At 50.5% G+C, this 132,443-nt stretch overlaps 3 protein-coding genes across 8 annotated transcripts; 2 read left to right on the top strand and 1 right to left on the bottom strand.

Moving 5' to 3' along the window:
- Positions 1 to 2,551: 2,551 nt before the first annotated feature.
- babam1 (BRISC and BRCA1 A complex member 1) lies at positions 2,552 to 31,926 on the bottom strand. The gene is made up of 8 exons (XM_086004371.1): positions 31,217 to 31,926; positions 27,345 to 27,403; positions 25,197 to 25,317; positions 14,487 to 14,565; positions 11,884 to 11,908; positions 11,647 to 11,776; positions 4,734 to 4,820; positions 2,552 to 3,978 (listed from the first exon to the last, which is right to left on the bottom strand). Exons 1-8 carry the CDS (start codon positions 31,892 to 31,894, stop codon positions 3,778 to 3,780), a joined length of 1,380 nt encoding a protein of 459 aa, XP_085860497.1. The 5' UTR covers positions 31,895 to 31,926; the 3' UTR covers positions 2,552 to 3,777.
- Positions 31,927 to 38,115: 6,189 nt separating this feature from the next.
- Positions 38,116 to 73,690, top strand: LOC147107991 (colorectal mutant cancer protein-like). 4 transcript variants are annotated; one of them, XR_015080505.1, is made up of 16 exons: positions 38,119 to 38,533; positions 41,819 to 41,961; positions 43,804 to 43,946; positions 45,457 to 45,608; positions 47,459 to 47,665; positions 49,905 to 50,048; positions 50,302 to 50,450; positions 52,007 to 52,147; positions 54,767 to 54,861; positions 56,365 to 56,521; positions 58,040 to 58,337; positions 59,842 to 60,021; positions 60,713 to 60,789; positions 62,987 to 63,109; positions 64,604 to 64,865; positions 73,601 to 73,690. XR_015080505.1 is itself a non-coding variant. In XM_086004366.1 (15 exons), the coding sequence occupies exons 1-15, from the start codon at positions 38,528 to 38,530 to the stop codon at positions 64,776 to 64,778; spliced, it is 2,190 nt and encodes a 729-aa protein (XP_085860492.1). In that variant the 5' UTR covers positions 38,119 to 38,527; the 3' UTR covers positions 64,779 to 65,100. The 4 variants fall into 4 exon arrangements, 2 of the variants coding, with proteins under 2 accessions (XP_085860493.1, XP_085860492.1); XR_015080504.1 differs by having other exon boundaries at positions 64,604 to 64,906; positions 73,601 to 73,687; XM_086004366.1 differs by lacking the exon at positions 73,601 to 73,690 and having other exon boundaries at positions 64,604 to 65,100.
- ccdc124 (coiled-coil domain containing 124) lies at positions 73,652 to 131,949 on the top strand. Of its 3 annotated transcripts, none has more exons than XM_086004368.1 (5): positions 73,652 to 73,734; positions 108,576 to 108,752; positions 124,972 to 125,161; positions 126,688 to 126,799; positions 131,598 to 131,949. In XM_086004368.1, the coding sequence occupies exons 2-5, from the start codon at positions 108,594 to 108,596 to the stop codon at positions 131,797 to 131,799; spliced, it is 663 nt and encodes a 220-aa protein (XP_085860494.1). In that variant the 5' UTR covers positions 73,652 to 73,734; positions 108,576 to 108,593; the 3' UTR covers positions 131,800 to 131,949. The 3 variants fall into 3 exon arrangements, with proteins under 3 accessions (XP_085860494.1, XP_085860495.1, XP_085860496.1); XM_086004369.1 differs by having other exon boundaries at positions 73,715 to 73,734; positions 108,579 to 108,752; XM_086004370.1 differs by lacking the exon at positions 73,652 to 73,734 and adding an exon at positions 76,310 to 76,328 and having other exon boundaries at positions 108,579 to 108,752.
- Positions 131,950 to 132,443: the final 494 nt, after the last annotated feature.

Raw genomic sequence — 132,443 nt, 5'->3', positions numbered from 1 at the left:
GGGTCCATTGATGGTTTTCCTGGGAGCTGTAGTCCTTTAGGAGATTGGATCTCCCCCAACATTGAAACTCATTCATTCATTTAATTGCTGCTTAATTAATCTATGTTGCATGTTGTACCCTCTGCTCCTCAATGCAATTATTTTTTACTAATGTACAGTCTGTGGGCACCCTCGAGTTGCCAAATCCTTCGGCATTGTCATAAGAATTAGGAGCATAAACCACCATTCGGCCCCTCGAGCCTGCTCCGCCATTCAATAAGATCATGGCTGATCATCCAAATTCAGTACCCTGTCCCTGCCTTCTCTCCATATCCCTTGATCCCTTTAGCCTTAAGAAATATATCCAACTCCTTGACTATATTTAATGAATTGGCCTCAATTCCCCATAATACCAAAAATCTATCGATATCAACCTTGAATATACTCAACGACTGAGCATCCACAGCCCTCTGGGGTAGAGAATTCCACAGGTTCACCACTCTCTGAGTGAAGAAAGTCCTCCTCATCTCAGTCCTAAATGGCTTACCCCTTATTCTGAGACTATGCCCCCTAGTTCTCGACTCTCTAGTCAGGGGGAAACAACCTCTCAGCATCCACCCTGTCAATCCCCTTCAGAATTGTGTATGCTTCAAAGAGATCACCTCTCATTCTTCTAAACTCCAAAGAGTATAGGCCCAATCTGCTCCTGGAATTAATCTCCCAGACAACTGCAGGAGAAAATTCCTAGGAGCATTCAAACAAATCAGAGATCAGGGGTTGGGAGGGGGGGACATAGCAACAGGAGGCGGCCATTCAGCCCCTTGAGCCTGTTCCACTATTCAATGAGATCATGGCTGGTCTGTATCTTAACTCCAGCCACCCGCCTTGGTTCCAAATCCTTTTATACCCATGTCTAGTAAAAAGCTAGTGATGAGTTTTTAAATTTGAGCTAGCATCTACTGCTTTTTGTGGGCGAGTGTTCCACACTCCTACCACCCTTTGTGTGAAGAAGTGTTTCCTAACTTCACTCCTGAATGGCCTAACTCTGATTTTAGGGTTATGTCCCCTTGTCCTAGACTCCTTAACTAGCGGGAAAAGTTTCTCTCAATCTACCCTATAAATTTATTTTAAAAACCTCAATCAAATCACCCCTTAAACCTTCTATGTTCCAGGGAATGCAAGCCTAATTTACGTAATCTCTCCTCATAATCTAGCCCTTGGAGCCCTGGTAACATTCTGCACTGCACTCCTTCCAAGGCCAGTGTATCCTTTCTAAGGTGCGGTGACCAGAACTGTACACCGTGCTCCAGATGTGGTCTAACCAGGGCTTTGTACAGCTGTAGCAGAAGTTCCTACCCTTTGTATTGCAGCCCTCTCGTTATAAAGGTGAATATTCCATTAGCCTTTTTGATTATTTTTTTGTACCATTTTAGTGACCTGTGTACAGCGACCCCTAAATCTCATTGGATCTCCACTGCTCCTAGCTTTTTAAAAAAAAAAATTTGTTGAAGGGGTGTCGTCCTTTAGGAGATTGTGGCCCCGATGCACAGCAAGCACCCACAAACTGCAATGAGATAAATGACCAGATAATGTTTTAGTGATGTTGGTTTAGGGATAAATATTGGCCCAGGACACCGGAGTGAACTCCCCTGCTCTTAAAATAGTGCCATGGGATATTTTACATCCATTTGAGGGCGCAGACGGGGCTTCGGTTTAATGAAAGATGGCACCTCCGACAGTGCAGCACCGGAGTATCAGCCTCGGTTATGTTCAGTTCTCTGGACTGGCCCACAACCGACTGATGAGAGTGCTACTACTGCGCCAAGGCGGACACCATACAAGGTAAATCAGGGAAATTACTTTCAATTGCAAGTGGTACACAGGTTCAAAACTAGGAATGGGCAAATTTAGGACCAAGAAAGAGAGTGACCAATACCGGGAACAAATTCTCAGCTAGATTAGTGGAGGCGAAAAACCTGGAATCATTCAAGAATCAATTAAATGCTGCTGTGGGGAGGAATCTTAGGGTCATTCTGAATGGTTCAATACTGGGAATCAGGTTGGTGGGACATCCCTGAATGCCTCCTCGTGTCTTGTTGACCACAACTGGATACAGTGCTCTGACCAGAGTACTGCACAGATGGGAGCCTGACTTCCTCAACCAAGTGACCATTCTGCAAATCCCACCACAGCCTCGCCCCACCTCGTCTCTGCAACCGCCTCCTCCGTTATATCCCCTCCCACACCCTTCAGTTCCTCTCCCTCTGGCCCCCAGCACCATTGCTGGCAGAGTCCAGCAGGAGAAATACCTGGGTCGCACTCACAGGCCCAGCATTCAAAGTGGTTGTGGTGTTGCATGGCAACAATCAGCAAGACAAGCCGAAGAGGGGGAAGTTCGGTAAACACACGAGGGAGAAAGGAATAGAAGGATCTGCTGAGAGGGTGAGATGAAGAGGGGCGGCAGGAGGCTCGTGTGGAGCATAAACACCGGCACGGACCAGTTGAGACAAGTGGCCTGTTTCTGTGCTGTAAATAATTATGTAATTCAGTGTAACATTAAAGATACAGAAAATCCTTTCAGTAGCTTTATTTTCTTTTAAAAGCAAACAAAATTGGCAATAATTGTTTTGCTTCAGGTTTTCATGAAACAATTTTTTGGCCAGTGTTGTTGACGAGTTGTATTTACATTGCGTGTTATGTATTTGAAACCTCTTGAAGCTCTTCCCATCTAATGAGTTACTGGTACGATGACTTTGGTAAACACAGCAGCCATCATGCCCAGTAATGTCACACAAACATATCGGGATGAAGCATTGGTTGATCTTGTGTTTTTGGCGGTGGGTTGGACGCCAGGAAAGCTCCCCTGCTCTTCCAGTAGTGCCATGGGATCTTTAACATCAACCGAAATAGGCAGACGAGATTGCAGTTGAACATCTTGTCCGAAAGCGATGTAGCACTCCCTCAGTCCCGCACGCAGAGAGAGACGAGGTTACGTGCTCAAGTCTCTGGAGTGCGTCATGAAGCCAAAATGTTCCAACGCAATGGCGACATTACTAGCCTGCACGCAAGTGACGAGACGCTCGTCTCAAGTCATGGCCCAATCTGACAGTGAGACAGCGAGAAACATCCCTCCGTGCACAAGCACCCACTAAATGACACCTCCAGCCACGGCCAGAATGGGCTGGAGATACAGGGTGAGGCACCGATATAAAAAGCGCTTTTACAACCAATGAAGTACTTTTGAAGTGCAGTCACTGTTGTAACATGGGGGAAACGCGGCAGCCAATTTGCGCACATTGAAATATATCGACTGGTGTAAGTTTATCCTGTAATGTTTTGGCACCAATTTACTAAAGACGCCCAGTAGCTACCCTGTTTGAATTATGCTGTAGTCCAATTTCACGGAGAAAGTGCCCTCATAGGCTGAACAGGGAACGTTCAACCCACGACATCAACAGCAGAATAGTCCACTTGGAACAGGAGGGGAGAAACAGCTTGATGGCAAAAGCGGAATGGGCATTACTGAGGATTCAACTCAAGGAATGCTCAGATTTATTAAGGAGCTGGGTTACTCTGGGAGTAAAACGCTTGCAGATTAACTCTACCTAAGACCGTGTATGCATGCAAACGGGAGACTTTCCCAGCTCCATAGCTACGAGTGTATATTCAGCCCCCTGTGCTGCACGGGGAGGCATTGGGTAGTTTGCAGTCACAGACCCTTTGCTGGACCTGATCAAAGTTTACAGAATCGAGAGAGAGAGAGGATTTTAATTCGCTTCCCTCGCCAGCATTCTCCCATCAAACGGTCGCTTCCACTTCCACTCCCTCCTCGTCCTCCAGCAGGCTATAAACCGCGTGGATCTGGACCGGCCTCTGTAACGGGTGTGCGAGTAACTTGGCCATGCAGTTGTGCAGCTCCACCGCCTGCCCGGTGAGTGACACGTCGTACTTGTAGCTCGTTCCCTTCGTGTCCAAGTTATTGAAAAATGAATAAACTTCCTGTACAAAGAAACCACCAAAAATTAAATATACAGAATCTGCAGGAAAAAAATTAATAATGATAGTGAAAATGTTATTGTATGGAGTTATGTTTCCCAGTCCCTTTTATCACCTAGGCCTCAAAGACAGAAGGTTGTGGGTTCAAGTCCCACTCCAGAGACTTGAGCACAAAATCTAGGCCGACGCTCCCAGTGCAGCGCTGAGGGAGTGCTGCACTGTCGGAGGTGCCGTCTTTCGGATGAGACGTTAAACCGAGGCCCCGTCTGCGCTCTCAGGTGGACGTAAAAGATCCCGTGGCCACTATTTGAAGAGCAGGGGGGAGTTCTCCCGTGTCCTGGTCAATATTTATCCCTCAGCCAACACCATCAAAAACGGATTAACTGGTCATTTATCACATTGCAGTTTGTGGGACCTTGCTGTGCGCAATTTGACTGGTGCGTTTCTACATTACAACAGTAAGTAAACTTCAAAAGTACTGCTTTGGCAGTAAAGCGCATTGGGACGTTCCGAGGTCCTGAAAGGTGCTATAAAATTCAAGTCTTTCTTTCTTTACTGCCCCTTGGGAGAATCTGCACCAACCTGGTTAGGGAGTTGCAATATATACAGCGCCGGCGAGAGAGCGAGAGAGAGAAAGAGCGGGTGAGAGAGAGAGAAAGAGAAAGAGCAGGTGAGAGAGAAAAAGAGTGGGCGGGTGAGAGAGATGGAGAGAAAGAGCGGGCGGGCGAGAAAGAGCGATACACAAAACACAACCTTACCTTGCAACTGGAGTCTTCGTCCATTTCCTCAGTCCCGTTGTGAATATAAATCACGTCGAAGAAAAAATAAGGAGATTGCAGAATTTTCTGAGAGGTGGAGAAAACACAGGGATTACACAGGGCATCGAGTAAGGCAGGTGCTACCCGTTACACAGAGTAATGATCTGGCTGTTCAGCTGCTCTCTGTCCAGTCCTTTAGTCGTTTGTGAGCAGAAGTTATACTTGCAGTGCCTTTAAACCAGTGAAACATCCCAGTGTGCTTCGCCAAAGGAGTAGAATGGATACCAACCAAACACAGAGCAGGCAACGAGGATCAAAAATTGATAGATTTTTGTTGGGTAAGAGTATTGAGGGTTACGGTGCCAAGGCGGGTAAAATGGAGTTGAGATACAGATCAGCCATGAGGGGCTGAATGGCCTCCTCTGGCTCCTATCAGTAGTTGAAGAGGCAGGTTCTTGGGAGGCTTTTGAAGGTGGAGAGAGATACAGTGTTAGAAAGAGAAGGACCGAGCACATAAAGGCAGTGTTGCTGCTGTTGGACTGGGCGGGGCAGGAGCGACAGAAAGTCTAGACCCAGGAACAGCGGAGGACACCAGCAGGGGCGGGACGAGCCTATGGAGGGATTGGAAACAAGGGCGTATTTTTTCAAATTCAGTGCAGGGAGCCGAGGGAAGTTGATTGGCGGGCGGGACTAAGTGCCGGTGGTGGAGACCTCGGGGAGTTGAGAATCTGCCCAGGGTGGTGCTCGGAAGGTCAATGAAGACGTCAAGGTCACAGGTCAGGCGTTGACTTTTCACTGCTCTCGTCCTCTGCGGCTGGTGTTGCACAGAACAAATACTCAAACGACATGGATTATGATGGCAGGCAATGCCTGGAGTGATGGGTTTGTGCAGAGGTGTGCCTGTGGGGAGGGGGCCGTCAGACTGTCCGGGCAGCTACAGATTTAATATTGAACACAAGCAATTTTAGGAACAGAACAGATAATTTAGTCCAACAAGCCCACTCCCTCAATCCCACGTCCCATCTTTCAATTCAATTCGCTTTATTGGCATGACAAGGTACATCTTATGTTGCCAAAGCATCGAAAAACATTTATGGTTGAACACATAAACGCAGATCTATCCATACAGTGTATAAACAGATATATCCCTGAGTGTATAAATATACATTCATATAATTTGTATATACTCTTTTCTTAGATTTAATGGTTGTCCCTCTGTTTATGGCAAGCTGTAATATAGTGTGCCGCTAAGGTTACACAATTTCTCTGTTCCCCGAGTAGGTATGGAAGTTTTTGGTCGTCATTCAAATTTCTGAATTCAGGGCATATTTTTGTGAATTTTGGGTAGAAATTCTCCCTTTTGCCCTGATATTTTCTACAAGCTGTGAGGAAGTGTATCTCTGTCTCCACCACTCCCTGACTGCAGTGAGAGCATATCCTGTCCTCTCTTGGCAGCCGGGTCTGCCTTTTTCGATGGCCAGGCTATGTTCACTAAGTCTGTACATTGTCAAGGTTTCTCCAGAAACGCACAGCTGCCTCTTCACCCCACACCGCCCACTTCAACTGCTGTCCCTGGTAACATTCCACAGATCAATTAAAAAGTTCCGCCCTTCTTTTCCAACCGACTAATTGTGCCCTCCGGGATTTGAACCCAACACCACAGCACGATTGTCGATCCATTTTCCAGACAGCGACGCCCCCAGTGGCTAATTACGCTGCCCGGGTTCGATTCCCGATCTGTACCAAGTTGGCAGATTTCCGCTGGGGCGGCAATACAGGGCTAAAACAGGCCTCAGTTCCACGGGTCAGAGAAGGGAAAATCATCCGGGGCTCCTCTTGCTCATTAGCCGGTGTGATGGGAGGTAAGTGTGAGAGTGTTGGCCAAAGACAGGACCGGCCGGGGCTCTGATCTACCCTCTCCTGAGAGGTGGAACTCCCTGTAGACACTCACTGTCTAGAAAGAAAGAACTTGCTTCACGACCTCCTAATTAGGAACAGATGTAGGCCTTTGGCCCTTCGAGCCTGCTCCACCAGCCATAAGACCATGGTTCAACTTCGACTTCAACTCCACATTTCTGCCCGATCCCCATATCTCTCAATTCCCCAGTGCCGAAAAATCTATCGATTTCTTGAATATACTCAACGACTGAGCATCCACAGCCCTCTGGGGTAGAGAATTCCAAGATTCACAACCCTCTGAGTGAAGAAATTTCTCATCTCAGTCCTAAATGGTGTAGGAGGGAGGGATTTAAATTCCTGAGGCATCCTGGACTGATTCTGGGGAAGGTGGGACCTGTACAAGCTGGACGGATTACACCTCGGCAGAACCGGGACCAACATCCTCGCAGGGGGGTTTGCTAGTGCTGTTGGGAAGGATTTAAACTAGTTTGTCAGGGGGCTGGGAACCTCAGTGTGGGCCCAGAACGGAGAGAAACGAAGCTGGAAGTGCAAGTTAGAAAAGTAGTCAGCAAAACTAGTAGGGAGCAGAAACAAAGGCCAACAGTAAAGAGGGTCAAAGTGCAGACAAATATTAAACAGGCAAAGTTGAAAGCACTTTATCTAATTGCATGTAGCATTCGCAACAAGGTGGATGAATTAATGGCACTAATAGAAGTAAATAGGTATGATGTAATTGGCATTACAGAGACATGGTTGCAGGGTAACCAAAGCTGGGAACTGAATGTTCCAGGGTACTCAACATTTAGGAAGGACAGACAAAAAAGAAAAGGAGGTGGCGTAGCGCTGTTAATAAGGGATGCGATCGGTACGGTAGAGATAAAAGATCTTGGCTCGGCAGATCGTGATGTAGAACTGGAATCAGTTTGGGTGGAGCTAAGAAACAGCAAAGGGTGGAAAACATTGGTGGGAGTTGTGTATAGGCCACCAAACGGTAGTGGTGATGTAGGGCACAGTATCAATCAAGAGATTAGAAGTGTATGTAACAAGGGCAATACGGGAATCATGGGGGACTTTAATCTACATATTGACTGGGCAAATCAAATTATCACTAATGGTGTGGAGGACGAATTCTTGGAATGCATGTGAGATGGTTTCCTGGATCAGTATGTGGAGGAACCAACCAGGGAACAGGCTATTCTGGATCTGGTACTGTGTAATGAGAAAGGGCTAATCAATAATCTTGTGGTAAAGGGGCCTTTAGGGACAAGTGACCATAATACGATTGAATTTTACATTAAGTTTGAGAGTGATGTAGTCCAATCTGAAACTAAGGTCTTCAATCTAAACAGAGGAAACTACAAGGGTATGAGGGACAAGTTGGCCATGGTAGATTGGGAGACTACACAAAGGTATGAAGGTGGACATACAATGGCTAACATTCAAGGAAATAATGCATCATTTGCAACAAACATATATTCCTCTGGGGCATAAAAACCCAAAAGGAAAAGTGATCCAACCATGGGTAACAAAAGAAATTAAAGCTAGTATTAAGTCAAAGGAGGAAGCTTATAAAGTTGCCAGAAAGAGCGGTCAGCCTGAGGATTGGGATCTTTTTAGAAATCAGCAAAGGGGGACCAAGAAATTGATAAAGGGAAAATGGAATATGAGCACAAACTAGCGAAAAATACAAAAACAGATTGTAAAAGCTTCTATAGGTATGTGAAAAGGAAAAGACTGGCGAAGGTAAATGTAGGTCCTTTACAGTCAGAGATGGGAGAATTTATAATGGGGAATGAGGAAATGGCAGAGAAATTAAATAAATACTTTGTTTTTGTCTTCACGGAGGAAGACACAAAAAACCTCCCAGAAATACGAGAAAACCAAGGGTGTGACAAGAATGAGGAACTTAAAGAAACTATTATTAGTAAAAAAACAGTACATTGGGATAGTGGACGCATTGGTTATCATCTTCCAAAATTCTATAGATTCTGGAACGGTTCCTGCAGATTGGAGGATAGCAAATGTAACCCCACTATTTAAGAAAGGGAGAGAGAAAACGGGGAACTACAGACCTGTTAGCCTCACATCAGTAGTTGGGAAAATGCTGGAATCTATTATAAAGGATGCAATAACTGGGCACTTAGAAACTAATAGTAAGATTGGGCAGAATCAACGTGGATTTATGAAAGGGAAATCCTGTTTGACAAACCTATCGGAGTTCTTTGAGGATGTAACTAGTGGAGTAGACAAAGGGGAACCGGTAGATGTGTATTTGGATTTTCAGAAGGCCTTCGATAAGGTCCCACACAAGAGGTTGGTGAACAAAATTAGGGCACATGGAATTGTGGGTAATATACTAGCATGGATTGAGAATTGGTTAACAGACAGAAAACAATGAGTAGGGATAAACGGGTCTTTTTCAGGATGGCAGGCTGTGACTAGTGGGGTACCGCAAGGATCGGTGCTTGGGCCCCAGCTATTCACAATCTATATCAATGATTTGGATGAGGGGACTAAATGTAACATTTCCAAATTTGCTGATGATACAAAGCTAGGTGGCAGTGTCAGTTGTGAAGAGGATGTGAAGAGGCTTCAAGGGGATCTCGACAGGCTCAGTGAGCGGGCGAGAGCATGGCAGATGGAATATAATGTGGATAAATGTGAAGTTATCCACTTTGGTAGAAAAAAACAGAAAGGCAGAGTATTTCCTAAATGGTGAAAGATTGGGGAATGCAGATGCTCAAAGGGACCTGGGTGTCCTTGTACATGAGTCACTGAAAGTGAATGTGCAGGTGCAACAAGTTCCTCAGGGCAGTGTCCTAGGCCCAACCATCTTCAGCTGTTTCATCAATGACCTTCCCTCCATCATAAGGTCAGAAGTGGGGATGTTCGCTGATGATTGCACACTGTTCAGCACCATTCGAGACTCGTGAGATACTGACGCAGTCCGTGTCCATATGCAGCAAGACCTGGACAACATTCAGACTTGGGCTGACAAGTGGCAAGTAACATTCGCACCACACAAGTGCCGGGCAATGACCATCTCCCCTTGACATTCAATGGCATTACCATTGCTGAATCCCCCACTATCAACATCCTGGGGGTTACCATTGATCAGAAACTGAACTGGACCAGCCACATAAATACTGTGGCTACAAGAGCAGGCCAGAGGCTGGGAATTCTGCGGCGAGTGTCTCACCTCCTGACTCCCCAAAGCCTTTCGACCATCTACAAGGCACAAGTCAGGAGTGTGATGGAATACTCCCCACTTGCCTGGATGAGTGCAGCTCCAACAACACTCAAGAAGCTCGACACCATTCAGGATAAAGCAGCCCGCTTGATTGGCACCCCATCCACCTTCAACATTCACTCCCTCCACCACCGGCGCACTGTGGCTGCAGTGTGTACCATCTACAAGATGCACTGCAGCAACTCGCCAAAGCTCCTTCAACAGCACCTTCCAAACCCGCGACCTCTACCACTTAGAAGGACAAGGGCAGCAGACGCATGGGAACATCACCACCTACAAGTTCCCCTCCAAGCCACACACCATCCTGACTTGGACCTGTATCGCCGTTCCTTCACTGTCGCTGGGCCAAAATCCTGGAACTCCCTTCCTAACAGCAGTGTGGGTGTACCTACACCATATGGACTGCAGCGGTTCAAGGCGGCGGCTCACCACCATCTTCTCAAGGGCAATTAGGGATGGGCACTAAATGCAGGCCTAGCCAGCGACGCCCACATCCCATCAATGAATAAATAAAAAACAAGCCATTAGGAAGGCAAATGGTATGCTGGCCTTCATTACAAGAGGATTTGAGTACAGGAGTAAAGAAGTCTTACTCCAATTATATAGGGCCTTGGTGAGACCACACCTGGAGTACGGTGTATAATTTTTGTCTCCTTACCTAAGGAAGGATATACTTGCCATAGAGGGAGTGCAACAAAGGTGCACGAGATTGATTCCTGGGATGGCGGGACTGTCGTAGGAGAAGAAATTGAGTAAACGAGGCCTGTATTCTCTTGAATTCAGAAGAATGAAAGGGGATCTCATTGAAACATACAAAATTATTACAGGGCTTGATAGGATGGATGCTGGGAGAATGTTTCCCTTGGCTGGGGAGTCTAGAACCAGGGGCCACAGCCTCAAGATAAAGGGTAGGCCATTCAGGACTGAGATGAGAAGAAATTTCTTCACACAGAGGGTGGTGAATCTTTGGAATTCTCTACCCCAGAGGGCTGTGGAGGCTCAGTCATTGGGTATATTCAAAACAGAAGTCGATAGATTTCTGACTAGTAAGGGCATCAAGGGATATGGCGATAGGGCCGGTGAATGGAGTTGAGGCAGAAGATCAGCCATGATCTCATTGAATGGCGGAGCAGGCTCGAAGGGCCGAACGGCCGACTCCTGCTCCTATTTCTTATGTTCTTATGACCCAGCACGTCCCAAAGCCCTTCACAACAACCACTACTTGTATTTATATAGCGCCTTTAACGTAGTAAAACGTCCCAAGGTGCTTCACAGGAATATTGTAAGACAAAAAATTTGACACCGAGCCACACAGGGAGAAAATTAGGGCAGGTGACCAAAAGCTTAAGAGGGGGAAAATTTGAGCAGCACAGATATCTCGGGGGTGGGGGTTGTGGGTCTGAAGGAGATTACAGAGATAGGGAGGGGTCGAGGTCATGGAGGGAGTTGAAAACAAGGATGGGAATTCTGAAATCGAGGTGTTGCTGGACCGGTCAGCGAGCACAGGGGTGATGGGTGAACGGGATTTGGCCACAGTCAATGAAGTACTTTTGAAATGTAGGGAAAGGTGATAGCCAATATGCGCACAGCAAGCTCCCACAAACAGCTGTGTGATAAATAACCAGATCATTTTTTTCCCCCTCTAGGCTCACGCATCAAGAATGGCCACTTGGGTGCAGCAGCAGACGGTCCCAGGTCCATCAGGCGAGAGGGGCGGGGGGGTACAAAGTTCAAGCAGGAAATGAAAGACCATTCCCTACTCACATTGAGCCGCTCCATTGAGGCCGACTGTGGGTGGCAGGGCGTTCGAATGTAGACCAGGATCATTCGTACAATGTACGGCGGTGGGATGGTCTGAACATTTTCCGTTACTGGCAGCTCAATCTTCTGCTGTCTGTGGGATCAGATTAAAAAAGAATTGATCAGAGTAGTAAGCTCAAGGATAATGCCTGCTGAGCGAGCGGATAACAAAAGAAATCGGAGCAGGAGTAGGCCACTCACATGAGGTTAAACAGCCCGTCCAGATCTGAAAAAAGACTTTAAGGAGAAGAACAAAGAATTACATAGAACATCCAGCACAGAAACAGGCCAATCGGCCCGACAGGTTTATACTCCAGAGGAGCCTCCTCCCGCCCTGCCCCCCCGGATCCCTCTCCCTCATGTTCCGCATCAAGCCTCCCCTTAAATCCCTCGGTGCTCTCTGCTTCAGCCACTCCCTGTGGCAGCAAGTTCCACATTCTCACCGCTCTGTGTAAAGAAATTCCTCCTAAATGATTTTATTTGATTGATCCGTTAGTGACTATCTTATATTGATGCGCCCTTGTTCTGCACGCCTCCACAAGTGCAAACAGTTTCTCCACAACAACCCAATCGAACCTCTATCTGGTCTCCGGTCAGTCGTCTCTTCTCCAGAGAAACTGGCCCCAGCCTATTCGACCTTTCCTGATTGTTCCATCCTCTCTCAGTCCGTAACATTCTTGTAAATCTTTTCTGCACTTTCCAGTGTTATACAGTGACAGACCTGTACCCACCAGTACTGTACCCCAGTGTTATACAGTGACAGACCTGTACCCACCAGTACTGTACCCCAGTGTTATACAGTGACAGACCTGTACCCACCAGTACTGTACCCCAGTGTTACACAGTGACAGACCTGTACCCACCAGTACTGTACCCCAGTGTTATACAGTGACAGACCTGTACCCACCAGTACTGTACCCCAGTGTTATACAGTGACAGACCTGTACCCACCAGTACTGTACCCCAGTGTTATAGTGACAGACCTGTACCCACCAGTACTGTACCCATGTTATAGTGACAGACCTGTACCCACCAGTACTGTACCCATGTTATACAGTGACAGACCTGTACCCACTAGTACTGTACCCCAGTGTTATACAGTGACAGACCTGTACCCACCAGTACTGTACCCGTGTTATACAGTGACAGACCTGTACCCACCAGTACTATAACCCAGTGTTATACAGTGACAGATCTGTACCCACCAGTACTGTACCCGTGTTATACACAGACCTGTACCCACCAGTACTGTACCCCAGTGTTATACAGTGACAGACCTGTACCCACCAGTACTGTACCCGTGTTATACAGTGACAGACCTGTACCCACCAGTACTGTACCCGTTATACAGTGACAGACCTGTACCCACCAGTACTGTACCCATGTTATAGTGACAGACTTGTACCCACCAGTACTGTACCCCAGTGTTATACAGTGACAGACCTGTACCCACCAGTACTGTACCCCAGTGTTATACAGTGACAGACCTGTACCCACCAGTACTGTACCCATGTTATACAGTGACAGACCTGTACCCACTAGTACTGTACCCCAGTGTCATAGTGACAGACCCGTACCCACCAGTACTGTACCCCAGTTATACAGTGACAGACCTGTACCCACCAGTACTGCACCCCAGTGTTATACAGTGACAGACCTGTACCCACCAGTACTGTACCCCAGTGTTAGTGACAGACCTGTACCCACCAGTACTGTACCCCAGTATTACAGTGACAGACCTGTACCCACCAGTACTGTACCCCAGTGTTATACAGTGACAGACCTGTACCCACCAGTACTGTACCCGTGTTATACAGTGACAGACCTGTACCCACCAGTACTGTACCCATGTTATACAGTGACAGACCTGTACCCACTAGTACTGTACCAGTGTTATACAGTGACAGACCTGTACCCACCAGTACTGTACCCCAGTGTTATACAGTGACAGACCTGTACCCACCAGTACTGTACCCCAGTGTTATAGTGTGACAGGCCTGTACCCACCAGTACTGTACCCCAGTGTTATACAGTGACAGACCTGTACCCATCAGTACTGTACCCCAGTGTTATACAGTGACAGACCTGTACCCACCAGTACTGTACCCCAGTGTTATAGTGACAGACCTGTACCCACCAGTACTGTACCCCAGTGTTAGTGACAGACCTGTACCCACCAGTACTGTACCCCAGTGTTAGTGACAGACCTGTACCCACCAGTACTGTACCCCAGTGTTATACAGTGACAGACCTGTACCCACCAGTACTGTACCCCAGTGTTATACAGTGACAGACCTGTACCCACCAGTGCTGTACCCCAGTGTTATACAGTGACAGACCTGTACCCACCAGTACTGTACCCCAGTGTTATACAGTGACAGACCTGCACCCATCAGTACTGTACCCCAGTGTTATACAGTGACAGACCTATACCCACCAGTACTGTACCCCAGTGTTATACAGTGACAGACCTATACCCACCAGTACTGTACCCCAGTGTTATACAGCTGAAAATGCTCAATTCAGAACGTCCAAATCTATAATTATACTATTGAAGATTATTGAGACAGATCCAGTGGATACGACATGAAACTTTCATATTTATTGGTTTACTGAGCTCCTAATAACAACACTGCACAGTGTCCCTGACTAGGGGTTTCCACATCTTACACAGTGCACCCCCCAACACCAGGCCTAGAATGCACACTGCAGTCAGGTAGAGCAACACGGATAGTCTGCAGGTAAGCACCGGCTGCGACACTAATCTATTCAGGGACTTGTGGACCTTCATTAGAAAAGGATACTGAACGACTCACAGACATTCGTGTCCAGATCATACAGGCAGCTGCAAACCTCCCGGGGGTCAGAGGTAAATCCAGACAGCTGGAAGGAGAGAAATAGGACATGTAACGTGCAAAATAGCCAACATCTCACATCAGTGCTACAAAGAGGACAATATGTTAGAATGAGACTTGAGCTCAAGTCATTACGTAAATAGAATTGCACTCCAATGCCATCCAGAGACCCAAGGCTGGCGCTGCACCATGACTGTTGACATGGCAAAACTCAATGGGAAATTGAGGGAGGGGTGGGAGCGGGAGGCGGAGGGAGTGCACGAGAGGGAGCGGGAGGCGGTGGGGGGGCAGAGGGCGGGGGGGGGGGCCAGAGGGTGAGGGGGGGGGGGGGAGCGAGGCGGGAGAGCGAGAGAGAAGGTATTCTGTAGTATCATAAACAAAAGACTTATAAACTTCCTTGAGGAGCACAATGTCTTGAGTAAAAGCCAAATTGGATTCCTGCCAAACTATAGAACATCAGATCATATCTTCACCCTACAGACCCTAATTGACAAACACGTTCATCAAAACAAAAGCAAAATCTACGCATGCTTTATAGATTTCCAGAAGGCTTTCGATTCCATCTGGCATGACGGTTTATTCCTGAAACTTATCGAAAGCGGGGTAGGGGGAAAAACATATGATGTAATTAAGTCAATGTATACAAACAACAAACGTGCAGTTAAAATTCGAGACAAACAAACAAAATACTTCCCACAGGGGCGGGGGGTGACGCAGGGCTCGCCAATCTCACCGACACTCTTTAATGTTTACATAAATGAATTGGCAAAACTACTTGAACAATCTACAGCACCCGGCCTCACCCTATATGAATCCAAGGTTAAATTCCTCCTCTATGCAGACGACCTGGTTCTGCTGTCACCAACTAAGGAGGGTCTACAGCAGAACCTGGATCTGCTGGAGTCGTACTGCCAGACTTGGGCCCTGACAATAAATCCCCAAAAAACCAAAGTCCTTGTGTTCCAGCAAAGATCCAAAATAAATTTCACACTAGGAACAACCAAAATTGAACAAACCACTAACTACACATACTTGGGCTTAAAAATCAGTTCTACGGGAAATTTCAAACTGGCTGTGAATGAACAAAGAGAAAGCAAGAAGGGCTTTCTATGCCATTAAAAAATCAATCCAAATAGAAATCCCAATTAGCATTTGGCTCAAAATTTTCAAATCAGTAATTGAACCAATTGCACTCTATGGCAGTGAAGTGTGGGGACCGCTAACACAACAAGAATTTGCAAAATGGGACAAACACCCAATTGAGATCCTACATGCAGAATTCTGTAAAAGTATCCTCCGGACTCAAAGGAAAACCGTAAACAATGCATGCAGGGCAGAACTAGGCCAATATCCATTAATAATCACTATCCAAAAAAGAGCCACCAAATTTTGGAAACACCTAGAAATGAGCAACCCCCAATGCTATCATTACGAAGCCCTGAAATGCCAAGAGAGGACCATAAAGAAGAATACCCTCAGTCAACTAGTCCTGGGACTCAGTGAAGTAACTACTAACACTACTAACAATAACCAGCCCCAGGACAGTGACAGCGTAACACAAAGAATTCGACCCAACACAATCGTCGCTAAGCAAAAGGAAAAATATGTCATATTGGGCAGAAACAACAAAAACCCAAAGCAAACTCAATTGTTACTTGGCCCTAAACAGACAATACAACATGGCTGATTACCTGACCATGGTAAAGGATAGCAAACTGAGAAAAACCTCAACAATGTACAGGCTTAGTGAACAAATGTAAGAAGTCACACAACACCAGGTTATAGTCCAACAGCTTTATTTGAAATCACAAGCTTTCGGAGCGCTGCTCCTTCTTCAGGTGAAGTGGAGAAATGCATAAAGACACAGCTTATATAGTCAGAGAATCATGTCAGATGTTTACAGGTAACCTTTCCAACTGCCATTTATCACACCTCGGCAGAGAGATAATCACAGCAGTCAAAGGTGTGAATGGTGTCCAAACAGGTCAGTCAGGGAAACATTACATCAAAGAACAATGAGGTGGGGTCACAAGGGGTCAAATATTGCAGATGCTGGGGTCTGTATGAAAAACAAAAAAACAGACAAAAAACATTTTTTTTGGCTGGAAATCACAGCAGGTCCGGCCGCATCTGTGTAGAGAGAACAAGCCAATGTCGACTCGAGTCTGGATGACCCTGCGTCAGGTGGGGTTACATGTAGCGTGACATGAACCCAAGATCTCGGTTGAGGCCGTCCTCATGGGTGCGGAACTTGGCTATCAGTTTCTGCTCGACGATTTTGCGTTGTCGTGTGTCTCGAAGGCCGCCTTGGAGAATGCTTACCCGAAGATCAGAGGCTGAATGTCCTTGACTGCTGAAGTGTTCCCCGACTGGGAGGGAACACTCCTGCCTGGTGATTGTTGCGCGGTGTCCGTTCATCCGTTGTCGCAGTGTCTGCATGGTCTCGCCGACGTACCATGCTTTGACTGCTGTGATTATCTCTCTGCCGAGGTGTGATAAATGGCAGTTGGAAAGGTTACCTGTAAACATCTGACATGATTCTCTGACTATATAAGCTGTGTCTTTATGCATTTCTCCACTTCACCTGAAGAAGGAGCAGCGCTCCGAAAGCTTGTGATTTCAAATAAAGCTGTTGGACTATAACCTGGTGTTGTGTGACTTCTTACATTTGTCCACCCCAGTCCAACTCCGGCATCTCCACACCAAGACTTAGTGAACATAGCCTGGCGATCGAAAAAGGTAGACACAGGCAGACCCGGCTACCAAGAGAGGACAGGATATGCTCTCACTGCAGTCAGGGAGTGGTGGAGACAGAGATGCACTTCCTCACAGCTTGTAGAAAATATCAGGGCATAAGGGAGAACTTCTACCCAAAATTCACAAAAATATGCCCGGAATTCAGAAATTTGAATGACGACCAAAAACTCCCATACCTACTAGGGGAAGAGAGAAATTGTGTAACACTAGCGGCACACTATGTTACAGCTTGCCATAAACAGAGGGACAACCACTAAATATAAGAAGAGAGTATATATAAATTATATGAAAGTATATTTATACACTCAGGGATATATCGGTTTATACACTGTATGGAGAGATCTGTATTTTTGTGCACAAACATGAATGTTTTTCGATGCTTTGGCAACATAAAATGTAACTTGTCATGCCAATAAAGTGATTTGAATTGAATTGAGACGGGCGAGAGAGAGAGAGAGACGGGAGGGAGAGAGAGAGAGAGAGAGACGGGAGAGAGAGAGAGAGGCGGGAGAGAGAGAGAGAGGCGGGAGAGAGAGAGAGAGGCGGGAGAGAGAGAGAGAGGCGGGAGAGAGAGAGAGAGGCGGGAGAGAGAGAGAGAGGCGGGAGAGAGAGAGAGAGGCGGGAGAGAGAGAGAGAGGCGGGAGAGAGAGAGAGAGGCGGGAGAGAGAGAGAGGCGGGAGAGAGAGAGAGAGGCGGGAGAGAGAGAGAGAGGCGGGAGAGAGAGAGAGAGAGGGGAGAGAGAGAGAGAGGCGGGAGAGAGAGAGGCGGGAGAGAGAGAGAGAGGCGGGAGAGAGAGAGAGAGGCGGGAGAGAGAGAGAGAGGCGGGAGAGAGAGAGAGAGGCGGGAGAGAGAGAGAGAGGCGGGAGAGAGAGAGAGAGGCGGGAGAGAGAGAGAGAGGCGGGAGAGAGAGAGAGAGGCGGGAGAGAGAGAGAGGCGGGAGAGAGAGAGAGGCGGGAGAGAGAGAGAGGCGGGTGAGAGAGAGAGGCGGGAGAGAGAGAGAGGCGGGAGAGAGAGAGAGGCGGGAGAGAGAGAGAGGCGGGAGAGAGAGAGAGAGGCGGGAGAGAGAGAGAGAGGCGGGAGAGAGAGAGAGAGGCGGGAGAGAGAGAGGCGGGAGAGAGAGAGAGAGGCGGGAGAGAGAGAGAGAGGCGGGAGAGAGAGAGAGAGGCGGGAGAGAGAGAGAGAGGCGGGAGAGAGAGAGAGAGGCGGGAGAGAGAGAGAGAGGCGGGAGAGAGAGAGAGAGGCGGGAGAGAGAGAGAGAGGCGGGAGAGAGAGAGAGAGGCGGGAGAGAGAGAGAGAGGCGGGAGAGAGAGAGAGAGGCGGGAGAGAGAGAGAGAGGCGGGAGAGAGAGAGAGAGGCGGGAGAGAGAGAGAGAGGCGGGGAGAGAGAGAGAGGGGAGAGAGAGAGAGAGAGGCGGGAGAGAGAGGCGGGAGAGAGAGAGAGGCGGGAGAGAGAGAGAGGCGGGAGAGGAGAGAGAGAGAGGCGGGAGAGAGAGAGAGGCGGGAGAGAGAGAGAGGCGGGAGAGAGAGAGAGGCGGGAGAGAGAGAGAGGCGGGAGAGAGAGAGAGGCGGGAGAGAGAGAGAGGCGGGAGAGAGAGAGAGGCGGGAGAGAGAGAGAGGCGGGAGAGAGAGAGAGGCGGGAGAGAGAGAGAGGCGGGAGAGAGAGAGAGGCGGGAGAGAGAGAGAGGCGGGAGAGAGAGAGAGGCGGGAGAGAGAGAGAGGCGGGAGAGAGAGAGAGGCGGAGAGAGAGAGAGGCGGGAGAGAGAGAGAGGCGGGAGAGAGAGAGAGGCGGGAGAGAGAGAGAGAGGCGGGAGAGAGAGAGAGGCGGAGAGAGAGAGAGAGGCGGGAGAGAGAGAGAGAGGCGGGAGAGAGAGAGAGAGGCGGGAGAGAGAGAGAGGCGGGAGAGAGAGAGAGGCGGGAGAGAGAGAGAGGCGGGAGAGAGAGAGAGGCGGGAGAGAGAGAGAGGCGGGAGAGAGAGAGAGGCGGGAGAGAGAGAGAGGCGGGAGAGAGAGAGAGGCGGGAGAGAGAGAGAGGCGGGAGAGAGAGAGAGGCGGGAGAGAGAGAGAGGCGGGAGAGAGAGAGAGGCGGGAGAGAGAGAGAGGCGGGAGAGAGAGAGAGGCGGGAGAGAGAGAGAGGCGGGAGAGAGAGAGAGGCGGGAGAGAGAGAGAGGCGGGAGAGAGAGAGAGGCGGGAGAGAGAGAGAGGCGGGAGAGAGAGAGAGGCGGGAGAGAGAGAGAGGCGGAGAGAGAGAGAGGCGGGAGAGAGAGAGAGGCGGGAGAGAGAGAGAGGCGGGAGAGAGAGAGAGGCGGGAGAGAGAGAGAGGCGGAGAGAGAGAGAGGCGGGAGAGAGAGAGAGGCGGGAGAGAGAGAGAGACGGGAGAGAGAGAGAGACGGGAGAGAGAGAGAGACGGGAGAGAGAGAGAGACGGGAGAGAGAGAGAGACGGGAGAGAGAGAGAGACGGGAGAGAGAGAGAGACGGGAGAGAGAGAGAGACGGGAGAGAGAGAGAGACGGGAGAGAGAGAGAGACGGGAGAGAGAGAGAGACGGGAGAGAGAGAGAGACGGGAGAGAGAGAGAGACGGGAGAGAGAGAGAGACGGGAGAGAGAGAGAGACGGGAGAGAGAGAGAGACGGGAGAGAGAGAGGAGAGAGAGAGAGGACGGGAGAGAGAGAGAGAGACGGGAGAGAGAGAGAGAGACGGGAGAGAGAGAGAGAGACGGGAGAGAGAGAGAGAGACGGGAGAGAGAGAGAGAGACGGGAGAGAGAGAGAGAGACGGGAGAGAGAGAGAGAGACGGGAGAGAGAGAGAGACGGGAGAGAGAGAGAGACGGGAGAGAGAGAGAGACGGGAGAGAGGGAGAGACGGGAGAGAGAGAGAGACGGGAGAGAGAGAGAGACGGGAGAGAGAGAGAGACGGGAGAGAGAGAGAGACGGGAGAGAGAGAGAGACGGGAGAGAGAGAGACGGGAGAGAGAGAGACGGGAGAGAGAGAGACGGGAGAGAGAGAGACGGGAGAGAGAGAGACGGGAGAGAGAGAGACGGGAGAGAGAGAGACGGGAGAGAGAGAGACGGGAGAGAGAGAGACGGGAGAGAGAGAGACGGGAGAGAGAGAGACGGGAGAGAGAGAGACGGGAGAGAGAGAGACGGGAGAGAGAGAGACGGGAGAGAGAGAGACGGGAGAGAGAGAGACGGGAGAGAGAGAGACGGGAGAGAGAGAGACGGGAGAGAGAGAGACGGGAGAGAGAGAGACGGGAGAGAGAGAGACGGAGAGAGAGAGACGGGAGAGAGAGAGACGGGAGAGAGAGAGACGGGAGAGAGAGAGACGGGAGAGAGAGAGACGGGAGAGAGAGAGACGGGAGAGAGAGAGACGGGAGAGAGAGAGACGGGAGAGAGAGAGAGAGAGACGGGAGAGAGAGAGAGAGACGGGAGAGAGAGAGAGACGGGAGAGAGAGAGAGAGAGAGACGGGAGAGAGAGAGAGAGAGAGACGAGAGAGAGAGAGAGAGACGGGAGAGAGAGAGACGGGAGAGAGAGAGAGACGGGAGCGAGAGACGGGAGAGAGAGAGAGACGGGAGAGAGAGAGAGACGGGAGAGAGAGAGAGACGGGAGAGAGAGAGAGACGGGAGAGAGAGAGAGACGGGAGAGAGAGAGAGACGGGAGAGAGAGAGAGACGGGAGAGAGAGAGAGACGGGAGAGAGAGAGAGACGGGAGAGAGAGAGAGACGGGAGAGAGAGAGAGACGGGAGAGAGAGAGAGACGGGAGAGAGAGAGAGACGGGAGAGAGAGAGAGACGGGAGAGAGAGAGAGACGGGAGAGAGAGAGAGACGGGAGAGAGAGAGAGACGGGAGAGAGAGAGAGACGGAGAGAGAGAGAGACGGGAGAGAGAGAGAGACGGGAGAGAGAGAGAGACGGGAGAGAGAGAGAGACGGGAGAGAGAGAGAGACAGGGAGAGAGAGAGAGACGGGAGAGAGAGAGAGACGGGAGAGAGAGAGAGACGGGAGAGAGAGAGAGACGGGAGAGAGAGAGCTACACTAAATGGGAAAAACATACAATAGAAGCCCTACATGCAGAATTCTGCCGAAGCATCCTTCGCACCCAAAGGAAAACGCCAACAAATGCATGCAGAGCCGAACTAGGCAGATACCCACTGATAATAAACATCCAAAAACGAGCACTAAACTTCCTAAATCACCTCAAATCTAGCTCCCCAGACACCCTTCATTTCAAAGCCTTTCAGACCCAAGAGCTAAACCCAGAAAAGAGTCCCCTGAGTCAGCTGCTACGGAAACTAAGTACTCAGCCGGACCCTGACCAGCCCCAGACCAACACAGCCGCCCAAACACCAATCCGAGTGAACCAAATCATTAAAAAATGCAAAGAAACCTACCTGGAACATTGGAACAAAATAACCAAAAGCCAAAGCAGATTAGAATGTTACCGGGCCCTAAAAAGAGAATATAAACTGGCAGACTACCTCACGACCATCAGAGACACAAAACAGAGACAGACCCTCACCAGGTACAGACTAAGCGACCACCAACTGGAAATTGAAAAAGGCAGATACAAGAAATCCTGGCAGCCTAGAGAGAATAGAATATGCGATCAATGTCTGGCTGGCGAGGTTGAAACAGAAATGCATTTCCTCCTAAAATGCGAAAAATTCAACACATCAAGAAACATATTATTCAACAAGCTAAGCCAAACAACCCCAGATTTCAAGGAATTGGATGATCTGTCAAAATTGAGATTAGTCCTAGGAGAAGGAGACAGACCATACCTTGGGGCCAAATATGTAACAACATGTCACAACCTGAGGACTGTTTAAAATTAAGACTGTTTAAAATTAATATTGAACGTACCAAATGAAGTACAAAGACTGTTTAAAATTAATATTGTTTAAAAGTAATATTGTATGTACCCAACAAATGTCAAATCGATTGACACCTACAGAATGTTGGAAAACTGTACCTTTTTGCTATGTAAGCTTTGGCAATATGGTTCTCTGTAAACTTTCATGCCAATAAAGCATTTTAATTGGAATTGGAATTGGAATTGGACGGGAGAGAGAGAGAGACGGGAGAGAGAGACGGGAGAGAGAGAGAGACGGGAGAGAGAGAGAGAGACGGGAGAGAGAGAGAGAGACGGGAGAGAGAGAGAGAGACGGGAGAGAGAGAGAGACGGGAGAGAGAGACGGGAGAGAGAGACGGGAGAGAGAGACGGGAGAGAGAGACGGGAGAGAGAGACGGGAGAGAGAGAGAGACGGGAGAGAGAGAGAGACGGGAGAGAGAGAGAGACGGGAGAGAGAGAGAGACGGGAGAGAGAGAGAGACGGGAGAGAGAGAGAGACGGGAGAGAGAGAGAGACGGGAGAGAGAGAGAGACGGGAGAGAGAGAGAGACGGGAGAGAGAGAGAGACGGGAGAGAGAGAGAGACGGGAGAGAGAGAGAGACGGGAGAGAGAGAGAGACGGGAGAGAGAGAGAGACGGGAGAGAGAGAGAGACGGGAGAGAGAGAGAGACGGGAGAGAGAGAGAGACGGGAGAGAGAGAGAGACGGGAGAGAGAGAGAGACGGGAGAGAGAGAGAGACGGGAGAGAGAGAGAGACGGGAGAGAGAGAGAGACGGGAGAGAGAGAGAGACGGGAGAGAGAGAGAGACGGGAGAGAGAGAGAGACGGGAGAGAGAGAGAGACGGGAGAGAGAGAGAGACGGGAGAGAGAGAGAGACGGGAGAGAGAGAGAGACGGGAGAGAGAGAGAGACGGGAGAGAGAGAGAGACGGGAGAGAGAGAGAGACGGGAGAGAGAGAGAGACGGGAGAGAGAGAGAGACGGGAGAGAGAGAGAGACGGGAGAGAGAGAGAGACGGGAGAGAGAGAGAGAGAGAGACGGGAGAGAGAGAGAGAGAGAGACGGGAGAGAGAGAGAGACGGGAGAGAGAGAGAAGGGCTCTATTACAAACTTCTTCAGTGTGGAATAGGGGGCAAAGTCTATGACCTTATTAAATCGATGTATCTGAAAAATAAATGCGGTGTCAAAATTGGAGACAAACGCACCGGTTTCTTCACCCAGAGAAGAGGCGTCCGGCAGGGCTGCAATTTGAGCCCGACCCTGTTCAACATATACATAAATGAGTTAGCAGAGATGCTGGAGCAAAGCGAGTCACCGTGTCTCTGTCTCCTAGATGGAGAAGTGAAATCCCTGTTCTATGCGGACGACCTGGTTCTGCTGTCTCCCACAGAACAAGGATTACAGCAACAATTAGACCTACTCGACAAATACTGCCAAAATTGGGCCCTGACAGTAAATCTAAAGAAAACCAACATCATGATTTTTCAAAAAAGGCCCAGATGTCAGGAAAACAAATACCAGTTTACTCTCAGTGATACCATCATAGGACACACTATGAGCTACACTTACCTTGGTCTAACCATTACAGCATCAGGGAGCTTCAGCATAGCAGTGAATGCACTAAAAGAAAAAGCCCGAAGAGCCCTATATGCAATAAAAAGAAAATTCTACAACATCCAAATTCGAATCAAAATCTGGCTCAAAATATTTGACAGCATAATCCTGCCCATTGCGCTGTACGGTAGTGAAGTATGGGGCCCACTCAATCACCATAGCTACACTAAATGGGAAAAACACACAATAGAAGCCCTACATGCAGAATTTTGCCGAAGCATTCTTCGCACCCAAAGGAAAACACCAACAAATGCATGTAGAGCCGAACTAGGCAGATACCCACTGATAATAAACATCCAAAAACGAGCACTAAACTTTCTAAATCACCTCAAATCTAGTTCCCCAGACACCCTTCATTTTAAAGCCCTCCAGACCCAAGAGCTAAACCCAGAAATGAGTCCCCTGAGTCAGCTGCTACTGAAACTAAGTACTCCTACTCAGTCGGACCCTGACCATTCCCAGACCAACACTGCCCTCCAAACACCAATCCGAGTGAACCAAATCATTAAACAATGCAAAGAAACCTACTTGGAACATTGGAACAAAATAACCAAAAGCCAAAGCAGATTAGAATGTTACCGGGCCCTAAAAAGAGAATATAAACTGGCAGACTATCTCTCGACCATCAGAGACACAAAACAGAGACAGACCCTCACCAGGTACAGACTAAGCGACCACCAACTGGCAATTGAAAAAGGAAGATACAAGAAATCCTGGCAGCCTAGAGAGAATAGAATATGTGATCAATGTCTGGCCGGCGAGGTTGAGACAGAGATGCACTTCCTCCTAAAATGCGAAAAATTCAACAAAACAAGAAACATATATTTTGACAAGCTCAGCCAAACAACCCCAGATTTCAAAGAATTGGATGACCTGTCAAAATTAAGATTAGCCCTGGGAGAAGGAGACAGACCATACCTTGGTGCCCAATATGTAACAACATGTCACAACCTGAGGAACAGTGAGGGACTAACGAGCACACCCATAGCATATATAAACATTAAGAATGTTTAAATCAATACCGAATGTACCCGACTGTTTAAAAATTAATACTGAATGTACCCAACGAGGGTCAACGACTGTTTAAATTAATATTGTCTGTACCCAACGAAGGTCAAAATTGTTTGACACCTACAGAATGTTGGAAAACTGTACTTTTTGTTATGTAAGCTTTGGCAATATGGTTCCATGTAAACTTTCATGCCAATAAAGCATTTGAATTGAATTGAATTGGAGAGAGAGAGAGAGAGAGAGAGACGGGAGAGAGAGAGAGACGGGAGAGAGAGAGAGAGAGAGAGACGGGAGGGAGAGAGAGAAACATAAACAAGCAACAAATTGATTGGTTGTTGATCGAGCTGTGAATGGGTGGAGTTCGGCCCAACGTTGAGCTCACGGGCTCGGTGTTTTCTATGAGCTGATTGTGTGCAGCCCCTCCGTTCCCCACCCCGGTACATCGTTCTTACCCAAGTGACCTCGTCATTCACCACCACGAGAGCAAACTCGTGCCGCTTGTCGATCTTGTGCTTTGTCCGGACAAACATTTCTATCATTTTCTGGGCGATGTTTAACGCATTGGTTTTTGAACTGAATATAAGAAAAAAACACAAAAACTAAAATGAATCCCAACAACTCCAGAGCCTGATCAAAGTCAGCCCAGCAACACCCCCAGTCCAATAACCTCACTCTACCAAAGCCACTGGTGAACCCAACAACCAGCCAGTGCCATAGGATTGGACAGCACAGGAGGCCGCCATTCGGCCCATCCTGCCTGTGCCAGCTCTTTGAACGAGCTCTCCAATTCGTCCCACTCCCCCCCGCTCTTTCCCCAGAGCCATGCAAATGTTTTCTTTTCAAATATTTCTCCGAATCCCTTTTGAAAGTTACTATTGAATCTGCCTCCACCGCCCTTTCAGGCAGCGCATTCCAGATCACAACTCGCTGCGTAAAAACATTCTCCTCATCTCCCCTCTGGTTCTTTTTACCAAATATCTTAAATCTTTGACCTCTGGTTACCGGCCCTCCTGCCACTGGAAACAGTTTCTTGTTATTTACTCTGCTTATCGCCTTCATGATTCTGAACCGCTCGATTAAAACTCCAATACCCCCAGTCCCAGGGCCACACAGTCCATCCAATAACCCCCAGTCCCAGGGCCACACAGTCCATCCAATAACCCCCAGTCCCAGGGCCACACAGTCCATCCAATAACCCCAGTCCCAGGGCCACACAGTCCATCCAATAACCCCCAGTCCCAGGGCCACACAGTCCATCCAATAACCCCCAGTCCCAGGGCCACACAGTCCATCCAATAACCCCCAGTCCCAGGGCCACACAGTCCATCCAATAACCCCAGTCCCAGGGCCACACAGTCCATCCAATAACCCCAGTCCCAGGGCCACACAGTCCATCCAATAACCCCCAGTCCCAGGGCCACACAGTCTACCCAATAACCCCAGTCCCAGAGCCACACAGTCCACCCAATAACCCCCAGTCCCAGGGCCACACAGTCTACCCAATACCCCCAGTCCCAGGGCCACACAGTCCACCCAATACCCTCAGTCCCAGGGCCACACAGTCCATCCAATAACCCCCAGTCCCAGGGCCACACAGTCTACCCAATACCCCCAGTCCCAGGGCCACACAGTCCATCCAATACCCCCAGTCCCAGGGCCACACAGTCCATCCAATACCCCCAGTCCCAGGGCCACACAGTCCACCCAATACCCCCAGTCCCAGGGCCACACAGTCCACCCAATAACCCCCAGTCCCAGGGCCACACAGTCCATCCAATACCCCCAGTCCCAGGGCCACACAGTCCATCCAATACCCCCAGTCCCAGGGCCACACAGTCCATCCAATACCCCCAGTCCCAGGGCCACACAGTCCATCCAATACCCCCAGTCCCAGGGCCACACAGTCCATCCAATACCCCCAGTCCCAGGGCCACACAGTCCATCCAATACCCCCAGTCCCAGGGCCACACAGTCCATCCAATACCCCCAGTCCCAGGGCCACACAGTCCACCCAATACCCCCAGTCCCAGGGCCACACAGACTTGTGAACAAGCTTGTCTAAATGGTTGACTCCCAAATCACATGGCCCAGACTGATCAAATATTAAATATTAACACCTAAATCACATCTAGACGGCACTAATTAGAGAAAGTACAGCACAGACAGGCCATTCAGCCCAACTGGTCCGTGCCGGTGTTTCTGCTCCACACGAGCCTCCTCCCACCCCTCGTCATCTCACCCCATTAACATATCCTTCTGTTCCTTTCTCCCTCATGTGTTTATCCAGCTTCCCCTTAAATCCATCTCTGCTATTCGCCTCCACCACTCCCTGTGGTAGCGAGTTCCACATTCTCACCACTCTCTGGGGGAAAGAGGTTTCTCCTGAATGGATTTATTAGTGACTCTCTTATCTTTATGATCTCTAGTTCTGTTCTCCCCACAAGTGGAAACATCATCTCTACGTCTACCCTATCGAACCCCTAAATCATTTTAAAGGCTTCGATCAGGTCCCCCCTCAGCCTTCTCTTTTCTGGAGAGTCCGTTCAGCCTTTCAGAAGTTGGTGAGTGGCCGAATATTAGCATCGATGAAACATCCTAACCCGTTCATGGAATCCAGTGTCGGCAGTGACATCTCCTCCGAAAGGTCCAAGCAGATGATCTGCAAAGAGAATGGAAGAGAACCTGAGGTCTGTCTCTCTCGACAGTGCCTTCCTGCACGATAGGCACATAACTGGCACACGCAGACCCACCTGAATAAACCAAACTGCCCACCCAGTGCTGCATCACATCGCCAGTAACTGCCCCAGCCCTCCTTCAATGATGTAACTGGGATTAGCGGAGATTGTTTTTTATTCGTATGTGGGATGTGGGCGTCGCTGGCAAAGCCGGCATTTAATGCCCATCCCCAGTTGCCCTCGAGAAGGTGGTGGTGAGCCGCCTTGAACCGCTGCAGTCCGTGTGGTGAAGGTGCTCCCACAGTGCTGTTAGGGAGGGAGTTCCAGGATTTTGACCCAGCGACGATGAAGGAACGGCCGATATATTTCCAAGTCAGGATGGTGTGTGACTTGGAGGGGAACGTGGTGGTGTTCCCATGCGCCTGCTGCCCGCGTCCTTTTAGGTGGAAGAGGTGGCGGGTTTGCGAGTTGCTGCAGTACATCCTGTAGATGGTACACACTGCAGCCACGGTGCGCCGGTGGTGGAGGGAGTGAATGTTTAAGGTGGTGGATGGGCTGCCAATCAAGCGGGCTGCTTTGTCCTGGATGGTGTCGAGCTTCTTGAGTGTTGTTGGAGCTGCACTCATCCAGGCAAGTGGAGAGTATTCCATCACACTCCTGACTTGTGCCTTGTAGGTGGTGGAAAGGCTTTGGGGAGTCAGGAGGTGAGACACTCGCCGCAGAATTCCCAGCCTCTGGCCTGCTCTTGTTGCCACAGTATTTATGTGGCTGGTCCAGTTAAGTTTCTGTACACGATTGGAAAATCACACTTTAATACTACATGACACTCTTAAGACATCCCCTCAAACTGCTATCAGTGACAGACCAGAACTTTATCCTCCTTACTACATAAACTCCAACTTCTTCACAACTCAAGTCATTAGAGCTCCCTTTCCCACATTAGATTCCACTCACCCCCACCTCACTGACCTACACTGGCTTCAACATGCATTGAATTTAAAATCCTCATCTTCAAATCTTTCCATGGCCTCTGCTTGCCCTACCCCCTCTGCCCGTTCTGCAGCCTCCTACCCACCTCGCACCCTTTCACCTCGGCTTTCTGTACATCCCCCCCCCATTTCCCTCACCCCATCAGTGGTGGGCAGAGCCCCCAGTTGCCTCGGCAGGACTCCCTCCCTCCCTAATTATCTCTCCAACTTTTCGACCAAGCTTTTGGTCACCTCTCCAACCATTTCCTCCACCTATATCTTTTGCTCTCTTCTCCACCCCCCGCCCCCCCCCCCAAAAAAAAGCACCTTGGGCCGTTATTTGACATTTCGAACTATATAAAGTTGTTGTTGGGAGTGTTATACAGCGCTACTTGCTCTTTCCAGACACAACACCTATTTGGAAAGACGAAAGTCTGGGATTATGTTGCAAGGTGTTAGTTACGGTTCAGGTATCGCTTGTAGATGATTCTGGGAGGGGGTCTGGCTCAAGAGGTGGACTGGGATGTGAGATAGCTGTACAGTTGTGACTCTGCTGTAATTGCCAGAGTTACTCTCAGCTTTCTCCCCTCCAATGTATTTCCCTTACCTCTCCTATAAAGTAGGCAATGGTTGCCTTCACTTGCTAACCTTACCATACACACCTAGGACATACGAATACATCGAGAAAAGTCCATTCAACTCAACAAGCCCATTCCCTTCTGCAGAATGCCTAAATTCCATCCTATCTACCTAAATAATTCAAAAATCCCAAGACCTTTCTCCCCGCTTCCCACATAAATCAAGCAACAAAATCTCTCCAACTGTAAACCCTACTTTACACATCCTTGACAGTTTGACTTCCTTCATACATCCAGGGTACTGAGTTTGGATAATCAGCCATGATCTCATTGAATGGTGGAGCAGGCTCGAGGGGCCGAATGCCCTACTCCTGCTCCTATCTTCTATGTTTCTATACAACCTTTAACTGGTCTCAGCAGATCCGCAACTATCATGTTTCACAAAACATTGGACCATTGCTAACTGTTTCTTATCTTTATAATCCACAATCCCTTTCCTGACCAGCCTCGGGTCTTTAGGGAAGTGGCAGTAGGGATTGTGGATGCATTGGTAATAATTTTCCAAAACTCCCTGGACTCAGCAAAGGTCCCGGCAGACTGGAAAACTGCTAATGTAACACCCTTATTTAAAAAGGGCAGTAGACAGAAGGCTGGAAACTATAGACCGGTTAGCCTAACATCTGTGGTGGGTAAAATTTTGGAGTCCATTATTAAGGAGACAGTAACAGGACATTTGGATAATCATCATTTAATAGGACAAAGTCAGCATGGTTTTATGAAGGGGAAGTCATGTTTGACAAATTTGCTGGAGTTCTTTGAGGAAGTAACATAGGGTGGATAAAGGGGAACCAGTGGACGTAGTGTATTTAGACTTCCAAAAGGCATTTGACAAGGTGCCACACAAAAGATTATTGCTTAAGATAAAAAATCACGGGATTGGGGGTAATATTCTGGCATGGATAGAGGATTGGCTATCTAACAGAAGGCAGAGTGTTGGGATAAATGGTTCATTCTCAGAATGGCAATCAGTAACTAGTAGTGTTCCGCAGGGGTCGGTGCTGGGTCCCCAACTCTTTACAATCTATATTAACGATTTGGAGGAGGGGACCGAGTGTAACATATCAAAGTTTGCAGATGATACTAAGATGGGAGGGAAAGTAGTGAGTGAGGAGGACATAAAAAACCTGCAAGGTGACATAGACAGGCTAAGTAAGTGGGCAGAGATTTGGCAGATGGAATACAATACTGGAAAGTGTGAGGTTATGCACTTTGGCAGGAAAAATCGTAGAGCAAGTTATTATCTTAATGGCAAGAAACTGGAAAGTACTGTAGTACAAAGGGATCTAGGAGTCCTGGTGCACGAAACTCAAAAGGTTAGTATGCAGGTGCAGCAAGTGATTAAGAAGGTCAATGGAATGTTGGCTTTCATTGCTAGGGGGATAGAATATAAAAATAGGGAGGTATTGCTTTAGTTGTACAAGGTATTGGTGAGACTGCACCTGGAATACTGCATACAGTTTTGGTGTCCATACTTAAGAAAAGACATACTTGCTCTCGAGTCAGTACAAAGGTGGTTCACTCGGTTAATCCCGGGGATGAGGGGATGGACATATGAGGAGAGGTTAAGTAGATTGGGACTCTACTCATTGGAGTTCAGAAGAATGAGAGGTGATCTTATTGAAACATATAAGATTGTGAAGGGGTTGGATCGGGTGGATGCGGGGAGGATGTTCCCGATGATGGGTGAAACTAGAACTAGGGGGCATAGTCTTAGAATAAGGGGCTGCTCTTTCAAAACTGAGATGAGGAGGAACTACTTCACTCAGAAGGTGGTAGGTCCATGGAATATGCTGCCCCAAAAAGCTGTAGAAGCTACATCATTACATAAATTTAAAACAGAAATAGACAGTTTCCTAGAAGTAAAGGGAATTAAGGGTTACAGGGAGCGGGCAGGAATTTGGACAGGAGTCTAGGTTCGGATCGGTCATGGCCCTGTGGGTAGCGGAGCGGGCCCAGGTAGCCTGATCCTGCTCCTATTTCGTGTGTTTAATTCTGTTAGATTCAGGAGATGGTTCTGTGATAGTGGATTGGCGGTTAGGATCAGATCAGCCATGATCTTATTGAATGGCGGAGCAGGCTCGAGGGGCCGATTGGCCTACTCCTGCTCCTATTTCTTATGTTCTTATATTCCTTCTTATTTTTAAATGGGTGAATCAAACACAGCGTTAAACACAACCTCGACAAAACTCACCACCTTCTCCGGGCAGTTAACCTTGGGGGTCCTGATCTGGGTCTCGGGCTGGGGTTGACTCTGGAATTGAGTCGGCAGCTGGAGCTGGGACTGAAACTGGGGCTGGCTTTGGGACTGGGGCAGGAGCGAAGGCTGGCCTTGGGGTGCGGACTGGTTCTGGAACTGGGGCTGGCTTTGGGACTGGGGCAGGGAGTGGGGCTTGGAGAGGAATTGGGACTGAGATTGGGACTGGGGCAGGGATTGGGATTGATTTGGGGGTTGGGATTGACTTTGGGGTTGAGGTTGGGATTGGAATGAGGCCCTGGCCTGAGCCTGGGTGTGACCCTGGGGTTGTGGGTGACCCTGGGCCTGGGGGTGACCCTGACCCTGGGGTTGGGGGTGACCCTGGGCCTGACCCTGGGGTTGGGTTTGGGCCTGGGGGTGACCCTGGGCCTCCGGCTCCTGCTGCCTCCTCCTGCTGCCGCGGCTCCTGCTCCCCACTCCCGGGCTCTCAGTCCCGGCCTCGCCGTCTCCCTCCCGGCCGCCCGCCTGCGAGCCTTGGCCGGGCGGGTCCTGCCGGTCCTCCGCCCCCTCGGGGTTGGAGCGGGTGCTGGGTCGCTGCAGCGCCGGGCCCGCAGCCTCGGGCTCGGGTTCCGAGCCGGCCGGCGCCTCTCGCCCTTCCTCAGCGGCCGCCGACATCTTGGCGACAAACCGGAAGCGGGCGACGGCTCTGGGAGTTGTAGTTCTTTCCGGATCCGCTTCCGGCGGCGGCAACAAAGGAAGGACTACACTCCCAGGGTGCAGCGCGGCGCCGCCAAGCCCAGGCCGCGGTGTGTTATGGGGGTTGTAGTTCCCCCGCCCCTGCCGCCCATTACAGCCAATAGGGGAGCGAACTACAACTCCCAGAAGGTGCCGCAGCAGCCAGCCTGTTGCCCATGTTGAAGACTCTTGTGTTATTATATATCTCTATTTATATATCAGTTTCCTTATAATGCACCTTATTGATTCCAGCATAAAATATCACTAAATCTAGAAAAATAAGAAATTCCTGCGTTATTTACATTCTAATTTAAGAGGAAGGGTGATTTATTGTTTCTCAAACTCTGCTCTTTTCAATAGGGGCCAGGTAGGGCAAGTTACTTTTCTCAATTATAACTATTCTGTTTATATTGAACATGTTACGTCTGCAACTCAATTACACAGCATTTTACTGCACCAAGTTATGTCTGCATGCACTTCCTGACAACTTTTGTTTGGAGATATACTTGAAAAGGTAAAAATTTGCAGGGCTTATGGGGAAAGAGCAAGGAGTTAAAATTCTAACAGGCCTGGACAGACTAGATGCAGGAAGGATGTTCCCGATGGTCAGAGAGTCCAGAACCAGGGGTCACAGGCTAAGGATAAGGGGTAAGCCATTTAGGACTGAGATGAGGAGGAATTTCTTCACCCAGAGAGTGGTGAACCTGTGGAATTCTCTACCACAGAAGGCAGTTGAGGCCAATTCATCTTAAATATATTCAAGAAGGAGTTAGATATATTTCTTAAGGCTAAAGGGATCAAGGGATATGGGGAGAAAGCAGGGACCGGGTACTGAATTTGGATGATCAGCCATGATCTCATTGAATGGCGGAGCAGGCTCGAGGGGCCAAATGGCCTACTCCTGCTCCTATCTTCTATGTTTCTATGAGTGGGACTAATTGGATCGTTCTTTCAAAGAGCCGGCACAAGCACGATGGGCCAAATGGCCTCCTTCTGTGCTATACGATTCTATCAATTTTCTACATTCTTCATTATAATGGACCCTACCTATGTAAACATGTCACGCTGTAATTGCACCCTCCAGCCAGTGGAGCTGCTGCAGTGCCAACGTTGGCAGAAGTTGTGATTATGCTCATTCATGCTTTCGTTACATCCAGACGCGACTATTCCAACGCTCTCCGGGCCGGCCTCCCATCTTCCAGCATCCATAAACTGCACCTCATCCAAAACTCTGCTGCCTGTGTCCTAACTCGCACCGAGTCCCGTTCACCCATCACCCCCTGTGCTCGCTGACCTACATTGGCTCCCAGTCCGGCAACGCCTCGATTTTAAAATTCTCCTCCTTGTTTTCAAATCCCTCCATGGCCCTCGCCCCTCCCGATCTCTGTAACCTTCTCCAGCCCCACAATCCTCCGAGATCTCCGCTCCTCCAATTCTGGCCTCTTGCGCAACCCCGGTTTTAATCGCTCCACCATTGGCTGCCGTACCTTCAGCTGCCTGGACCCTGAACCTCTCCGCCTCGCTCTCCTCCTTTAAGACGCTTCTTAAAACTTGCCTCTTTGACCCTGCCCTAAGATCTCCTTATGTGGCTCGGTGTCAGACTGTGTTCAATAATGTTCCTGTGAAGCACCTTAGGATATTTTACTACGCTAAAGGCACTATATAAATGCAAGTTGCTGTTATTGTTGTTGTATAGTGTGTCAAGTTTACACAGGGTAGTTTCTATTATAAATGTGGACACAGGAATTCATAATTGAAATATAAAAATAAGGACAGGATATAGGACTTTAAAATGGGGACTGAATTACATTTGTGTGCCCCGGTCCAATTATCCCTTGGTTCACCTGAAGGCTACACTTGGTTTTATAGAGGAACAGGAGGAGGCCATTCAGCCCCTCGAGCCTGTTCCTCCATTCAATGCTATCATGGCTGATCTGTATCCTAACGCCAGCCACCCACCCGAGCTCCATATCCTTTTACAAGGAAGGAAAGAAGCATTTCACAACCCCAGGACATCCCAAAGCACTTTACAGCCAATGAAGTACTTTTGAAGTGGAGTCACTGTTGTAATGTAGGAAACGCGGCAGCCAGTTTGCGCACAGCAAGCTCCCACAAACAGCAACGTGACAATGACCAGCTAATCTGTTTTAGTGATGTTGATTGAGGGATAAATATTGGCCCCAGGACACCGGGGAGAACTCCCCTGCTCTTCTTCGGAATAGTTGCCGTGGGATCTTTTACGCCCACCTGAGAGAGCAGATCGGATTAACGTCTTGTCCAAAAGACGGCACCTCCAACAGTGCAGCGCTCCCTCAGTACTGCACTGGGAGTGATCACCTGGATTTTTGTGCTCAATTCACTGGAGTGACTATGAACCTACAACCTTCTGACTCTGAGACGAGAGTGCTGCCCACTGAGCCACGGCTGACACAGCACTGACTGGGAGTAAATTTGACTTTGTGCGATAGTGCAAAATTGAAGTCATTTTCTCACACATTTGGTGTATTTCCACACTTGGAGCACTGTGCACAGTTAGAGTGATAGAGTTATACAGCACAGAAAGAGGCCCTTCGGCCCATCGTGTCCGCGCCGGCCATCAAGCCCTGTCTATTCTAATCCCATTTTCCAGCACTTGGTCCGTAGCCTTGTATGCTATGGCATTTCAAGTGCTCATCTAAATGCTTCTTGAATGTTGTGAGGGTTCCTGCCTCTACCACCCTTTCAGGCAGTGAGTTCCAGATTCCAACCACCCTCTGGGTGAAAAAGTTTTTCCTCAAATCCCCTCTAAACCTCCTGCCCCTTACCTTGAAACTATGCCCCCTGGTTATTGACCCCTCTACTAAGGGGAAAAGTTCCTTTCTATCCACCCTATCTATGCCCCATATAATTTTGTACACCTCAATCAGGTCCCCCCTCAGCCTTCTCTGCTCCAAGGAAAACAACCCCAGCCTGTCCAGTCTCTTCATAGCTCATAGTTCTGGTCTCCACATTACAAAAAGGATGTAGAGGCACTGGAGAAGGTGCAAAAAAGATTTACAAAGATAATAGAGTCATAGAGTCATAGAGTTATACAGCACGGATAGAGGCCCTTCGGCCCATCGTGTCCGCGCCGGCCATCAAGCCCTGTCTGATCTAATCCCATATTCCAGCATTTGGTCCGTAGCCTTGTATGCTATGGCATTTCAAGTGCTCATCCAAATGCTTCTTAAATGTTGTGAGGGTTCCTGCCTCCACAACCCTTTCAGGCAGTGAGTTCCAGACTCCAACCACCCTCTGGGTGAAAAAGTTCTTTCTCAAATCCCCTCTAAACCTCCCGCCCTTTACCTTGAATCTATGCCCCCTAGTTATTGACCCCTCTACCAAGGGAAAAAGCTCCTCAGCATCCATCCTATCTATGCCCCTCATAATTTTGTACACCTCAATCATGTTCCCCCTCAGCCTCCTCTGCTCCAAGGAAAACAAACCCAATCTGCCCAGTCTCTCTTCATAGCTGAAGCGCTCCAGCCCCGGTAACATCCTGGTGAACCTCCTCTGCACCCTCTCCAACGCGATCACATCCTTCCTGTAGTGTGGCGACCAGAACTGCACACAGTATTCCAGCTGTGGCCTAACCAGTGTTTTATACAGCTCCATCATAACCTCCTTGCTCTTATATTCAATGCCTCGGCTAATGAAGGCAAGTATCCCATATGCCTTTTTTACCACCTTATCCACCTGTTCCACCGCCTTCAGGGATCTGTGTACTTGCACACCCAAATCCCTCTGACCCTCCGTCTTGCCTAGGGTCTTACCATTCATTGTGTATTCCCTTGCCTTGTTAGTCCCCCCAAAGTGCATCACCTCGCACTTTTCCGGGTTAAATTCCATTTGCCACTGTTCCGCCCATCTGACCAACCCATCTATATCGTCCTGCAGACTGAGGCTACCCTCCTCGCTATTTACCACCCTACCAATTTTTGTATCATCCGCGAACTTACTGATCATACCTTTTACATTCATATCCAAGTCATTAATGTAGACCACAAACAGCAAGGGACCCAGCACCGATCCCTGTGGTACCCCACTGACCACAGGCTTCCAGTCACAAAAACAACCTTCGACCATCACCCTCTGCCTTCTGTCACTAAGCCAGTTTTGTATCCAATGTGCCAAGGCACCCTGGATTCCATGGGCTCTTACCTTCTTGACCAGTCTCCTGTGCGGGACTTTATCGAAGGCCTTACTGAAATCCATATATACCACATCCACTGCGTTACCCTCATCCACACACCTAGTCACCCCCTCAAAAAATTCAATCAAATTAGTCAGACATGATCTTCCCTTGACAAAGCCATGTTGACTATCCTTGATTAATCCTTGCCTCTCCAAGTGGAGACAAATTTTGTCCCTCAGGATTTTTTCCAATAATTTTCCTACCACTGATGTTAGGCTCACTGGCCTGTAGTTCCCCGGTTTTTCCCTACTTCCCTTCTTGAATAATGGTACTACATTAGCGGTTCTCCAGTCCTCTGGCACATCCCCTGTGGCCAGAGAGGTCCTGAATATATGTGTTAGAGCCCCCGCAATCTCTTCCTTTGCCTCACACAGCAGCCTGGGATACATTTCATCCGGGCCTGGGGATTTATCCATTTTTAGGCCAGCTAAAACCGCCAATACCTCCTCCCTCTCGATGTGAATATGTTTGAGCATATCACAGTCCCCCCGCCCTATTTCTATGTCTACATCGTCCTTCTCCATAGTGAAAACAGATGCAAAAAATTCATTTAGAACCCCTCCTACATCTTCCGGCTCCACACACAGATTGCCACTTTTGTCCCTAATGGGCCCTATTTTTTCCCTAGTTATCCTCTTACCCTTAATATACTTATAAAACATCTTAGGATTTTCCTTTATTTTGCTCGCCAGTGTTATTTCATGGCCCCTCCTTGATCTCCTAATTTCTTTTTTAAGTATCCCCCTGCACTTTTTGTACTCCTCTAGGGCTTCCTCCGTCTTTAGCCTTTTGTATCTGCCAAAAGCCCTCCTTGTTTTCCTAATCCATTCTCGTATATCCCCTGACATCCAAGGTTCCCTGTGGTTTTTGGAACCACCCTTGACCTTTACGGGAACATGTTACCATTGTATGATCCCAATCTCCCTTCTGAAAGCCTCCCATTGCTCTGATGCGGATTTTCCTACAAGTAGCTGATCCCAGTCCATAATACCAGAACTGAGAGGTTAGAACTATCAGGAAAGATTGAACAGGCGGGGGCTCTTTTCTCTAGAAAGGAGAAGGCTGAGGGGAGACCTGATCGAGGTCTTTAAGATTATGAAAGGGTTTGATAAAGTGGATACAGGGATATTGTGTGCAGTTTTGGTCGCCTTATCTGAGGAAGGACGTTCTTGCCATGGAAGGAGTGCAGTGAAGATTCACCAGGCTGATACCTGGGATGGCAGGAATGACGTATGAGGAGGGATTGCGTCGATTGGGCTTATACTCACTGGAGTTTAGAAGAATGAGAGGGGATCTCATCGAAACCTATAAAATTCTGTCAGGTCTGGACAGACTAGATGCTGGAAGGATGTTCCCGATGGTCGGGGAGTCCAGAACCAGGGGTCATAGTCTAAGGATAAGGGGTAGGACATTTAGGACTGAAATGAGGAGGAATTTCTTCACCCAGAGAGTGGTGAACCTGTGGAATTCTCTGCCACAGAGGGCGGTGGAGGCCAGTTCATTAAATATATTCAAGAAGGAGTTGGATATATTTCTTAAGGCTAAAGGGATCACGGGATATGGGGAGAAGGCAGGGACAGGGTACTGAATTTGGATGATCAGCCATGATCGCATTGAATGGCGGAGCAGGCTCGAGGGGCCGAATGGCCGACTCCTGCTCCTATCTTCTATGTTTCTATGTTAAGATGTTTCCACTTGTGGGGGAGACCAGAACTAGAGACCATAAATATAAGACAGTCACCGATAAATCCAATCGGGAATTCAGGAGAAACTTCTTCACCCAGAGAGTGGTGAGAATGTGGAACTCGCTCCCACAGGGAGTGGTTGAGACGAATAGTATCGATGCATTTAAGGGGAAGCTGGATAAACACACGAGGGAGAAAGGAATAGAAGGATATGGTGATAGGGTGAGATGAAGAGGGGTGGGAGGAGACTGGTGTGGAGCAGAAACACCGGCACGGAGCAGTCAGGTCGAATGGCCTGTTTCTGTGCTGTAATCTCGATTTAATTCCAATGCGCCGTGTGTTTCTCATGTGTTGACGGTCAGTCTTTGAGGGTTAACCTGAGAGAGGAAATTAGAATCCAAAAGGATGTTGATTTGGAAACAGCACCAGAGGAAGGGCGAGACAGGAAATCTCTGAGACTGGTGATCGCCAGGACTTTGCTTCCCAAATCCAACAAATCTCAAATTTGATGATGCAACCGTCGAGCCGGTGAAGCCAAGGAGAAGGAACTGCAAGAGGCGAGCGAACTCCTACCGAAACTTTACCCTGCGCCATCCTTAGGGTAGCCATTTCCATGAGGAAAGGAAAAATCACGAGGAAGTGGCAGAGCTTTGGAGGTGGAATCGCCGCTCAGGAATGGAGGTACGGTCTTTCAGAGAGTGCTGGCTCCCTCCCTCCGATCCATTGATCTCTTCAATAGATAGGCCATCGGCTCGCTGACCTGTTGCTCCGAGGGCTTTCTGTCCCGTTGATCCCCTGTGAGGGGCTGTTAGCTCCGACAGAGAGCTTCCACCCCGGGATCAGGGTCTGAATCCTGCTCGGAATGTTGGGATCTTTATCTCCTGTCGCAGCTGGGCGTAAAGGCCGTGTGTGGAATGGGGTTGGGTGGACATTCTCAATGAGTGAGCTCAGACACTGGGTTCAGTCACAGGGTGGACATTCTCAATGAGTGAGCGCCAGACAGTGGGTTCAGTCATGGGGTGGACATTCTCAATGAGTGAGCCCCAGACAGTGGGTTCAGTCACGGGGTGGACATTCTCAATGAGTGAGCCCCAGACACTGGGTTCAGTCACGGGGTGAACATTCTCAATGAGTGAGCCCCAGACACTGGGTTCAGTCACAGGGTGGACATTCTCAATGAGTGAGCCCCAGACACTGGGTTCAGTCACGGGGTGAACATTCTCAATGAGTGAGCCCCAGACACTGGGTTCAGTCACAGGGTGGACATTCTCAATGAGTGAGCCCCAGACAGTGGGTTCAGTCACGGGGTGGACATTCTCAATGAGTGAGCCCAGACACTGGGTTCAGTCACGGGGAGGACATTCTCAATGAGTGAGCTCAGACAGTGGGTTCAGTCACGGGGTGGACATTCTCAATGAGTGAGCCCAGACACTGGGTTCAGTCACAGGGTGGACATTCTCAATGAGTGAGCTCAGACACTGGGTTCAGTCACGGGGTGGACATTCTCAATGAGTGAGCCCCAGACAGTGGGTTCAGTCACGGGGAGGACATTCTCAATGAGTGAGCTCAGACAGTGGGTTCAGTCACGGGGTGGACATTCTCAATGAGTGAGCCCAGACACTGGGTTCAGTCACGGGGAGGACATTCTCAATGAGTGAGCCCAGACACTGGGTTCAGTCACGGGGAGGACATTCTCAATGAGTGAGCCCAGACACCGGGTTCAGTCACGGGGAGGACATTCTCAATGAGTGAGCCCAGACACTGGGTTCAGTCACGGGGAGGACATTCTCAATGAGTGAGCCCAGACACTGGGTTCAGTCATGGGGAGGACATTCTCAATGAGTGAGCCCAGACACTGGGTTCAGTCACGGGGTGGACATTCTCAATGAGTGAGCCCAGACACTGGGTTCAGTCACGGGGAGGACATTCTCAATGAGTGAGCCCAGACACTGGGTTCAGTCACGGGGTGGACATTCTCAATGAGTGAGCCCCAGACACTGGGTTCAGTCATGGGGAGGCCTCCCCACATTCAACGTTCATTCCAGAAAGTGTTTGGATACGAGAATGGTTCCAGGGATGCGGGATTACCGTTACGTGGAGAGACTGGAGAAGCTGTGGTTGTTCTCCTTCGAGCAGAGAAGGAGATTTGATAGAATGGTACCAGGGAATGCGGGATTACAGTTACGTGGAGAGATCAGGAAGCGAGAAGGAACTTGCAGATATTGGGTGAGTTGCTGTGATGTCCCCATGGTTCAGTTAGCATGCCAGCACTTACTCCACTTGGATTGGCCACTTGCGGCTGGCACCTGTGGGGTCATGCCCCAGTAATAATCAGTGCCCTTGAGAGAAATTAGGGGGAGGGGGAAACATCGTCCGTTCCCATACAGCAAGCCACACAACTTAACAAGAGCATCAGAACTTGATTTACACGTGGCTTTTGAATTAAAAGAAAGACTCACATTTCTATAGCGCCTTTCACGACCTCAGGACATCCCAAAGTGCGCTACAGCCAATGAAGTACTTTTTGGAGTGTCGTCACTGTTGTAATGTAGGAAACGCGGCAGCCAATTTGCACATAGCAAGATCCCACAAACAGCAATGTGATCATGACCAAGTAATCTGTTTTAGTGATGTTGAGAAGCTGGAATTGTTCTCCTTAGAGCAGAGAAGGTTAAGGGGAGATTTAATCGAGGTGTTCAAAATGATGAAGGGTTTTGATCGAGTAAATAAGGAGAAACTGTTTCCAGTGGCAGGAGGGTCGGTAACCAGAGGGCACAGATTGAAGGCGATTGGCAAAAGAACCAGAGGGGAGATGAGGAGAATGTTTTTACACAGCGAGTTGTTGTGATCTGGAATGCACTGCCTGAAAGGGCGGTGGAAGCAGATTCAATAGTGACTTTCAAAAGGGAATTGGAGAAATACTTGAAAAGGAAACATTTGCAGGGCTCTGGGGGAAGAGCGGGGGGGGAGTGGGACTAATTGGAGAGCTCTTTCAAAGAGCCGGCACAGGCACGATGGGCCGAATGGCCTCCTCTTGTGCTGAATCATTGTATGATTCTATAGTGATCAGGATTGAGAAACTGGGCTCATTTTCTCCTCCCTTTGGCAAAGGTGCTGAGGCCAATTATAGCCCACCCCCTCCCACTGCCCCCAACTGAGGGGCGGCCTGATAGAGGTCTTTAGGATTATGAAAGGGTTCGATAGGGTAGACGTATAGAAGATAGGAGTAGGCCATTCGGCCCCTCGAGCCTGTTCCGCCATTCAATGAGATCATGGCTGATCATCCAAATTCAGTTCCCTGTCCCTGCCTTCTCCCCATATCCCTTGATCCCTTTAGCCTTAAGAAATATATCTAACTCCTTCTTAAATATATTTAATGAATTGGCCTCTACTACCTTTTGTGGCAGAGAATTCCACAGGTTCACCACTCTCTGGGTGAAGAAATTCCTCCTCATCTCTGTCCTAAATGGCTTACCCCTTATCCTTAGACTGTGACCCCTGATTCTGGACTCCCCCGCCATCGGGAACATCCTTCCAGCATCTAGTCTGTCTAGTCCTGTTAGAATTTTATAAGTTTCGATGAGATCCCCTCTCATTCTTCTAAACTCCAGCGAGTATAAGCCCAATCGACCCAATCTCTCCTCATACGTCATTCCTGCCATCCCAGGTATCAGCCTGGTGAATCTTCGCTGCACTCCTTCCATGGCAAGAACATCCTTCCTCAGGTAAGGCGACCAAAACTGCACACAATACTCAAGGTGTGACATCCTGGTAAATCTCCTCTGTACCCGGACTAAGGTGACCCAGAGAGTGGTGAGAATGTGGAACTCGCTCCCACAGGGAGTGGTTGAGGTGAATGTGTAGATGCATTTAAGGGGAAGCTGGATAAACACACGGCCCCGTCACACGGCCCTGTCACACAGCATAGTGCAGTGGTGTGAATCCTAATTATTTCTGTCTGTTCAGTGTCCGGACTCTCTGTTGATCGCTGAGGACGAGGAGGAGGAGGGAGTGGCAGTGCTGCGTTACGAGGGGCAGATCACGGAGTTACTTGTTATTATTGCCGAGCTGAACAGAAAGATCGACAGACTGACAGAGGCGGCCATCAGGTGTGCTTGGAATATGATTGTTTTTGATTTCTCTTCCCCTCCACTGACCCCGGGCGGGGGGTCGAGTCTCACAGGCAGCGAGGTGGAGGGGGGGCAGAGGGGCTCCCACAGGCAGCGAGGTAAGGTCCATTTGGCCAACGAGCCATTGAGGAAGCATCGAAATTCACTCCATCTCATTCCTAAGACTCATGACCCAAGTTCAGTCCAAATGCTTCCTCATGGCTGATTCCCTAACGGAGCAAATCGACAGATAACGTCAGGCCTCTTGAAAGAAAGAACTTGGATTTCTCCCGTGCCTTTCACAGCTCAGGACGTCCCAAAGCGCTTCACAGCCAATGAAGTACTAATTGAAGTGGAGTCACTGTTGTAATGTAGGAAGCACGGCGTTCCCTCAGTACTGCTCCTCCGACAGTGCGGCGCTCCCTCAGTACTGCCCCACCGAAAGTGCAGCGCTCCCTCAGTACTGCCCCTCTGACAGTGTGGCGCTCCCTCAGTACTGTCCCTCCGACAGGGCGGCGCTCACTCAGTACTGACCCTCCGACAGTGCGGCGCTCCCTCAGTACTGCCCCTCTGACAGTGTGGCGCTCCCTCAGTACTGCCCCTCCGACAGTGCGGCGCTCCCTCAGTACTGTCCCTCCAACGGTGCAGCACTCCCTCAGTACTGTCCCTCCAACAGTGCAGCGCTCCCTCAGTACTGCCCCTCCGACAGTGCGGTGCAATCAGAGTGACCGGCCCAGAGTGACCAGCCCAGAGTGACCAGTCCACAGTGACCAGTCCACAGTGACTGGCCCAGAGTGACCGGCCCACAGTGACCAGCCCGGAGTGACCAGCCCAGAGTGACTAGCCCGGAGTGTCCAGTCCACAGTGACCAGCCTGGAGAGACCAGCCCGGAGTGACAAGCCCAGAGTGACCGGCGCGGAGTAACCAACCCAGAGTGACCAGTCCGGAGTGACCAGCCCACAGTGACCGGCCCGGAGTGACCGGCCTGGAGTGACCGGCCCACAGTGACCGCCCCGGAGTGACCGGTCCAGAGTGACCGGCCCACAGTGAACAGCCCGGAGTGACTGGTCCGGAGTGACCGGCCCACAGTGACCAGCCCAGAGTGACTGGCCTGGAGTGTCCAGTCCACAGTGACCGACCCGGAGTGACAAGCCCGGAGTGACCAGCCTGGAGTGTCCAGTCCACAGTGACCGGCCCGGAGTGTCCAGTCCACAGTGACCGGCCCGGAGTGTCCAGTCCACAGTGACCGGCCCGGAGTGACCAGTCCACAGTGACCGGCCCAGAGTGACTGGCCCGGAGTGACCAGTCTACAGTTACCGGCCCAGAGTGACCAGTCCACAGTGACCGGTCCAGAGTGACCAGCCCGGAGTGACCAGTCTACAGTTACCGGCCCGGAGTGACCAGTCCACAGTGACCGGCCCGGATTGACCAGTCTACAGTTTCCGGCCCGGAGTGACCAGTCCACAGTGACCGGTCCGGAGTGACCAGTCTAGTTACCGGCCCGGAGTGACCAGTCCACAGTGATCGGCCCGGAGCGACCAGTCCACAGTGACCGGCCCGGAGTGACCAGTCCACAGTGACCGGCCCGGAGTGACCGCTCCATCACAAAGCTTCCCCAGTGTCAGTGCAGAAACCACAGGGAACAGCGACCCCCTGTGGTGGGACCTGCCTACTGCAGGGTGTCTGGGTATCTCCAGCTCCAGCCAGTCGCAGCTTCTTGTTATTCCTGTCTGTCTCCCGATGGACTCAGTCTGGCTGGTTGCCGGTCTATGCATAACCTGACCACCCCTGCTTGCCCACTGTCACGCTCCCGTTTTTTCACCACATTTATTTTCCTTGCAGGGAGGACGATGAATATCTGGACACTTGCTCAGACCTCAGTGATAGCCACTACCTGGAGACCAGCTCGTCTCTGTGTCCTGACCAGGGTCAGTCCGCGGACTCCGACTGCCCAGGACAGCCTGGTCAAACATTGAGAATAACAGGTCAGTGGGCAAGGCCTCGCTGAGTATCACGGGGTTCTATTAGGGGTCAGCCATGGCTCAGAGTCAGAAGGTTGTGGGTTCAAGTCCCACTCCAGAGACTCGAGCCCCATAATCTAAGCTGACACTCCCAGTGCAGTGCTGAGGGAGTGCTGCACTGTTGGAGGTGCCGTCTTTCAGCTGAGACGTTAAACCGAGGCCCCGTCTGCTCTCTCAGGTGGATGTAAAAGATCCCATGGTCACTGACGTAAGAAAACTACTAGGCACTTGGTCTAAGCGTTAAACAAAGCTTTAATCAACGGTTTTACAACATGGAGGTCCAGTTGTGTCCTTCACTAGTTCCTGTTAAGAATGTCCTGCGCAAGCTGGGCCCGTGCCCGAGTATTTATACTCTCCCTGGACAGCGCCACCCGCAGGCTGCTCAGTATTATTTCATAAGTCTTTCTTTCATGAATGACTGATTCATGTCAGTCACTATTTCGAAGAAGAGCAGGGGAGTTCTCCCCGGTGTCCTGGGGCCAATATTCATCCCTCAATCAACATCACTAAAAAACAGATGATCTGGCCATTATCACGTTGCTGCTTGTGGGATCTTGCTGTGCACAATTTAGCTGCCGCGTTTCCCACATTACAACAGTGACTAGACTTCAAAAGGCTTCTCATTGGATGTAATACACTTCCGGTCATCCTGAGATCGTGAGTCCCCTGACTATTGTCAGCCATCGCGTCACCAGACATCACGTGGTCAAACCTGCGGGAATGCTTCCAGCCCGAGTTGGAGACGCTGCTCGGGACTAGATGTAACGATGGGTTAATGAAAGGTGGGCGCCTGGTGTGGAGTCTCACCCCCCGCACTCCGCACTCTTCCCAGCGGGAGATACGCATTCAGCAAATCGGCCTTGAGCAGTCCACACCCGAACCCGCGGCTTTCCCGTTATGGGAGGATTGAAGAAATGTCGAGTGTTTCTGGAATTTCCTGTGGTTATTTCTGAGCGCGAGGTCAGGTTAATGTTTCAGGCTGGAACCTTTATCAGGATTGATCAGATTCTGCCCCTCCCTATCTCTGTAAACCCCTGCAGCCCCACCACCCTCCGAGATCTCTGCGCTCCTCCAATTCTGGCCTCATGACCATCCCCGATTTCCATCGCTCCGCCATTGGCAGCCGTGCCTTCAGCTGCCCGGGCCCCGAGCTCTGGAATTCCCTCCCTAAACCTCTCTACCTCTCTCCTGTAAGACACTCCTTAAAACCTTTGACCAAGCTCTTGGTCACCTGTCCTAATATCTCCTGACGTGGCTCGGTGTCCAATTTCGTTTGATAATCGCTCCTGTGAAGCATCTTGGGACGTTTTACTACATTAAAGGTGCTATATAATTGTAGGTTGTTGTTGTTGAAGGGCGGTCACACTGGACTCCGGGAGACTCTGGCTACGATGTTGGGTCTTGGTGATCAGAGGTGGCTCCTAATGTCCGGCCAAGCGTTCCTCGCTGACCGCTGCTCCGTTTCCTTTCGCAGGTGAACCGTGTGACCTCTCGCAGACGCTGCACCGGGTGCTGACGGAACTCGAGGAAGCAGTGCGCACACGGACAGCGGAAATCCCGCATTGCGGAGCCGACCCCGGCGAGGAAGAGGATGCAGCGCTCGCACACTGGGAGCTGGTCACTCGAGTAGGGGTCAAGGGGACTGGACACTGGGACAGAGACTGGACACTGGGTCAGAGACTGGACACTGGGCCAGAGACTGGACACTGGGCCAGAGACTGGACACTGGGTCAGAGACTGGACACTGGACCAGAGACTGGACACTGGGCCAGAGACTGGACACTGGGTCAGAGACTGGACACTGGGCCAGAGAGTGGACACTGGGCCAGAGACTGGACACTGGGCCAGAGACTGGACACTGGGCCAGAGACTGGACACTGGGTCAGAGACTGGACACTGGACCAGAGACTGGACACTGGACAGAGACTGGACACTGGGTCAGAGACTGGACACTGGGTCAGAGACTGGACACTGGGTCAGAGACTGGACACTGGGCCAGAGACTGGACACTGGACAGAGACTGGACACTGGGTCAGAGACTGGACACTGGGCCAGAGACTGGACACTGGGTCAGAGACTGGACACTGGACAGAGACTGGACACTGGGTCAGAGACTGGACACTGGGCCAGAGACTGGACACTGGACAGAGAGTGGACACTGGGTCAGAGACTGGACACTGGACAGAGACTGGACACTGGACAGAGAGTGGACACTGGGTCAGAGACTGGACACTGGGACAGAGACTGGACACTGGGTCAGAGACTGGACACTGGGACCACTCGGCTCCCCGGTTTGTGTTTAAATCACTCGCTGCCCCAAATGTCTCTGGGGAACGGTTGGAAAAGAGAAGATTAAGAGGAGAATAGATGGAGGCCGTTAAATTGATGAGTTTATTCGAGAGGGCGGATGTGAACAAACTGTTTCCGCTTGTGGGGGAGGCCAGGACAAGGGGGCGTGAATATAAGGTCGTCACTAACGGATCAAATAAAGAGTTTAGGAGGAATTTCTTTACCCAGAGAGCGGTGAGAGTGTGGAACTCGCTGCCACAGGGAGTGGCTGAAGCAGAGAGCACCGAGGGATTTAAGGGGAGGCTGGATACGGAACATGAGGGAGAGGGAATCGAGGGGCACGAGGCTGGGGGGGCGGGAGGAGGTAATTAGAGTGGGAGGATGCTCATGTGGAGCATAAAGCATTTGGGCCGAATGGCCTGTTTCTGTGCTGTTTGTTGTAGGCTTGTATCCCCTGGAATTTAGACGGTTAAGGGGTGATCTGATCAAAGTTTTCAGGATATTAAGGGGAACAGATCGGGTAGAGAGAGAGAAACTATTTCCGCTGGTTGGGAATTCTAGGACTAGGGGGCAGAGTCTAAAAATTAGAGCCAGACCTTTCAGGAGTGAAGTTAGGAAACGTTTCTACACACAAAGAGTGGTCGAAGTTTGGAACTCTCTTCCGCAAACAGCAATTGATGCTCGATCAATTGTTAATTTTAAATCAGAGTTTGATAGCTTCTTGTTAACCAAAGGTATTAAGGGATATGGGCCAAAGGCGGGTAGATAGAGTTAGGTCACAGATCAGCCATGACCTCATTGAATGACGGAACAGGCTCGAGGGGCTGAATGGCCTCCTCCTGGTCCTATGTTTTATGTAACATTTCTATGCCTAGTTCCCCATTCCCACCGCACCCCTTCCCGGCATCCTGCCCTCCTCGGTCCAGTCCCCCGTGTACCCCTTGCCCCCACTGTGCCCCCCTCCCCACTCTGTCAGCAGCTCCCATTGGAGCTCGTGAGCAGCCCCTCCCCCACCCCCACCCCGCTCCCGGAGAACTGGAAGACTCGGTAAACGGGTGAGAGCTCACGTTACCCGGCGAGGCAGCGCTCACCTGCGGGCTGGTGACTGCGCGAGGCGGTGCGCTCTGCGTTTTACCCTGTGTAACTGTCGCTGTGTCTGCTGTAACCTCCCCCCCGCCCCTGAACAGACGATCGCGGAGGTGGAACGGGAGCTGGGCATTGACCTGAGCCCAGAGCTGCGTGAGGAGAGGAGTCAGTGGGAGGCCGAGCTGGAGTGCCTGAGAGAGAAAAACCAGCACCTCGCAGCCCGGCTCCGCGAGAAGGACCAGGAGCTATGGCGAGCCACGATCGCCGTCGGCGGGATCCAGCGGGAGAGAGACAAGCTCCGGCTAAAGGCAGGTCACTCTCTGCGACTCGCTCCGTCTGTCCCCACGCGCTGCGACGCCCAGCACAGGCACAGTGGGCCGAATGGCCTCCTTCTGTGCTGTTTCACAGGGGAACGGTGACAGAGTGCGCAGAACCACGGGAATGAATTTGTGGCGAGTTGTTGTGATCTGGAATGCGCTGCCTGAAAGGGCGGTGGAAGCAGATTCAATAGTAACTTTCAAAAGGGAATCGGAGAAATACTTGAAAAGGAAAAATTTGCAGGGTTCTGGGGAAAGAGCAGGGGGAGTGGGATTAATTGGAGAGCTCTTTCAAACAGCACGGGTTAGATACAGAGTAAAGCTCCCTCTACACTGTCCCATCAAACACTCCCAGGCTAGGTACAGCACGGGTTAGATACAGAGTAAAGCTCCCTCTACACTGTCCCATCAAACACTCCAAGGGCAGGTACAGCACAGGTTAGATACAGAGTAAAGCTCCCTCTACACTGTCCCATCAAACACTCCCAGGGCAGGTACAGCACGGGTTAGATACAGAGTAAAGCTCCCTCTACACTGTCCCATCAAACACTCCCAGGGCAGGTACAGCATGGGTTAGATACAGAGTAAAGCTCCCTCTACACTGTCCCATCAAACACTCCCAGGGCAGGTACAGCATGGGTTAGATACAGAGTAAAGCTCCCTCTACACTGTCCCATCAAACACTCCCAGGGCAGGTACAGCACGGGTTAGATACAGAGTAAAGCTCCCTCTACACTGTCCCATCAAACACTCCCAGGCCAGGTACAGCACGGGTTAGATACAGAGTAAAGCTCCCTCTACACTGTCCCATCAAACACTCCCAGAGCAGGTACAGCACGGGTTAGATACAGAGTAAAGCTCCCTCTACACTGTCCCATCAAACACTCCCAGGGCAGGTACAGCACGGGTTAGATACAGAGTAAAGCTCCCTCTACACTGTCCCATCAAACACTCCCAGGGCAGGTACAGCACGGGTTAGATACAGAGTAAAGCTCCCTCTACACTGTCCCATCAAACACTCCCAGGGCAGGTACAGCACGGGTTAGATACAGAGTAAAGCTCCCTCTACACTGTCCCATCAAACACTCCCAGGGCAGGTACAGCACGGGTTAGATACAGAGTAAAGCTCCCTCTACACTGTCCCATCAAACACTCCCAGGGCAGGTACAGCACGGGTTAGATACAGAGTAAAGCTCCCTCTACACTGTCCCATCAAACACTCCCAGGGCAGGTACAGCACGGGTTAGATACAGAGTAAAGCTCCCTCTACACTGTCCCATCAAACACTCCCAGGGCAGGTACAGCACGGGTTGGATACAGAGTAAAGCTCCCTCTACACTGTCCCATCAAACACTCCCAGGGCAGGTACAGCACGGGTTAGAGACAGAGTAAAACTCCCTCTACACTGTCCCGTCAAACACTCGCAGGGCAGGTACAGCACGGGTTAGATACAGAGTAAAGCTCCCTCTACACTGCCCCATCAAACACTCCCAGGGCAGGTACAGCACGGGTTAGATACAGAGTAAAGCTCCCTCTACACTGTCCCATCAAACACTCCCAGGGCAGGTACAGCATGGGTTAGATACAGAGTAAAGCTTCCTCTACACTGTCCCATCAAACACTCCCAGGGCAGGGACAGCACAGGTTAGATACAGAGTAAAGCTCCCTCTACGCTGTCCCATCAAACACTCCCAGGGCAGGTACAGCACGGGTTAGATACAGAGTAAAGCTCCCTCTACACTGTCCCATCAAACACTCCCAGTGCAGGTACAGCACGGGTTAGATACAGAGTAAAGCTCCCTCTACACTGTCCCATCAAACACTCCCAGTGCAGGTACAGCACGGGTTAGATACAGAGTAAAGCTCCCTCTACACTGTCCCATCAAACACTCCCAGGGCAGGGACAGCACGGGTTAGATACAGAGTAAAGCTCCCTCTACACTGTCCCATCAAACACTCCCAGGGCAGGTACAGCATGGGTTAGATACAGAGTAAAGCTCCCTCTACACTGTCCCATCAAGATTTGTGATTGTGTGATTGTGTTATGTGACTGGCGGAAACCCATCAGTCGGCAGCGTTTGTGAATCAAAATCAGTGCCGTCCCAGTTTTTGGATTGTTGTGATATTTTCAGCGCTGAGTGTGTGCGTGTGCATGTGTGTGTGTGCGTGTGCGTAGAGGGATGTCTCAGTGTAATAAGACCCTGACTGACTGTTTCTGTTCCTGTGTTAGGCTGATGACTTGCTCTCGTGTCTTCAGAGCGTGCAGGAGAGTGCGACATTCGCGTCACCTCCCAGCCTGTTCACCAGTATCGTGGGCACAATCACAGCCGGATCCGGCACCATCAGTAACGAGTGTGAGGCAGTCGTGAACAGAGTGAGTCTCAGGAGAAACAGGGGATTGAGGGTTGTTAGAAATGTTAAATTCAGAGTAATTGAAGGGTCTGTGTCTTTGCAAACCATTCTAGAGATACCGACTGTGGCTTTGCACAGCAGTCTGGGCAGCTGTCGCCATGGATACTCCCAGATTATCTCCAGGGTAATGGGCAGAGAATCAGTCCCTTTACGAAACCTGTGTCGGTCAGTCCCGGAGTGGGTGCCTTCACTCCCTGCCCTTGTCTCCGCTGCAGGATCCCGGGTTTGTGCTAGAGCGATTGATCCGGTCTTTCCAGGAATGCTCCAGCCTCCAGGAACTTTCCCGACTCCTTCACGCGCACGGATCCAACGTGACCAGAGTCAGGATCCGGGATTACGAAATGGATGCGGAGCAGCTGAGGATGTAAGACACTGGAGTCATTCTGTAGAATTCCCGAGGACCTGGACCCCTGGGATTCTCTCGCTCGCTCTCGACGCATTTTCTCGTTTAAACATTTTACGGACAAGTTGATGTAAAGTATTTTTTTATTTGTTAATTCTTGGGATGTGGGCGTCGCTAGCAAGGCCGGCATTTATTGCCCGTCCTGAGTTGCCTGAGAAGGTGGTGGTAGGTATTCTTCTAGAACCATAGAATCATAGAATCTTACAGCACAGGAGGCCATTCGGCCCATCGTGCCTGTGCCGGCTCTTTGAACGAGCTCTCCAATTAGTCCCACTCCCCCTGCTCTTTCCCCAGAGACCTGCAAAAGTTTCCCCTTCAAGTATTTCTCCAATTCCCTTTTGAAAGTTACTATTGAATCTGCTTCCACCGCCCTTTCAGGCAGCGCATTCCCGATCACAACAACTCGCTGCGTAAAAAAAAAGTTTTTCCTCATCTCCCCTCTGGTTCTTTTACCGATTATCTTCACTCTGTGTCCTCTGGTTACCGACCCTCCTGCCACTGGAAACAGTTTCTCCTTATTTACTCCATCAAAACCCTTCATCATTTTGAACACCTCCAGCAAATCTCCCCTTAACCTTCTCTGCTCTAAGGAGAACAACCCCATCTCCTCCAGTCTCTCCACATCACTGAAGTCCCTCATCCCTGGGACCATTCTAGTAAATCTCCTCTGCACCCTCTCCAAGGCCTGGGCGTCCTTCCTAAAGTGTGATGCCCAGAATTGGACACAATACTCCAGCTGAGGCCAAACCAGTGATTTATAAAGGTTTAGTCTAACTTCCTGGCTTTTGTACTCGGTGCCTCTGTTTATAAAGCCAAGGATCCCGTATGCTTTTTTAACAAACTTCTCACCTTCAAAGATTTGTGTACATACACCCCTCTGTTCCTGCACCCCCTTTAAGATTGTTCCCTTTAGTTTATTTTGCCTCTCCTCATTCTTCCTACCAAAATGTATCACCTCACACTTCTCTGCATTAAATTTCATCTGCCACGTGTCCGCCCATTTCACCAGTCTGTCTCTGTCCTCCTGAAGTCTGTTACTGTCCTCCTCACTGTTTACTACATTTCCGAGTTTCGTGTCATCTGCAAACTTTGAAATTATGCCCTATATACCCAAGACCAGACCAAAGGGAGCAGTGGTCCTTCTACTGACCCCTGGGGGACACCACTGTACACGTCCCTCCAGTCGGAAAAAACAACCGTTCACCTCTACTCTCTGCTTTCTGTCCTTTATCCAATTTTGTATCCACAGTGCCACTGTCCCTTTAATCCCACGGGCTTTAATTTTGCTAACAAGTCCATTATGTGGCCTTTTGAGCCGCTACAGTCCGTGTGGTGAAGGTGCTCCCACAGCGCTGTTAGGGAGGGAGTTCCAGGATTCTGACCCAGTGACGATGAAGGATCGGCCGATATATTTCCAGGTCAGGATGGTGTGCGTGACTTGAAGGGGAACTTGGAGGGGAGTGAAGGAGATTTAATGGTCGTTCTATGCCTGGTACGTCTGCTTTTTGTTCCCGCAGTGGCATCGACAAGTGGAAGGGCCGCAACGACCTGCTGTCCGCTGTCCTGCAGGAATGCAAGGGCGACTGCGAGAGGCTGAGCATGCTGTTGGGGAAGCACGAATCCAACGACACCGCGCTGCGACTGGCGCTGCAGTACAGGTAACGTCGGACCCGCGACTGATTCATTCCGGCCTGCCAGCCGCGGCGCAGCGGGTAGCTCTCTCTCTCTCTCACCTCTGAGTCAGAAGCTTGTGGGTTCGAGCCCCACTCCGGAGACTCGAGCACATAATCCAGGCTGACACTCCAGTGCAGTGCTGAGGGAGTGCTGCACTGTCGGAGGTGCCGTCTTTCAGATGAGACGTTAAACCGAGGCCCCGTCTGCTCTCTCGGGTGGATGCAAAAGATTCCATGGCCACTATTTCGAAGAAGAGCAGGGGAGTTCTCCCCGGTGTCCTGGGGCCAATATTTACCCCCAAACCAACATCACTAAAACAGATTATCTAGTCATTATCACATTGCTGTTTGTGGGAGCTTGCTGTGCGCAAATTGGCTGCCACATTTTCCAGACAGAGATCGATAGATGCTTGGATATTAAGGGAATCGAGGGATATGGGGATCGGGCGGGAAAGTGGAGTTGAGGTCGAAGATCAGCCATGATCTCATTGAATGGCGGAGCAGGCTCGAGGGGCCGAATGGCCGACTCCTGCTCCTAATTCTTATGTTCTTATGTAATCTAGCTTCCCCTTAAATGCATCTACGCTATTTTCCTCAACCACTCCCTGTTGTAGCGAGTTCCACACTCTCACCACTCTCCTGAGTTCCTTATTGGATTTATTAGCGATTATCTTATATTGATGGCCCCTAGTTCTGGTCTCCCCCACAAGTGGAAACATCTTCTCTACGTCGACCCTATCGAAACCTTTTCATAATTTTAAAGACCTCGATCAGGTCACCCCTCAGCCTTCTCCTTTCTAGAGAAAAGAGCCCCAGCCTGTTCAATCTTTCCTGATGGTTATAACCTCTCAGTTCTGGTATCATCCATTGTAAATCTTTTTTGCACCTTCTCCAGTGCCTCTATATCCTTTTTTGTAATACGGAGACCAGAACTGTGCACAGTGCTCCAAGTGTGGTCTAACCAAGGTATACGGAGACCAGAACTGTGCACAGTGCTCCAAGTGTGGTCACACCAAGGTATATGGAGACCAGAACTGTGCACGGTGCTCCAAGTGTGGTCTCACCAAGCTATATGGAGACCAGAACTGTGCACAGTGCTCCAAGTGTGGTCTCACCAAGGTATATGGAGACCAGAACTGTGCAGTGCTCCAAGTGTGGTCTAACCAAGGTATATGGAGACCAGAACTGTGCAGTGCTCCAAGTGTGGTCTAACCAAGGTATATGGAGACCAGAACTGTGCACAGTGCTCCAAGTGTGGTCTCACCAAGGTATATGGAGACCAGAACTGTGCACAGTGCTCCAAGTGTGGTCTCACCAAGGTATATGGAGACCAGAACTGTGCACAGTGCTCCAAGTGTGCTCTAACCAAGGTATATGGAGACCAGAACTGTGCACAGTGCTCCAAGTGTGGTCTCACCAAGGTATATGGAGACCAGAACTGTGCACAGTGCTCCAAGTGTGGTCTCACCAAGGTATATGGAGACCAGAACTGTGCACAGTGCTCCAAGTGTGCTCTAACCAAGGTATATGGAGACCAGAACTGTGCACAGTGCTCCAAGTGTGGTCTCACCAAGGTATATGGAGACCAGAACTGTGCACAGTGCTCCAAGTGTGCTCTAACCAAGGTATATGGAGACCAGAACTGTGCACAGTGCTCCAAGTGCTTTCTAACCAAGGTATATGGAGACCAGAACTGTGCACAGTGCTCCAAGTGTGGTCTCACCAAGGTATATGGAGACCAGAACTGTGCACGGTGCTCCAAGTGTGGTCTAACCAAGGTATATGGAGACCAGAACTGTGCACAGTGCTCCAAGTGCTTTTTAACCAAGGTATATGGAGACTAGAACTGTGCACAGTGCTCCAAGTGTGGTCTCACCAAGGTATATGGAGACCAGAACTGTGCACAGTGCTCCAAGTGTGGTCTAACCAGGGTATATGGAGACCAGAACTGTGCACAGTGCTCCAAGTGTGGTCTCACCAAGGTATATGGAGACCAGAACTGTGCACAGTGCTCCAAGTGTGGTCTCACCAAGGTATATGGAGACCAGAACTGTGCACAGTGCTCCAAGTGTGGTCTCACCAAGGTATATGGAGACCAGAACTGTGCACAGTGCTCCAAGTGTGGTCTAACCAAGGTATATGGAGACCAGAACTGTGCACAATGCTCCAAGTGTGGTCTAACCAAGGTATATGGAGACTAGAACTGTGCACAGTGCTCCAAGTGTGGTCTAACCAAGGTATATGGAGACCAGAACTGTGCACAGTGCTCCAAGTGTGGTCTCACCAAGGTATATGGAGACTAGAACTGTGCACAGTGCTCCAAGTGTGGTCTCACCAAGGTATATGGAGACCAGAACTGTGCACAGTGCTCCAAGTGTGCTCTAACCAAGGTATATGGAGACCAGAACTGTGCACAATGCTCCAAGTGTGGTCTCACCAAGGTATATGGAGACTAGAACTGTGCACAGTGCTCTAAGTGTGGTCTCACCAAGGTATATGGAGACCAGAACTGTGCAGTGCTCCAAGGTTTGATACAAGTTTATCATAACTTCTTTTCAATTCTATTCCTCTAGAAGTGAACCTGTGTGTCTTTGTTTCCTGTAGTGAGGATTGCATTGAGGTGTATGAACTGTTCCTGGCCGTGGCTGAAACTAAAGGGAGCTCCCTGCGGAGAGAGTTAGAGGCCTCTGGAGAACTGGGTAAGCAATGGGAATGAGCACGGCTGGGCAGCGCCATCTAAACCAGAGCTGATGCTCGAGAAACCCCTTTAACACGGCCCATGAACCTCAAGTGACTCAGTCCTGTTTCCGCTTGTACTTCCCACTGGCTGGAGGAATGGGAGGAGGACACGAGGCCAGGAAGAGCAGCACCAGCTGCTGCAGGAGAGAGGGACAGGAGGGCGAGGTGGAATCCTTCCCCCTCCCTGCGAGTACAGGACATCCCTCCTCCTCTGGGACTGCTCCAGCAGGACCTCCAGTGCCGCGTCCGGGGACCTGTGCGCCCTCTGCCTCGGTCCCTGAGCCACCCTGCACCGTGCCGCTGTGTACCAGCCAGAGCACTGACTCCACACGTCAGTGGAAGTGGGTGCGAGAAGTCCACATTTACTGCTCCACAAATATTGCGTCTAATCAGCACTTGAGCGCTAAACCTGCAGGTTTCTGGTTTAACCTCCAGGCAAATTCAAATTATGGTCATCAGCAAGTGGGACCAAAATTGTGTGCTAAAACCAGACGTTAAACAGGCGCGTCTTATTAGCACTGTCCCCATTTAGCATCTGTTTTCACCCTTTCACCAGATTAACCCCCTGTGGTGTTGGAGGTTTTGGACAGGACTTTCCTTAGCGCTGGTGCCTCATTGGTGGTGAACTCCTCAAACAGATGACAGATTTAACCTTGATATGGGGGCCTCAATGGACCATGGGCTGCTCACACACCTTGTGGTAGCTCTCGCTCTCTCTCGCCTCTGATTCACAAAGTCGTGGGTTCGAGTCCCACTCCAAAGACTCGAGCCCATAATCTAGGCTGACAGTGCTGAGGGAGCGAGACGTTAAACCCAGGCTCCTTCTGCCCTCTCAGGTGGATGTAAAAGTTCCCATGGCCACTATTCGAAGAAGAGCAGGCAGGGTTCAAATTTTCTGATAACACTCCTGTGAAACGCCTTTGGATGTTTTACTACGTTAAAGGCGCTATAGAGCTCTGTCAAAGAGCCGGCAAGGGCACGATGGGCCGAATGGCCTCCTTCTGTGCTCTGTCTATGATGTAAATGCAAGTTGTTGTTGTGCGTGGGGCGGAGTCGGGCGCTGGGCGTAGTCGGGCGCTGGGTGGAGTCGGGCGCTGGGTGGAGTCGGGCGCTGGGCGTAGTCGGGCGCTGGGCGGAGTCGGGCGCTGGGCGGAGTCGGGCGCTGGGAGGAGTCGGGCGCTGGGTGGAGTCGGGCGCTGGGTGGAGTCGGGCGCTGGGTGGAGTCGGGCGCTGGGTGGAGTCGGGCGCTGGGAGGAGTCGGGCGCTGGGCGGAGTCGGGCGCTGGGCGGAGTCGGGCGCTGGGCGGAGTCGGGCGCTGGGAGGAGTCGGGCGCTGGGTGGAGTCGGGCGCTGGGTGGAGTCGGGCGCTGGGTGGAGTCGGGCGCTGGGAGGAGTCGGGCGCTGGGTGGAGTCGGGCGCTGGGAGGTCAGTCATGAGTGATAATTTCTCCCGCTTTCTCTTCAGCACGTTGGCGCACGGACAGAGATGGCGGGTTTGGCGGTCAGGACTCAGCGGGCAAGGCGGCTGCAGATGCCTGGACACCAGCGGAGAAACCCCACGGTTTTCATTCACCCACTGCTGAACCTCAACATCAGGTCCTGTCAGAACATGCTCAGTACAGGTGAGGATAAGCACTGAGTGCCTCAACAACAACTGGCATTTATATAGCGCCTTTAATGTAGTAAAACGTCCCAAGGTGCTTCACAGGAGCGATTATCAAACAAAATTTGACACCGAGCCACATAAGGAGATATTAGGACAGGTGACCAAAAGCTTGGCCAAAGAGGTCGGTTTTAAGGAGCGTCTTAAAGGAGGAGAGGCGGAGAGGTTTAGGGAGGGAATTCCAGAGCTCGGGGCCCAGGCAGCTGAAGGCATGGCCGCCAATGGTGGAGCGATTAAAATCGGGGATGCGCAAGAGGCCAGAATTGAAGGAGCGCAGAGATCTCGGAGGGTTGTGGGGCTGGAGGAGATTACAGAGATAGGGAGGGGGGCGAGGCCATGGAGGGATTTGAAAACAAGGATGAGAATTTTAAAATCGCGGCGTTGCCGGACCGGGAGCCAATGTAGGTCAGCGAGCACAGGGGGTGATGGGTGAACGGGACTGGGTGTGAGTTAGGACACGGGGCAGTGAGCACAGGGGGTGATGGGTGAACGGGACTGGGTGTGAGTTAGGACACGGGGCAGTGAGCACAGGGGGTGATGGGTGAACGGGACTTGGTGTGAGTTAGGACACGGGGCAGCGAGCACAGGGGGTGATGGGTGAACGGGACTGGGTGTGAGTTAGGACACGGGGCAGTGAGCACAGGGGGTGATGGGTGAACGGGACTGGGTGTGAGTTAGGACACAGGGCAGTGAGCACAGGGGGTGATGGGTGAACGGGACTGGGTGCGAGTTAGGACACAGGGCAGTGAGCACAGGGGGTGATGGGTGAACGGGACTGGGTGCGAGTTAGCTCACATGGGTAAGTGTGGGTGGGGGGAGGGGGGTATGACTCATACCCTGAAGAGAAAGGAGAATTTTTAAATGCTATAAAATGAGACTCCATATAAACATGCAGGTCCAGAACTAGGTTAGATGTCAGGAGGTGGTACTGTCCCCAGAGAATAGTGACGTGTGGGGCCCGGTGACGAGGACATTGTAGCTTGGGTTTTTGCCAATGTGGCTTTCTCCGTCCAGTGACGACCAAGGTCACTGGTTGCTCAGTTGGGTCAACTATCTCGGGACAGTTGAGCCATCTTTGGTTACACCTGCTGTCATTTTTAAGTCTTGCATTACCTTGCTTCATTCTGTAGATGGTACACACTGCAGCCACGGTGCGCTGGTGGTGGAGGGAGTGAATGTTTAAGGTGTTGGATGGGGTGCCAATCAAGCGGGCTGCTTTGTCCTGGATGGTGTCGAGCTTCTTGAGTGTTGTTGGAGCTGCACTCATCCAGGCAAGTGGAGAGTATTCCATCACACTCCTGACTTGTGCCCTGTAGATGGTGGAAAGGCTTTGGGGAGTCAGGAGGTGAGACACTCGCCGCAGAATACCCAGCCTCTGACCTGTTCTTGTAGATGGTGGAAAGGAGTCCATCAGCCTTGCTCAGCTCCTGATTGGACAGCACGTGCGCTCCACCGTTTTAACTTGCGGCTATTTCAGTATCTCAGGGGAGCCGGGAGTTGACGACGCGGCAACTCGTCTGAGAGGAGACGTCACAAGGCTGAGACTCAACTGCGCGGCGGTGAGGCAGACTATCCTGGAGCTGGGAGACACCCCACCCCACCTGAAGCGCTACCTCGCCTCGCCCCGGGACAGTGAGGCCGGGTCTTGCAGCTGCGAGATTGTACCGGCCGCGCAGGGTCTGGTGGTGCCTGGGTTCAGCTCACCTGTGCCCAGGACGCTTCATCGACACAGGAAGGGAAAGAAGGAATTGCTGCAAGATCTCGTGACCGTCAGGGTAAGTGCCCCTGAACGGGAGCATTGTTGGGTAAGGGGATTAAGGGTTACGGAACCAAGGCGGGTGGATGGAGTTAAGATACAGATCAGCTGGGATCTAATTGAATGGCGGAACAGGCTCGAGGGGCTGAATGGCCTCCCCCTGTTGCTACTGAATCTTACAGCACAGGAGGGGGCCATTCGGCCCATCGTGCCTGTGCCGGCTCTTTGAACGAGCTCTCCAATTAATCCCACTCCCCCCCTGCTCTTTCCCCAGAGCCCTGTAATATTCTTCCCTTCAAGTATTTCTCCAATTCTCTTTTGAAAGTTATTGTTGAATCTGCTTCCACCGCCCTTTCAGGCAGCACATTCCAGATCACAAGAACTCGCTGTGTAAAAACATTCTCCTCATCTCCCCTCTGGTTCTTTTGCCAATTATCTTAAATCTGTGTCCTCTGGTTACCGACCCTCCTGCCAGTTTCTCCCTATTTACTCTATTAAGACCCTTCATGATTTTGAACACCTCTGTTAAATCTCCCCATAATCTTCTCTGCTCTAAGGAGAACAATCCCCTCTTCTCCAGTTGCTCTATGTCCGCCTACCTTCCCTCATGAGCCTGATGAACGTACACCTGATATGCACATAAATAACAGCACATCGCATTGGCTCAGTGTCCAAGGCAAAGGGAACAAAGGGATACGGGAGCAGGGCGAGCAGGTGGGATTAGGATACTGCTCGTGGGGAGGATGAACACCAGCACGGACTGGCTGGGCCGAATGGCCTGTTTCCGTGTTGGACATTCCATGTCATTCCAGGCTGAGTTAGCTGAGGGGGGGCAGCAGGACAGTTACAGCGAAAGGAAAAAGAATGACTTGCATTTCTATAGCGCCTTTCACAACCACCGGCCGTCCCAAAGCGCTTCACAGCCACTTTTTGAAGTGTAGTCGCTGTTGTAATGTAGGAAAGACGGCAGCCAATTGGCGCACAGCAAGCTCCCACAAACAGCATCGTTTTTTTAGTGATGTTGATTGGGGGATAAATATCGGCCCCAGGACACCTCCCCTGCTCTTCTTTGAAATAGTGGCCGCGGGATCTTTTACGTCCACCTGAGAGAGCAGACGGGGCCTCAGTTTAGCGTCTCATCCGAAAGACGGCGCCTCTGACAGTGCGGCACTCCCTCAGCACTGGCACTGCGAGTGTCAGCTTGGATTATGGGCTCAAGTCTCTGGAGTGGGCCTTGAACCCACAACCTTCTGAATCAGAGGCGAGAGAGCCGCTCACTGAGCCACGACTGACACTTGGGTGAAGTAGTGGAGGGCCATTGGAGCATGTGGAATCTGTATCCCAGCAACCGTCAAGGGATCAGGGTTGGGGGGGGCAAAATCAAGGCGTAAATTAAAGGGGATCAATCCTCCTCTTGCAGTATCTTTGCCGAGGCTCGGTGACCTTTGAACTTCATTGTTGTCAAATGCCTAATTATAATATTTTCGTCGTCTGTGTTGTGCTTCCGACTGACGGATTATCAGGAAGAGATGTCGTGGTTGAAGGGTCGGCGGAGTTGGGTGAGGAAGGAGAGGAGGGGCCTGGAGCAGAGTCTGCGATCCCAGGAGCTGCAGGAGGAGGCCGCAATCCTACTCCTCGCACATTGGCAAACTGAGCGGGACGAGCGGCTGGGACAGCAACCCAGCGCAGACCGCGTCAAGGAGGTATGTCCAGCGCCAGAGACACCAGTCAGCGTACAACAACAACCTGTGTTTATATAGCGCCTTTAACATAGTAAAACCTCCCAAGGTCGCTTCACAGGAGAGCAATCGAACAAAATTTGACACCGAGCCACATTAAGCATATATTATGACAGGTGACCAAAACCTTGGTCAAAGAAGGTTTTAAGGAGCGTCTTAAAGGAGGAGAGGGAGGCGGAGAGGTTTAGGGAGGGAATTCCAGAGCTTGGGGTCCAGGCAGCTGAAGGCACGGCCGCCAATGGTGGAGCGATTAAACTCGGGGATGCGCAAGAGGCCAGGATTGAAGGAGCGCAGAGATCTCGGAGGGTCGTAGGGCTGGGCTCAGGCAGGGGCGGGTATTTTATAAATAGGATAGCAACGTTCCTGCTCCTGACCGCTATCCAGTGACCGCTGCTGGGAACTGCAGGCATCCCAGTCTGTGGCATTGATACTATTTGGTTGAATGTCCTTACTGACAATCGCTCGGGGCTCACAGGCAAAATCTGGTCAATTGATGAGACCGCAGAAGATGGCTGCCGGAACCCCCTGTGCATCCCAGCGCGAGTCGGTACCTTGGGGCGGCAGGAGGAGAGATTAAATAAATCAGAGCACTTAGAATTGAACGCCCTTCTGTGACGATCTTGTCGAGGTCTGATTGACTCTGCTCCATTTTTAGGAGACCACATCCGCATCAGAAGCTTCTGCAACCTGCAGTGATCAGCTAGTGTGTGAACTCACAGCCGTCTCCACAAGGTGAGTAGAGAATGCACAGCACTAGACCTCGAGGTGACCTGATAGAACTTTATAAAATAATGAAAGAGCTGGATTGCGTGCCCATTGAGAGATTATTCCAGTTTAATGGATTGAGGAGGACCAGGGGACACGATTCAAACTGTGCAAGAGTAGGAATAGACTGGGATGTTAGGTGGTTCTTCTCTTTCCCAGAGGTTAGTGAGCCACTGGAATGTGAATTCTCGGGATTGTAGGCATCACTGGCAAGGCCAGCATTTATTGCCCATCCCCAGTTGCCCTTGAGAAGGTGTATCTTGTCGATGGTACACACTGCAGTCACGGTGCGCCGGTGGTGGAGGGAGTGAATGTTTAAGGTGGTGGATGGGGTGCCGATCAAGCAGCTGGTCCAGTTAAGTTTCTGGTCAATGGTGACCCCCCAGAATGTTGATGGTGGGGGATTCGGCGATGGTAATGTCATTGAATGTCAAGGGGCGATGGTTAGACTCTCGCTTGTTAGAGATAGTCATTGCATGGCACTTCTGTGGCGCGAATGTTACCTGCCCAACCCCAGTGGTGAAAATGGAGTACAGTGTTAGCGGATTTGATGACTGTGGGAGAGCGAGTGAAGCAGGGGGTTATCACGGTGTCCTTGGCCCCCTCCTCTACACACTGCCCCTTGGCGACATTATCCGCAGCCGTGGGCTGGGATTCCATGGGCTTCTTGAGGACACTCGGCCCTACCTCTCCGCCACCTTTCTTGACCCTCTGCGCTGCCCCATCCAATTATGGATGAGATACATAGGAACAGATTTGCACCATCTCTCTCGACTCCTCCACTGCCTCCGATTTGTCACGCTGCTCGTCCGACGTCCAGTATTGGATGAGCAGAAATAGCCTCCAACTAAATATTGGCAATACTGAAGCCATTGCTCAACAAAAGAGGTGCGAGATAGTTTAAATCTAAAAGAATGGGCCTCTACAAATGCAAAGAATAGGGGCAATCCCACGGACTTGGAGAGATATGAAGACCTATACATCATGGACCAAGCTTTTGGTCACCTGTCCTAATATTTCCTTATCTGGTTCGATGTCAAATTTTGTCTGATTTCGCTCCTGTGAAGCACCTTGGGACGTTTTACCATGATGGGACAGTGTAGAGGGAGCTTTACTCTGTATCTAACCCGTGCTGTAACTGCCCTGGGAATGTTTGATGGGACAGTGTAGAGGGAGCTTTACTCTGTATCTAACCCGTGCTGTACCTGCCCTGGGAGTGTTTGATGGAACAGTGTAGAGGGAGCTTTACTCTGTATCTAACCCGTGCTGTAACTGCCCTGGGAATGTTTGATGGGACAGTGTAGAGGGAGCTTTACTCTGTATCTAACCCGTGCTGTACCTGCCCTGGGAGTGTTTGATGGGACAGTGTAGAGGGAGCTTTACTCTGTACCTAACCCGTGCTGTACCTGCCCTGGGAGTGTTTGATGGGGACTGTGTAGAGGGAGCTTTACTCTGTATCTAACCCGTGCTGTACCTGCCCTGGGAGTGTTTGATGGGGACAGTGTAGAGGGAGCTTTACTCTGTATCTAACCCATGCTGTACCTGCCCTGGGAGTGTTTGATGGGACAGTGTAGAGGGAGCTTTACTCTGTATCTAACCCGTGTTGTACCTGCCCTGGGAGTGTTTGATGGGACAGTGTAGAGGGAGCTTTACTCTGTATCTAACCCGTGCTGTACCTGCCCTGGGAGTGTTTGATGGGACAGTGTAGAGGGAGCTTTACTCTGTATCTAACCCGTGCTGTACCTGCCCTGGAAGTGTTTGATGGGACAGTGTAGAGGGAGCTTTACTCTGTATCTAACCCGTGCTGTACCTGCCCTGGAAGTGTTTGATGGGACAGTGTAGAGGGAGCTTTACTCTGTATCTAACCCGTGCTGTACCTGTCCTGGGAGTGCTTAATGGGACAGTGTAGAGGGAGCTTTACTCTGTATCTAACCCGTGCTGTATCTGCCCTGGGAATGTTTGATGGGACAGTGTAGAGGGAGCTTTACTCTGTATCTAACCCGTGCTGTACCTGCCCTGGGAGAGTTTGACGGGACAGTGTAGCGATGCAGTTCCCTTCCTCGCCACTGTGTAGGACACCCATTTACCAAGTACAGTAGCTGTAGTTTAACCTGATTACTTGCGAATAGTTTCAGGAGAAAAACTGATCTTAATTGTCCCACAGAGAAAAACAACTAAGAGATCGTATCGAGGAGCTGGTGACATCACTGGAGAAGTTGATAGACAACAACAACAATCAGAAGGAACAGTCTGAGGAACTGAGCATTGAGCTGAGGAAAACACACAGGTATCAGAAGAACCACGGGGTGACCTGGCTAAAAAGGGTCTGTTTCTCTTACATGGAGACCAGAACTGTGCACAGTGCTCCAAGTGTGGTCTAACCAAGGTATCTGGAGACCAGAACTGTACACAGTGCTCCCAGTGTGGTCTAACCAAGGTATATGGAGACTAGAACTGTGCACAGTGCTCCAAGTGTGGTTTAACCAAGGTATATGGAGACTAGAACTGTGCGCGGTGCTCCAAGTGTGGTCTAACCAATGTATCTGGAGACTAGAACTGTGCACAGTGCTCCAAATGTGGTCTAACCAAGGTATCTGGAGACCAGAACTGCGCACAGTGCGCCAAATGTGGTCTAACCAATGTATCTGGAGACTAGAACTGTGCACAGTGCTCCAAGTGTGGTCTAACCAATGTATCTGGAGACTAGAACTGTGCACAGTGCTCCAAGTGTGGTCTAACCAATGTATCTGGAGACTAGAACTGCGCACAGTGCTCCAAGTGTGGTCTAACCAAGGTATCTGGAGACCAGAACTGCGCACCAAGTGTGGCCTAACCACATTACGTCAGTTGGACCCCGGAGTCTGGGCAGGGAAGTGGTCGGGACTTTCCTGCCCGTCTTAAGGAGGTCGGCAGCTGGTGAGAAAGACAAAGGCTCAGGGAAAGCATCTCTCGGCCAGCAGCCTTCAATCTGGCCGTCGTCCAGGCGTCACCCCCTCAGGTGCCTCATTTTCTTTCCCCCTCTTATCAACCCTTGTGAGGTCCAACGCTTCATCCAGATCTACACTGGAACAGGAGGCCATTCAGCCCCTCGAACCTGTTCCACCATTCAGTTAGATCGTGGCTGATCTGTATCTTAACTCCATCTACCCGCCTTGGTTCAGATACCCTTACCCAACAACAACCATCAATCTCAGTTTTGAAATTTTCAATTGACCCCCAGCCTCCACAGCCTTTTTGGGGGTGAGAGTTCCAGATTTCCACCACCCTTTGTGTGAAGAAGTGCTTCCTGACATCACCCCTGAACGGCCGGGCTCTAATTTTAAGGTCAAGCCCCCTTGTTCTGGACTCCCCCCACCAGAGGAAATAGTTTCTCTCTCTCGACCCGATCGAATCCTTTAATCATCTTAAACACCTCGATCAGATCACCCCTTAATCTTCTAAACTCGAGGGAATACAAGCCCAGTCTGTGCAACCTGTCCTCGGAATTTAACCCTTTCAGCCCCGGTATCATTCTGGTGAATCTGCGCTGCTCCCCCTCCGAGGCCAATATATCCTCCCGAGGGGCGGGGCTCAGAACTGACCCCAGTGTCCAGAGGGGGTCTGACCAGAGCTCGGTACAACAGAAGCTTCACTTCCTCCCCACTGTATTCAGCCCCTCGAGATAAAGACCAACATTCCATTCGCCTTTTTTTTGTATCTGTCCACTAGCTTTTAGTGATCTCTGAATTTAGTGATCAGATTAAACAACGGCCTGACTAAAACCCTCGTTTCCATCGCGCAGCAACTTGTCGACAGCGTACAGAAGCGCCAAGAAGAAGTACGAAAACCAGCTGAACAAACTGGAGTCGCAGGTGGCCACCATGTCGGAGCGACACGCTGCTCAGGTTCAAGCACTGGAGGAGAAGGCGACGAGGCTACAAGCGGAGCTGGACTACGCCAATGGCACACCACTGTAGCAGAGATCCGAGCATCACGCCAGGGCCATCGGGCCAGCCCCTGGGCCTTAAGCTTTCCGCACAGCAATCTTTGTGACAACTTTTGGCGTTGAGTTTTTATGCAGAACTTGCTCTCGGAGATTAAATGGGTGGGTAGAGTCCGTGATAGGGGAGAGTGTACATGGGCTGTGGGAGGAGATTAAATGGGTGGGTGGAGTCCGTGATAGGGGAGAGTAAATGGGTGGGTAGAGTCCATGATAGGGGAGAGTGTCCATGGGCTGTGGGAGGAGATTAAATGGGTGGGTAGAGTCCATGATAGGGGAGAGTGTACATGGGCTGTGGGAGGAGATTAAATGGGTGGGTAGAGTCCATGATAGCGGAGAGTATACATGGGCTGTGGGAGGAGATTGAATGGGTGGGTAGAGTCCATGATAGGGGAGAGTGTACATGGGCTGTGGGAGGAGATTAAATGGGTGGGTAGAGTCTGTGATAGGGGAGAGTGTACATGGGCTGTGGGAGGAGATTAAATGAGTGGGTAGAGTCTGTGATAGGGGAGAGTGTACATGGGCTGTGGGAGGAGATTGAATGGGTGGGTAGAGTCTGTGATAGGGGAGAGTGTCCATGGGCTGTGGGGGGAGATTAAATGGGTGGGGAGAGTCCATGATAGGGGAGAGTGTACATGGGCTGTGGGAGGAGATTAAATGGGTGGGTGGAGTCCGTGATAGGGGAGAGTGTCCATGGGCTGTGGGAGGAGATTAAATGGGTGGGTGGAGTCCGTGATAGGGGAGAGTGTACATGGGCTGTGGGAGGAGATTAAATGGGTGGGTAGAGTCTGTGATGGGGGAGAGTGTACATGGGCTGTGGGAGGAGATTAAATGGGTGGGTAGAGTCCATGATAGGGGAGTGTGTCCAGGGGCTGTGGGGGGAGATTAAATGGGTGGGTAGAGTTTATGATGGGGTAGAGTGTCCATGGGCTGTGGGAGGAGATTAAATGGTTGGGTGGAGTCCATGATAGGGGAGAGTGTCCAGGGGCTGTGGGAGGAGATTAAATGGGTGGGTAGAGTTTATGATGGGGTAGAGTGTACATGGGCTGTGGGAGGAGATTAAATGGGTGGGTGGAGTCCATGATAGGGGAGAGTGTCCATGGGCTGTGGGAGGAGATTAAATGGGTGGGTGGAGTCCATGATGGGGGAGAGTGTACCTGGGCTGTGGGAGGAGATTAAATGGGTGGGTAGAGACTGTGATAGGGGAGAGTGTACATGGGCTGTGGGAGGAGATTAAATGGGTGGGTAGAGTCCATGATAGGGGAGAGTGTCCAGGGGCTGTGGGGGGAGATTAAATGGGTGGGTAGAGTCCATGATAGGGGAGAGTGTCCATGGGCTGTGGGAGGAGATTAAATGGGTGGGTAGAGTCCTTGATAGGGGAGAGTGTACATGGGCTGTGGGAGATTAAATGGGTGGGTAGAGTCCATGATGGGGGAGAGTGTCCATGGGCTGTGGGAGGAGATTAAATGGGTGGGTAGAGTCCATGATGGGGGAGAGTGTACATGGGCTGTGGGAGGAGATTAAATGGGTGGGTAGAGTCCATGATGGGGGAGAGTGTACATGGGCTGTGGGAGGAGATTAAATGGGTGGGTAGAGTCCATGATAGGGGAGAGTGTCCATGGGCTGTGGGAGGAGATTAAATGGGTGGGTAGAGTCCATGATGGGGGAGAGTGTACATGGGCTGTGGGAGGAGATTAAATGGGTGGGTAGAGTCCATGATAGGGGAGAGTGTCCATGGGCTGTGAGAGGAGATTAAATGGGTGGGTAGAGTCCATGATGGGGGAGAGTGTACATGGGCTGTGGGAGGAGATTAAATGGGTGGGTAGAGTCCATGATAGGGGAGAGTGTCCAGGGGCTGTGGGGGGAGATTAAATGGGTGGGTAGAGTCCATGATAGGGGAGAGTGTACATGGGCTGTGGGGGGAGATTAAATGGGTGGGTAGAGTCCATGATAGGGGAGAGTGTCCATGGGCTGTGAGAGGAGATTAAATGGGTGGGTAGAGTCCATGATAGGGGAGAGTGTCCATGGGCTGTGGGAGGAGATTAAATGGGTGGATGGAGTTCATGAGAGGGTTTAAATGAACATCAGCTGGGGAAGAAGTGGGTTTAACGGGCCAAATGACCATGGCTCATTTAAATTGATTTCCCCAAAAGTTGCTGTGAAGACATTTCCGCTCACCCTTTCGCTGATAGTCTCCAATCTGCCGGCTTCAATCTTGCCCGGAAGCGATTTTATACCACGACCGTTTTGCCCAACTCACTCAGTCATCACGGTGTGAGGTATTCTTTAGCCTGTACCTATTTCAGGTATGAATGGTGTAAATTTGACATGGTGGTGTTGTCGGGCAGGGAAACTCTGGAGTGGGGCGGGGGCGGGAGCGGCGGGGGGGGGTGTTTGTGGAACTGGAGCACCATTGATTCCCTCCCTGTGTGTAACCAGTCCAATGTCTTGCACTGAATCCTACAATCTGCAGAAGATTTTTTTTAATTGCTTATAATTTGTGCGAAAGTTAATCCTACGGGGGATGGGGGGAAACTTGTTTAAATTTCCATCGTAACGCCAAGCATTAAAACAAACTGCAAATCGAGGGATACGCAACGCTGGAGATATAGAAAGGAAGGTGGAAGAGTGCGAGTGTACAGCGGACACGGAGGAAGCGGGAGCAATGCTGAGCAACATACCATTTTTTTGCCCCCATGTTTTTTTAACTTTTTTTTGTATTTGTGGTTGGGAGGATGAATTCATAGAATCTCACAGCACAGAAGGAGGCCATTCGGCCCATCGAGCCTGTGCCGGCTCTTTGAAAGAGCTCTCCAATTAGTCCCACTCCTCACCCGCTCTTTCCCCAGAGCCCTGCATATTTTTCCTTCAAGTATTTCTCCAATTCCCTTTTGAAAGTTACCATTGAATCTGCTTCCACCGCCCTTTCAGGCAGCGCATTCCAGATCACAACAACTCGCTGCGTAAAAACATTCTCCTCATCTCCCCCTCTGGTTCTTTTGCCGATTACCTTCACTCTGTGTCCTCTGGTTACCGACCCTCCCGCCAGTGGAAACAGTTTCTCTTTATTTACTCCATCAAAACCCTTCAAGATTTTGAACACCTCACAACAACAACTTGTATTTATACAGCGCCTTTAACAGAGTAAAACACCCCGAGGCTCTTCACAGGAGCGATTATCAAACAAAATTTGACACCGAGCCACATAAGGAGATATTAGGACAGGTGACCATAAGCTGGGTCTAAGAGGTCAGTTTTAAGGAGCATCTTAAAGGAGCAGAGAGAGGCGGAGAGGTTTAGGGAGGGAATTCCAGAGTTTAGGGCCCAGGCAGCTGAAGGCACGGCCGCCAATGGTGGAGCGATTAAAATCAGGGATCCTCAAGAGGCCGTGTTCCCCCTAATTGTTTTTGTGCGTGGTCCCTTTAAATTTGCTGCGCGGTATCGCTTCCAGCCCCAACAGCTTGTGAGCGGACTGCGCGGGACTTCGCGATTGATGCACGGCCGCGCACCTTAGGGGGAACGTTGCTTGTAGGGGCTGGAGGAGGTTACAGAGATAGGGAGGGACGAGGCTATGGAGGGAATTGAAAACAAGGATGAGAATTTTGAAATTGAGGTGTTGCTCGACCGGGAGCCGGTGTAGGTCAGTGAGCACAGGGGGTGATGGGTGAACGGGACTGGGTGCGAGTTAGGACACGGGGCAGTGAGCACGGGGTGATGGGTAAACGGCACTGGGTGTGAGTTAGGACACGGGCAGTGAGCACAGGGGGTGATGGGTGAACGGGACTGGGTGTGAGTTAGGACACGGGGCAGTGAGCACGGGGTGGGGGGTGATGGGTGAACGGGACTGGGTGTGAGTTAGGACACGGGCAGTGAGCACGGGGTGATGGGTGAACGGGACTGGGTGTGAGTTAGGACACGGGACAGTGAGCACGGGGTGATGGGTGAACGGGACTGGGTGTGAGTTAGGACACGGGCAGTGAGCACAGGGGGTGATGGGTGAACGGGACTGGGTGTGAGTTAGGACACGGGGCAGTGAGCACAGGGGGTGATGGGTGAACGGGACTCGGTGTGAGTTAGGGCACGGGGCAGTGAGCACAGGGGGTGATGGGTGAACGGGTCTGGGTGTGAGTTAGGACACGGGGCAGTGAGCACAGGGGGTGATGGGTGAACGGGACTGGGTGCGAGTTAGGACACGGGGCAGTGAGCACAGGGGGTGATGGGTGAACGGGACTGGGTGTGAGTTAGGACACGGGGCAGTGAGCACAGGGGGTGATGGGTGAACGGGACTGGGTGTGAGTTAGGACACGGGGCAGTGAGCACAGGGGGTGATGGGTGAATGGGACTGGGTGCGAGTTAGGACACGGGGCAGTGAGCACAGGGGGTGATGGGTGAACAGGACTGGGTCTGAGTTAGGACACGGGGCAGTGAGCACAGGGGGTGATGGGTGAACGGGACTGGGTGTGAGTTTGGACACGGGGCAGTGAGCACAGGGGGTGATGGGTGAACGGGACTGGGTGCGAGTTAGGACACGGGGAGCCGAGTTTTGGACGAGCTCTGCTCTATGGAGAAGAATCCCAGGGGTTTATACTCCTCTCCACATTGAGCCCATCTGTAAGCTGATTGGATTGGGTCGATGAAGAAAGTCTAAAGTTAAATCGCAAAAAAACCCTAATAAAACATAATTTAAAAAGAATACGTGCCGTGTGAATGCCGCAGCCCGTGTGGTACTGAGCCACCCTGATCAACAGGGTCCCCGCTTCCCTCCCGGGTCTGCACCGAGAGAGAGAGAATCGGGGCTGAAATTACCGTCACAGGATTAGGGAGGGGGTTAGGCTATCGCCCAGGGTTCCTGGTGAAGATTGCGGTCAGTGACGGCTGCAGGCATGAAGGTGACGGGCGAGGACGCGATTGGGCTCAGCTGTGATGCACTCTGTGGTCGAATAGTCTGCCAACGACACTCATTGCCTGGGCTCACAATGGAAGACCGGGGTACTGGGGAGCACCTCACCCTGCAACACCAGAGCGGGGGGAGAAAATTGGAGGGTGGGTGATTTGGGGGGGCGGGGGGGGGGGGCAGCGGGGAAGAGGGGGAAACTTCTAGAATTTGGACCCTGTGGTGCAGACTGGAGAAGATTTGTGCGGAACAAAAGAACCCGTTAAGAAAAGTAAACCGTATCCTTGGGCCTCTGAGTCAGAAGGTTGTGGGTTCGAGTCCCACTCCAGAGAGTCGAGCTCGTAATCCAGGCTGACATTCCTGTGCAGTACTGAGGGAGCGCCGCAGTGTCGGAGGGGCAGTACTGAGGGAGCGCCGCACTGTCGGAGGGGCAGTGCTGAGGGAGCGCCGCACTGTCGGAGGGGCAGTACTGAGGGAGCGCCGCACTGTCGGAGAGGCAGTACTGAGGGAGCACCGCACTGTCGGAGGGGCAGTACTGAGGGAGCGCCGCACTGTCGGTGGGGCAGTACTGAGGGAGCGCCGCACTGTCGGAGTGGCAGTACTGAGGGAGCGCCGCACTGTCGGAGGGGCAGTGCTGAGGGAGCGCCGCACTGTCGGAGGGGCAGTGCTGAGGGAGCGCCGCACTGTCGGAGGGGCAGTGCTGAGGGAGCGCCGCACTGTCGGAGGGGCAGTGCTGAGGGAGCGCCGCACTGTCGGAGGGGCAGTGCTGAGGGAGCGCCGCACTGTCGGAGGGGCAGTGCTGAGGGAGCACCGCACTGTCGGAGGGGCAGTGCTGAGGGAGCGCCGCACTGTCGGAGTGGCAGTACTGAGGGAGCGCCGCACTGTCGGAGGGGCAGTACTGAGGGAGCGCCGCACTGTCGGTGGGGCAGTACTGAGGGAGCGCCGCACTGTCGGAGTGGCAGTACTGAGGGAGCGCCGCACTGTCGGAGGGGCAGTGCTGAGGGAGCGCCGCACTGTCGGAGGGGCAGTGCTGAGGGAGCGCCGCACTGTCGGAGGGGCAGTGCTGAGGGAGCGCCGCACTGTCGGAGGGGCAGTGCTGAGGGAGCGCCGCACTGTCGGAGGGGCAGTGCTGAGGGAGCGCCGCACTGTCGGAGGGGCAGTGCTGAGGGAGCGCCGCACTGTCGGAGGGGCAGTGCTGAGGGAGCGCCGCACTGTCGGAGGGGCAGTGCTGAGGGAGCACCGCACTGTCGGAGGGGCAGTGCTGAGGGAGCGCCGCACTGTCGGAGTGGCAGTACTGAGGGAGCGCCACACTGTCGGAGGGGCAGTACTGAGGGAGCGCCGCACTGTCGGAGGGGGAGTACTGAGGGAGCGCCGCACTGTCGGAGGGGCAGTGCTGAGGGGGCGCCGCACTGTCGGAGGGGCAGTACTGAGGGGGCGTTGCACTGTCGGAGGTGCCATCTTTAGATGAGACGTTAAACCGAGGCCCCATCTGCTCTCTCAGGTGGATGTAAAAGATTCCACAGCCACTATTTCGAAGAGGAGCAGGGGAGTTGTCCCAGGTGTCCTAGGCCAATATTAATCCCTCAATCAACATCACTAAAAAAAAGATTATCTGGTCATTATCATATTGCTGTTTGTGGGAGCTTGCTGTGCGCAAATTGGTTGCCGCGTTTCCCACATTACTACAGTGACTACACTTCCAATGTACTTCACTGGCTGTGAAGCGCTTTGAGACGTCCTGAAGTCATGAAAGGTGCTATAGAAATGCAAGACTTTTTTCAAACCTCGGAGACCCACGATTATCCAAGGCTTAGTAAAAAAAAACACAGAATCTCACAGCACAGAAGGAGGCCATTTGGCCCATCGCGCCTGTGCCGGCTCTCTGAAAGAGCTCTCCAATTAGTCCCACTCCCCCCTGCTCATTCCCCATATCCCAGCAAATTATTTCTCCTTCAAGTATTTCTCCAATTCCCTTTTGAAAGTTACTGTTGAATCTGATTCCACCGCCCTTTCAGGCAGCGCGTTCCAGATCACAACAACTCGCTGCGTAAAAACATTCTCCTCATCTCCCCTCTGGTTCTTTTGCCAATTACCTTCAATCTGTGTCCTCTGGTTACCGAACCTCCTGCCACTGGAAACAGTTTCTCCTTATTTACTCGACCAAAACCCCTTTAAAAACAAAGACTTCTGAGTTCAGTCAGGTTAAACAAATTGTTAATCTGATAGAGTGCTTCAAATTCTAGATAAAACATTTATTGTGATTTTTCAGCAAAAATTATCAACCTTTCAGTAGCTTTGCTTACGAAAATACAGTATTTAAAATCAAATTATAAAAAAATCAGGCACGACTTTAAAACCTGGTTAATCTCAAACTCCCTTTGGGTTGTGGGATCCAGTGACCCAGGCTATAAAGTCGACCAAGTTCCAAAACAGATCAAGCAGCATGACATTCGAGAGGACAATGAATCCATCTAGACTTCTGATACCCGCCTGTGGACCATGATGGGCAAGGTACTTTGCTGGGGATTTTCTGAGCACCAGCTTATAATAGTTTATAATTTTAAACAGTTCTACACTTGGTAGGACGTAGGCTGCAGTCCTCATCTCACACAATATAGAAGAACATCAGGGATGTTTCAGGAGTAAAAGCAATTTCTGTAACCCACAAGGGTCTAGTTTGGGAGCCAGATGCCCAACTCTCCTTGCTGCTGATGGGAGGGCTCCTGTTCACCAATCCTCTTGCATCTTGTTGGAATCTTCAGGCTGGTTGCTGAGCTGCTGCAGGTTGGAGAAGTTGAAGCTGGGCTGGTTGATCTTCTCCAGGAAGGAGGTGAGGAGGCGTTTGTTGAGGTGGTCGGTCTGAGTCAGCTCCAGCTCCTTCTCCTCCTCCTCCTCTGGTCCAGCCCTGGTCCCCACAGGCTCCTGCTCTTCCTCTTGGCCCTGCCTGGGGCCCAGGCTCAGGCTGGTCTGGAGGGCTACATTCTCCATCTCTTTGTGCCTCTTGGTGTCATTGCTGCAGGGAGGCCTGGGGCCCTCCTGTGCACCATCCCTGCCCAAGTCCTCCTCCATTGTCCTCTCCACCTGCAGCCAGCAGCCGCTGTCAATAAAGTTGGATGAAACGGGCGCCATCTTTGTGCGGGGCGAGGCGGCCCGACCGGAAGTGCCGGCATAAAACTTCTAATTCAACAAAAAAAAACCTCGATCTTTCGGCAAAATCCGACGGCTGCCGCCGACTGTCTGCAGTGTTTTCCGTTCATTAGCGGAAAGCGACCTCTTCCGAGGTATTTGTTGATGGAGGAAATTACTCACTTTATGTTTGAGATCCTCAAACCGAATTTAGCAGTTCGGATATTTAATAAAGGTTCAATTGATGCGCAATGCATTCTTTTCAAACCGGGAATAAGTGATATCGAGGGATCTGGTGAATATCTTTTAAATCGGTGTACGCTGCCCCTCACCAAGATGGCGGCTTCGCTCAGTCATTTTGCCCCTCACCAACATGGCGGCCAACCCATTTCCCCCCCCCTGAAGAGAGGTCACCAAAATTTTCTGTTTTTAATTCCATTTCACCCCCTCTGCCCCTCACCAACATGGCGGCTCCTCTCCGTCACTCTGCCCCTCACCAACATGGCGGCTCCTCCCCGTCACTCGGCCCCTCACCAACATGGCGACTCCTCACTGTCACTCTGCCCCTCACCAACATGGCGGCTCCATCCCGTCACTCTGCCCCTCACCAACATGGCGGCTCCCTCCCGTCACTCTGCCCCTCAGCAACATGGCGGCTCAGCCTCCCAGATTCGCTGAGGACCTAGAATGCTGGGCCAGCTTCACAACAGCCCGCAGGCTATATCCTGAATTGACGAGCACAGAACGGACTATTATTTTTTTATTGTTTTTTTTTAAAGGCTGAAGAGACGTTGGGAAACAAAAAAAACCTCTCTTTGAAGGAGTGGCTGCTGATGCGGTCAGGCAGCGGAATAGCCAGGCGGGTGTCGTCACCATCAGGCGTCAGTGTCTGAACTGCTGGTGGAGTGAGCGGGTGAGTGAACCAGTCTCTGCACATCCGCACGTAGCAGCCTTACAATGTGTTATTCTGGGGTAATTTGCTCTTTGGTCAGCAGATGTGGCTTTGAGGCCCACCCCTCTCTGCTGTTGCCATGGTTACGGTGGGTGGGGCAGTGCCACCCTCTTCGTTCCATCACCACCCTGGCACCGGTTGCCACGGGGACGCTCCATAATCCAGGCTGACACTCCAGTGCAGTACTGAGGGAGCGCCGCACTGTCGGAGGGGCAGTACTGAGGGAGCGCCGCACTGTCGGAGGGGCAGTACTGAGGGAGCGCCGCACTGTCGGAGGGGCAGTACTGAGGCGAATAGCATAGATGGATTTAAGGGGAAGCTGGATAAACACTACTGAACTCAACTCGGATGCGGGTTTCTGTGCCTGCCGTGGCTTAGCGGGCAGCACTCTCCCTCTCTCTGTGTCCCTCTCTCTGTGTCTCTGTCTCTCTCTGTCCCCCTCTCTCTGTCCCCCTCTCTCTGTCCCTCTCTCTCTCTCTGTCCCTCTCCCTCTCTCTGTCCCTCTCCCTCTCTCTGTCCCTCTCCCTCTCTCTGTCCCTCTCTCTCTCTCTCTCTCTGTCCCTCTCTCTCTCTCTGTCTGTCTCTCTCTCTGTGTGTCTCTCTCTCGCTCTCTCGCTGTCTCTCTCTCTCTGTCTCTCGGTGTCGGTCTCTGTCTCTCTCTGTCTCTGTCTCTCTCTCTGTCTCTCGCTCTCGCTCTCTCAATGTCTCTCAATTGAATTCAATTCAATTCAAATCGCTTTATTGGCATGACAAGGTACATCTTATGTTGCCAAAGCATTGAAAAACATTCATGGTTGAACACATAAATACAGATCTATCCATACAGTGTATAAACAGATAGATCCCTGAGTGTATAAATATACATATAATTTTTATATACTCTTTTCTTATATTTAGTGGTTGTCCCTCTGTTTATGGCAAGCTGTAACATAGTGTGCCGCTAAGGTTACACAATTTCTCTCTTCCCCTAGTAGGTATGGGAGTTTTTGGTCGTCATTCAAATTTCTGAATTCCGGGCATATTTTTGTGAATTTTGGGTAGAAATTCTCCCTTATGCCCTGATATTTTCTACAAGCTGTGAGGAAGTGCATCTCTGTCTCCACCACTCCCTGACTGCAGTGAGAGCATATCCTGTCCTCTCTTGGTAGCCGGGTCTGCCTGTGTCTTCCTTTTTCGATCGCCAGGCTATGTTCACTAAGTCTGTACATTGTCACGGTTTTTCTCAGTTTGCTATCCTTTACCATGGTCAGGTAATCAGCCATGTTGTATTGTCTGTTTAGGGCCAAGTAGCAATTGAGTTTGTTTTGGGTTTTTGTTGTTTCTGCCCAATATGACAGATATTTTTCCTTTTGCTTAGTGACGATTGTGTTGGGTCGAATTCTTTGTGTTACGCTGTCACTGTCCTGGGGCTGGTTAGTGTTAGTAGTTACTTCACTGTGTCCCAGGACTAGTTGACTGAGGGTATTCTTTATGGTCCTCTCTTGGCATTTCAGGGCTTCGTAATGATAGCAGTGGGGGTTGCTCATTTTTAGGTGTTTCCAAAATTTGGTGGCTCTTTTTTGGATAGTGATTATTAATGGATATTGGCCTAGTTCTGCCCTGCATGCATTGTTTACGGTTTTCCTTTTGAGTCCGGAGGATACTTTTACAGAATTCTGCATGTAGGATCTCAATTGGGTGTTTGTCCCATTTTGCAAATTCTTGTTGTGTTAGCGGTCCCCACACCTCACTGCCATAGAGTGCAATTGGTTCAATTACTGATTTAAAAATTTTGAGCCAAATGCTAATTGGGATTTCTATTTGGATTGATTTTTTAATGGCATAGAAAGCCCTTCTTGCTTTCACTTTCAGTTCATTCACTCTGTCTGTCTCTCTCTGTCTGTCTCTCTCTGTCTCTGTCTCTCTCTCTCTGTCTCTCTCTCTCTGTCTCTCTCTCTCTGTCTCTCTATCTCTCTCTCTCTCTGTCTCTCTCTCTGTCTCTCTCTCTGTCTCTCTCTATCTCTCTGTCTCTCTGTCTCTCTCTCTCTCTGTCAATTCAATTAAATTCAATTTAATTCAAATGCTTTATTGGCATGAAAGTTTACAGGGAACCATATTGCCAAAGCTTACATAACAAAAAGTACAGTTTTCCAGCATTCTGTAGGTGTCAAACAATTCTGACCTTCGTTGGGTACATACAATAATACTTTAAACAATATTAGTTTAAACAGTCTTTGTACATCGGTGGGTACATTCAGCATTAATTTTAAACAGTCCTCAGGTTGTGACATGTTGTTACATATTTGGCACCAAGGTATGGTCTGTCTCCTTCTTCCAGGACTAATCTTAATTTTGACAGGTCATCCAATTCCTTGAAATCTGGGGTTGTTTGGCTGAGCTTGTCAAATAATATGTTTCTTGATGTGTTGAATTTTTCGCATTTTAGGAGGAAATGCATCTCTGTCTCAACCTCGCCGGCCAGACATTGATCACATATTCTATTCTCTCTAGGCTGCCAGGATTTCTTGTATCTTCCTTTTTCAATTGCCAGTTGGTGGTCGCTTAGTCTGTACCTGGTGAGGGTCTGTCTCTGTTTTGTGTCTCTGATGGTCGAGAGATAGTCTGCCAGTTTATATTCTCTTTTTAGGGCCCGGTAACATTCTAATCTACTTTGGCTTTTGGTTATTTTGTTCCAATGTTCCAGGTAGGTTTCTTTGCATTGTTTAATGATTTGGTTCACTCGGATTGGTGTTTGGACGGCAGTGTTGGTCTGGGACTGGTCAGGGTCTGGCTGAGTAGGAGTACTTAGTTTCAGTAGCAGCTGACTCAGGGGACTCTTTTCTGGGTTTAGCTCTTGGGTCTGGAAGGCTTTAAAATGAAGGGTGTCTGGGGAGCTAGATTTGAGGTGATTTAGGAAGTTTAGTGCTCGTTTTTGGATGTTTATTATCAGTGGGTATCTGCCTAGTTCGGCTCTGCATGCATTTGTTGGTGTTTTCCTTTGGGTGCGAAGAATGCTTCGGCAAAATTCTGCATGTAGGGCTTCTATTGTGTGTTTTTCCCATTTAGTGTAGCTATGGTGATTGAGCGGGCCCCATACTTCACTACCGTACAGCGCAATGGGCAGGATTATGCTGTCAAATATTTTGAGCCAGATTTTGATTGGGATTTGGATGTTGTAGAATTTTCTTTTTATTGCTCTTCGGGCTTTTTCTTTTAGTGCATTCACTGCTATGCTGAAGCTCCCTGATGCTGTAATGGTTAGACCAAGGTAAGTGTAGCTCATAGTGTGTCCTATGATGGTATCACTGAGAGTAAACTGGTATTTGTTTTCCTGACACCTGGGCCTTTTTTGAAAAATCATGATGTTGGTTTTCGTTAGATTTACTGTTAGGGCCCAATTTTGGCAGTATTTGTCGAGTAGGTCTAATTGTTGCTGTAATCCCTGTTCTGTGGGAGACAGCAGAACCAGGTCGTCCGCATAGAACAGGGATTTCACTTCTCCATCCAGGAGACAGAGACCCGGTGACTCGCTTTGCTCCAGCATGTCTGCTAATTCATTTATGTATATGTTGAACAGGGTCGGGCTCAAATTGCAGCCCTGCCGGACGCCTCTTCTCTGGGTGAAGAAACCGGTGCGTTTGTCTCCAATTTTGACACCGCATTTATTTTTCAGATACATCGATTTAATAAGGTCATAGACTTTGCCCCCTATTCCACACTGAAGAAGTTTATAATAGAGCCCTTCGTGCCAGATAGAGTCAAAGGCTTTCTTGAAGTCAATGAAACAAGCGAATATTTTCCCATTTTTTGTTTGGTGTATATGTTTTTCAATGAGTGTGTGAAGGGTATAGATATGGTCGGTGGTGCGGTGTTTTGGAAGAAAGCCTATTTGATTTTTTCTAAGGATATTATGTTTGTTAAGAAAATCCAGTAATCTGCTATTTAGAATACTGCAGAATAACTTCCCTAGACAACTGTTGACACAGATGCCGCGGTAGTTATTTGGGTCTGATTTGTTTCCACTTTTATATATGGGAGAGATGAGTCCTTGGCACCAGATATCGGGAAAACAGCCTGAACGCAATATGATATTGAATAACTTGAGTACAGCACCCTGCATCTCCATATTGCTGAACTTGAGCATTTCATTTTTGATGTTGTCTGGACCACAGGCTTTCTTTAGGTGGAGAGATTTTGTTTTTGTGGCTAGTTCTTTCCATGTGATTGGGGAGTCTAGAGGGTTTTGGTTGTCTTTAATTGTTGCTTCTAATGTGTGGAGTTTTTCTGTGACATGATGTTGACTTGGGTTTGTTTCGTTTATTGGGATGTCTTTGTAGAGGTTTTCAAAATGTGTTCTCCAGATGTCGCCATCTTGGATTGGTAATGCTTGCAATTGTGTTGTACTCAGGTTATTCCACATATCCCAGAATTGATTTGGATTAATGGAGTTTTCAATTTCTTCGAGTATTTTGTGGGTATAATTTTGTGTTTTGTTCCTAATGGTGTGTTTATATCTTTTGAGGGTCTCATTGTATCTAATACGTAGGTCTGGATTGTTTGGTTGGCGATGCTTTTGGTTTGATATTTTTCTCAGGTCTTTTCTGGCATTTTTGCATTCGTGGTCAAACCATTTCTCATTTTTATTTTGTCTTTTGTAACGTTTCCTCTTCTGTTTCACAAGGCCGGCTTTTACAGCTGCCTCATGGAAGATCATATTTATATCACCTATGGCCATGTTTACACCATCTCTGGTGATCTCATATAGATTTTCTTTAAATTTTGATATTTTACTTGTGAGATCAGGTGAATTTAGTGCTGTGATGAATTTATCTCCACTGTCTGGGGCCCATCTGTATGTCTGGTTTATTTTATGGAGCTTACTGGGTTCCTTTTTTGTGTCTGTAGTTTGGGCAGAAAGTTTAAGGTACACATTTATTTGGTTATGGTCTGAGGGGGGATTGCTGCCTGACAGTGAATGCGTTGATATCGCAGGGGTCCAGGTCAGTGATTGTATAATCCACCACACTAGACCCAAGAGTTGAGGAATATGTGAGTCTCCCTAAGGAGTCCCCTCTGAACCTACCGTTAACTATGTACAGGCCTAAGGCTCGGCAGAGTTGCACTACCTCCCTACCGCTTTTATTTATTTCACAGACAAGGTTGTTCCGATTTGCGATGGCTGGTGTGACATATAAAGGGGTCTGGCCAAACACATGGTTGTTGCCCTGTGGGTCTATGAAGTCAGGTTCACATCCGGTCCTTGCATTTAGGTCCCCACATAGTAGCAACTTTCCTTTGGCCTGGAAATGGCTGATTTCCATGTGGAGAGTATCAAATAACTCCTCTTCAAAATATGGCGATTCTATTGGAGGTATGTAGATCGCACATAAGTAAACATCGTTTTTTGCTATTCCTATATTTTTATCTAATTTTAGCCATACGTGTGATTTTCCCTGTTTTATCGGTGAGATGTGTTTGTTCAGTTCTCCTTTATACCACACCAGGATTCCCCCGGAGGTTCTGCCCTTGCGTGTCTTAGTGCTCTTTACTGAGGGCACAATGATTTCATGGTACATTGGAGGACAGTGGGTCGGCATGTCCTTTTGGCACCATGTTTCTGTTAACACAATTATATCAATGTCTTTTATAGCTTTTAGGAATTCAGGGTCTGTACTCTTCATCCCAAAAGTTGAGGAGCGGAGACCCTGGATATTCCTCTCTGTCTCTCCTCTCTCTCTGTCTCTCCTCTCTCTCTGTCTCTCCTCTCTCTCTGTCTCTCCTCTCTCCTCTCTCTCTCTGTCTCTCCTCTCTCTCTCTCTCTCTCTCTCTCTCCTCTCTCCTCTCTCTCTCTGTCTCTCCTCTCTCTCTCTCTCTCTCTCTGTCTCTCCTCTCTCTGTCTCTCCTCTCTCTCTCTGTCTTTCCTCTCTGTCTTTCCTCTCTGTCTCTCCTCTCTCTCTCTCTCTCTGTCTCTCCTCTCTCTCTCTGTCTCTCCTCTCTCTCGAGTCAGAAAGTCGTGGATTCGAGCCCCATAATCCAGGCTGACATTCCCAGTGCAGGGAGAAAGGAATAGAGGCATATGCTGATAGGGTGCGGTGAAGAGGGGTGGGAGGAGGCTGGTGTGGAGCAGAAACACCGGCACGGAGCAGTCGGGCCGAATGGCCTGTTTCTGTGCTGTAAATGCTAGGTAAGAGCAGGGGAGTTCTCTCCGGTGTCCTGGCCAATGTTTATCCCTCAACCAATATCGCTAAAAACAAATTAACTGGTCAGTATCACATTGCTGCTTGTGGGAGCTTGCTGTGCGCAAATTGGCTGCTGCGTTTCCTACATTACGACAGTGACTACACATTAAGTACTTCATTAGCTGTAAAGTGCTTTGGGACGTCCTGAGGTTGTGAAAGACGCTGGAGAAATGCAAGTTCTTTCTGCTCTTTTAAGGCTGTGTTTTGAGCTTTCAATAATTCGGGGGTTCCACAGCACATTTTTTTCTTAAGGGGACAGGTTTTCCAGGAAATTTCCAAAACAACAACTTCCCTTTATGTAGCAGCTTTAAAGTAGAAAAAAACATCCCTCGGCACTTCAGAGGCGTAGTATCATAGAATGGTTACCGCACTTTGGGCCCGTTGAGCCCGTGCCGGTCTTTGCAAGAGCACTTCAGCCAGTCCCACTGCCCCGTAGCCCTGCAAATTTCTTTCCTTCAGGTACTTATCCAATTCTCTTTTGAAAGCCACGATTGAATCTGCCTCCACTACCCTTTCAGGCAGTGCATTCCAGATCCTAAGCACTCGCTGCATAAAAAAGTTTTTCCTCATGTCGCCTTTGGTTCTTCTGCCAATCACCTTAAATCTGTGTCCTCTGGTTCTCGACCCTTCCGCCAATGGGGACAGTTTCTCTCTATCTACTCTGCCCAGACCCTTCATGATTTTGAACACCTCGATCAAATCTCCTCTCAACCTTCTTTGCTCCAAGGAGAACAACCCCAGCTTCTCCAGTCTATCCACGTAACTGAAGTCCCTCATCCCTGGAACCATTCTGGTAAATCTCCTCTGCACCCTCTCCAAGGCCTTCACATCCTTCCTAAAGTGCGGTGCCCAGAATTGGACACAATACTCCGGTTGGGGCCAAACCAGTGTTTCTCAACCTGCCCTGCCACCTTCAACAATTTGAGCACACATACCCCCAGGTCTCTCTGTTCGTGCCCCCCTTCAGGATTGTAGCCTTTAGTTTATATTTCCTCTCCTCATTCTTTCTACCAAAATGCATCACTTCACACTTTTCTGCGTTAAATTTCATCTGCCACGTGTCCGCCCATTTCACCAGCCTGTCTGTCTTCCTGAAGTCTATCTCTCTCCTCCTCACTGTTCACTGTGCCTCCAAGTTTTGTGTCATCTGCACATTTTGAAATTGTGCCCTGTACACCCACATCCAAGTCATTAATATATATCAAGAAAAGCAGTGGTCCTAGAACCGACCCCTGGGGAACACCACTGTGTACCTTCCTCCAGTCTGAAAAACAACCGTTCACCACTACTCTCTGTTTCCTGTCACTTGGCCAATTCCGTATCCATGCTGCCACTGTCCCTTTCATTCCATGGGCTTCAACTTTGCTGGCGAGCCTATTACATGGCATTTTATCAAATGCCTTTTGAAAATCCATGTACACCACTTCAACTGCATTGCCCTCATCAAAAAGCTCAATCAAGTTAGTTAAACAGGATTTGCCTTTAACAAATCCATGCTGGCTTTCCTTAATTAATCCACACTTGACCAAGTGACTGTTAATTTTGTCCCTGATTACTGTTTCTAAAAGCTTCCCCACTACCGAGGTTAAACTGACCGGCCTGTAGTTGCTGGGTTTATCTTTACACCCTTTTTTGAACAATGGTGTAACATTTGCAATTCTCCAGTCCTCTGGCACCACCCCCGTATCTAAGGAGGATTGGAATATTATGGCCAGTACATCTGCGATTTCCACCCTCAATTCCCTCAGCATCCTATGCATCCCATCCGCTCCTGGTGACTTATCTACTTTAAGTACAGCCAGCCTTTCTAATACCCCCTCTTTATCAATTTTTATCCTGCCAAGTATCTCCACTACCTCCTCCTTCACTATGCCTATGGCAGCATCCTCTTCCTTGGTGAAGACAGATGCAAAGTACTCGTTTAGTACCTCAGCCATACCCTCTGCCTTCATGTATAGGTCTCCTTTTTGGTCCCTAATCGGCCCCACCCCTCCTCTTACTAACCTTTTACTATTTATGTGCCTATAGAAGACTTTTGGATTACCTTTTATGTTGGCTGCCATTCTATTCTCACACCCTCTCTTTGCCCCTCTTATTTTCTTTTTCACTTCTCCTCTGACCTTTCTATATTTAGCCTGATTCTCAGATGTATTTGCAACCTGACATCTGTCATACACACGTTTTTTCTGCTTCATCATATTGGCTATCTCTTTCGTCATCCAGGGAGCCCTGACTTTAGTTGCCCTGCCTTTCCCTCTAGTGGGAATGTACCTCGACTGTACCTGAACTATTTCCTCTTTAAAGGCAGCCCATTGTTCCATTACAGTTTTGCCTGCCAATCTTCGATTCCAGTTTACCCGGGCCAGATCCGTTCTCATCCCACTGAAATTGGCCTTCCCCCAGTTAAATATTTTTTACTCTAGATTGCTCCCTGTCCTTTTCCATAGCTAATCTAAACCTTCTGATGCTATGATCACTGTTCCCTAAATGTTCCCCTACTGACACTTGCTCCACTTGACCCACCTCATTCCCCAGAACCTGATCCAGCAATGCCTCCTCCCTCGTCGGGCTGGAAACATACTGATCAAGAAAGTTCTCCTGAACACACTTCAGAAATTCTTCCCCCTCTCTGTCCTTAACACTATTACGATCACAGTCTATATTGGGATAGTTGAATTCCCCCATTATTACTACTCTATAGTTCTTGCACCTCTCAGTAATTTCTCTGTAATTTGCTCCTCCATATCTTTCCCACTATTTGGTGGTCTATAGAATACACCTAGTAGTGTAATGACACCTCGATTATTTCTTAACTCCAGCCACATAGATTCTGTCCTTGACCCCTCCAGGACATAGAAACATAGAAGACAGGAGCAGGAGTCGGCCATTCGGCCCCTCGAGCCTGCTCCGCCATTCAATGAGATCATGGCTGATCATCCAAATTCAGTGCCCTGTCCCTGCCTTCTCCCCATACCCCTTGATCCCTTTAGCCTCAAGAAATATATACAACTCTTTCTTGAATATATTTAATGAACTGGCCTCCACCGCCCTCTGTGGCAGAGAATTCCACAGGTTCACCACTCTCTGGGTGAAGAAATTCCTCCTCATCTCAGTCCTAAATGGCTTACCCCTTATCCTTAGACTGTGACCCCTGGTTCTGGACTCCCCGACCATCGGGAACATCCTTTCTGCATCTAGTCTGTCCAGACCTGACAGAATTTTATAGGTTTCGATGAGATCCCCTCTCAATCTTCTAAACTCCAGTGAGTATAAGCCCAATTGACACAATCTCTCCTCGTACGTCATTCCTGCCATCCCAGGTATCAGCCTGGTGAATCTTCGCTGCACTCCCTCCATGGCAAGAACGTCCTTCCTCAGGTAAGGTGACCAAAACTGCACACAATACTCAAGGTGCGGTCTCACCAAGGCCCTGTACAACTGTAGCAAGACATCCTTGCTCCTGTACTCGAACCCTCTTGCTACGAAGGCCAACATACCATTTGCCTTCTTAACCGCCTGCTGCACCTGCATGCTTACCTTCAGCGACTGGTGCACAAGAACACCCAGGTCTCTTTGCACTTCCCCTTCTCCCAATCTATTGCCATTCAAATAATAATCTGCCTTCCTGTTTTTGCCACCAAAGTGGATAACCTCACATTTATCCACATTATAGTGCATTTGCCATGTTTCTGCCCAATCACCCAACCTGTCCAAATCGTACTGGAGTTTCACGACATCCTCCTCACAGCTTACCCTCCCACCCAGCTTTGTGTCGTCTGCAAATTTGGAGATATTACATCCAATTCCCTCGTCCAGATCATTAATATATATTGTGAATAGCTGGGGTCCTAGGACCGATCCTTGCGGTACCCCACTAGTCACTGCCTGCCACTCGGAAAACGACCCGTTTATTCCAACTCTTTGCTTTCTGTCCGCCAACCAGTTCTCTATCCAAGTCAATACCTTGCCCCCAATCCCATGTGCCTTAATTTTGCACGCTAATCTCTTATGTGGGACCTTATCGAAAGCCTTCTGAAAGTCCAAATACACCACATCCACTGGTTCTCCCTTATCTATTCTACCAGTTACATCCTCAAAAAATTCCAGTAGATTAGTCAAGCACGATTTACCTTTTGTAACTGTCCTCCCTCTCCAGCACTGTAACATTCTCCTTGACCAATACTGCCACACCATCTATCTTTCCTTATCACCAGGAATATTTAATACCCAATCCTGCCCTTTTTTGAGCCAGGTCTCCGTTATCGCCATAACATCATATCAGATAAAGATGGAGATATTTGGAGGGGAATCAAAACTTTGGTCAATACATAAAACATGAGCCAGGCAGTTTGCTTCAGTAACTATAAATGTTTTTGCTGGAGAAAGTAAGGCTCAGCGAGGAGCTTATTGGGTATTTGTGATCCTAAGGGCTGTCGGTAAATGGAAGCCTAATAATGACCCAGATTTTGTTGGCGAGGGATAATTCGCAACGCCGTCTCAAGGGCAATTTGGGGTGGGCATTAAGTGCTGGCCTTGCCAGCGACGCGCACATCCCATGAACAAATTTTAAAAAAAAGCCCCGTGAGTTGGATTAATATACAGGAAACTCTCGATTTACTGGCACCTAAATAACCGGAAACCTCTGTTAACCGGCAAAATTCAGGAGTAGGTTCAGGTAAGTTTTACTTCATATTAGTGGCTGTTCCTGGATCTGTGGCTGTGTAACCGGGGCTCCTGCACTTGTTGCCATGCAACAGGGAAGCCTGGATTTGTTGCTGTGTACGGGGCTCTCGTACCTTTTAACTATACCTCTCTGTAATCCGGACTTTTTGATAAACCGGCACCACGCCGGTCGTGTCGGTGCCGGATAAAAAAGTTTTTCCTGTAGCACCAAAACTCGCTGGGAGCGCGAGCTGATAACGGCGAGGCGAGGGCAACGAGGCATCTGGGACCTCGGTGAACGACGGGACCAGCAGACTATCTCCTTAACCAATTAGATTTAAGGATAGAGAAAGGAACAGAGGAATGACGGAGAATGAAATTAGAGTCAAGTTAGATACAGAAAGAGAAATAGAGAGAGGGAAAGAAAGATTGGATTAAGAGAGAAAAAAGTTTAAAATATTAATATTTTATAAACCTCTAGGAACAATTTACTACCTGCGGGAGAGACACTCCACAGTTTCAGTTGTTCCCTTTCTGGGCATCCGAGGATGAGTGGCATTGCAGGACCAGAGCTTACCCAGTTAACAAGGTCCTTGCGTCGTGAAATACCAGCTCTAAGTTTCTGCTGCGAGTTTAATTCGCATTTACGGCACAAATCCAACAGTTTCTTGAAACTCACGGGGAGGTTGAGGGCGAGCTGCCGTTTCCGCGAGGCTAATGGCGGAGCGATGCAAATCGTCCAGCAACATGTGGCGATTAACTAACTCTCGGTGTATCAACAACAACAACTTGTATTTATATAGTGCCTTTAACATAGTAAAACGTCCCAAGGTGCTTCACAGGAGCGATTATCAAACATATTTTGATACCGAGCATCATAAGGTGATATTAGGACAGGTGCTTGGGCAAAGAGGTCGGTTTTAAGGAGCGTCTTAAAGGAGGAGAGAGAGGCGGAGAGGTTTAGGGAGGGAATTCCAGAGCTCGGGGCCCAGGCAGCTGAAGGCACGGCCGCCAATGGTGGAGCGATGGAAATCGGGGATGTGTGAGAGGCCAGAACTGGATGAGCGCAGAGATCTCGGAGGGTCGTAGGGCTGGAGAAGGTTAGAGATAGGGAGGTGCAAGGCCATGGAGGGATTTGAAAACAAGGATGAGAATTTTAAAATCGAGGCATTGCCGGACCGGGAGCCAGTGTAGGTCAGCGAGCACAGGGGGTGATGGGTGAACGGGACTGGGTGTGAGTTAGGACACGGGGCAGCGAGCACAGGGGGTGATGGGTGAACGGGACTGGGTGTGAGTTAGGACACGGGGCAGTGAGCACAGGGGGTGATGGGTGAACGGGACTGGGTGCGAGTTAGGACACGGGGCAGTGAGCACAGGGGGTGATGGGTGAACGGGACTTGGTGTGAGTTAGGACACGGGGCAGTGAGCACAGGGGGTGATGGGTGAACGGGACTGGGTGCGAGTTAGGACACGGGGCAGTGAGCACAGAGGGTGATGGGTGAACGGGACTGGGTGTGAGTTAGGACACGGGGCAGTGAGCACAGGGGGTGATGGGTGAACGGGACTGGGTGCGAGTTAGGACACAAGGCAGTGAGCACAGGGGGTGATGGGTGAACGGGACTGGGTGTGAGTTAGGACACGGGGCAGTGAGCACAGGGGGTGATGGGTGAACGGGACTGGGTGTGAGTTAGGACACGGGGCAGTGAGCACGGGGTGATGGGTGAACGGGACTCGGTGCGAGTTAGGACACGGGGCAGTGAGCACAGGGGGTGATGGGTGAACGGGACTTGGTGTGAGTTAGGACACGGGGCAGTGAGCACAGGGGGTGATGGGTGAACGGGACTGGGTGTGAGTTAGGACACGGGGCAGTGAGCACGGGGTGATGGGTGAACGGGACTGGGTGTGAGTTAGGACACGGGGCAGTGAGCACGGGGTGATGGGTGAACGGGACTGGGTGTGAGTTAGGACACGGGGCAGTGAGCACGGGGTGATGGGTGAACGGGACTGGGTGTGAGTTAGGACACGGGGCAGTGAGCACGGGGTGATGGGTGAACGGGACTGGGTGTGAGTTAGGACACGGGGCAGTGAGCACAGGGGGTGATGGGTGAACGGGACTGGGTGTGAGTTAGGACACGGGGCAGTGAGCACAGGGGCTGATGGGTGAACGGGACTGGGTGTGAGTTAGGACACGGGGCAGTGAGCACAGGGGGTGATGGGTGAACGGGACTGGGTGTGAGTTAGGACACGGGGCAGTGAGCACGGGGTGATGGGTGAACGGGACTGGGTGTGAGTTAGGACACGGGGCAGTGAGCACGGGGTGATGGGTGAACGGGACTGGGTGCGAGTTAGGACACGGGGCAGTGAGCACAGAGGGTGATGGGTGAACAGGACTGGGTGTGAGTTAGGACACGGGGCAGTGAGCACAGGGGGTGATGGGTGAACGGGACTGGGTGTGAGTTAGGACACGGGGCAGTGAGCACAGGGGGTGATGGGTGAACGGGACTGGGTGTGAGTTAGGACACGGGGCAGTGAGCACAGGGGGTGATGGGTGAACGGGACTGGGTGTGAGTAAGGACACGGGGCAGTGAGCACAGGGGGTGATGGGTGAACGGGACTTGGTGCGAGTTAGGACACGGGGCAGTGAGCACGGGGTGATGGGTGAACGGGACTGGGTGTGAGTTAGGACACGGGGCAGTGAGCACAGGGGGTGATGGGTGAACGGGACTGGGTGCGAGTTAGGACACGGGGCAGTGAGCACAGGGGGTGATGGGTGAACGGGACTGGGTGTGAGTTAGGACACGGGGCAGCGAGCACAGCGGGTGATGGGTGAACGGGACTGGGTGTGAGTTAGGACACGGGGCAGCGAGCACAGGGGGTGATGGGTGAACGGGACTGGGTGTGAGTTAGGACACGGGGCAGTGAGCACAGGGGGTGATGGGTGAACAGGACTGGGTGTGAGTTAGGACACGGGGCAGTGAGCACAGGGGGTGATGGGTGAACGGGACTGGGTGCGAGTTAGGACACGGGGCAGTCGAGATTTGGATGAGCTGAAGTTTATGGAGGGTGCAAGGTGGGAGGCCGGCCAGGAGTGCGTTGGAATAGTCGAGTCTGGAGGTAACAAAGGCATGGATGAGGGTTTCAGCAGCGGATGAGCTGAGGCAAGGGGCGGAGACGGTCGATGTTACGGAGGTAGAAATAGGCGGTCCTAGTGACGGCGCGGATACCAAGGTATCTTTTCCTCGCCATGATTTGCTGGTGTTTTTACGCACTAATAACAGCGAGCGCCTTGAAACCCGTCGTTATTTTCTTCGCAAATTCTGGGTCAATAAGTTTGACCGAATCATAAACTCCAGCCTCGGGAGTACGAATTCATTCACAGGAACAGGAGGAAGCCATTCTGCCCCTCGAGCCTGGACTGTGTAACACTGGGGTACAGTACTGGTGGGTACAGGTCTGTCACTGTATAACACTGGGGTACAGTACTGGTGGGTACAGGTCTGTCACTGTATAACACTGGGGTACAGTACTGGTGGGTACAGGTCTGTCACTGTATAACACTGGGGTACAGTACTGGTGGGTACAGGTCTGTCACTGTATAACACGGGTACAGTACTGGTGGGTACAGGTCTGTCACTATAACACTGGGGTACAGTACTGGTGGGTACAGGTCTGTCACTGTATAACACGGGTACAGTACTGGTGGGTACAGGTCTGTCACTGTATAACACTGGGGTACAGTACTGGTGGGTACAGGTCTGTCACTGAATAACACTGGGGTACAGTACTGGTGGGTACAGGTCTGTCACTGTATAACACGGGTACAGTACTGGTGGGTACAGGTCTGTCGCTGTATAACACGGGTACAGTATTGGTGGGTACAGGTCTGTCACTGTATAACACTGGGGTACAGTATTGGTGGGTACAGGTCTGTCGCTGTATAACACGGGTACAGTACTGGTGGGTACAGGTCTGTCACTATAACACTGGGGTACAGTACTGGTGGGCACAGGTCTGTCACTGTATAACACGGGTACAGTACTGGTGGGTACAGGTCTGTCACTGTATAACACTGGGGTACAGTACTGGTGGGTACAGGTCTGTCACTGTATAACACTGGGGTACAGCACTGGTGGGTACAGGTCTGTCACTGTATAACACTGGGGTACAGTACTGGTGGGTACAGGTCTGTCACTGTATAACACGGGTACAGTACTGGTGGGTACAGGTCTGTCGCTGTAACACTGGGGTACAGTACTGGTGGGTACAGGTCTGTCACTGTATAACACTGGGGTACAGTACTGGTGGGTACAGGTCTGTCGCTGTATAACACGGGTACAGTACTGGTGGGTACAGGTCTGTCACTGTATAACACGGGTACAGTACTGGTGGGTACAGGTCTGTCACTATAACACTGGGGTACAGTACTGGTGGGCACAGGTCTGTCACTGTATAACACTGGGGTACAGTACTGGTGGGTACAGGTCTGTCGCTGTATAACACGGGTACAGTACTGGTGGGTACAGGTCTGTTACTATAACACTGGGGTACAGTACTGGTGGGCACAGGTCTGTCACTGTATAACACGGGTACAGTACTGGTGGGTACAGGTCTGTCAGTGTATAACACTGGGGTACAGTACTGGTGGGTACAGGTCTGTCACTGTATAACACTGGGATACAGTACTGGTGGGTACAGGTCTGTCGCTGTATAACACTGGGGTACAGTACTGGTGGGTACAGGTCTGTCACTATAACGGGGTACAGTACTGGTGGGTACATTTCTGTCACTGTATAACACGGGTACAGTACTGGTGGGTACAGGTCTGTCGCTGTATAACACGGGTACAGTATTGGTGGGTACAGGTCTGTCACTGTATAACACGGGTACAGTACTGGTGGGTACAGGTCTGTCGCTGTATAACACAGGTACAGTACTGGTGGGCACAGGTCTGTCGCTGTATAACACGGGTACAGTACTGGTGGGCACAGGTCTGTCACTGTATAACACTGGGGTACAGTACTGGTGGGCACAGGTCTGCCATTGTATAACACTGGGGTACAGTACTAGTGGGCACAGGCCTGTCGCTATAACACTGGGGTACAGTACTGGTGGGTACAGGTCTGTCACTATAACACTGGGGTACAGTACTGGTGGGTACAGGTCTGACACTGTATAACACTGCGGTACAGTACTGGTCGGTACAGGTCTGTCACTATAACGGGGTACAGTACTGGTGGGTACAGGTCTGTCACTGTATAACACGGGTACAGTACTGGTGGGTACAGGTCTGTCGCTGTATAACACGGGTACAGTATTGGTGGGTAGAGGTCTGTCACTGTATAACACTGGGGTACAGTACTGGTGGGTACAGGTCTGTCGCTGTATAACACGGGTACAGTACTGGTGGGTACAGGTCTGTCACTGTATAACACTGGGGTACAGTACTGGTGGGTACAGGTCTGTCACTGTATAACACGGGTACAGTACTGGTGGATACAGGTCTGTCACTGTATAACACTGGGGTACAATACTGGTGGGTACAGGTCTGTCGCTGTATAACACTGGGGTACAGTACTGGTGGGTACAGGTCTGTCGCTGTATAACACTGGGGTACAGTACTGGTGGGTACAGGTCTGTCACTGTATAACACTGGGGTACAGTACTGGTGGGTACAGGTCTGTCACTAACACTGGGGTACAGTACTGGTGGGTACAGGTCTGTCACTGTATAACACTGGGGTACAGTACTGGTGGGTACACGTCTGTCACTGTATAACACGGGTACAGTACTGGTGGGTACAGGTCTGTCGCTGTATAACACTGGGGTACAGCACTGGTGGGTACAGGTCTGTCGCTGTATAACACTGGGGTACAGTACTGGTGGGTACAGGTCTGTCACTGTATAACACGAGTACAGTACTAGTGGGTACAGGTCTGTCACGTGTAATACTGGGGTACAGTATTGGTGGGTACAGGTGTGTCGCTGTATAACACGGGTACAGTACTGGTGGGTACAGGTCTGTCACTATAACACTGGGGTACAGTACTGGTGGGTACAGGTGTGTCGCTGTATAACACGGGTACAGTACTGGTGGGTACAGGTCTGTCACTGTATAACACTGGGGTACAGTGGTGGGTACAGGTCTGTCACTGTATAACACTGGGGTACAGTACTGGTGGGTACAGGTCTGTTACTATAACACTGGGGTACAGTACTGGTGGGTGCAGGTCAGTCACTAACACTGGGGTACAGTACTGGTGGGTACAGGTCTGTCACTGTATAACACTGGGGTACAGTACTGGTGGGCACAGGTCTGTCACTATAACACTGGGGTACAGTACTGGTGGGTACAGGTCTGTCGCTGTATAACAGTGGGGTACAGTACTGGTGGGTACAGGTCTGTCACTATAACACTGGGGTACAGTACTGGTGGGTACAGGTCTGTCACTGTATAACACTGGGGTACAGTACTGGTGGGCACTGGTCTGTCCTGGAGATGGGACCAATTTGATGTGATGTATTGACGGTCTGTTTACCCTAAAGCTATCGTGCCAGTGCTAAGTTATTTCTCTCCACTTCGACACTGCAGTTATTGTGTACGTGCAGCCTGAACCCAGACTGGATTGAGATGAGACAGACACGAAGGGCTGAATGGCCACCTCCTGTGCTCTACAGCTCCCCGGTTCAGGGCTTACCCTCACACGGGCAGGAGACTGAGTCTGACTCCTGGTGCGAAGCGGGAACCACTTTAATAACATAAGAAATAAGAGCAGGAGTCGGCCTTTCGGCCCTTCGAGCCTGCTCCGCCATTCAATAAGATCATGGATGATCTGCTACCTCAACTCCACCTATCCCTTGATTCCCTTAATATTGAAAAACCTATCGATCTCTGTCTTGAATATGCTCATTGACTGTGCCTCCACAGCCCTCTGGGGTAGAGAATTCCAAAGATTCACCACCCTCTGAGTGGCACTTTGTACCAGTGCTGGCGTAGGTGCAAACACTGAGTGCTCTCGCACGCTGTGTTAAAGAGCTGCATCCTCATGGGGTGTTGGACCCAGTACACCAACTTAGCAAAGGGCCACTCAGTGATACATCTAATGGGCACAGTATGAGGTGTTTGTGAATCTAAAAAACACTTTATCAATGTGTTCTGTACCCAGGTTGGATGATGAAGGACAGAATTAATGTTGAATTTTTAAAAATGAGTAACTTTCAAAAGGGACCTGGATAAATACTTTGAATGGAAAAATTTGCCGGGCTCTGGGGAAGGAGCGGGGGAGTAGCAGCAGGCGGTTAAGAAGGCAAATGGTATGTTGGCCTTCGTAGCGAGAGGGTTCGAGTACAGGAACAAGGATGTCTTGCTGCAGTTGTACAGGGCCTTGGTGAGACCACATCTTGAGTATTGTGTGCAGTTTTGGTCACCTTATCTGAGGAAGGATGTTCTTGCCATGGAGGGAGTTCAGTGAAGATTCACCAGGCTGATACCTGGGATGGCAGGAATGACGTATGAGGAGAGATTGGGTCGATTGGGCTTATCTTAGAGGATGAGACCGGGAAATTAATGGTGGGAAATATGGAGATGGCAAAAACACTGAATGAATATTTTGTATCAGTCTTTACAGTAGAGGACACTAAGAATATCCCAACACTGGACAAACAGGGGGCTATAGGGGGGGAGGAGCTAAACACGATCAAAATCACTAAGGAAGTGGTACTCGGTAAAATAATGGGACTCAAGGCGGATAAATCACCTGGACCTGATGGCTTACATCCTAGGGTCTTGAGGGAAGTGGCGGTAGGGATTGTGGATGCATTAGTAATAATTTTCCAAAACTCCCTGGACTCAGCAAAGGTCCCGGCAGACTGGAAAACTGCTAATGTAACACCCTTATTTAAAAAGGGCAGTAGACAGAAGGCTGGAAACTATAGACCGGTTAGCCTAACATCTGTGGTAGGTAAAATTTTGGAGTCCATTATTAAGGAGACAGTAACAGGACATTTGGATAATCATAATTTAATAGGACAAAGTCAGCATGGTTTTATGAAGGGGAAGTCATGTTTGACAAATTTGCTGGAGTTCTTTGAGGAAGTAACATATAGGGTGGATAAAGGGGAACCAGTGGACGTAGTGTATTTAGACTTCCAAAAGGCATTTGACAAGGTGCCACACAAAAGATTATTGCTTAAGATAAAAAATCACGGGATTGGGGGTAATATTCTGGCATGGATAGAGGATTGGCTATCTAACAGAAGGCAGAGAGTTGGGATAAATGGTTCATTCTCAGACTGGCAATCAGTAACTAGTGGTGTTCCGCAGGGGTCAGTGCTGGGTCCCCAACTCTTTACAATCTATATTAACGATTTGGAGGAGGGGACCGAGTAACATATCAAAGTTTGCAGATGATACTAAGATGGGAGGGAAAGTAGTGAGTGAGGAGGACATAAAAAACCTGCAAGGGAACAGAGACAGGCTAAGTAAGTGGGCAGAGATTTGGCAGATGGAATACAATACTGGAAAGTGTGAGGTTATGCACTTTGGCAGGAAAAATCGTAGAGCAAGTTATTATCTTAATGGCAAGAAACTGGAAAGTACTGAAGTACAAAGGGATCTGGGGGTCCTGGTGCACGAAACTCAAAAGGTTAGTATGCAGGTGCAGCAAGTGATTAAGAAGGCCAATGGAATGTTGGCTTTCATTGCTAGGGGGATAGAATATAAAAATAGGGAGGTATTGCTGCAGTTGTACAAGGTATTGGTGAGACCGCACCTGGAATACTGCGCACAGTTTTGGTGTCCATACTTAAGAAAAGACATACTTGCTCTTGAGTCAGTACAAAGAAGGTTCACTCGGTTAATCCCGGGGATGAGGGGATGGACATATGAGGAGAGGTTGAGTAGATTGGGACTCTACTCATTGGAGTTCAGAAGAATGAGAGGCGATCTTATTGAAACATATAAGATTGTGAAGGGGTTGGATCGGGTGGATGCAGGGAGGATGTTCCCGATGATGGGTGAAACGAGAACTAGGGGGCATAGTCTTAGAATAAGGGGATGCTCTTTCAAAACTGAGATGAGGAGGAACTACTTCACTCAGAGGGTGGTAGGTCCATGGAATATGCTGCCCCAAAAAGCTGTAGAAGCTACATCATTACATAAATTTAAAACAGAAATAGACAGTTTCCTAGACGTAAAGGGAATTAAGGGTTACGGGGAGCGGGCAGGAATTTGGACATGAGTCTAGGTTCGGATCGGACATGGCCCTGTGGGTAGCGGAGCGGGCCCAGGGGCCGTGTAGCCTGATCCTGCTCCTATTTCGTGTGTCTAATTCTGTTAGATTCAGGAGATGGTTCTGTGATAGTAGATTGGGGGTTAGGATCAGATCAGCCATGATCTTATTGAATGGCGGAGCAGGCTCGAGGGGCCGATTGGTCTACTCCTGCTCCTATTTCTTATGTTCTTATGTACTCGCTGGAGTTTAGAAGAATGAGAGGGGATCTCATTGAAACTTATAAAATTCTAACAGGACTAGACAGACCAGATGCAGGAAGGATGTTCCCGATGGTCGGGGAGTCCAGAACCAGGGGTCACAGTCTAAGGATAAGGGGTAAGCCATTTAGGACAGAGATGAGGAGGAATTTCTTCACCCAGAGAGTGGTGAACCTGTGGAATTCTCTACCACAGAAGGCAGTAGAGGCCAATTCATTAAATATATTCAAGAAAGAGTTAGATATATTTCTTAAGGCTAAAGGGATCAAGGGATATGGGGAGAAGGCAGGGACAGGGTACTGAATTTGGATGATCAGCCATGATCTCATTGAATGGCGGAGCAGGCTCGAGGGGCCGAATGGCCTACTCCTGCTCCTATCTTCTGTGTTTCTATGAGTGGGACTAATTGGATCGCTCTTTCAAAGAGCCGGCACAGGCACGATGGGCCGAATGGCCTCCTGTGCTGTAAGATTCTATTTTTTTGTTTGTTCCTGTATTTTCTGTTGCTTGACAATGTTTGATGTAAGAGCTTTGCAAAGCACCAGAGTAAGATTCTCTCAAACTGACCCAGCCCTGCCTTCTTTCATAGAGTCATAGAGTCATAGAGTAATACAGCACGGATAGAGGCCCTTCGGCCCATCGTGTCCGCGCCGGCCATCAAGCCCTGTCTAATCTAATCCCATATTCCAGCATTTGGCCCGTAGCCTTGTATGCTATGGCATTTCAAGTGCACATCCAAATGCTTCTTAAATGTTGTGAGGGTTTCTGCCTCCACAACCCTTTCAGGCAGTGAGTTCCAGACTCCAACCACCCTCTGGGTGAAAAAGTTCTTTCTCAAATCCCCTCTAAACCTCCCGCCCTTTACCTTGAATCTATGCCCCCTAGTTATCGACCCCTCTACTAAGGGAAAAAGCTCCTCAGCATCCATCCTATCTATGCCCCTCATAATTTTGTACACCTCAATCATGTCCCCCCTCAGCCTCCTCAGCTCCAAGGAAAACAAACCCAACCTGCCCAGTCTCTCTTCATAGCTGAAGCGCTCCAGCCCTGGTAACATCCTGGTGAACCTCCTCTGCACCCTCTCTAACGCGATCACATCCTTCCTGTAGTGTGGCGACCAGAACTGCACACAATATTCCAGCTGTGGCCTAACCAGTGTTTTATACAGCTCCATCATAACCTCCTTGCTCTTATATTCAATGCCTCGGCTAATGAAGGCAAGTATCCCATATGCCTTTTTTACCACCTTATCCACCTGTTCCGCCGCCTTCAGGGATCTGTGTACTTGCACACCCAGATCCCTCTGACCCTCCGTCTTGCCTAGGGTCTTTCCATTCATTGTGTATTCCTTTGCCTTGTTAGTCCCCCCAAAGTGCATCACCTCGCACTTTTCCGGGTTAAATTCCATTTGCCACTGTTCCGCCCATCTGACCAACCCATCTATATCGTCCTGCAGACTGAGGCTACCCTCCTCGCTATTTACCACCCTACCAATTTTTGTATCATCCGCGAACTTACTGATCATACCCTTTACATTCATATCCAAGTCATTAATGTAGACCACAAACAGCAAGGGACCCAGCACCGATCCCTGTGGTACCCCACTGGCCACAGGCTTCCAGTCACAAAAACAACCTTCGACCATCACCCTCTGCCTTCTGCCACTAAGCCAGTTTTGTATCCAATGTGCCAAGGCACCCTGGATTCCATGGGCTCTTACCTTCTTGACCAGTCTCCTGTGCGGGACTTTATCGAAGGCCTTACTGAAATCCATGTATACCACATCCACTGCGTTACCCTCATCCACACACCTAGTCACCCCCTCAAAAAATTCAATCAAATTAGTCAGACATGATCTTCCCTTGACAAAGCCATGTTGACTATCCCTGATTAATCCTTGCCTCTCCAAGTGGAGACACATTTTGTCCCTCAGGATTTTTTCCAATAATTTTCCTACCACTGATGTTAGGCTCACTGGCCTGTAGTTCCCCGGTTTTTCCCTACTACCCTTCTTGAATAATGGTACTACATTAGCGGTTCTCCAGTCCTCTGGCACATCCCCTGTGGCCAGAGAGGTCCTGAATATATGTGTTAGAGCCCCCGCAATCTCCTCCTTTGCCTCACACAGCAGCCTGGGATACATTTCATCCGGGCCTGGGGATTTATCCATTTTTAGGCCAGCTAAAACCGCCAATACCTCCCCCCCGCTCGATGTTAATATGTTCGAGCATATCACAGTCCCCCCGCCCTATTTCTATGTCTACATCGTCCTTCTCCATAGTGAAAACAGACGCAAAAAATTCATTCAGAACCCCTCCTACATCTTCCGGCTCCACACACAGATTGCCACTTTTGTCCCTAATGGGCCCTATTTTTTCCCTAGTTATCCTCTTACCCTTAATATACTTATAAAACATCTTCGGATTTTCCTTTATTTTGCTTGCCAGTGTTATTTCATGGCCCCTCCTTGATCTCCTAATTTCTTTTTTAAGTATCCCCCTGCACTTTTTGTACTCCTCTAGGGCTTCCTCCGTCTTTAGCCTTTTGTATCTACCAAAAGCCCTCCTTTTTTTCCTAATCCATTCCCGTATATCCCCTGACATCCAAGGTTCCCTGTGGTTTTTGGAACCACCCTTGACCTTTACGGGAACATGTTGCCATTGTATGTTCTCAATCTCCCTTCTGAAAGCCTCCCATTGCTCCGATGCGGATTTTCCTACAAGTTGCTGATCCCAGTCCATTTTGGCCAGATCCTGCCTTATCCTATTAAAATCGGCCTTCCCCCAATTTAGAACCTTTATTTCCGGCCCATCCCTGTCCTTTTCCATGGCCACCTTAAATCTTACCATATTATGGTCACTATCACCAAAGTGCTCACCTACTAGCACTTTTTCCACTTGGCCGGCCACATTCCCGAGAATTAGGTCCAGTACCGCCCCCTCTCTTGTAGGACTTTCTACATGCTGGCTCAAAAAGCTCTCCTGGATGCACTTTAAGAATTCTACACCCTCTGAGCCTTTCACACTCTGACTATCCCAGTTAATATTGGGGAAGTTGAAATCCCCCATTATTATTACCCTATTATTTGCACATTTCTCTGAGATTTGCCTACATATCTGTTCCTCTATCTCCCCCTGACTGTTTGGAGGCCTATAGTACACTCCCAGCAAAGTGCTTGCCCCCTTTTTGTTTTTAAGCTCCACCCATATGGCCTCATTAGAGGACCCTGCTAATATATCATCCCTCCTTACTGCAGTAATTGACTCCTTAATTAATATTGCGACACCCCCTCCTCTTATACCTCCCCCTCTGTCTCGCCTGAAGATTCTGTACCCCGGAATATTGAGCTGCCAGTCTTGCCCTTCCCTCAACCATGTCTCCGTGATAGCAACAATATCATACTCCCATGTGTTTATCAACACCTTCAGTTCATCCACCTTATTCGCAAGACTCCTTGCATTAAAATAGATGCCATCCAGCCTTGCCCTTATATATTTGCCCTGTCTACCAAGCTGACTTGTTTTTTTCTCTATAATTGGCAGCACATCCCCCCCTATTTCAGCTCCCCTCTGTATCCCATCCCCCTGCCAAGTTAGTTTAAACCCCCCCCAACAGTGCTAGCAAACCTCCCCGCAAGGATATTTGTCCCGCTCTGGTTCAGGTGCAACCCGTCCGACTTGTACAAGTCCCACCTTTCCCAGAAGCAGGCCCAGTGATCCAGGAAAGTAAAACCCTCCCCCCTACACCAACTCTTTAGCCACGCATTCATCTGCTCTATCCTCCCATTCCTATACTTACTAGCACGTGGCACTGGGAGTAATCCAGAGATTACAACCTTTGAGGTCCTGCTCTTTAATCTGTTACCTAGCTCCCTAAATTCTTGATGCAGGACCTCATCCCTCTTTTTACCTATGTCGTTGGTACCAATGTGGACCACGACCATTGCCTGTTCACCCTCCCCCTCCAGAATGCCCTGCAGCCGCTCAGTGACATCCTTGACCCTGGCACCAGGGAGGCAACAAACCATCCTGGATTCACGTCTACGGCCACAGAAACGCCTATCTGTTCCCCTTACTATAGAATCCCCTACCACTATTGCTCTCCCACTCTTTTTCCCCCCTTCCTGGGCAGCAGGAGCACCCCCAGTGCCAGGAAGTTGGCTGCTGCTGCCTTCCCCTGGTGAGTCATCCCCCTCAACAGTATCCAAAGCGGTATACTTGTTTGAAAGGGGGATGCCCGCAGGGGTTCCCTGCACTACCTGCCTGCCTTTGTTGCTCCGCCTGATGGTCACCCCCTGTGCCGCCCTGCCCTGAGGCGTGAACAACTCGCTAAACGTGCTATCCACGAGCCTCTCAGCATCGCGCATGCTCCAAAATTCATCCACCTGCAGCTCGAGCGCCGCAATGCGGTCTGCAAGTAGCTGCAGCTGGATGCATTTCCCACACACATGGTCGTCAGGGACACTGGCAGCTTCCCTGATTTCCCACATGGAGCAAGAGGAGCAGAACACGGGTCTGAGCTCTCCTCCCATGACTTACTCCTTTAATTAATTAAAAAATTTATTCAATACCCCAGTTTCAGTCTAGGATTTGGCAATAGTGCCAGCTCATTCAGTGCTGTCTGACCTCAACCAGAACCTCTTCTGTGTTGTTGCGTTTCTGTGACTACCACCTGGTATAATCTCTCCTCCTCCCCTCCTTCATCTCGACCCTGGGGTCCTTCTTCAGCCAGGCTTATTCCTTCACGTGCCAGTCTAGGCGCTGAGTTTAGAAGGTCGAGGGGTGATCTAATCGAGGCGTTTAGGGGTTCGATGGAGTAGAGACAGAGAAGCTGCTTCCTCTGGTGGGGGAATCCAGAACAAGTGGGCAGAACCTTAAAATGAAATAACAACAGAAAATGCTGGAAAAACTCAGCAAGTCAGGCAACATCCGTGGAGAGAAATTTGAGTTGACGTTTCGGGTTTGACCCTTCTTCAAAACTGGAGAGAAAAGGAACTAGATCGAAGGCAGGGCTGCGATCGGACAAAAGAATTAAAGAACCAAAAGAAGTAAAAGAGATTAGAAGCTAGACGAGATGGTAATAGGCTGTGATTAGGTGTAAAGTGTACTGGCAGGGCAAAAGATAGCTGCCAGGTGTGAGAGAGAAACAAAAGGAAAGGGGGGGGGGGGAAAGGAAAGGAGTGGAAAAATATAAGTGAAAATGAAATAGGGGCCGAGGTTATGATCTGAAATTGTTGAACTCGATATTGAGACCGGAAGGCTGCAGACTGCCTAATCGGAAGATGAAAATGAAAGTTGCTTCATTCGGGAGTGAAATCAGGAAGCACTTTTTCACACAAAGGGGTAGTGAAACTCTGGAACTCTCTTCCCCCAAAGGAGTGAGTGGGTGGGTTGAAATGTTCAAGTCCGAGGTCAATAGATTTTTGTTAGGTAGGTGTTTCGAGGGATGCGGAGCAAAGGTGGGTCCGTGGGGTTGTGATACAGATCAGCCATGATCTTATAGAGTGGCGGCGCAGGCTCGAGGGGCTGAATGGCCGCCCCCTGTTCCTATGTTTCTATGTATATGATCTCAAGCAGCGGTAAAGTGACTGGCCAGTTAATCTGTCTTTTTTTGGTGGTGTTGGTTTGAGTGAGGGTCGAATGTTGGTCCAGGATGTTGGATTTTCTAGTCCAGCCTCGTGATTTTGACCTCTTACTGTTTGACTGAAACCAGTTTTCAAATTTTTTTTTATTTATTCATTCACGGGATGTGGGCGTCGCCGTCAAAGCCAGCATTTATTGCCCATCCCGAATCGCCCTCGAGAAGGTGGTGGTGAGCCGCCGCCTTGAATCGCTGCAGTCCGTGTGGTGAAGGTACTCCCACAGCGCTGTTAGGGAGGGAGTTCCAGGATTTTGACCCAGCGACGATGAAGGAACGGCCGATATACTTCTAAGTCAGGATGGTGTGTGACTTGGAGGGGAACTTGGAGGTGGTGGTGTTCCCACGCGCCTGCTGCCCTTGTCCTTCTAGGTGGAAGAGGTCGCGGGTTTGGGAGGTGCTGCCGAAGAAGCCTTGGCGAGTTGCTGCAGTGCATCTTGTAGATGGTACACACTGCAGCCACGGTGCGCTGGTGGTGGAGGGAGTGAATGTTTAAGGCGGTGGATGGGGTGCCAATCAAACGGGCTGCTTTGTCCTGGATGGTGTCGAGCTTCTTGTGTGTTGTTGGAACTGCACTCATCCAGGCTAGGGGAGAGTATTCCATCACACTCCTGACTTGTGCCTTGTAGATGGTGGAAAGGCTGTGAATTGAATAATGAGCCATATTACAAACTGGAGAGCTGAATTTATTATAACCCTATGTTTTTCAGCTAGATAGCTGACAACTTAGATATTTTGTTCATGCCCAGGATTAACCTGTTCGCCTCCTTGTCGGTAAATGTGGGCTTTCCAGCTGCTTTTCCCCCTATTTTTAGACCCAATTTGTTCCCAGCCAGTTTTCTCTCTCATCTTATTATTACCTGAGGGCCTTTTGCATATTTTTTTAGCTGTTCATTATTTTTATCTGATTGGAGCAGTTACCGCCCACATTCTTCCTTTGCAAGTTACAAAACATAGCACAGAGTAATAATAAAATCATTGCTACAACTCTCCAGTCTACAAGACTTTTATTTATATAGTGCCTATTACGCCCTCGGGACATACCAAAGTGCTCTACTGTCAATGAAGTACTGTGATAGTGAAGTAGGATAAATATTGACCAAAACCCTGGTTAGACCACACCTGGAGCACTGTGAGCAGTTCTGGGCACCACACCTTAGGAAGGATATATTGGCCTTGGAGGGAGTGCAGCGTAGGTTTACCAGAATAATACCTGGACTCCAAGCGTTAAAGTATGAGGAGAGATTACACAAACTAGGGTTTTATTCCCTATAATTTAGAAGGTTAAGGGGTGAGTTGATCGAAGTTTTCAAGATATTGAGGGGAACAGATAGAGTAGAGAGAGAGAAACTATCTCCGCTGGTTGGGGAGTCTAGGACTAGGGGGCATAGTCTAAAAATTAGAGCCAGACCTTTCAGGAGTGAAGTTAGGAAACACATCTACACACAAACAGTGGTAGAAGTTTGGAACTCTCTTCCACTGAAGGGATAATTACTAGTCCTAGCCCCTTTAGGGCTACCCCAGATCAGGCGTATTCCTCGGACGTTCACCTTCAACTAAAGTTTGAGGTAGCCGAATCCTAAAGACGCTTAATTGGGTCTAAAGGTCTGGACCATCTCTCCCTAAAGGAAAGGAACAACCTGAAGATGTTACCGTCCTCCAGATAGCACTTTTAATAAGTTTAGCTAGACTGTAACCTTCCGGATATTATGAGGGTCCGGAAAACTCCCCCAGAATTCTGCAACTCTTCACCAAAGAGCATACAAAGATTGAGTTCGTGAGTTTGATACAGAAGTATTATGTGAGACAATTCTAAAAATATATAGATTTATTAAAGAACCGACATGTAATTACAGTAGGTGTTTCAATCGCATTAACAGTTCCAAAAAGAGTAAGCTTACAATTCTTATTATCAGATCTTAACTTCTCTACAGTTTTACAGTTCTTAGTCTTATTCCAGGATATCCACCAAAATCAAATACAGTACTGTTGATCCCCGAGATACAAAGAGTTGTAGACTTACAGAGCCTGCCTCTGAAGCCAAGAATCGCTTTGCCCCTTTACAGCGAGACTATCATCCCATTTGAAAGTTCAATATTTATATCCTTTTTCAGTGGTATTTCCTTTGAAGTTTTCTGCTGATGTAAGCTAATTATCTCTAGTCATTTTTCTGCTGACCCCTGCTATTCTTACAGTTAGATCAGCTGGTAGCATTAAGAATTATGTCTCTACCCTAGGTGTTCGAAGCTCACCATTAAAAACGGTGTAACAGCAGGTGCATTTCACTTGATGTCATCTCTACCAAGGCCTTCTGTTTGTGCCTCTTTACGAAGTGTAAATTAGAACACCTTAACAGGGTGTACCATTGTCTTTTTTCTGAAGATTCAGATGTCAGGAGCCTCCAACCTCCTGTTTCAATAAGGTTATTGATTCAGTGTCAACAACTTATCTTATCTCTATTACCAGAATGCTGTAACAGTTTGAGATTGTTGAGGTTTCCCGATTTCCAGACCCAGTTTGTCATGTTTTAATAAAGCTAGAATTCTTTCATAGGATGGTGTCTTTTTCTGAATAGGTTTTATGGCTCATTCCTTCACAGCACAAACAGCAGTTGATGCTGGATCAATTGTTATATGGAGTTAGGTCACAGATCAGAGGCTAAATGGCCTACTCTTGTTCCTGTGTTCCTATGACCCTATGACCAGGGCACTGGGAGAACTCCCCTGCTCTTCTTCGAAATAGTGCCGTGGGATCTTTAACATCCGCCTGAGAGAGCAGACGGGGCCTCGGTTTAATATCTCTTCCAAAAGATACTACCTCCTGCAGTGCAGCACTCCCTCAGTACTGCCCCTCCGACAGTGCAGCACTCCCTCAGTACTGCCCCTCCGACAGTGCAGCGCTCCCTCAGTACTGCCCCTCCGACAGTGCAGCGCTCCCTCAGTACTGCCCCTCCGACAGTGCAGCGCTCCCTCAGTACTGCCCCTCCGACAGTGCAGCGCTCCCTCAGTACTGCCCCTCCGACAGTGCAGCGCTCCCTCAGTACTGCCCCTCCGACAGTGCAGCGCTCCCTCAGTACTGCCCCTCCGACAGTGCAGCGCTCCCTCAGTACTGCCCCTCCGACAGTGCAGCGCTCCCTCAGTACTGCCCCTCCGACAGTGCAGCGCTCCCTCAGTACTGCACTGGGAGTGTCAGCCTAGATTTTGTGCTTAAGTCTCTGGATTGGGACTCAAACCCACAACCTTCTGATTCAGGCGAGAGCGCTACCCACTGAGCCACAGCTGACGATCTGTGATCAATAGCTTCGTACAAAGGTGTTTCCATCCCACCATGTCTGTGCTGTTCTGTCCTTGATTCTGACGTCTCCTGATTAGTATTATCGTCACTCAGTGGGCAGCACTCACGCCTCTGAGTCAGAAGGTTGTGGGTTCAAGTCCCCACTCCAGAGACTCGCGCCCATAATCCAGGTTGACACTGCAGTGCAGTACTCACCCCTCCCTATCTCTGTAATCTCCTCCAGCCTTACAACTCTCCGAGATCTCTGCGCTCCTCCAACTACAAAGGTATGAGGAGTGCGTTGGCTATGATAGATTGGGGAGCTTCATTAAAAGGCATGACGGTGGATAGATGATGGCTAACATTTAAGGGACGAATGCATGAATTGCAACAGTTATACATTCCTTTCTGGCGCAAAAACACAAAAGGAAAAGTGGCCCAACCATGGCTAACAAAAGAAATTAAGGATAGTATTAGATCCAAAGAGGAGTCATATAAAGTTGCCAGAAAAAGTAGCAAGCCTGAGGATTGGGAGCAGTTTAGAGTTCAGCAAAAAAGAACCAAGAGATTGATTAAGAGGGGAAAAATAGAGTATGAGAGTAAACTTTCAAGGAACATAAAAGCGGACTGTAAAAGCTTCTATAAGTATGTAAAAAGAAAAAGATTAGTGAAGACAAATGTAGGTCCCTTACAGTCAGAAACGGGAGAATTTATAATGGGGAACAAGGAAATGGCAGAGCAATTAAACAAATACTTTGGTTCTGTTTTCACGGAAGAGGACACAAATAACTTCCCAGAAATGCTAGGGAACCAAGGGTCTCGTGAGAAGGAGGAATTAAAGGAAATTAGTACTAGTAAAAAAAAATAGTGCTGGAGAAATTAATGGGACTGAAAGCCGATAAATCCCCAGGGCCTGATAATCTGCCTCCCAGAGTACTAAAAGAGGTAGCCATGGAAATAGTGGATGCATTGGTTGTCATCTTCCAAAATTCTATAGATTATGGAACAGTTCCTGCAGATTGGAGGGTGGCAAATGTAACCCCACTGTTTAAAAAAGGAGGGAGAGAGAAAACAGGGAACTACAGGCCGGTTAGCCTAACATCTGTAGTAGGGAAAATGCTAGAGTCTATTATAAAGGATGTGATAACAAGACACTTAGGGGGAAAAATTCGGTTGCTTTGCGCCTCCCGTTAGCACAAAGCAACTAGCGCCCGGGCGCGGCGATGTTTGCGCCGCTCGCGAAATTGACCAGACATTTTGCAGCGGCGCTAAACACTACCGCCACGATCTCCTGCGCCCGCAGATCGTGACGGATACTGAGTGACGCCCCCTGCCTTACCGCCTGCCGCTAGCAACGACAGGTTGAGGGGAGCGTTTTGCAGTCGGGAAGAGACTGGGGGAGCGCTATTTAAAGGCGACCGCTTCCTGCCTTTTTTTGTCAGCGACACTTTTGCACCACGCATTCAGAGAGAGAGAGACTTCTGGAGAGATTCAACGCTGTGTGAAGGAGTTTTGGGTACTGAGCAGCACTTTGCAGCTTCATTTTGATTTGACCTTCCTTGCATCGATTTAGAAGAGACTGTGGGGGCTGCACTCTGAGCTCTTTCCCTGGGCCTCTCCATTGTTCTTTCCAGCAGATTTGATGTACAGGTCTCTCCAGGCCGACATTCAAGGCTGCAATGAGCAGGGTGTGGATGGAGAGCAAGATCGACCCTCCCCTTTAAGATAAAAACAGAAACTGCTGGAGAAACTCAGCAGGTCAAGCAGCATCTGTGAAGAGAGAAACAGAGTTAACGTTTCAGGTCGATGACCTTTTGTCAGAACTCCCCTTTAAGAACTGGCCGGCGCCAGTGTGTCTGTGTTCCATTGCTGACTGACATCACATGAGCTTCGCCAGCGCTCTGAGGTAGCGCCTCGCTCCTCGGCGTTAGCGCCTTAAGACAGGTGTGTAGCGCCTGATTTAGCGCTCCAATCACCTCCAGGGGCGATAGAAGCCAGGTTTGTAGTCGGAGGCGATAATTAGCGCCAGGCGCTAAACTTTGCGCCCAGCCGATAATTGCGCCCCAAATGGGGCGACACCGAATTTCTCCCATTTAGAAAATATCAACGGGATTAGACAAAGTCAACATGGATTTATGGAAGGGAAATCGTGTTTGACAAACCTACTGGAGTTTTGAGGATGTAACTGGTAGAATAGATAAGGGAGAACCAGTGGATGTGGTGTATTTAGATTTTCAAAAGGCTTTTGATAAAGTCCCACATAAGAGGTTAGTGTGCAAAATTAAAGCACATGGGATTGGGGGTAATATACTGGCATGGATTGAAAATTGTTTAACAGACAGGAAACAGAGAGTAGGAATAAATGGGTCTTTTTCGGGGTGGCAGGCGGTGACTAGTGGGGTACCGCAGGGATCAGTGCTTGGGCCCCAGCTACTCACAATATATATCAATGATTTGGATGAGGGAACCAAATGTAATATTTCCAAGTTTGCTGACGACACGAAACTAGGTGGGATTGTGAGTTGTGAGGAGCATGCAAAGAGGCTTCAAGGCGATTTAGACAAGTTGAGTGAGTGGGCAAATACATGGCAGATGCAGTACAGGTAGACTATCCTTTATCCGCACTTCTGAAAACCGAAAGTTTTTTTGTGGAGTGTAAGTCGTGCGCACGACATAACCCGAGTGGCACCAAACATGACCCGACGCGGCCGATGCTTTTCTGACCTGATTTGCGGGCCAGCTTAGCATAGGAGTCAGCTGATATCCGACTTTCCCACAACTGGCGGCGGCAGTCGAGCCCCAGACCCCCGCTAAGTCAAGGAATTCAGATACGGAGCAGGGGGAGCTGTAAACAGACTGTGAGCGGCAGCACAGAGAAGCAGGAAGGGGAATGAGACACGCAGCAGTCGCAAGAGGTAGCCTGAACTTTTACATTTTATATTACATACAAATGCTAATTACCAAATTAATTTAATGTTCAGAGTTTCCCAGTCTGAAATAATACCTTCTGAAATCTGAAAATTTCCGAAAACCGAAACACAGCTGGTCCCAAGGTTTTCGGACAAGGGATAGTCAACCTGTATAACGTGGATAAATGTGAAGTTATCCACTTCAGTAGGAAAAACAGAGAGGCAGAGTATTATTTAAATGGTGATAGATTGGGAAATGCTGATGTACAAAGGGACCTGGGTGTCCTTGTACACCAGTCACTGAAAGCAAACATGCAGGTGCAGCAAGCAGTTAGGAAGGCAAATGGTATGTTGGCCTTCATTGCAAGAGGATTTGAGTACAGGAGCAAGGATGTCTTACTACAGTTATACAGGGCCTTGGTGAGACCACACCTGGAGTACTGTGTGCAGTTTTGGTCTCCTTACCTAAGAAAGGATATATTTGCCATAGAGGGAGTGCAGCGAAGGTTCACCAGACTGATTCCTGGGATGGCGGGACTGTCGTATGAGGAGAGATTGGGTCAACTAGGCCGGTATTCACTAGAGTTTAGAGGAATGAGAGGGGATCTCATTGAAACGTATAAAATACTGACGGGGCTAGACAGACTGGATGCAGGGAGGATGTTTCCCTTGGCTGGGGGGGTCTAGAACCAGGGGTCCCAGTCTCAGGATACGGGGTAGGACATTTAGGACTGAGATGAGGAGAAATTTCTTCACTCAGAGGGTGGTGAACCTGTGGAATTCTCTACCACAGAAGGCTGTGGAGACCAAGTCACTGAATATATTTAAGCAGGAGAGAGATAGATTTCTAGACACAAAAGGCATCAAGGGGTATGGGGAGAGAGCAGGAATATGGTATTGAGATAGAGGATCAGCCATGATCATATTGAATGGCGGAGCAGGCTCGAAGGGCCGAATGGCCGACTCCTGCTCCTATTTTTCTATGTTTAATTCCCGCCTCTTGAACATCCCCCGATTTCCATCGCTCCACCATTGGCGGCCGTGCCTTCAGCTGCCTGGGCCCCGAGCTCTGGAATTCCCTCCCTAAACCTCTCCGCCTCGCTACCTCTCTCTCCTCCTGTAAGACGCTCCTTAACACCGACCTCTTTGACCAAGCCTGCCCTAATATCTCCTTACGTGGCTCGATGTCGAAATTTTGTTAATAATCGCCTCTGTGAAGCGCCTTGGAACGTTTTACTACATTAAAGGCGCTATATAAACGCAAGTTTCTGTTGTACTGAGGGAGCGCTGCATTGTTGGTGCTGCCGGCTCTCTGACGAGACTTTGCTTTCCTGACCCATCTGCCTATTCAGTTGGATGTTAAAACTCCCGCTAAAGATTGAAGAACAGCAGGGAGTTCTCCTGGTGCCCTGGCCGGCATTCCGCCCTCAACCACAAGCCACCAAAAGCCCATTAGCCGGCCAATCATCTGAACTGCTGATTGTGGGATCTTGCTGTGTGCAGTGCGGCTGCCGCGTTGCCCACGTAACGGCAGCGACTGCACTCGCAAGTAATTTGAGTGTACGCGAAGCATTTTGAAAAGTTTTTGTGCGACTGAAAGTCTTCCGTCTTAGATGCTGTGGGTTTTCAGGGCTTGAAGGTCGAATCAGGGAGTCTTCCAGCACAGAAGGAGGCCATTCGGCCCGTCGTGCCTGTGCCAGCTCAAGCACCCGTCGAATTGCCTTTTGAAAGTTCCTCTGGAATCTGACTCCACCACCCCTTTTAGGCAGCGCGTTCCAGATCTCAACAACCCTTGGTGTGAAAAAATTTCTCCTCGTGACCAATGTTCCCCCTAAGTTTTTTTTTGGGTGCGCTGCCCTTTTATCGGGCTGCGTGGGCAATTCAAATTTCTGCATGGGCGCAGTTTTTCCTTTGTGAAGCCGGCAGGCAGCCTGCGCGGTACCTCCAGAGCGCCATGCGGCCGCACAGCTTAACGGGAACATTGCTCGTGACCTCCGCTTACCGACCCACTTCCCAGAGGAAACAGCTTCTCCCTACTTGCTCTATCAAAGCTCCTCAAAATTTTGAACACCTCTATTGAATCTCCCCTTAGCCTTCTCTGCTGTAAGAACAATCCCAGCTTCTCCAGTCTCTCCACATAACTGAAGTCCCTCATCCCTGGAGCCATTCTGGTAAATCTCCTCTGCACCCTCTCCAAGGTCTTGACATCCTTCCTAAAGTGCGGTGTCCAGAATTAGACACAATACTCCAGCTGTGGTCTAACCGGTGATTTGTAACGGTTTAGCGTAACTTCCTTGCTTTTGCATTGAAGATCTGGAATTTCCTGACCGCGTCACTGTGAGCTGTGTGGGGCCAGAGTTACCACAGCGACTTCAGTATCAGAATGTCACTGCATCCTGTTGCATTTCCCCATCTGTTCCGTTAGTTTTTTTGTTGTTCTTCGCTGCCGATTGCTACTGATTCAATCAGACTGCACTCCTCGTCTGTTGTCTGTGTGCGTCGTGTCTGCCTGTCTGTGTTCCTGTCTGTTCCTGTCTGCGTGCGCCACAGTCCGGCCTAACGCCAGAGGGCCTCCCCCCCCCCCCCTCGGTCTGACTCCTCTGCCCTTCCCTTCAGCAGGTGGCAGCGGGAGGGATGCCCAAGAAGTTCCAGGGAGAAAACAGTAAATCAGCAGCTGCCAGGGCTCGGAAAGCGGAGCTGAAGGCAGCGGCCGATGCAAAGCGGCAGAAGGAGCTCGAAGACGCCTTCTGGAGAGATGACGACAAACACGTGGCGAGGAAAGAACAGCGGAAGGTATGTCACCTGATTCCCGTACTCCCATTGCCAGACTCAGACTTTGTATCTTTTGTTCCAGGCTGAGTATTGGATTGGTACTGAGCCCCACACGGAACAGGAAGAGCCCAGCTTCCAATCTCCGGTCTGCCCCATCAAACACTCCCAGGGCAGGTACAGCACGGGTTAGATACAGAGTAAAGCTCCCTCTACACTGTCCCATCAAACACTCCCAGGGCAGGTACAGCATAGGTTAGATACAGAGTAAAGCTCCCTCTACACTGTCCCATCAAACACTCCCAGGGCAGGTACAGCACGGGTTAGATACAGAGTAAAGCTCCCTCTACACTGTCCCATCAAACACTCCCAGGGCAGGTACAGCACGGGTTAGATACAGAGTAAAGCTCCCTCTACGCTGTCCCATCAAACACTCCCAGGGCAGGTACAGCACGGGTTAGATACAGAGTAAAGCTCCCTCTACACTGTCCCATCAAACACTCCCAGGGCAGGTACAGCACGGGTTAGATACAGAGTAAAGCTCCCTCTACACTGTCCCATCAAACACTCCCAGGGCAGGTACAGCACGGGTTAGATACAGAGTAAAGCTCCCTCTACACTGTCCCATCAAACAGTCCCAGGGCAGGTACAGCACGGGTTAGATACAGAGTAAAGCTCCCTCTACACTGTCCCATCAAACACTCCCAGGGCAGGTACAGCACGGGTTAGATACAGAGTAAAGCTCCCTCTACGCTGTCCCATCAAACACTCCCAGGGCAGGTACAGCACGGGTTAGATACAGAGTAAAGCTCCCTCTACACTGTCCCATCAAACACTCCCAGGGCAGGTTCAGCACGGGTTAGATACAGAGTAAAGCTCCCTCTACACTGTCCCATCAAACACTCCCAGGGCAGGTACAGCACGGGTTAGATACAGAGTAAAGCTCCCTCTACACTGTCCCATCAAACAGTCCCAGGGCAGGTACAGCACGGGTTAGATACAGAGTAAAGCTCCCTCTACACTGTCCCATCAATCACTCCCAGGGCAGGTACAGCATAGGTTAGATACAGAGTAAAGCTCCCTCTACACTGTCCCATCAAACACTCCCAGGGCAGGTACAGCACGGGTTAGATACAGATGGTGTGGTGCACTGTTGGAGGTGCCGCCTTTTGGATGCGACGTTAAACTGAGGCCCCGTCTGTCCTCTTGTGTGGAGGTAAAAGATCGCATGGCACTATTTTGAAGATGAGCAGGGGAGTTCTCCAAGGTGTCCTGGGCCAATATTGATCCCTCAATCAATATCACTAAAGCATTCATTCACTTGTTGTCTGCGGGATCTTGCTGTATTCCAGTTGGCTGCCATGTTTGCATTACATGGTGTCATATTTGACCCTGAAATGAGCTTCCGACCACATATCCACGGCATAACTAAGACCGCCGATTTCCACCTCCGTAACATCGCCCGTCTCCGCCCTTGCCTCAGCTCATCCGCTGCGGAAACCCTCATCCATGCCTTTGTTGCCTCTAGACTCGACTATTCCAACGCACTCCTGGCTGGCCTCCCACATTCCACCCTACGTAAACTTGAGGTGATCCAAAACTCGGCTGTCCGTGTCCTAACTCGCACCAAGTCCCGTTCGCCCATCACCCCTGTGCTCGCTGACCTACATTGGCTCCCGGTTAAGCAACGCCTCGCTTTCAAAATTCTCATCCTTGTTTTCAAATCTCTCCATGGCCTCACCCCTCCCTATCTCTGTAAGCTCCTCCAGCCCCACAAACCCCCGAGATATCTGCGCTGCTCTAGTTCTGGCCTCTTGAGTGTTAAGTCTGTGTGTTATATTGCGAATTACTACACAGACCACAAGAGTAAACTTTAACAGGTCTTTACTGGTTGAAGGTCAGGGTGGAACTGCCCAATAAATCATTACACAGCACTTATATACCGGTGTGGTCACCCCCAGTATTACAGTATACAGCAGCCAAGATAAAGTAGTGCAACTCTTAAAATAGTTCTCTTAAAGGTGGAACGGTTCTCTTAAAGGTAGAACGGTTACATACACTACAATCCTCCCTTTTTAGCTTAACAGTATATATTCCCCATTAAACATAACATACTAACATATATACACAACTTCATGTAAACACAGTTCACAGATTCAGTCTCTGAGGCTGCGCCTCCTGACTCGGTCCGGATAACGCCTCGGTGGTGTAGTAGGTTCTTGTTGCTGGGGTGACTCATCTAATAGTCCTTCACTGGACTTAACAGCTTGAACTTTCGTAACTGCAGAACCAGCATTGCTGGCTTCTAAAGGCTCGAGTACCTTGGGAAGTTTTTCTGCTTCCAGACTGATTTGGCTCAGTTCGGAGGGACCACGTGCATGACCTGGTAGGGGTGATAATGGCTCAGATGAGTCATCATCTTCATCATCATGGGACAACTCACATGAAAATACTAGATTGCTGTCCTCCTCAGTATCTACGTCCTCCAAATGTCTTATTATTTCTATTTTTGGAGCTTCAACTGTGAGTGTGGCTGTGGTCTGTGCATTACTTGATTTGCAGCTATATTCACCAGAGTCTTTGGGTGTGAGATTTGTAATGGTAAGTTCTATCACATTCTTATTTTGTTTACATTTGTATCGGTCAGAAGATTCGATTAAGCTCTGGTCTTTGTACCATCTGACCATCTTGGGAGTATATGTAAACTCACAGCTCAAAGTAGCAGAATGCTTCTCTTCCACTGTAATGTTCTGTAGTTCTTTGACTACCTTTGACGGAGGCTCTTTAATAGTCAGCCTCGCCTCAGATTTTGATTTCCCTGCGATAAACTGCAGCAAGCCGGTCATCTTACAAGTCGTTTTTTTTCAGAGTGAGACGATGAATAGTGCCACAATGCTCAATGTCCACATCTTCAGAAGCATGAAGAATTTCACCATTTAGTATCCATTTTGGAGGCTTCACGTCAGCAACTGAAAGCTCACACTCAAGAATGGCGTCACTTGGCTCTGTCACTTCCACCTCACCCATGGGTTTAATGATGGCAATTGATTGCTCTTCTACATATAACTTTGCTGTGCTTTGGTCATCTATGGCATCGCACATGTAGTTGCCTTCATCTTCAAAAGCGACATTATTAATAACGAGCTTCCTGTACACATCTTCACCCACAATCTCATATTTATTACTGGGATGAATCTCTTTGTCTTTGTAATACCACTTGACAGCAGCATTTGGCCTGAAAACCTTGCATTCGAAAATGACACGATGTTTCCCCATGCCAATCTTCTCTCTTAAGGGTTTCACAATTTTAACTGGCAATTCTTTAATTCGAAGCAAAGCTCTGGAAGTAGCGCTTTCCGCAACAAACTTGATCTCTGCAGCATCTTCAGTTTTTGCCTCTGCCACCAATTCCCTGAGTGGCTTATTACTGCTGACACTGCTCACAAAAGGGTGCTCTTTCTTCTTAGCTTTCAACTGATCGATGAATTTGACATATTCCCTTTCTTGCTCAGCTTTGATTCGTTTGGCCTCATCGCGCAGACGGTTTGTGTGTTCCTGTTCCATTTTCTCAATCAGCTGCTTCTGCTGTCTTCCCAGATTCTCCAACTCTGTGTCAAAGAACTTTTTCTTTGCATTCATCTCTTGCTCAAAACGGCGAATCATTTGTTCTAATTGCTGTTGTAGTTTGAGATTGAGTTGAGTTCGAGCCCGGTGTTCCTCAGAAATGTGCATGTCTGTAGACTGGACAGACTCAGAATTCTTTGTCAAACTATGTTGTTGTTGTTCAGTGGAATTCTGTTCTGATACTTTGTTTTCTTCTGAAGCATTTATGCACTCCTTCGTTTTTCCATCATTAGCCTGCAAGTCCATTTTAGACTTGTCTTTGGCACATGGGCTGGTCTTACCATCATCAGTTCCAGAGTCTGAGCTGATTGTCTTCACCGAGTTCTCACTCTCTGCTTTGTCCCTGTCACTGCTGCATATGCCCTCATCCAATATTCTGGACAATCGTGCAGGTTTGACATTTTTTTTCTTTCCGGAATCTACCGTTATTGCTTTTAGGGAGTGCCAGTCCATATTTATTTTCCTGATCCACTCCCGTCCCAGAAGTGGTGGACCTCCCTCAGGTAGTACATATATGTCCATTCCTTGGTGTTCCTTACCCTGGTGTACCACCTTGACTTTTATCTTTCCGATGGGGTATACTCTTTGCCCCGTGTATGTCAGCAATACTATCTTCGTATCCCGTAGGGGAATATGTGTGAATAACCTTTTGTAAACTTGCTTATTCACGACCGTCAACGCCGATCCGGTGTCCAATTCCATCTTCACGTGGACTCCTGCTATCTGCAGTGTGACCCAGATAGTTTGTCGGTCAGCTTCCTTACTCACATTGTGAATTCTCAGACTACCCAGTTCCTTGCTGTTGGAGTCTGAATCCGAATTCTGTTCATCCGAACTCTTCTCAGCCACCTTGTGTACCTTGCTGCACTTTTCCTGCGGTGACTTTTTGTTGCTGGTCTTCTTTCCTGACCGGCATACTTTAGCTATGTGACCAAGCTTGCCACATTTTCTACATTCCTGGTTTTTAAACCAGCATTGGTTCTGATCGTTTGTTGTCTTCCCACAACGATAACATTTCGTTGTACCCAAAGCCATTTGATCTACGCTGAGTACCGCTGCCTTCAGCTGCATTTCCGCAGTGCCTCTCGCTGCGGCTTCGTGCGATGCTGCAATAGAGACAGCCTTATCAAGTGTAAGATCATTCTCTTCAAGTAGCCGCTTTTGTGTTCCTTCTTTCGACAATCCGCACATGAATTTGTCTCTCAGTGCCTCTGTCAGTCCTTCCCCAAACTGACAGTATTTCGCTAGCTTACGCAGTTCAATTAAGTACTCCGCGTTGCTTTCCTCTTTCAGTTGCGTTCTCGCATAAAATTTAAATCGTTCCGCTAACATCAGCGGTGTGGGGTTCAAATGATCCTTCAGGACAGCAACAATATTAGCGAAAGTCTGATCCGCCGGTTTAGCTGGTGATAGAAGATGCTTCAATAGCCCGTATGTCTTCGCACCCATTGAGTTTAGTAAGGTTAATGCTTTATCTTCATTTGATATTTTATTTGCCTTACAATATATCTCTATGCGTTCTACATACGTGGCCCAATCTTCAACATCGGGATCGAAATCGTTGATGTTACCACGCTTAGGCATCCTCGCGATCTTCTTGAGAAACAAAAGAATTATTATTTTTTTTTTTACAAAATGGCGGTTTCCCGCGCTTGTCTTCTTCCCCCGCCTCCGAAAATGGCGGCTTCCCGCGTTTGCCTTTCTCCCCCGCTGGCTGTAATGGCGATTGCCGTATTGCTGCGTTCGCCCTCCCCCAGCGGTTTTCAAATCGTGCCTTCCAGCCCCTCTTGCAGTCCGGTCCTTTCCCCCCCGACTGCGGCTGAGTTCTCCGCGTTTTTTTTAATTTATTTTCTCCCGTGCTTACGCTGTCTCGGTCGCTGCGCCTCGTGGCCTCGGTAGCTGCCCGGCCCCTTTCACCGGTCGCGGTCGAGCTCTCTCTTGACGCTGTTGCGTCTCCCAGCCCGCTATTTTCTCCTGCGCCTTACGCTGTCCCGGTCGCTGCACCTCGCGGCCTCGGTAGCTGCCCGGCCTTTTTCACCGGTCGCGGTCGAGCTCTCTCTCGACGCTGTTGCGTCTCCCAGCCCGCTTGTAGCCCGGTCTCTCTCACCGGCTGCGTTCCCGCTTGTAGCCCGGTCTCTCACACCGGCTGCGTTCCCGCTTGTAGCCCGGTCTCTCACACCGGCTGCGTTTGCATTCACCGCGGCTTCCGTGCCTTACGCTGCCCCAGTCTCAGCGCCTCTGGCCCCGACTTCTGTCCGGCTCTTTTCCCCGGCCGTGTCGAGTTCTCCGCCCTTATCTCCTCCGTTCTTCCCTCCCCTATTTCACAGCCAACGTGGCCGACTTGCTGCTCGTCGCTGATCGGCTTACCCACCACCGTGATAGAAGGGATGATCACTGCCTGTTGCTGATGGAAGGCTTCGTGTCAGAATTCTTCCTTTGCTCTGCAGACCCGAGTCTTCTCTCAGCAGAATGATGAGGGCGGATGCCTCTTCTCGACGCCCGTTAACTGCCTTGGATGTATCTCTGCTGCAGGGTAAGATCGTACTCGTCGCCACTGTTAAGTCTGTGTGTTATATTGCGAATTACTACACAGACCACAAGAGTAAACTTTAACAGGTCTTTACTGGTTGAAGGTCAGGGCGGAACTGCCCAATAAATCATTACACAGCACTTATATACCGGTGTGGTCACCCCCGGTATTACAGTATACAGCAGCCAAGATAAAGTAGTGCAACTCTTAAAATAGTTCTCTTAAAGGTGGAATGGTTCTCTTAAAGGTAGAACGGTTACATACACTACATTGAGCATCCCCAATTTCCATCGCTCCACCATTGGCGGCCGTGCCTTCAGCTGCCTGGGCCCCGAGCTCTGGAATTCCCTCCCGAAACCTCTCCGCCTCTCTCTCCTCCTTTAAGACGTTCCTTAAAACCGACCTCTTTGACCCAGCTTTTGGTCACCTGCCCTAATTTCTCCTTATGTGGCTCGGTGTCAAATTTTTTGTCTTAAAATACTCCTGTGCAGCGCCTTGGGACCTTTTACTACGTTAAAGGTGCTATATAAATACTTCTTGTTGTTGCATAACAACAGCGACTGCACTTTGAAAGTAATTCCTTGGCTGCAATGCGCTTTGGGACATCCCAAGGCTGTGAAAGGCGCTGCTGTATTTAAATATACAAGTTCTGTCATGTCAGCTGCAGTGTATTTTTAGCGCAGGTTCTCCATGGTATACAAACACCCAGGAGGCAGCGCATCCCGAGCTCTGGTAGGCAGATGGCAGCTCAGAAAAGCCACTGCTGCGACTCTGGGCTCCCCAGTATTGTTAACTGCAGGTCAGTTTGGGCACACTTGCAGCTGCAGGTAACTGCCACCAGGTGGCAGGGCTGCTCCAAATATTGGAGGTGTTGGCAGGGAATACGAGACGCACGTACCTGCTCCTGGTTAATGCAGGAAGGAGGCTATCAAAAGTCATTATACCCACCTCCTGAATTTGCAGCGCTTTCTTTCTTGTGGGAGCTGGGTTACTGTGGATTTTTATCTCGTTGCGTGTTTGTGGGAGCTTGCTGTGCGCAAATTGGCTGCCGGGTTTCCTACATTACAACAGTGACTACAGTTCAAAAAGTACTTCATTGCCTGTGAAGCACTTTGGGACGTCCTGAGGTCGTGAAAGGCGCTATAGAAATGCAAGTCTTTCTTTTAACTATAACATTCCTACTGCTCCCCTCAGCTAACTCAGGGGATGGGACCTGTGTAGCTCAATATCTACAACAACTTGTATTTATATAGCGCCTTCAACCCAGTAAAAACGTCCCAAGGCGCTTCACAGGAGCGATTATCAAACAAAATTTGACACCGAGCCACGTAAAGTGCTATTAGGACAGGTTGGTCAAAGAGGTCGGTTTTAAGGAGCCTCTTAAAGGAGGAGAGAGAGGCGGAGAGGTTTAGGGAGGGAATTCCAGAGCTCGGGGCCCCGGCAGCTGAAGGCACGGCCGCCAATGGTGGAGCGATTAAAATCAGGGATGCGCAAGAGGCCAGAATTGAAGGGGCGCAGAGATCTCGGAGGATTGTAAGCTATGTTCCTCTCATTTTCTTTCTCGTGCATGGCCCCTTTAAAGCTGCTTCACGGCCGCGCATTGCGGTGTCCTGTCCAGCGGCGGCAGCAGCCGGGGAACGGCCTGCGCTGGACCTCCCGATCGATGTGGGGCCGGGCACCTCGGGGAACCTTGGTTGTGGGGCTGGAGGAGGTTACAGAGATAGGGAGGGGACGAGGGCAATGGAGGGATTTGAAAACAAGGATGAGATTTTTGAAATCGAGGTGCTGCTTAACCGGGAGCCAGTGTAGGTCAGCGAGCTCAGGGGGTGATGGGTGAACGGGACTGGGTGTGAGGTAGGACACGGGGCAGTGAGCACGGGGTGATGGGTGAACGGGACTCGGTGTGAGTTAGGACACGGGGCAGTGAGCACAGGGGGTGATGGGTGAACGGGACTGGGTGTGAGTTAGGACACGGGGCAGTGAGCACAGGGGGTGATGGGTGAACGGGACTGGGTGTGAGTTAGGACACGGGGCAGTGAGCACAGGGGGTGATGGGTGAACGGGACTGGGTGTGAGTTAGGACACGGGGCAGTGAGCACAGGGTGATGGGTGAACGGGACTGGGTGTGAGTTAGGACACGGGGCAGTGAGCACAGGGGGTGATGGGTGAACGGGACTGGGTGTGAGTTAGGACACGGGGCAGTGAGCACAGGGGGTGATGGGTGAACGGGGCTCGGCGCGAGTTAGGACACGGGGCAGCAGAGTTTTGGATGAGCTGAAGTTTACGGAGGGTGGAATGTGGGAAACCAGCCAGGAGTGCGTTGGAATAGTCGAGTCTGGAGGTAACAAATGCACGGATGTGGGTTTTAGCAGCGGATGAGCTGAGGCGGGGCGGAGACGGGCGATGTTACGGAGGTTACGCAGATATGTGGTTGGAAGGTCATCTGGGGGTCATATACGACACCAAGGTGGTGAACGGTCGGGTTCAGCCTCACACAGTTGCCAGGGAGAGGACTGGAGTCGGTGGTTGGGAACGGAGTTTGTGGCGGGGGGCCTTGTCCCCTGACTCTCGCTCGGATACGGTTCTACAGCGTCTTGCCTAACTGGCCATTCTTCATTAGTGAGCCAAGATGCTGAGCGGAATTGGAACATTCAACCATGAGGGGCATCGCAGCCAGGCCCCCGTCCTCTCCTCGCTCGACATACACACACCTTCCAGCAGGGTCACTGGACAGTGATCAGGAGCATGAACCCTGGCTGATTTACCCTCTCTCTCTAACCCAGGGGTCACTGGACAGTGATCAGGAGTAGGAACCCTGGCTGATGTCCCCTCTCTCTAACCCAGGGGTTACTGGACAGCGATCAGGAGCAGGAACCCTGGCTGATGTCCCCTCTCTCTAACCCAGGGGTCACTGGACAGTGATCAGGAGCAGGAACCCTGGCTGATTTACCCTCTCTCTCTAACCCAGGGGTCACTGGACAGTGATCAGGAGTAGGAACCCTGGCTGATGTCCCCTCTCTCTAACCCAGGGGTTACTGGACAGCGATCAGGAGCAGGAACCCTGGCTGATGTCCCCTCTCTCTAACCCAGGGGTCACTGGACAGTGATCAGGAGCAGGAACCCTGGCTGATTTCCCCTCTCTCTAACCCAGGGGTTACTGGACAGCGATCAGGAGCAGGAACCCTGGCTGATTTCCTCTCTCTCTAACCCAGGGGTCACTGGACAGCGATCAGGAGCAGGAACCCTGGCTGATTTCCTCTCTCTCTAACCCAGGGGTCACTGGACAGTGATCAGGAGCAGGAACCCTGGCTGATTCCCCCTCTCTCTAACCCAGGGGTCACTGGACAGTGATCAGGAGCAGGAATCCTGGCTGATTTCTCCTCTCTCTAACCCAGGGGGTCACTGGGCAGTGATCAGGAGCAGGAACCCTGGCTGATTTCCCCTCTCTCTCTAACCCAGGGGTCACTGGGCAGTGATCAGGAGCAGGAACCCTGGCTGATTCCCTCTCTAACCCAGGGGTCACTGGACAGTGATCAGGAGCAGGAATCCTGGCTGATTTCTCCTCTCTCTAACCCAGGGGTCACCGGGCAGTGATCAGGAGCACGAACCCTGGCTGATTTCCCCTCTCTCTCTAACCCAGGGGTCACTGGGCAGTGATCAGGAGCAGGAACTCTGGCTGATTCCCTCTCTCTCTAACCCAGGGGTCACTGGACAGTGATCAGGAGCAGGAATCCTGGCTGATTTCTCCTCTCTCTAACCCAGGGGTCACCGGGCAGTGATCAGGAGCAGGAACCCTGGCTGATTTCCCCTCTCTCTAACCCAGGGGTCACTGGGCAGTGATCAGGAGCAGGAACTCTGGCTGATTTCCCCTCTCTCTAACCCAGGGGTCACTGGGCAGTGATCAGGAGCAGGAACCCTGGCTGATTTCTCCTCTCTCTAACCCAGGGGTCACCGGGCAGTGATCAGGAGCAGGAACCCTGGCTGATTTCCCCTCTCTCTAACCCAGGGGTCACTGGGCAGTGATCAGGAGCAGGAACTCTGGCTGATTTCCCCTCTCTCTAACCCAGGGGTCACTGGGCAGTGATCAGGAGCAGGAACCCTGGCTGATTTCTCCTCTCTCTAACCCAGGGGTCACTGGACACTTTGGACCCAAGAAATTACAAGTATTTACAGCACAGAAACAGGCCATTCGGCCCGACTGCTCCGTGCCGGTGTTTCTGCTCCACACCAGCCTCCTCCCACCCTCTTCATCTCACCCTATCACCATATCCTTCTATTCCTTTCTCCCTCGTGTGTTTATCCAGCGTCCCCTTAAATGTATCTCTGCTATTCACCTCAACCACTCCCTGTGGGAGCGAGTTCCACATTCTCACCACTCTCTGGGTGAAGAAGTTTCTCCTGAATTCCCCATTGGATTTATTAGTGACGATCTTATATTGATGGCCCCTAGTCCTGGTCTCCCCAACAAGTGGAAACATCTCTCTACCTCTACCCTATCGAACCCCTTCATAATTTTAAAGACCTCTATCGGGTCACCCCTTAGCCTTCTCTTTTCTAGAGAAAACAGCCCAGCCTATTCAGCCTTTAAATATTTAAAGCTAGTGCACGGGTATAAAAAGCAATCAGAAAGGCGAATGGAATGTTGGCCTTTATCTCGAGGGGGCTGGAGTACAAAGGAGAGGAAGTTGTGCTTGACTTGTACAGAGCCCTGGCCTGACCCCACCTGGAGTAACTGCGTCCAGCTCTGGGCCGCGCACCTCAGGTCGGATAGATTGACCTTGGGGATGCAATGCAGATTGACCAGAACGATCCCTTCAACGGAATGGAGTCGGAGACGGACTCTTGCTGTCCTCTCTCAGGCTGAGAACCGAGAGCGGCTGTCCTCGCTCAGGCTGAGCACCGAGGGTGGAGGAGAGCGACTGTCCTCTCCCAGGCTGAGAACCGAGAGTGGAGGAGGGCGGCTGTCCTCTCAGGCTGAGACCCGAGGGTGGAGGGGAGCGGCTGTCCTCGCTCAGGCTGAGACCCGAGGGTGGAGGGGAGCGGCTGTCCTCGCTCAGGCTGAGACCCGAGGGTGGAGGGGAGCGGCTGTCCTCTCAGGCTGAGACCCGAGGGTGGAGGGGAGCGGCTGTCCTCGCTCAGGCTGAGAACCGAGGGTGGAGGGGAGCGGCTGTCCTCTCAGGCTGAGACCCGAGGGTGGAGGGGAGCGGCTGTCCTCTCAGGCTGAGACCCGAGGGTGGAGGGGAGCGGCTGTCCTCGCTCAGGCTGAGACCCGAGGGTGGAGGGGAGCGACTGTCCTCTCAGGCTGAGACCCGAGGGTGGAGGGGAGCGGCTGTCCTCGCTCAGGCTGAGACCCGAGGGTGGAGGGGAGCGACTGTCCTCGCTCAGGCTGAGACCCGAGGGTGGAGGGGAGCGGCTGTCCTCGCTCAGGCTGAGAACCGAGGGTGGAGGAGAGCGGCTGTCCTCGCTCAGGCTGAGCACCGAGGGTGGAGGGGAGCGGCTGTCCTCGCTCAGGCTGAGACCCGAGGGCGGAGGGGAGCGGCTGTCCTCGCTCAGGCTGAGAACCGAGGGTGGAGGGGAGCGGCTGTCCTCGCTCAGGCTGAGCACCGAGGGCGGAGGGGAGCGGCTGTCCTCGCTCAGGCTGAGAACCGAGGGTGGAGGGGAGCGGCTGTCCTCGCTCAGGCTGAGCACCGAGGGCGGAGGGGAGCGGCTGTCCTCGCTCAGACTGAGCACCGAGGGTGGAGGAGAGCGGCTGTCCTCGCTCAGGCTGAGACCCGAGGGTGGAGGGGAGCGGCTGTCCTCTCTCAGGCTGAGACCCGAGGGTGGAGGGGAGCGGCTGTCCTCGCTCAGGCTGAGACCCGAGGGTGGAGGAGAGCGACTGTCCTTGCTCAGGCTGAGAACCGAGGGTGGAGGGGAGCGACTGTCCTCTCAGGCTGAGAACCGAGGGTGGAGGGGAGCGACTGTCCACTCAGGCTGAGACCCGAGGGTGGAGGGGAGCGACTGTCCTCGCTCAGACTGAGAACCGAGGGTGGAGGAGAGCGGCTGTCCTCGCTCAGGCTGAGACCCGAGGGTGGAGGAGAGCGGCTGTCCTCGCTCAGGCTGAGACCCGAGGGCGGAGGGGAGCGGCTGTCCTCTCAGGCTGAGACCCGAGGGCGGAGGAGAGCGGCTGTCCTCTCAGGCTGAGCACCGAGGGTGGAGGGGAGCGGCTGTCCTCTCAGGCTGAGCACCGAGGGTGGAGGAGAGCGGCTGTCCTCTCAGGCTGAGCACCGAGGGTGGAGGAGAGCGGCTGTCCTCGCTCAGGCTGAGACCCGAGGGCGGAGGGGAGCGACTGTCCTCGCTCAGGCTGAGACCCGAGGGCGGAGGGGAGCGACTGTCCTCGCTCAGGCTGAGAACCGAGGGTGGAGGGGAGCGGCTGTCCTCTCAGGCTGAGCACCGAGGGCAGAGGGGAGTGGCTGTCCTCGCTCAGACTGAGCACCGAGGGTGGAGGAGAGCGGCTGTCCTCGCTCAGGCTGAGACCCGAGGGTGGAGGAGAGCGGCTGTCCTCGCTCCGGCTGAGACCCGAGGGTGGAGGGGAGCGGCTGTCCTTGCTCAGGCTGAGACCCGAGGGCGGAGGGGAGCGGCTGTCCTCTCTCAGGCTGAGACCCGAGGGTGGAGGGGAGCGGCTGTCCTCGCTCAGGCTGAGACCCGAGAGCGGAGGGGAGCGACTGTCCTTGCTCAGGCTGAGAACCGAGGGTGGAGGGGAGCGACTGTCCTCTCAGGCTGAGAACCGAGGGTGGAGGGGAGCGACTGTCCACTCAGGCTGAGACCCGAGGGTGGAGGGGAGCGGCTGTCCTCGCTCAGACTGAGAACCGAGGGTGGAGGAGAGCGGCTGTCCTCGCTCAGGCTGAGACCCGAGGGTGGAGGAGAGCGGCTGTCCTCGCTCAGGCTGAGACCCGAGGGCGGAGGAGAGCGACTGTCCTTGCTCAGGCTGAGACCCGAGGGCGGAGGAGAGCGGCTGTCCTCGCTCAGGCTGAGACCCGAGGGTGGAGGAGAGCGGCTGTCCTCGCTCAGGCTGAGACCCGAGGGCGGAGGGGAGCGGCTGTCCTCGCTCAGGCTGAGACCCGAGGGCGGAGGAGAGCGGCTGTCCTCGCTCAGGCTGAGCACCGAGGGTGGAGGGGAGCGGCTGTCCTCGCTCAGGCTGAGCACCGAGGGTGGAGGGGAGCGACTGTCCTCTCAGGCTGAGAACCGAGGGGAGCGGCTGACCCACCGAGCGCGATGCAGCACAGGCTGGCTCCATGTTACGTTAAGCAGCCATTGCCACGCCTGAATTTTTCAGCAGGCTGCCCCCTTCTGCCCCTTGTTATACTAACGAGCTTTGACCAGCGCTTTTCCTTAATCACTCCAGAGCCTTGGGTTTTAAGAAGCGATGAATCCAAGAGGCGAGTCTCGTGTTACGTCCAACTTTGTGTGCAACTGATCCTTCCCTTCATGAATATACAATGCAGATTCCAACAAACCCTCTCCACGTTCCCTCTTCACCAAATTAAAAAGGTGCAATCTAACCCAGACTGGGCACTCTGCCCTTCTACAGTCACTGAACCATCCTCAGGCACCACGTCCCTGCTTCTTGCTCCCTCCCTGCCCCCCCCATCCCACCAGAAACCCCCCACCACCACCGAGTTAAGATTCACCCTGGAAATATCCAGCCCCAGTTTGTATTTTAAGAAAGACTTGCATTTCTATAGCGCCTTTCACCACCTCCTGACGTCCCAAAGCGCTTCACAGCCAATGAAGCACTATTTGAAGTGTGGTCACTGTTGTAATGTGGGAAACGCGGCAGCCAATTTGCGCACAGCAAGCTCCCACAAACAGCAATGTGATAATGGCCAGATAATCTGTTTTTTGGTGATGTTGGTTGAGGGATAAATATTGGCCCGGGACACCGGGGAGAACTCCCCTGCTCTTCTTCAAAAATAGTGGCCGTGGGATCTTTTACGTCCACCCGAGAGAGCAGACGGGGCCTCGGTTTAACGTCTCTTTCAAAAGACGGCCCCTCCGACAGTGCAGTGCTCCCTCAGTACAGCCCCTCTGACAGTGCAGCACTCCCACAGTACAGCCCCTCCGACAGTGCAGTGCTCCCTCAGTACTGCCCCTCTGACAGTGCAGCACTCCCACAGTACAGCCCCTCCGACAGTGCAGCACTCCCACAGTACTGCCCCTCCGACAGTGCAGCGCTCCCACAGTACTGCCCCTCCGACAGTGCAGCGCTCCCACAGTACTGCCCCTCCGACAGTGCAGCGCTCCCACAGTACTGCCCCTCCGACAGTGCAGCACTCCCACAGTACAGCCCCTCCGACAGTGCAGCACTCCCACAGTACTGCACTAGGAGTGTCGGCCTGGGCTCAGGTCCCTGGAGTGGGGCTCGCACCCACGACCAACTGACTGGGAGGTGAGAGTGCTGCCCACTGAGCCAAGCTGACACTCAGAAGTATGCAGGGCAATAAATACCCTTGGAAGGGTAGAGAGAAAGAGTTCTAGAGAGGGCATTGGAAGGGCTGGATGGCACAGTGCGTTAGTCATTGACCTCTGACCTCCATGTCCCGAGCTCCAGTCCAGCCCACACTGCTGTTATGAAATGTCTTTTCATTCGCTGGCTGTAAGGGCTCAACATGAAATGCACTGGACAGTCTCAATCAATGACGTCGTTCCCATGCACAAGAATGACCCTAATTTAGCACCAAGTGTCAATCTTGCTTGGAGAGACTGAGGTGGGGCTGGTGTCCAAGGTGCCAAATGTCTCCCAATTGCACTTGGGAGCTGCTCCTTTCAGACTGGCACTGAGGCACATTGAGGGAGCTTTACTCTGTATCTAACCCGTGCTGTACCTACCCTGGGAGTGTTTGATGGGGACAGTGTAGAGGGAGCTTTACTCTGTATCTAACCCGTGCTGTACCTGCCCTGGGAGTGTTTGATGGGACAGTGTAGAGGGAGCTTTACTCTGTATCTAACCTGTGCTGTACCTGCCCTGGGAGTGTTTGATGGGACAGTGTAGAGGGAGCTTTACTCTGTATCTAACCCGTGCTGTACCTGCCCTGGGAGTGTTTGATGGGACAGTGTAGAGGGAGCTTTACTCTGTATCTAACCTGTGCTGTACCTGCCCTGGGAGTGTTTGATGGGACAGTGTAGAGGGAGCTTTACTCTGTATCTAACCTGTGCTGTACCTGCCCTGGGAGTGTTTGATGCTGACACTGGGTGCCAGAGATGGAAAGTATTCCATTCCCAGCACTGACATCCCTCACCTTGATGAGTGGAAACAAAAATCAAAGCAGACCCGAGGTGCTTCGTGAGGGAGAGGGCTTTAGGAGCCCTGTTTTTCATTTAAAGTATTACATAGTATTTACAGCACAGAAACAGGCCAGGAATCCTGGCTGATTTCTCCTCTCTCTAACCCAGGGGTCACTGGGCAGTGATCAGGAGCAGGAACCCTGGCTGATTCCCCCTCTCTCTAACCCAGGGGTCACTGGACACTTTGGACCCAAGAAATTACAAGTATTTACAGCACAGAAACAGGCCATTCGGCCCGACTGCTCCGTGCCGGTGTTTCTGCTCCACACGAGCCTCCTCCCGCCCTCTTCCTCTCACCCCATCAGCATATCCTATTCCTTTCTCCCTCGTATGTTTATCTAGTTTCCCCTTCAATGCATCGATACTATTCGCCTCAACCACTCCCTGTGGTAGCGAGTTCCACGTTCTCACCACTCTCTGGGTAAAGACGTTTCTCCGGAATTCCCTGTTGGATTTATTAGTGACTATCTTATATTTATAGCCCCTGGTTCTGGTCTCCCCCACAAGTGGAAACATCTTCTCTACGTCTATCTTAAATAAGATCAACATGCTGATTTATTTTGATTCTTTCTTTCTGCCTTTGTCGCTCAGTGTTGTTTGCAGTTTTAAGACCACCTGACCGCCCCAGCGAGCCCCCAGGTCACGTGAGGCATGGGGTCAAGTTACCTTTGCCCCGTGCGTTGACCTCTTGCCCTCTGCTGCTGCGCAGCCCGTTGCCTTGTTGCCCGATTGGAGTTTTGACCTTTCCCCTTTGGCCTCCGGTCACAGGTCGAGAAGGAGAAGAGGCGAGTGGAACTGCTGGAACGTAAGAAGGAAACACAGCGGCTCCTGGACGAGGAGGGATCCAGCGAGAAACTGAAAGCCTCAGGGCCGGTGACGCCAGCCAAGATAACCCGAGCTCAGATCGAGGAGACGATTAAAAAGGAGAATGTGGGGCAAAGCACAGAGGAAGGAAAAGGTATGTCGGCAGCGCTTTGGATTGAACCTGCGACGCACGCTCGGCAGTGGGTTTGGCAGTCTCTTTCTGGGGCAGTTACGACACGGTCAGTCAAGCTATCGAGCTCCACCTGAGCCTACGTTGGCTCCCTGTTCCCGAACGCCTCCATTATAAAATCTCTGTAACCTCCTCCGCCCCACAACCCTCCGAGATCTCTGCGCTCCTCCAATTCTGGCCTCTTGCGCATCCCCCGATTTCCATCGCTCCACCATTGGCGGCCACACCTTCAGCTACCTGGGCCCTGAGCTCTGGAATTCCCTCCCTAAACCTCTCCGCCTCTCCACCTTGCTCGCATCCTTTATGACCCTCCTTGAAGCCCCACTCTTTTGACCCAAGCATTTGGTCACCTGTCCCATTGTCTCTTTATGTGGCTCGCTGTCAAATTTTGTTTTGATAACGCTCCTGTGAAGCGCCTTGGGACGTTTTACTACATTTAAGGTGCTATATAAATGCACGTTGTTGTTTAGCCGCTTGGTTCAGTGCCGTCCTCGTGCCTGGACTCAGTCTGGGTGGATTTGAGTTCAGGTCCCAGAGTTGACGAACCACTGTGTAGCTCGTAGCATCATCTGGTCCCCCATCAGAGGGAGCTTCACCGCCTCTGTCTGGCCTGATGTATCTCAGTGCCAGCGACTAGATCTCCTTTCATAGTGAATGGCTTATCGAGCTGTCCCAACTTTCTGATGAGACAGGGTGTATTTACGAGCATGTCTCCAGAACCACGACAGGAACACAGTCCCCGGGATTCCTCCAACGATTGCACTCAGCATATCTCTGAAAACGACAGACAAAGCTGGATAGAGGAGCTAGCCTGAGGAGAATAGAGGGAGCTTTACTCTGTATCTAACCCCGTGCTGTACCTGACCCGGGAGTGTTTGATGGGACAGTGTAGAGGGAGCTTTACTCTGTATCTAACCCGTGCTGTACCTGCCCTGGGTTTGTTTGATGGGACAGTGTAGAGGGAGCTTTACTCTGTATCTAACCCGTGCTGTACCTGCCCTGGGAGTGTTTGATGGGACAGTGTAGAGGGAGCTTTACTCTGTATCTAACCCGTGCTGTACCTGCCCTGGGAGTGTTTGATGGGACAGTGTAGAGGGAGCTTTACTCTGTATCTAACCCATGCTGTACCTGCCCTGGGAGTGTTTGATGGGACAGTGTAGAGGGAGCTTTACTCTGTATCTAACCCGTGCTGTACCTGCCCTGGGAGTGTTTGATGGGGACAGTGTAGAGGGAGCTTTACTCTGTATCTAACCCCGTGCTGTACCTGCCCTGGGAGTGTTTGATGGGACAGTGTAGAGGGAGCTTTACTCTGTATCTAACCCGTGCTGTACCTGCCCCGGGAGTGTTTGATGGGACATGGAGTGTTTTCCTAGCATGAACATCCCTCACCATGATCAACAGAAAATTAACTCATACGGTGAAGGAGGAGAGGGGATTTTGTGCCGTAGACAGGGTTTCATTGTTGGAATGTGTTGATTGTTGGAATGCAGAGAAACAGTTGAGCCACCTGGAGATGCCACTGGAGGAGAACATTAACCGCATTGTACCCGACGAGGGCGATGTCGATGCCAGGACCATCGAGGATGCCATCGCTGCCCTGAGGTGAGTGGATCGACGCCGGTCTGTGTGTCGCGTGAATTAGATCAGGGTCTGCAATCTCTATCATGGCTTCCTGCTCTACATCGGGTAAGTGAGGAAAGGAGTGGGAGAGGAAAGCGGATCGGACGGAGCCTCAAACAGCTCGTCAGGCAGACGAAGCTCGGAGGTTTTGGGACGGGGAAAAGGTCATTAGTCCCAACCGGCCTGTCTCAGTCTCACAGATTAACCCCACCACCTCCCCATATCCCCCAACCCCACCTTCTCCCCGTATCCCTCAACCCCACCTTCTCCCCGTATCCCCCAACCCCACCTTCTCCCTGTATCCCCCAACCCCACCTTCTCCCCGTATCCCTCAACCCCACCTTCTCCCCATATCCCAACCCCACCTTCTCCCTGTATCCCCCCAACCCCACCTTCTCCGCATATCCCCAACCCCACCTTCTCCCCGTATCCCCCAACCCCACCTTCTCCGCATATCCCCAACCCCACCTTCTCCCCGTATCCCCCAACCCCACCTTCTCCGCATATCCCTCAACCCCACCTTCTCCCCATATCCCAACCCCACCTTCTCCCTGTATCCCCCAACCCCACCTTCTCCCTGTATCCCCCAACCCCACCTTCTCCCTGTATCCCCCAACCCCACCTTCTCCGCATATCCCCAACCCCACCTTCTCCCCATATCCCTCAACCCCACCTTCTCTGCATATCCCTCAACCCCACCTTCTCCCCGTATCCCCCAACCCCACCTTCTCTGCATATCCCTCAACCCCACCTTCTCCCCGTATCCCCCAACCCCACCTTCTCCCCGTATCCCCCAACCCCACCTTCTCCCCGTATCCCCCAACCCCACCTTCTCCCCATATCCCTCAACCCCACCTTCTCCCCGTATCCCCCAACCCCACCTTCTCTGCATATCCCCCAACCCCACCTTCTCCCCGTATCCCTCAACCCCACCTTCTCCCCGTATCCCCCAACCCCACCTTCTCCCCATATTCCTCCACCCAACCTTCTCACCGTCTCCCCAAATGCCCCAATCCCGACTCCCCAGAAACATGTGTAATTGTCTCCTGACCCTATTCACAGCCCTTCCCTGGGAACCGAATCCACAGCTGAAGTCTCCAGTGAGTGGAAAGGTTCTGCCCATCCCCGCCCTCCTCCTGTTTATCCTGAGCCCCTACCAATCTGAGCAATTTTCAGGAGTAGTGAGTTCCCTCTCCGCCTGCGCCCAGATGGAGCGCAGTCAGTGTGTGAAGCTCCCCTCTGTTTAGTCACTCGCTCCGAGAGTGCACTGCAGACTGAACCCTCTCCCATCGTACAGCAATACGACTGATTTCAATGTCCATCGCCCACGGGAGTGTGATATATGTAGAAGGACGGGGGGAATCCGTCACTCCACATTTGGTGACGTATACATATACAGCCATGTGAATCGTGACTAGCCCAGCAGTGTGACTCCTGGCTTACAGCTAATGGAGTTTCAGCCACGTGACTAGGAGTTAATCACCCATGTTCAGGCTGCAATCACCTGAATCATACGATGCATTATTATATCCATCAACTGAATTAATGAGGCTGATTTGAATGTTTTGAAGTGTCATTTTATTCACCTGTAAATTTTAACTCTCGGAATACGACAGACCCGATGGTGACACAGACCTCAACGGGTAGTTTTCAATCTCTGCTAACCGAGTGATGTCTAATTTAGTGTATTGGTGTCAATCGGTTAGAAAACAAATCATACTTAAGATAATTCATCTCTTGCTCCGAACTAATCCCTGCTATCGACGCCAGCGACAGACCTGTACCCACCAGTACTGTACCCCAGTGTTATACAGTGACAGACCTGTACCCACCAGTACTGTACCCCAGTGTTATACAGCGACAGACCTGTACCCACCAGTAGTGTACCCCAGTGTTACACAGTGACAGACCTGTACCCACCAGTACTGTACCCCGTGTTATACAGTGACAGACCTGTACCCACCAGCACTGTACCCCAGTGTTATACAGTGACAGACCTGTACCCCAGTGTTATACACCATCAGACCTGTACCCACCAGTACTGTACCCCAGTGTTATACAGTGACAGACCTGTACCCACCAGTACTGTACCCCAGTGTTATACAGTGACAGACCTGTACCCACCAGTACTGTACCCCAGTTTTATACAGCGACAGACCTGTGCCTACCAGTACTGTACCCGTGTTATACAGTAGCAGACCTGTACCTGCCAGTACTGTACCCCACTGTTATACAGTGACAGACCTGTACCCACCAGTACTGTATCCCAATGTTATACAGTGACAGACCTGTACCCACCAGTACTGTACCCTTGTGTTATACAGTGAGAAACCTGTACCCACCAGTACTCACAGAATCACAGAATCACAGAAACCCCACAGTGCAGATAGAGGCCATTTTGGCCCATCGAGCCTGCACCGACACATATCCCACCCGATCCCCGTAACCCCTACACCAACACATATCCCACCATATGTACCCCAATGTTATACAGTGACAGACCTGTATCCACCAGTACTGTACCCTTGTGTTACAGTGACAGACCTGTATCCACCAGTACTGTACCCTTGTGTTATACAGCGAGAGACCTGTACCCACCAGTACTGTACATAGAAACATAGAAGATAGGAGCCGGAGTCGGCCATTCGGCCCCTCGAGCCTGTTCTGCCATTTAATGAGATCATGGCTGATCATCCAAATTCAGTACCCTGTCCCTGCTTTCTCCCCATATCCCTTGATCCCTTTAGCCTTAAGAAATATATTTAACTCCTTCTTGAATATATTTAATAAGTTGGCCTCAACTGCCTTCTGTGGTAGAGAATTCCACAGGTTCACCACTCTCTGGGTGAAGAAATTCCTCCTCATCTCTGTCCTAAGTGGCTTACCCTTTATCCTTAGACTGTGACCCCTGGTTCTGGACTCCCCTGCCATCGGGAACATCCTTCCTGCATCTAGTCTGTCTAGTCCTGTTAGAATTTTATAAGTTTCAATGAGATCCCCTCTCATTCTTCTAAACTCTAGCGAATATAAGCCTATTCGACCCAATCTCTCCTCATACGTCGGGCTTACCGGTCTATAATTCCCCGTTTTTTTCTCTACCACCTTTTTTAAATCGTGGAGTTACATTAGTTACCCTCCAATCCATGGGAACTATTCCAGAGTCTATAGAATTTTGGAAGATTCTTGCCAATTATCTTCAATCTGGTCAGACCACACCTGGAGCACTGTGAGCAGTTCTGGGCACCACACCTTAGGAAGGATATATTGGCCTTGGAGGGAGTGCAGCGTAGGTTTACCAGAATAATACCCGGACTCCAAGGGTTAAGTTACGAGGAGAGATTACACAAACTGGGGTTGTATTCCCTGGAATTTAGAAGGTTAAGGGGTGATCTGATCGAAGTTTTCAGGATATTAAGGGGAACAGACAGGGTAGAGAGAGAGAAACTATTTCCGCTGGTTGGGGAGTCTAGGACTAGGGGGCAGAGTCTAAAAATTAGAGCCAGACCTTTCAGGAGTGAAATTAGGAAACGTTTCTACACACAAAGGGTGATCGAAGTTTGGAACTGTCTTCCGCAAACAGCAATTGATGCTCGATCAATTGTTAATTTTAAATCAGAGATTGATAGCTTCTTGTTAACCAAAAGTATTAAGGGATATGGGCCAAAGGCGGGTAGATGGAGTTAGATCACAGATCAGCCATGGTCTCATTGAATGGCAGAACAGGCTCGAGGGGCTGAATGGCCTCCTCCTGTTCCTATGTTCCCTATCTGTGCCCTCTGGTTACCGACCCTCCTGCCACTGGAAACAGTTTCTCCTTATTTACTCCATCAAAACCCTTCATGATTTTGAAAACCTCTATTAAATCTCCCCTTAACCTTCTCTGCTCTAAGGAGAACAATCCCAGCTTCTCCAGTCTCTCCACACAACTGAAGCCCCGCATCCCTGGTTCCATCCTGGTAAAGCGCCTCCGCACCCTCTCAATACTCCAGCTGAAGCCTAACCAGTGTTTTGTAAAGGTTTCGCATAACTTTCTTGCTGTTGTGCTCTATTCCTCTATTAATAAAGCCCAAGATCCCATCTGCTTTTTTAACAGCCTTCTCAACTTGTTCCGCCACCTTCAGAGATTTGTGTACATCCCCCCCCAGGTCTCTCTGTTCCTGCACCCCCTTTAAAATTACACCATTTCGTTTACATTGTGTCTCCTCATTCTTCCTATCAAAATATATCACTTCACACTTCTCTGCATTAAATTTCATCTTCCCATTTCACCAGTCTGTCTCTGTCCTCCTAAAGTCTGTGACTTTCCTCCTCCCGTAATCCCAGTGACAACACTGTGGAATTGGAGGCCAGATTTCCCAATTCTGCGCTCACTAGTCTGAGATTTTCCAGCGCAGTAAATGGTTCGAGGGAAAAGTAGTGAGCGGTAAGCCTCAGACACGGACTGTAGCAGCACAGTGTTGGCTGATACTCTGTGGCTGATTAATAACAAACCTCTCACACTCGCATACACTCACAGACGTGCACATCACTCTCGCATTCAGACATGCACTCTCACACACTCATACTTTCTCACACACACATACTTTCTCACATACGCACGCGCGCTCACTCTCGCACGGCGCTCACTCTCGCACGGCGCTCACTCTCGCACGCGCGCTCCGTCTCGCGCGCATGCTCCGTCTCGCGTACGCGCTCTCTCTCGCGCACACTCTCTCGCTCTTGCACACGCACACTCTCGGAGCGAAGTGAAGGGTATTTATTGTTGCCGCTCTGGTTTCAGCACGGGCGAGAGCCTGGATCATCACCCTGAGCGGCGGTTGCGTGCCGCCTTCACTGCCTACGAAGAGGCAAACCTGCCGCGGCTGAAGATGGAGAACCCCAACATGCGCTTATCTCAGCTCAAGCAGATGCTGAAGAAGGAGTGGATGAAGTCGCCCGAGAACCCCTTGAACCAGCGCCATGGGGCCTACAACACTAAGTAGGAGCGAGTGAGCCCGAGAGAAAACCGTCTCTTGTGAACTTTAACCTAAGCGTGAACTTCAACCCGGTAACGTGAGCGTGATATCAATTTGGCATCGTCATTTTAAAAAAAGCACACAGCACAGAATAAAATAAACTGCATCACGACCCTCGATAGGTGTGGAGTATTGCACAGTGGCTGAGCTTCCCTTTACCCAGCAGTTAACAGCCCTGACAACCTTAGCTGCTGGTTACCCTGCCCCCCTCCCCCCTCCCCCCTCCCTCCTCCCTCCTCCCCCCTCCCTCCTCCCCCCTCCCTCCTCCCTCCTCCCCCCTCCCCCCTCCCTCCTCCCCCTCCCTCCTCCCTCCTCCCTCCTCCCCCCTCCCTCCTCCCTCCTCCCCCCTCCCCCCTCCCCCCTCCCTCCTCCCTCCCCCCTCCCTCCTCCCTCCTCCCTCCTCCCTCCTCCCTCCCCCCTTCCACTCCCCTCCCCTCCTTGCCCCTCACACCCCGCACCACAAACAGCGACACTGGTTTCAGATCCAGCAGGATTTTCCTCGGCAAAGTGCACGTTAAAGTCACCGAACCCGCCCGGAGACCACTCGCACTCTCTCAGTCGAGGGCCCGGGGGGGCGAGGGGGTGAAGGAGGGTTGGTGAAGGAGGAGTGG

The sequence above is a fragment of the Somniosus microcephalus genome, chromosome 13 (assembly GCF_052327205.1).
Source record: "Somniosus microcephalus isolate GS21.2 chromosome 13, FLI_Smic_1.0, whole genome shotgun sequence".
NCBI lineage: Eukaryota > Metazoa > Chordata > Chondrichthyes > Squaliformes > Somniosidae > Somniosus > Somniosus microcephalus.
This window is presented reverse-complemented; position numbering and strand designations above follow the sequence as displayed.

Bases quoted from the DNA above. Each gene is read 5' to 3' on its own strand.
- babam1 (XM_086004371.1), bottom strand. From the start codon at position 31,894: ATGTCGGCGGCCGCTGAGGAAGGGCGAGAGGCGCCGGCCGGCTCGGAA. The intron at 25,318-27,344 runs GTTAGGATGTTT...TCTTATATTCAG, and splicing joins ACACTGGATTCCATGAACGG to TTCAAAAACCAATGCGTTAA. The intron at 4,821-11,646 runs GTGAGTAGGGAA...TCCACCTCTCAG, and splicing joins CCTCAATGGAGCGGCTCAAT to AAAATTCTGCAATCTCCTTA.
- LOC147107991 (XM_086004366.1), top strand. The intron at 41,962-43,803 runs GTGTGCTTGGAA...TTTTCCTTGCAG, and splicing joins CTGACAGAGGCGGCCATCAG to GGAGGACGATGAATATCTGG. The intron at 43,947-45,456 runs GTCAGTGGGCAA...TTCCTTTCGCAG, and splicing joins TCAAACATTGAGAATAACAG to GTGAACCGTGTGACCTCTCG.
- ccdc124 (XM_086004368.1), top strand. From the start codon at position 108,594: ATGCCCAAGAAGTTCCAGGGAGAAAACAGTAAATCAGCAGCTGCCAGG. The intron at 108,753-124,971 runs GTATGTCACCTG...CTCCGGTCACAG, and splicing joins CGAGGAAAGAACAGCGGAAG to GTCGAGAAGGAGAAGAGGCG. The intron at 126,800-131,597 runs GTGAGTGGATCG...CTCTGGTTTCAG, and splicing joins GATGCCATCGCTGCCCTGAG to CACGGGCGAGAGCCTGGATC.